The sequence below is a fragment of the Taudactylus pleione genome, unplaced genomic scaffold, assembly GCF_031769625.1.
Source record: "Taudactylus pleione unplaced genomic scaffold, aTauple2 ptg000066l, whole genome shotgun sequence".
Lineage (NCBI taxonomy): Eukaryota > Metazoa > Chordata > Amphibia > Anura > Myobatrachidae > Taudactylus > Taudactylus pleione.
The window spans coordinates 6,866,815-7,010,993 of NW_028284468.1; the positions used below are offsets into that span (position 1 = coordinate 6,866,815).

Here is a 144,179-nt window from a genome sequence, read left to right on the forward strand (position 1 = left end):
TCCTCAGTAACTAATCTTGGGCAATTTAACATCTGCTTGTGTGATGTCTTCAGACAGTTGCTTTTATTCAGAAGGTGAGGCAGCTTGAATTCTTTTATAATCTGTGATCAAATGATCACTTTACTTGGGGTACTAATTATCAAGTTTATATGCATTTAAAATCACATGGAAACAGCTGTTTATCACAGCCCTCCTTGTTGGTGAAGGCTATTGGAGACCATAGCCTTCTCTGGAATCGGTATGAAATGCCGCCGGACTAAATACCGACCCTGGAAGCCAGAACCGTCAGGAATCCGACTAGGGTTGGTAAGTACCCTAAGTGGTGCCTAACCCTAACCTCCCCCCGGTGATGCCTAAACCTAACCCCCCCTCCCTGCACCCTAAACCTCCCGGGGTGGTGCCTAACCCTAATCTCCCCCTGTTGGTGCCTAACCTTAGCCCCCCTCCCCGCACCCTAAACCAAAGTCCCCCGGGGTGGTGCCTGATCCTAAGTCCCCCCAGGGGTTCTCTATGTCCCATTACCCCCCCCCCCCCCCGTGCGCGGCTAAGCGCTAACACTGCCCAGCTTACATCCTTTGGGAAGCTGTCTGTCTAGATTCCGGGGTCGGGATTTCGACGCCTGTCTTTTCCCCGCATCAGGATTTCGACGCCAGGATTTAGTCAAACGGCTTCCCGGCCGTCTGCATTTTGACCGCATCCCTGGGGACTCTTCCTATGCTTCCCTATTAAAAACATGGGGATGCCTATTTATCTTGGGCCGCAGTGGTAAAAGTACAACGATTGTAATCCTACAGCTAATCTCATCTATGGCATCTATGGCATGGGTACACACAGGAAATATGGTCTATTATTAAAATGAAGCATTTCTTTCAGATTGTTTTTATTTTTTTATATTTTCTTGAATCTTTAACTTTTTCTTTTAATGAATCGAGTCAGAGTTCCAGTTGTAGTGAGAATACGGGAGTCGATGAACCAGCTCACCCATGTGCTATGTGACACCTAAATCCAGCGTAGCCAGTGTGCTGGGCGCAGCTCAGCTGCAGTAGGGACTTTTTTTTTCTGTAATAACTGGATGGATAGATGACCTTCTATTGCTGCAATGATCTGTAACAGAAAATCTTTATTTCGGCAGGGTTTTAATAAATAAACCCCTCAGACTATAATATGGTTACGCATGTCCAGAAATTGTTGCCAATGTCAACAAATAATGCTGGGTACAAAAGTGTTGATATATTGTGCATTGGCGAATGTGGTCACCTGATATGTCTGTGAACAACGTGACATATCAGGTTGGCCATGCAAGCACAGCCGATGCCATCTGCATGTGTATATGGGCGACCCACCGACCACCCATACACTTGCTGCACGGAACGTTGACACCGACATCACAACTGAGCGGGCAAATTGAAATGCCCGCCCAATTGTGATGTCAACCCAGACATATCGAGAAGCTGATTGGTAAGTGTATAGCTTACCAATCGGTCGCTCAGATGGCGGATCGGTCTACTGACCGATCAGTCGTCTCAGCGTGTACCCAGCATAATACAGATATAAGATCCATGTGACCAAAATGGTCAGTATGGCAGACAATAGATTACTCTCAGGCATGCCTGAAAATGTGTTAGTGCATGCCCAGAACATATGTGTGTGCCATGCAGATGTGCATGTTTCTGCCAATTACTCCTGCCTTCGCTTGGTGGTCTATATGCCTGGAAAAGCTGGTGTATTTGAGGGGGTCAGGGGTAGGTGCTAATACCAGATGATAATGACGATAATCGGCACTAGCCAACTGATTGAGATAGGCTGCCTGCGAACGTCATGTGAGACTGATGTCTCATAGACATGGATTATTATTTGTGAGTGTGTCACTCTAGACAAAGTTTGCTTTGTGTGTGTACATGAGTTGTGGAGTTACTTCAGCTGTATTACAGAGGCTTTGTAGTTTATTTGCTGCCTACTAGTGACTACGTTTGTTGCAGATATAATGGTTTATAACATGGGGACTAGTGGGATGTAAGTGTCTGTGACATATGATTAGGGTAAACCAGACGTCTATGCTACAGAAACACATCCTTCTGCATGTGGTGGTAATATCGCTATCACTCCAGTGCAATAACTTCCCCATGTAAAGCACCATTTTTATATTCATTTTTTTGTTTTACTTTTTCATGTGCAGCACTCAGGGTCACATGCTCAGGAGGGGATCTGATTGGCTGGTGATGCAGAAAGATGCATCTTATTGCTATGGGCCAGTATCGCCGGGGAGCTGAGTGGCCATAGAAATTTGTACTTTTCATTAATCTATGATAAATAGGCTCTCTAGAGTCATGTGATTGAGTCAGCGCAGCATTTCAGAACTGATTTGTTTTTATAGTGCCTGTCACCCCAATATGAAGGTGTCACAAAATGTAGAGTAATGGCGCATACACACGATCAGATTTTTTCTTCAGATATGGACGATAACGATTTAAAAATCGTTCAGTCGTTCATATCTGAAGGAAAATCGTTCATATCTGACATGCCTGAACGATGGACGATCAACGATGCGCGTTCCCGTTTGTCAGATAACGATATCTGACATCTGATGGGTTTGCAGTCAGACTTGGACGATTCCATTCATTTTAATGCAGTCAAAAATCGTTCAATCGTTCAAATCGTTCAAAACTTTGGTCAAATCGTTCAAATCGTTTAGTCGTTCAGTCGTTCATCTGACAAATCTGACAAGTCTGACAAATCTGACCGTGTGTACGCTCCATAAGAGTGGAACAAGATTCAGGCTTCAGACAGCGTAGGATTGGTGCTGGCAAATTTCAGTGTGGCTGAAATTACATACCCTGAAGAAGACGGAGGTGTTAATGCGAGAAATGAATGAGGCGGTTTCTGTCAAGGCAATCAACAAAGTACCATGCCAGCAGTAACATTACATGCGAGTCACAGGCCTCTCATCACCTCATTTTTCTGTGCTGGACTATAATTATATAAGTAGTGCGTACAATTCACACACATCAATTGATTGTTTCCCTGTCTAAGGTCAAGTTATGGATTATCAACTGTTAAAACTACAACTCCCAGCATGCTTTAATATAATGGGTAAAAAAAGGAAACTATAGCATCACAGGTTGAGAAAGCCTGAGTCGCATGAAGATGGGTCACAAACTGTTCTCGTTGTATGTAAAAGAAAACAGCAGGTGATAAGTTATTAACTACTCTTGGGGGTATATTTACTACAGTATGAATTTTTAGAAGTGGAGATGTTTCCCATAGCAACCAATCAGATTCTACTTAACATTTAAATAGCACCTCCTAGAACAGTAATTTTCAACCTTTTTTAACTCGCGGCACACCGAACAAGATTTTAAAATTGCTAAGGCACACTATCAGTCCCCCACGGGGAAAAAACACACACATTGACCCCCATGGGAAAAAACACTCTCAAATTGGCCCCGCACAGGAAAAAGAACAGACATTGGCCCACACAGAAAAAAATAAAATACAATGGCCCCCACAGAACTAACAAAACAAAATGGCCCCCACAGAAAGAAAGCAAACACAGACATTGGCCCCTACAGAAAAAACAATCACATTGTTTTTTTTTCTGTGGAGGCCAACCAATCACATTGCTCCCAATCAAATTGCTTGGGGCCAACCAATCACATTGCCAACCAATCACATTGCTCCCCACAAGAAAAAAATAACATTGGCCCCCACAGAAGAAAATAAAATTACCAGCTGAGAAAGCTCAGTCGTCCCTGTTCTGTCCCTCATCGGCTGGGGTTGTTTAGTAACACTAGAGTGACTGAACACACAGTGCAGAGCTGGGAGCAGTGGGCAGGCAGGTGTGCAACACCTATGTGCGCCGCGTCTCCGTAAGTCATGGCCCGGGCACGCCTGAGCCTCCCATACGAGCCCAACGCTGCCAGGGCCAGCAGTACAAGTAAAGTCAACTCTGACTTTGCTTACCTCGCGGCACACTAGTATGCCATGGCACAGTGGTTGAAAAACGCTGTTATAGAAGATAATAGCTAGAATCTGATTGGTTGCTATGGGCAACATCACTTCTAAAAGCTCTCACTTTTGTAAATTTAACCCCTGGAGACATGGTGCAGAAAGCAGAAGGGCTGCATAGAATGAATCATAGGATGCACCTTTAATGCAGCGTAAATGCACTTGCTTACAACTATTAGTGACCCCGGTAATTTCTATCCCAAGCTTCTACTTTTTCAACAATGTTTTCAATATACATATATAATATCAGAACAGAAATAGAAAAATACTTAGAAAATATTGTCGTTCAATATAAAAACAGAGATACGACATCCAACTTGTGTATACTGAATATGTTGCAACAAATACAATCAATAGTCAGAAACACATTTAACATAGGACAAATCAAACATAACAGGGATACACAGGGGGAACTATAAGGGGGTGGGAGGGCATTAGGAATAGTAGAGGGTAGAACGCAGACATCTAAAATGTATAGTAAAAGTATTTGGCCATTCAAGGTCTAGTTTGCAAATGGTCAACTAAATCTACATCTTATAGCCTATCAGGGCTGATGATTAAACTTGATCCCAAGATATCAAATCCTTGTAGGAGGAGCAAGATTTAAAGTCCATCCAACTAAACCATAGTGCCACATATAAAGACTTTTTATATTTAGATATGGGTATATCAGAGTGTGATAAAAGCCAAAAATCAGACCCTGTCAGGACAGGAGAACCCAGAATCTCTGATGCCAAGGCTATAATCTTATTCCAAAATGGAATGATCAATGGGCAGTCCCACCAAATGCGGAACAACGAACCCCTTTTCTGATGACATCGCCAACAGAGCGGGGACACTTCTGGAGAAAACTTATACAATGTAACGGGGCAATGATACCACCTCGACAGTACCTTATATTGCGTTTTCACAACTTCCAGAATTGAGGAACAAGCACTGGCAGTCTGATACACTTTCTCCCAATTAATCTGTATACCTCTAGAGTTGAATTACCACTCCCAAACATCTTGAAATACCAGACTATCAAGTAGATGGAATGTCACGAGTATTTGGTATATTCTAGAAATTACATGTACAGGAGCATTGGGACTAGAACTCATAGCCTCAAAAGGAGTCAAGTCTATATTGAATTTGGTAATCCCCCCTAGAGAGGAAACAAAGTGGCATGTCTGTAAGTAGAACCAGTAATCTTGAGTGTGTAAACCTGATTCAGCCGACAGTACCCCAAAAGACTTAAACACATCATCTGAAATCAAATGGCCCATTCTAGTAATAGCTGCCTTCGACCATGACACATCACGCCTCGAAATCCCAGGAGTAAAAAGGAGGTTGTGTACAATGGGTGTAAGCGGAGATACCAATTTGGATATACCAGGCTTTGCGCGCAGTTCCCGCCATAATGATAAAGTAGGGCCCACTGTCGGGTGATCCGGGTGAGCCACTTTGGAGCACCACGGAAGAAATTGAAAATAAGACTACAGATCCACCCATTGTTTCTCCCCACAACTCATGGTCAAATCCAGAATCCTACTTAACACTGCCGTCTGGTGGTAAGCGGAACTCATAGGAAGCGGTCTACCACCTTGAGACTTCTGCCTACCCACATAAACTCATGAATAACATTATGTAGATTTGAGAGAAAACACGATGGGAGCCTTATAGGAATCGTTATTTACAGGTATTGGAGTCTAGGGAGCACAGTCATTTTTATTATGTTCATCCCACCTTACCATGAAAATTTCTGACGAAGCCAATGGGTCAATCCCTTACGGAGCTTGCTCAACATGGGAGTAGGATTTAAGGCAAACAGCTGGAAAAGTCTTTTTGATATCTGTATACCTAGATATTATATATGGGATGAGCACCATTTAAAAGGAAAGGAGGAGCTAAGAGCTGAAACAGTCTCCGCAGAGGCTGTGACTTTGAGGGCCATAGACTATGAATAATTTATTTTAAAATTAAGACAGCTGACTAAAGCGATTCAATTCTTGTAAGAGATTTGGGAGGGATGTAACCGAATTTGTCATCATAGCCAATAAATCATCAGCAAAAAGGGCAAGACGATATTCTCGCGCCCCTACACACAAACCACAAATATTCGGATTAGCCCTGATCGCTCTCGCCAAGGCCTTCATGCAAAGCACAAAGACCAGTAACGAGAGGGGGCATCCCTGGCGTGTACCGTTTGTAATATGGATTGTATTAGACAAAATTCCATTAGTTTTAACCTATTAAAATTTTGCCAAGTCCTAAATATAACTCTATCTGATCTCTAAACTTATTCCGAACTTGTCACAGGCTGTAAAATCCTTACATACCCTTGGGACATAGTCAATTTGAGGCGAAAAATCTGAGGTCGGACTTTTCGCCGTCATCGCAGGTTTTCCTGCGGGTAAAGTATGGGGCGAGTGCCCGCGTATCCCCGTATTCAATTAGGAATCGGCGAAAACAGTACCTGGCGAAAAGGTAAGTATCGAAATGTCCTGTCATTTTGGAGAAATCAGCTTGTCGCCCCCCAAAAGATGGTCTGACATGGTGGATCACTATGGGTACCCCCGAATTAGCCTACTACTAAAGGTATTTGGGGGTTTTAACCGGCCGCGGCAGGTGCTTTAATGCGTCTTTAAAGAAGTGGTGAAGAATAGCATTTAGCTTAATTTTGTATTTTTAAATAACTAATTCCATCAAATTTGGGGTACATGAAAATGGGTGCAAGCATATTTTCATGTCCTTAAAGTGAGTTCTTTAAAAATCATTAAAATTCCACCAGCCGCAACCAAGCGCATTCTAAAAAACACCTGTTGTACCCTTCCTGAGTCTATTTCGCTAGTTTTTTTGTTTGTCCCCCAACTTTTTCTTTTTGCCCCCAAAACTAAACCACTTTTTTTTGGGTGTCCTATCTAACTTTTTAAAAAAAATTTACACAGATTACTTTTAGGGGGCATTCCAAGGGGTGCAGGGTACTTTTTTTTAAGTCTGCACCCCAAATCCCCAATTCTGCACTTTTTTCCGCCACCTACAGTATTCAGTGGTGAAAACTTATCCCCGTTTTTTGACAAAGACTTTTCGCACCTGCGAAAAGTCTTTGAAATTGAATATGGGGATAAGTGAAAATGGCAAAAATGACATCATTAATGCAGATAACCCGAAGGCTGCTCGTGGGAACGAGCAGCCTTCAGTAACGAGCCGCTGGCCAATCTGCGGTGGCTAACATTAGCGGCCGCTCATTGGCTGGGACCCACGTGGCCTTAGCCAATAAGCGGCTCCTCCACGTGGGTCCCAGCCAATCAGCGGCCGCTGTTAGCCGCTGCTAATTGGCCCGCGGCCCGCTACTGAAGTCTGCTAGTTCCCACGAGCAGACAGTAGCGCAATGTAACAGCATGCAGTAACATGCTGTTACATTGTATCAGGGGCCCGTCTTGGATTTCTACGGAGAACATCGTGGGACACAGAGGTGAGTATTGGATTTTTTAACAGGTAATTCCAAAAGGATACTTTACGTTGACAAGTGGACGCGAACATCTGGAAACAGGTGAGTATGTATGTTTATGCATGTATGTAATAAAGCTTTATTTTACAGGTATGTGGTGTGTTTTTTTAACTATTTCTTTACAGGTGAACTACAGGTACCAGTGGGCCCTTAATGCCCCACATGCTGGTACTTGTGGTTCTCCAAGTACCAGCATGCAGGGGAGGCTTGCTGGGACCTGTAACTCCACTGTAAAGACAATGATGAAAAATCTTAATTTTACACTTCACCTAACACAATGAACCCACCACCCAGGGGTGGCGGGAATAGCCCTGGGCTAACAGCCTAGGCTAGGGGTGCCCTGGAGAGGGTGACCCCTTTATTGGGGGGGTCACCAACTCCCCAGGGATCCCTGGCCTGGGATGACTAACGGTCAGGGCTGATGTTGCGACTGGGGGGCCCGGTGAAAGGGCACCCCTGGCTGTGGCATCAGCCCCCCATTAGAAAGGGTCTAGGGCTGCTTTTAAATATATGGTGTAACCCACGTAATTTTTTTTTCGCCGTATATTTAAAACCAGCTCTGTCCCTGCAGCCTTGTACTGGTTCTTACGTTACTGGGGAACCCTACACATTTTTTTCCCTGTAATGTTAAGAACCTGGGCAGGTTGGCATTTTTCACATTTTTACAAGAGTTAACACACAAGCAGCAAGCACATATCTCACTGATATGTGCTGGCTGCTAGATCGGGAGAGATTTGCAGAGAGAAAACACTGCAATCTTGGGTGATTAATCTCCTTCAAAACGAGTTACTCGGGAGAGATATCTCGTTCTGCTTCACCATCGGCAAACTCTTTAGCCTCAAATCGCCGGTTGGTAAATTTGATAAAAAAGGGATTAAATCACCCGAATTTTGGCGAATTCCAGCGAGTTAAATCACTTTGAAAATCAGGACCATATCGAATCTTAGTAAATTTACTCCCTGCACTTTAGCAACTGGTTTGGGAGGAACAAGATTTGGAGGGTGTGGGTCAAGCGTTACACAATAAGTTTCTCTACTGCAAAAAAGGAATAGCAGGAAGAACGTAAAGTTAGGTCTACTCATGACTGTGGTCAGCTGTGGAGAAAGGTTTGACCACCAAAAGAAGTGGAGGTTATACGGTCGTTTGTTTCAGTGATGTGATTAACACAGCAAATAGCAATGAGCCCAAATCACATTAGGCTACTGAAGTGTTGTATATGCTGAGCAGTAAGTTAACCTCTCTTGATCTTAAATTTTACCTCAGCAGAGAAAATGGAGGACACAATGGTATGACCGATTCCTTTATTTCCACAATAAAACTCTACTCTAATTTTCTGCATTCAGCATTTTGGCTTTTTTTCCATTGGTGGGACGGTGGCTGCATTATGTATTCCTAGTGCTACATATCATATCTATACATAATGCAATTGCGCTTGTATTTACCAATCCGGAGTTCATCTTAGTGCCCTGGCAAACACCCCACTCCTCTGCACAGCCTCTGAAGTTGCTATTGCCATCCTATGCCCCAATTCACATTATGGCACACAGTGGCCACAGTTAATGGATGCATAAGAGTAATCTTCAGACTTCTAATATAAAGAAAATGTATTGCAAACAGGCATCAGACAAATCTAAGTTTCACTCAAAAACAGGGATAAATCATTAGAAATGCCCGTCTGTGGCTGAAACATTGATTTGCCTGTTTGCAAATAAATCTTCTTTGTGATATTACAAGCCTGGAAGAAACATCTATGTACTGGGGGTACTGTGCGACATAATGTAAACTGGAGGCTCTGCTATTTGGCATAATATGAATATGTAAACTGGGGGCAATCTGTGGCATAATATGAACTAGGGCACTACTAAGGGGCATAAAATAAACTACAGCACTACTATAGGGCATAAGATGAACAACGGAGAAAGGTGTCTCTCTAGAAGCTTTAGGGGCCCCTTCAAACTGTAGCTATGGGGCCAACAAAGTTCTACACACCCCTCTGAAGAAATCCTGGTGAAAGGAAGAAACGCGTTAGGGCCTTTAGTGGCCAAGCTTCACAGACATGCTGAACCCTAATCAAGGCCGCATCTGCAGGTGATTCAATTCACCTCAACGCAGCACAGCTGCCCACAAACCAGCTCGCTGCAATCTGCACAGAGGCACACAGAGCGCAGGAGTTACCGGACGTGGTTACTCCCACAAGCCAACCATAGCTGTGACACACCTGAGACACAGAGACACCAGCGCTGCAGTCCCGGCTGACCCTCACACCAACAGCTGGTAGGATCATGGCTTGATAAATTTGACATTTTAGCAGCCCACATAGAAACTTTTGCTGTTGTTTTGATGTTGAAAAAGGAAGACCCCAGCAGATATCTCCAGTATCTTCTGCGATCCTCCCCAGATACATTACAGCAGGGATGGGGAACCTCAGGCCGGGAGGCCGTATAAGGCCTACGAAATCATTTGGTCTGGCCCTCGGAGCTTTCTTCTGCTAGCCTGATCTGGCTAGCAGGGTGCCTAGAATGGCACCCTGCAGCCAGAAGCTATGCAGCAGTGCAATCTGGATCGTCCTTAGGATGCTTCACACGGTCACACTGCTCCCCTTACAGCTCCCCAGAGCATCCTCAGTATGCTCCGGGGACTGCTGTAATCACTGGCGATTGTGGTCCAGAGGGGCATGGCATGGTCTGCACCAGGCCCGTGAATAATGTTATATCTATCAAAATGGCCCTCGGCATAAAAAAGGTTCCCCACCCCTGCATTACAGCAATGCTTAAAATATTTGTGGGTATCCCCAAAAAGCAAATATTACTTTCTATTATTCCAAAAATATTTTTTTTATATATATCTATGTCCGTAAATTACATATTGACTCCTTGTAGTCAATTTTTTGACACATTCCTATGCAATCGCAATCCAGTCTCAGCATTACATAAGGATGCCCACTTCCCTTTACTCACATCCGTAATACTTAGCTACACTGCAAAACCATCTGTAACATCGAGTACAATCGCAGCCTCACGCACACTTGCACAAGACCTTACCCAGAAACGCGCAGGGACGCCTGCGTTTAGCCAAACACCCACCCGTCACCACCCCCAAAAGGTTCTTCCTGTCAATCACTCTGCGATGGGCCTGCGTAGCCACTGATTGCAGTGGAGTGTTCGCGCACTGTGATGCACGCGCATGTGCAGTACGCAACAATCGGCCGATTGCGTGCGGAATCGCATTTGGTAATGAATCAGGCCCTATATCTAGCAAGAAAGTGCAGTTTCCAATTTATCAAAATCGTGTTATGCTGCAGGGGATGGGGGGCAAATGTAAAACATAGAGAATAGATCTAGGAGGAGAGGTGGGGTGTATCCTTGCTCAACTTTAAATTGTACTGCACAATTAAGAGAAAGCCAATTTAATCACGTTATCGGAGATATAGGGCACATTACAGGTGTCCCTTCAGTTTCAGTTATTGTATATATACATATTACTTCTTACCTACTCACTATAGACATGACAAAATGATTTCAGTGTTATGTGATCCATTTTTACTGCTAATCACGCTTTTACTTACATGAGTTATCCTAATCTCTAAAGGTGCGTACACACGTAACGATTTTTTGAACGATTTAACTATAACAACGTCGTTATCGTTCAATCATTCAAAAAATCGTTCAGTTATTGAATTATAACGATGAATGAAAATCGTTCAAGCCCGCTCCCATTTGTAGTTCATTTCAGACTGTCCAACAGAACGATTTTCATTAAGGGAAGGAACATTTTTTGTTCATCGTTGTAAAAATCTTTCATTACACTTCAAAAAATCATTCACTTTTCAAGGGACAATCTGACAGAAAATCTGACAGATAATCGATGGTTACAAAATCGTTACATGTGTATGCACCTTAACACTTTATTGTTCTCTAGGATTTAAGGATGTCAGGTTTCAGGTAAACCTCACATTTCTACTCTCTTACGGTGCATACACACGTAACAACTTGAACAACCATAGATATCGTTGATAGATTTCCCTCCAACTCTCTGTAGTACAGGGCAAACGATTTTGGTTGTACACACTGATAGATATCTATGATAGATATGTCAGTATCTTTTTACAGGCAACTCTTTACAAAATTGTCCAAGTTGGCCTGCATGCATGAAAGACCATAGATATCGTTATCGTTCATGTGGGAACGCGCATCGTTGGTCGTTGTCAGGTTGGTGACCACAAAAAGTGAACGATATGAACGATATTGTTCAAATCGCTCAAAAAGTCATACCGTGTGTATGCACCATCACTACAAGTGCAAGACTTGGTTGTCTTGTGATGTGGGTTCATTATAATATTACTCACAGCACTGAGAGCTGCCTGCAATCCCGGCTCCTCTCTGGGTAATCCAGGTGCTGACACATCTCCCAACAGTTGTTGCTCAGTGGCAGTCTGAACTAATTAAGTTTGCTCGTCATAGATTTCTACAAATTCATGTTTCCAAGCTTGTTGTCAACGGTACAGACAGATAGACGGGATAAACCACAAACTGTTATATTATTACTATGTGAAAGAGAGTTTATTTACTAAGCGTCGGGTACTAAATCACGGCACTTCTGATCGTGTTTATGCCTGAAATTTAGAAAGTGCCAATGCTTAGTAAATAAAACCCTTGTACAGGCACAAAATGGTATCTTTGCCAAGAGTGCCATAATGCCATGTCCTGGTATGAATCCCAACATCCTACTTAGGCCCTGATTCAGAGCCGGACGCTCTGACAGAGCGCTCGCTCTGAATCAGGGCCGTCCCTGCTCAGCTATAACGAGCGGCCAAAATGATGGTTGCGATGGTCAAGACCATCGCGACCATCGGGCTTGCGACGAGACCCTGTGGGTAGGGTCTCGCTGCCGCAAGCCCTGGAGTGCTTTGGGCTCTATCAGAGCCAAAAGCACTCCCACTGACATCACTTGTGATGTCAGTGGGGCCGGCCCCAGACCAATCACCATCGACAGCACGCCCCCTTTGGTGCGAGACCCATAACGACAGCTGGGCCGTCGTTATTCGGGTCTCACGCATGCGCACGACGGAGCTGCCTCCATCGTGCGCATGCGCACTTGGGCAACATCGACCCGCTTGCGAGCGCTCAGCGCTCGCGAGTAGGTCTGAATCAGGCCCTTAGTCCCATCTTTGTATAGTTTGCCCAGCAGCAGTCTCTTGCTGTCAGTCCCTCTCCTTTCACCATTGCAGATCACAGCATAAAAGGGGCAATGCATTCACTTTAACTTTACAGAGGTCACTCAAGACTGGAGGTCATTTGTGTGATTGGAAGATTGGAAGCCGTGAAGGAAAGCTAGCTATAATTCATGAGCACATGTAACAACACTGACTGCTATCTTATGTTTTACTATAACACTTCACTACTGTGCGTCATTAGCCATGAAATCAATAGAATTTACTTTTTAAAGGGCTATTTGTGATTTTTCTGCGATTTTTGTTGTGGATTGCTATGGGCAACATCTCCACTTCTATAAACCCGCACTTTTAGTAAATATACCCCTTAAAGTGGTGCTTTTTTTTTTTAAGGTAAACCGAGATTTTAATTTGGAAAATAAACAAAAATGTAAAAAATTGCAGCTTTACATCCTGCGGCAAAAATGATAGAAAATAGTTTAATTTATCAAATTGCAAGTCATAAAATAAATACCAATGACTGTAGCTATAATAGGGAACAGTTCCAGTTACCAGCAGGGAAATTAACATAGCAGCTTCTGATAGCACCACAGCAATGTATTACAGTAGTGGAATTAATTCTGGGCACTTTCAATAAAAAAATATTTTATTTGATATTTATGCAGAAAATTCATATTCTGCTATACCAAATCAATACTTTAATGTTTGTATTTTAATCTATGATGTTTCTACTTAATATTTTAACATGATTTGTCAGAGAGAGAGGAAACAGAGAGAAGAGGATGAAGAGATAGAGTGGGAGAAAGAAAAGAGAGCGAGAAGGGTTTGAAATACACTTTCCAGCCACTGTCAGCCATACGTGCCGACTATCTGGCTGCCCCTTCCGGGAGGGAGCAGTCACATCGGCATTACTGGGGGGCGTGGCCAGCAAACGGGGGCGGGGGCGGCCAGATGACACGTTCTGTGGGCGGAGTGGGGGCGGAGCCACATGAGCACATCATTTGGCCCCGCCCCCGCTACACACTGCCGATATTACAGGCAGGGTGATGCAGGGGGCGGGGCCAAAATGACGCGAATCGCGTCACCGCCCCCCCCTCGCTGCCGGGGTTTTACAAATAATTGGGGTGGGACAGGAGGGGTCGGCGGCAGCCGGAAGACTTGCCTCCCTTCCTGGAAGGTCGGGAGCGGCATCCGATTTTCGGGAGGCTCCCGACCAAATCGGGAGGGTTGGTAAGTACGAATCAGCCGCAAGAACTGGGAGAAAGCCCACGCTTACAAAACAAGATGAGCAGGACCGTCGAAGGTCTGCAAAAGCCATCAGCAACATAATGAAAACGTACAAGTTTGTGACCGAACCATACGAAAAAAACTTTGTGACAGTGGTTTGCGAGCTAGGACCCCGAGAAAAGCCGTATCTCAACTAGAAACAGAGGCAGAAACGTATAGATTGGGCTCTGGCACACAAGGAGTGGACATAAGAAGACTGGGACAAGATTATTTGGAGCCACAAGACCAAAATCAGCATCTTCGGGAGTGATGGAGTGAAATTTGTTCGGTGTCGGCCTGGGGAGGATCTTTTGCCCGAGTGCACCACAGCAAGTGTGAAGCACCCGGTGAGTTTGATGGTGTGGGGCAGCATGGCCAGCCATGGTGTGGGATGTTTGGCTGTTGTTGATGGCAATATCAATGCCAAAAAGTATAATAAAGCAGTGCTGGAGGTGAACTGTTGCCCACAATCGAGGATTTGTTCGAAGGTGACCCACGGAAGTGTATCTTTCAGCAGGATGGAGCGCCATGCCACACCGCCAACAGTTCCATTAAGTGGTTTGGTGATCACCAAATCACTGTATTGTCTTGGCCAGGAAATAGACCGAATTTAAATCCGATAGAAAATCTTTGGTCAAGGCTTAAAGTGATGGTATCATGAAAATATCCAAGTAACAAGAGAGAGCTGATTGAAGCCATAATCCAGGCCTGGTACCACGTGATTTCACCTGAAGATCTGAGGCATCTGGTTCACTCGATGCCTCGATGAATCAAAGCTGTTCTTAAAGACAGAGGATATCCAACGAAATATTAATTTTGTGTATTGCAGATTTTTTTTCCATAATAAAAGCATACCTGTAAAACTGTGGTTGTACTGAATTTTTCAGTGGAAATTTGACAAATGACAACTTAAAAATAAATAGTAATGATTATACTCACATATACTTCGATTGGAATATAAATTAGAAGTGATTATAATGTAAAAATAATGACTAAACGCAAAATTTTAAAAATTTCCTAAAAGTGTCCAGAATGAATTCCACTAGTGTATAGGGAGGAATGTTATCCTTTTTTCCAGTGCTACGTAATTGAGCATTGTTCAATGAAAAAAAAAATATGATCTTGCATTTCTACCGATCAGTGGGCCTGACTCAGCATGGATCGCACCTACTAAAGCGTACGCAGATAGCCGATTGTTGCGTACTGCGCATGTGTTTGCACTGCAGTGCGCGTTCGCTAAGGTGCCACTGCGATCACGGAGATCCATCACAGAATGATAGACAGGGAGTGAGCGTTTGGTGGTGGTGACAGAGGGGTGGTCGGAGAAACGCAGACGTGCCAGTGCGTTTGAATGCCGTTATAGGGACGTGCATAAATTATCCCCTGCGATGGCATACTCAGCTTGTGTGCTCACTGCGTCCATGGAAAGTTTGCAATTTATAAGTGAGGTCTGACCTGCTGTAAATGTGCAAACGGATCCGATGTACTTCGATGTATCGATGTTTTCCCTGGATTGCAAGGTAATACGGATGTGTGAGAGGGGAAGTGGGCGTCTGCATGTTGTCTGTGCGAGTGCTTTGCGATTACATATATTAGCATAATTTCATAGCAGACCTGCGTACGCGATCGCATCAGCAATCCTTGCTAAATCAGACCCAGTGACAACAAATCACAGAGACTCTTGTAAGTGCTTGACCACTGTGACCGAAAAAGCATTTTATGAGGGAGCTCCAAATGCCCTTTATAAGATTAAGAAGAAAAGGTGTATACTTTCAGAAGCCATGAAGTTCTATATAAAAAAAGATACTCCCAAAGGTTAGGTGCTGTCACTCAGTAAGATCTGAGGACCTCATTCAGAGTCCGTCGAAGCGGCCGCACGGTCGTACGCTACCGATGTTCGCTATACTGCGCATGCGTAAAGTTCGCAATGCACGTGCGCAAACTAGCCGCTACGATCAGAAATTTCTCTCTCCTTGAACACAGCCAGGTCGGTTGTTTGAGTGACAGATTGAGGTGTTTGTGGGTGGTAACAGGGGAAGGTGCTTGAAAACGGGGGAGTGGAGATCCGAACGCAGGCGTGCCTAATTATGCGAACGGCGTTTTATGGGAGTGCATACGGTTTTATGGGAGTGCATAATTAACAAAGTAGCGTCATGGCACATGTGACATGGGAGGTCTTTACACTGACATGATCGTAGAGCTTAAGAGAGGGTATGGTCAACCTTAAGCTCTATGACCAGTTCCGATGGATTCCGATTAATCCTTATATGCCCGGAGATGACGTGCAATGCGTACGAGAAGGGGGCGTATTTTTTTGAATTCCGTCCGCTTGCTCCCCTTGGTCGGCCAGCTACCGGTCCGAACTTAGGGACGCAACTTGCGAGGGAATCATTAGCATATCCGTCCCCTTTTCCCGTACGACCGCTTCGACCAACTCTGAATGAGGTCCTGAGTGCTATGGCTGGCTGATAAAAAGTTTCTTAGCATTATTCTCCATGTAGTACAGTGGTCGGGGAACAGGGGTAAATTACCCCACATGGGGTAAAAATTAAATTCCTGGGGGTAATGGACGGACAGCCGGGCATGCATATGAATCATTCTATAATATAGAATGATTCATAATGCATTGCCGGCTGTGCCGCAGGGAGGCTCTAAGCCGGACGCCCGCTGAGATGTTATTACCAGCGGGCGCCCGGCTCCTTCCCTGCAGCGCCACGGTAGCCGGAGGCTGGAGTTCTCTTCTGAACTCCAGCTTCCGCCTCTCTCCATGCGCACTATAGTTCTGAGGAGCAGCCGGGCGGACAGGACGGCGGCGGATGCAGGAGCGGGGATTAAGGTGGGTTTTTTTTGTACAAGCGGCACTACAGGGGCATTATATGGGGGCACTACTACAGGGGCAATATATGGGGGCACTACTACAGGGGCATTATATGGGGGCAGTACTACAGGGGCATAACTATGGGGGCACTACTACAGGGGCATAACTATGGGGGCACTACTATATGATTTCCTTCCTTTGAAATCAAGGGGGTAACGTTGGCGTATTTAAATATATTTTGGGGTAAAAGGTAAAAAAGTTCCCTGACCCCTGATCTACTAGAATAAGGAGACGTGTTAATATAAAATTCCACAAGTTCAATTTGCAATTAATAAAGTTGGTTCATTGACTATTTAGAGAAATGAGTATGATTAGGCAAGATGACCAGAGAAGTAATGACGTTCGGATAACAGTGATTGTGGTGGTTTACCACATGGGCAGACATAGGCCCTCATTCAGAGCCACTCGCTATTTGCGGTCGTTCTAAAACAAGGGGTGGCTATTCAAATGAACCGTTCGCTGTTTGCGGTCTGTTCACGCCTCTATGTCTGAACGAGCGAACAAAACTTGCGTTCGTTTTTTGGAAAAATACGCCCCCTGGCCGCTCGCATCCTACGTCATGTCCGCTATTTATTAGATTAATCGAGTACATCGACAAGGGTATGAACTGCTCGCTATTCTTGGGGTTGGTGTTTGCTACCACAATTTTGCGAGCAGTTCTGACTATAAAATAACCCAGTGACGTGGTCAATGACGCTGCTGTTTTAAATATGCACACCCATAAAACGCCCGTTTTGACCTTTAAGCACGCCTGCGTTCTGATTTCCACTCCCCATTTTCAAGCACCTTCCCCTGTTACCACCCACATACGCCTCTTTCTGTCACTCAAAATAGCAGGCATTCGCTATTTTGCGAGCACATGAATTTCGGCCGCACTGACTGGTTAGCGCATGCGTATAACGATCCGTACGCATGCGCAGTTGGGCTAACGTCGCTCGGAACGAACGAGCGGCCACTTACGAGCGGCTCTGAATCAGGCCCATTGTGGGCAATTGTGTCAAAAAATACATTGTCGACATTCCAACAATGTCAACATCACAGCAGTATCAACATGGTGAATGACCATATTGTTAATTAAGAGTAAAGCTGGCCACACATCTAAAGATTATCTGTCCAACCAGCCAACTAGTTGATTGGTTGGAATGAAAATCTGGTAAGGTATGACAGCAAATGACAATCAGCAATTTGCTTCCAAGCGCTGGAAAATGGTCAAAGACTGATCTAAACAATTTGTTCAAAGAACAAACATTTAACAAACTTGTCTGAATGACCATTTTCATCTGTTTTCTGGCATTTAGGAGCAAATTGCTGATCATCATTTACTCCTATACGTTACCAGATTTTCATTCCAACCAATCAACTAGTTGGCTGGTTGGACAGATAATCTTTAGATGTGTGGCCAGCTTTAGAGTATGTCGACACGTCAAAAGTCGACATTACAACCATGTCAACATTCTCATGTCAACCCAATGAATGTAGAAATTGTGAATGTCGACAAAATGTACTAGACCTGGCGGTTAGGCATTCATGCTCCCTAGGGGTCATTTACGAAAGTGCACAAATGTACCTCCTGCAGTACAACTGCCATTAGCACTTGCTTTTGGGCACAGAAGGGTATGCAACATTTTACATCTCCTGAAGGGAGGAGCGTGGTAGGTTAGGGTGCAAGTTAGCTGCATAAAAGTCCCACATAGTTTCTAAGAAGCTCTGTAGGCATCAGTGTGTATATAATCCAGTATATATATATGCATTGGTAAAACGTTTGTCTGACAATACATTCAGGTCAAACTTTTTTTTCACTGTTGGGAAGTGAGAGAAAAATAATGGCCCTCATTCAGAGCCGTTCGCTATTTGCGGTCGTTCGTTTAAAAACAAGGGGTGGCTATTCAAATGATCCGTACGCACATTGCAGTCTGTTCACACCTCTAAGTCTGAACGAACGAGCAAAACATACGCTCGTTTATTTGTTAAAAACGCCCCCTGGCCGCTCGCACCATACGTCATGTCCGCTATTTATTAGATTAATCGAGTACATCGACCAGCGTATGAACTGCTCGCTATTCTTGTGGTTGGTGTTTGCTACCACAAATTTGCGAGCAGTTCTGGCTCTAAAATAACCCAGTGACGTGGTCATTGACGCTGCTGTTTTAAATATACACACCCATAAAACGCCCGTTTTGACCTTTAAGCACGCCTGCGTTCGGATCTCCACTCCCCATTTTCAAGCACCTTCCCCTGTTACCACCCACATACGCCTCATTCTGTCACTCAAAATAGCAGGCACTTGCTATATAGCGTACAAACGATTTTCGGCCGCACTGACTGGTTCGCGCATGCGTACTAAAAAGCGTACGCATGCGCAGATGTGCAAACATCGCTCGGAACGAGCGTACTGCCGCTAACGAGCGGCTCTGAATGAGGGCCAATGTTCATAGAGGGAATTCAATTATTTTTTTGGGTGCCTTAACTAATATGCGCCCGACGGAGCAATTCAATTGTTGATCAGTTCGGGCATGAAAGCAAAGCCGCCACTGCCGACATTTCTCCTTGCAGCCTCCTGAGGTGACGATAAGAAATGAGTGAAAGTCTGTGTTATTGGTGCTCTAACCAGGATTTTAGACAGGTTTACACCGCTTTACACAGCTAAACCTGGGGCTTTTTGAGGGCAATAAGCGCAATAATTAATGGGCGCCCAAAACAAGTGAATTGCTCCGTCGGGTGCCCATTAATTATTGCTGCCCAAAAAAATAATATCTAGTCAACTACATATGTAGCCAAATTGAATGGCAATCCTAAAATGTGGGTCAATTGGCAATATCCACCTGTCTAGTTTTAAAGTGCATTTGGTAAGGACCATGGCATAAACTTCCACTTGGAGTGCCTATTTATTATGCTGCAAATCATGGGGAAACAGCATCCTGAGGCGATACAGAATGGTGGACCACCACAATTTATTAACGAAGACCATCTGGGAACAGTTGTTTTACAAAAAGAGGCCCCCTTTTGCAAAATAACACTGCCTCTGCTTTGAGTAATGAATTACCCAGTCATGCAAAAAAGAAATTTAACCTTCAAGCCATTCTGGTCAATTCAAGCCTATAAAGTCGCCCATGCACAGTGAGTGCACTGGTTTCCATACTGTGCTGTGCATGTGCTATAAGTGAGGATTATCATGACCAGCACATATTAAGAAGACTTTGGCCCTCATTCAGAGCCACTCGCTATTTGCGGTCGTTCGTTCTAAAACAAGGGGTGGCTATTCAAATGAACCGTTCGCTGTTTGCGGTCTGTTCATGCCTCTATGTCTGAACGAGCGAACAAAACTTGCGTTCGTTTTTTGGAAAAATACGCCCCCTGGCCGCTCGCATCCTACGTCATGTCCGCTATTTATTAGATTAATCGAGTACATCGACAAGGGTATGAACTGCTCGCTATTCTTGGGGTTGGTGTTTGCTACCACAATTTTGCGAGCAGTTCTGACTATAAAATAACCCAGTGACGTGGTCAATGACGCTGCTGTTTTAAATATGCACACCCATAAAACGCCCGTTTTGACCTTTAAGCACGCCTGCGTTCTGATTTCCACTCCCCATTTTCAAGCACCTTCCCCTGTTACCACCCACATACGCCTCTTTCTGTCACTCAAAATAGCAGGCATTCGCTATTTTGCGAGCACATGAATTTCGGCCGCACTGACTGGTTAGCGCATGCGTATAACGATCCGTACGCATGCGCAGTTGGGCTAACATCGCTCGGAACGAACGAGCGGCCGCTTACGAGCGGCTCTGAATCAGGCCCATTGTGGGCAATTGTGTCAAAAAATACTTTGTCGACATTCCAACAATGTCAACATCACAGCAGTATCAACATGGTGAATGACCATATTGTTAATTAAGAGTAAAGCTGGCCACACATCTAAAGATTATCTGTCCAACCAGCCAACTAGTTGATTGGTTGGAATAAAAATCTGGTAAGGTATGACAGCAAATGACAATCAGCAATTTGCTTCCAAGCGCTGGAAAATGGTCAAAGACTGATCTAAACAATTTGTTCAAAGAACAAACATTTAACAAACTTGTCTGAATGACCATTTTCATCTGTTTTCTGGCATTTAGGAGCAAATTGCTGATCATCATTTACTCCTATACGTTACCAGATTTTCATTCCAACCAATCAACTAGTTGGCTGGTTGGACAGATAATCTTTAGATGTGTGGCCAGCTTTAGAGTATGTCGACACGTCAAAAGTCGACATTACAACCATGTCAACATTCTCATGTCAACCCAATGAATGTAGAAATTGTGAATGTCGACAAAATGTACTAGACCTGGCGGTTAGGCATTCATGCTCCCTAGGGGTCATTTACAAAAGTGCACAAATGTACCTCCTGCAGTACAACTGCCATTAGCACTTGCTTTTGGGCACAGAAGGGTATGCAACATTTTACATCTCCTGAAGGGAGGAGCGTGGTAGGTTAGGGTGCAAGTTAGCTGCATAAAAGTCCCACATAGTTTCCAAGAAGCTCTGTAGGCATCAGTGTGTATATAATCCAGTATATATATATGCATTGGTAAAACGTTTGTCTGACAATACATTCAGGTCAAACTTTTTTTTCACTGTTGGGAAGTGAGAGAAAAATAATGTTCATAGAGGGAATTCAATTATTTTTTTGGGTGCCTTAACTAATATGCGCCCGACGGAGCAATTCAATTGTTGATCAGTTCGGGCATGAAAGCAAAGCCGCCACTGCCGACATTTCTCCTTGCAGCCTCCTGAGGTGACGATAAGAAATGAGTGAAAGTCTGTGTTATTGGTGCTCTAACCAGGATTTTAGACAGGTTTACACCGCTTTACACAGCTAAACCTGGGGCTTTTTGAGGGCAATAAGCACAATAATTAATGGGCGCCCAAAACAAGTGAATTCCTCCGTCGGGTGCCCATTAATTATTGCTGCCCAAAAAAATAATATCTAGTCAACTACATATGTAGCCAAATTGAATGGCAATCCTAAAATGTGGGTCAATTGGCAATATCCACCTGTCTAGTTTTAAAGTGCATTTGGTAAGGACCATGGCATAAACTTCCACTTGGAGTGCCTATTTATTATGCTGCAAATCATGGGGAAACAGCATCCTGAGGCGATACAGAATGGTGGACCACCACAATTTATTAACGAAGACCATCTGGGAACAGTTGTTTTACAAAAAAGAGGCCCCCTTTTGCAAAATAACACTGCCTCTGCTTTGAGTAATGAATTACCCAGTCATGCAAAAAAGAAATTTAACCTTCAAGCCATTCTGGTCAATTCAAGCCTATAAAGTCGCCCATGCACAGTGAGTGCACTGGTTTCCATACTGTGCTGTGCATGTGCTATAAGTGAGGATTATCATGACCAGCACATATTAAGAAGACTTTGGCCCTCATTCAGAGCCACTCGCTATTTGCGGTCGTTCGTTCTAAAACAAGGGGTGGCTATTCAAATGAACCGTTCGCTGTTTGCGGTCTGTTCACGCCTCTATGTCTGAACGAGCGAACAAAACTTGCGTTCGTTTTTTGGAAAAATACGCCCCCTGGCCGCTCGCATCCTACGTCATGTCCGCTATTTATTAGATTAATCGAGTACATCGACAAGGGTATGAACTGCTCGCTATTCTTGGGGTTGGTGTTTGCTACCACAATTTTGCGAGCAGTTCTGACTATAAAATAACCCAGTGACGTGGTCAATGACGCTGCTGTTTTAAATATGCACACCCATAAAACGCCCGTTTTGACCTTTAAGCACGCCTGCGTTCTGATTTCCACTCCCCATTTTCAAGCACCTTCCCCTGTTACCACCCACATACGCCTCTTTCTGTCACTCAAAATAGCAGGCATTCGCTATTTTGCGAGCACATGAATTTCGGCCGCACTGACTGGTTAGCGCATGCGTATAACGATCCGTACGCATGCGCAGTTGGGCTAACATCGCTCGGAACGAACAAGCGGCCGCTTACAAGCGGCTCTGAATCAGGCCCTTTGTGTGCTGGACTGCACTGTACATACTCGTACATAACACTGAGATTGCATTATGCTTCTTATAAAATGTAAATAAAATTAAATAAGTACTGTAGATCTTATCACAGTTTGAGAAATTGCTCAGATATTGCTGTCCCCATACAGAACTCAGTGATTTCTTTGCGGTAACAGTGTTGGTAGACAGGGCCGAAACTAGGATATTTGTCACCCATGCAAGGCAGTAATTCCCCCCCCCCCCCCAAAAAAAAAACAACCCCAAAGAGGTTGTTTTTCTGAACACTCACAAAAAGGTTGTGTGGTTTCGTGACACAGTAATGCCTCTTACACATTAAGCCACACTAATGCTGGCCATACACGCTACAATTATCATGTGGGGGGTCGGGCATTCCTGATTGTTCAGCATGCCCATCCGATGCGATATTTCCCGGTAAACTGTCGGCCGCATCGGGCAGTGTATGCCCAGCCGCGGCCGACAGACAGACATTTCCTGTGTTCCTTCCTACGGAAGGAACAGGGAAATGTCTCCTCCCCCTGGGGCGGAGCGCAGATGTCGGGCTATACACTGTGAGAGAAATCTCACAGTGTATGCCGGCGACATCTGCGGCTGGCAGCCGGCCAGATAAAATGTCTGTCAGTCTGACCTGATCGTAGTGCTTAAGAGAGGGTATGGTTAACCTTAAGCTCTACGACCAGTTCCGATGGTTACCGATGGTCTCGATTAATCCTTATATGGCCGGAGATGACGTGTAATGCGTACGAGAAGGGGGCGTATTTTTTGTCTTACGGCCGCATCCTCCCCTTGGTCGGCCAGCTAACAATCCGATCTTAAGGACGCAACTTGCGAGTGCATCATTTGCATATCCGGACCCTTTTCCCTTACGACCGTGCGGCCGCCACGACCGACTCTGAATGAAGTCCATTGTTCCACACAGTAATGCCCCTTACACATTATGCCACACTAATGCCACTTATAACACATTGTGCCACACAATAATGCCTCTTACACATTATGCCACACATTAATGCCCCTTACACATTGTCACACTAAGTAATGCCACTTATAACACATTATGCCACACAGCGATGCCCCTTATAACACATTATCCCATAGTAATGCCCCTTATAACACATTATGCCACAGTAATGCCCTTACACATTATGCCACAGTAATGCTCTTACACATTATGCCACAGTAATGGTCCTTAGAACATGCCACAGTAATGACCATTACACATCATGCGCCCCCCCCCCCAGCGACTCACCTTCCCTGCGTCCCTCCAGAAGCAGGGCTCATAGTCAGCCAGGCAGGCTCAGGTTGCAGCGCACGGGTGTTTAAGGACTGCTGCTGCTCATCTGCCCTCTCTCCCCCACGGCCGCTGCCAGAATGCCATGCAAGACGACGTCACGCCTTCACACAGCCTGACGTTTTGACTCCCGGCATAGGCATTCTGGGAAACAGGGACTCCTAACAACTAGTGCCGCAGGTGCACAGTGGGCCTGTCTGATTCGGAGCCGGACGCTATTTGCAGACGGCCGTTCAAAAAAAGGGGCCGGCTATTTAAATTGAGCGCTCGCTCTTTGCGGTTTGTTGATGCCTCTATGTCTGAGCGAGCGAAAAATGCGCTCGCTATTTTGTAAAGACGCCCCTTTGCCGTTCGCATCACACGTCATCTCTGGGAATTTATTAGATTAATCAGGTACATCGAAAGGCATCTGAACTGCTCGCAGTGCTTGTGGTAGGTTTTTTCCTACCGCTATCACTGCGAGCAGTTCAGGCTAAAAGACAACCAAGTGACGTGGTCGATGACGCTCCTTTACTAATTATGCACTCCCATTAAACGCCCTTTTTACCGTTAGGCACGCCTGCGTTCGGATTTCCACTCCCCCGTTTTCAAGCACCTTCCCGTTACCACCCACAAACGGTACATTCTGTCAATCAAATTAGCAGCTCCTCGCTGTTTTGCGAGCGCACGATTTCCAACCGCAATGACTGGTTTGCGCATGCGAATTACGACCCATACGCATGCGCAGTTGTGCGAACATCGCTCATAGTGAACGAGCGGTCGCTTATGAGCAGCTCTGAATCAGGCCCAGTGTTCATATCATAGTAATGCCGGCAGGCAAAAGCGGGCAGGCACTGACAGGGTGACTGCGGCCGCACCCCCTCAAATCCGGCACCTGGGGCACGTGCCCCCCTAATTGCGGCCCTGTGGTAGATTGTGCAAAGCATGATAACTCCTTTTTCAGGCCAAAACTTCTAATGCTACAGAACGCAGGCCACATTATTGGGAACTGCAGTCTTGACCAATTTTAATAAGCTCCAAAAAGCCTAGCTTTCCAAAGCTTGGAGCCCGATTGCAGCTATAATTTATGAGCTACAGTATCACCAGAGAGGAATCTTCGGATCCTTCCCCAGCAGCTGGACTGTGCGCATATGCGACCACTGGGTCACCGCTGCAGTACGCAAGTGGTAAAAGAACTGCCTACAGGGCAAAGTCATGGCAGGGACAGCCTCCTAATGGAAGCACTATGCTGGCAGGAATCGGTATGAAATACCGCCGGTTCGATTCCAGGCAGCGCCTGACCGACAACAGCAGAGTTCCCGGCAGCGGAAGCCCGACAGCGCTGGAAATCCCGATCATGGATAGGTAAGTAATCTCTAACCTAACCCCCTAACCCTCCTTAGGGGTGCCTAACCCTAACCTCCCCCCCCCAAGTGCCTAACCCTAATCCCCCCTCTAAGTGCCTAACACCCCCTTCCCCGCTGACTAAACCTAAGTCCCCCGGGGGGGTGCCTAACCCTAAGTCCCCCCCAGGGGGTCCCTAACCCTAAATCCCCCCGGGTGCCCTAAACCTAACCCTCCCCCCCGCGGCTGTCTGCTCGCGGCGCCTGGCATCCCATCGATCGGGTTGCCGGGGACGCCGGTCTCGCAGCGTCGGGGAAATGTCAGGCGTCTAGATGCCCGGCATTTCATCCCTCACCGGGATATGACAGTCGGGAAGCCAGCCGCTGGTATTAAGGCAGCCGGCTTCCCAATTGTAATACCGTGCTGGCATGACTTGCTAAATGCCAAAGGTAACATTGTCCACTAACACATCTGTTGCAGTGATGACAAGTGTTAATTAACAGTGTAAAAATGTGAGGAATCATATGTAGGCACTTCCATCCGCAAATGATTATTGTTATTTATTACCAGTTATTTATATAGCACACATCAGGACTCGTATCTAGGTATTTTAAGGCCCCATAGCAGAAGTTTGTAAGGGCCCCTATGTACCACCCAATGGTGAAAAATGTATATAACAAGTGTACCTTTGACAAGGAAGATGCCCCCCTCAGCTCTGGTCCCCATAGCAACTGCACCCCTTGCACCTATAGTATTAACATCCGTGGCTCACATATATTACGCAGCACTTTACAGATGATCAAATATTTTATATAAATGCACTTTTTAAAATATATTTCACACAGATGCCTCTGGGTGGTCAACAAATTATTAAGACACCACTTACACTATACTGATCATGCAGTAAAACAATTGATCCCATATGACACTTGCTTCTCTCAGGCTGTTGTGGAACTAATAGTCCCAGCAAGCTCTGTCATATTTCGTAATACTCTATGTTGATGAATGTGGTCCCTCTCAGGTGCAGGACAGGCAAGACACCTGACCAGGTTGCAGATGCTGTAGATGGAGGAACATCATCGATCAGTCCCATGGCGACGAACACAGGCGGAGACGCGCCCCGCATCCAATCCTATCCCCCCACCATGCGCGCTCCAGTACCTGGCTAGCTGCCTTACGCGCGCTCCCGCTCCTGCAGCAATAGCCGTGATTGGACAGTAGGCGCTCGGCCCCTCCCTCCTGCGCAGGGCATCCCTCCAGTAGCCTTGTCCGCGACTCGAAAGTCACACCCGCTCCCTCTCCTGATAGGCGCTCGTTGCCGAACGGCCACGCCCACCGTTTCAGGACGGTGCCTCCGATTGGCCGGCTGTCGCCACACCCCGATTGTGCTGTGCCGGGGAATTGAGTGCTGGTGCCGCAGCGGCCTCAGATCAGAGAGAGCGGCTGGCGGGGGACGTAGTGGTCCAGGCTGTGCTTTTAACGGTACAAGGCAGCGGGATTCATTGCATCGGCCAATCTCCAGCGTCACCACCATGGCCAAGGAGGAGAACAAGAGCACGGAGCAGCCCAAGTCTGAGTGGAAGCAGTTCATCTACAATCCCCGCAGCGGAGAGATCCTGGGCCGCACGGCCAGCAGCTGGGGTGAGGGGACCGGCCGTCATTCATTGGGGGGTGACTGGGTGGGGAGACATTCCCTGGCTGGCTGTGTGTGTATGCAGTGGTGGCCTGTCCTATGTCTGCTTATTGCTTTTATTACTGTCTGCAGGCAGTGTGGCTGTCACCTCTCCTACTATATTGCCGACAATGTAGTTTTATAGTCATTTAGGGTATAAAGAATAACAATGTAATAATAAGGTGTGAGTGATGTCATTGGCCCTCTCCCCTTTAGCTCCATCTATAGGTGGGGGTATGCAGCTTTGCATCCCACCTGCACAGGTAATGCAGATGTCACTGTATCCCTCAGCTGAGCCAGCAGGATGCAAAGGTGACCTAATGGGACCGATGCAGCATTGGAGGCTGCAGGGGTAGACAGCCCCCTGTGCTAGGTCACATTGTGCAAATTGGTGATTTAGCTCATCTATATTACTCTTTATTTGGGTTTCACAAATACATTCTCTGGCATACCACTATAAAAATAACTGGTTAACAAGAAATCTGTGTATATATGTGTGTGTGTGTGTGTGTGTGTGTATATATATGTGTGTGTATATATATATATATATATTTTTTTTTTTTGGAATGCAATCGCTGTAAATTTTCTGCTTTGATGACCGTTATGGTGTTGAAATGTTGGGTGATCAATTAAGTGATAACATGTCCATCAGCAGGTGACCCCTGGTGGATAAGTGTGAGAATTGGTTACATCTAATGGAGTCTTATCTTTTGGGAAAGAATTCCCAGTGATGGAAGATTACAGAATGGGACGAGTGAGGACAGTGTGTGTTTTCGTGTGGGGAGGGTTCTCCGTCCTTGAGATGATACAAAGATGAATTGTCTTCTGGGTCTGTTGGTATTTTGTATTTTTTTCTTTTTTTTTTTGGAGAGTGGTGTCGTCAAGGTGCGGCTGCAGGACCTATTACACACTTTATACAAATGTATGGCAGTGAATGCTCATTTGGCATTGGTCAGTTTTGTTAATGTTGCTAATATAATACACATTTCCTTGGATTCAGGAACTGGCAGGTGTCGCGTAATTGTTTCTTGTACCAGTACTGCTGTATCCTATCAGCACTGAGGTTATCTGTTGATGTATATGGCAGTGACACATAAAATGGGCTAGTGTATGGGTCCCGGATCCAATATGGGGCTGTGATGTAGAAGCCTGGCCGCAGTGTACCCATCTGTGCCTGACTGCATGGATACTGGCATCCTAATACCTTCTTACCCGTGTGTTTATACCCTAAGTGTAGAATGAGAGGGCACCTCACTCTTAACTCACCATTATGGTGTTTTGGGTTAAATAATTTGGCATCAGCGGGGAAGTCTTTTTATCAGTGGTGTGACACATCTCATGGTGGAGGGGGTGGGGGCGCTTCTGAAGTCAGCCGCATTAGATGCTAAAAATAGCTCTCTGTGTGATTGTCGATGGGAGACGGTAAGGGGGGCTGCCATCTTATTCTTTACTGGCAGAGAAATGCTCCCACCACCTCCCTTGTTGTTTGATTTTGCAGCCCCTGCACATTGTCTCGGGGAGGTAGATCGGTTAGAGCAGATCCATGCACCCTAGTATATTGTTGGGGGTTTCTTGAAGCGCATTGATGTATGTGAGACCCCATCTTCTTGTTTGAATGAATCTCTCAGCCTCTCTGAGGAAATATGGAGGGGGTTGGGGGATGGTCTGTCGTAGTCACAACTGCAGCTATGCTGCAAGAACACCGTCTATTAACCCTTCGTCCCCCTGATGGCATAGGCTGGACAGCATCGTAAAAGGATTTGCCACTCTTCAGGCTGAGCTCTTAACACCTGTCCCCTCCTCATCCTACACATTATGTATTTTTGTGGCAAGAAAGGTTAACTACTTTTTTTTTTTTTTTTTACTGCCACACACTCGCTGTACATTTATGGGTAGAGCCCTTGAAATGTTTATTTTTTTTATTTTATTTTTTTTTTTAGACCAGTCCTTGCCAAAAAATAATAATTCAGCAGTGCGTTGATAGGTTTACTTGTAAAGCAAATGATCCATCAACAGTCCTCACCTATGAATCCGCATGGTTATTTTAATCTTTAGCTGTCCATGATCGTGTGAGGCTATACGTTATTGCATATGATGACCAATCGTGGCCCTGCAGAATGTGGAGTGTAGTTCCCAGGGGCTTTATTGTTTCTGCCCTGTAATCATGCTCATTTAGTATTTGCACTGGATATTTTCAGCTCTCTGTGAATAAACCAGAGATGTTACGTCTGGTAGGACTGACTGGTTCCTTTGATTCCGGGCCTCGATTAATTATTTGCTTGCTTTTTGTAGGTATTCTAAGCTTAAAGAGCAAAAGGAATATTGCAGTAATATAATTTACTCTATTACTAAGATGGATAATGTACTATGGTGTGCTTCTGCTAGGATTTAATAAGCCCACCATGCACCTTACCATTCCACTGCAGCAAGCTGACATGTTTGGAGGGAGGTGCTTCTCTAAGAGGCAGAGTTTGAGTGACAGCTTTGCAGAGTTACTGAGCAGAAATGCGCTGTGTCAATTGTATTTATATTCCAGGACCGGGCCACGGATTTCACAGTAGCTCAGATCACTGCTATTTTATTTCTATGATATCTCATTAGGACACTGTCCTAAATGTATATATGGGAGGTGCTTTGTCTGTCTGTAGTGAAGTGGGGATGTAATGGTTTATAACTGAGCAGCAATGTCAGATTAACACTGAACAATGTATTTTACGTCCACTAGGAGGAGCCTAGATGGAGATAAAGTGAACGGAGCTAAAGTACCATCCAATCTGCTCCTAACTGCCATGTCACAGGCCATGTTTGAAAAATGACAGTTAAGGGCCCCATACACGGTGCAATATGCACCTTGCGATCCGACTGCTGACATATCGGGCGGTCCCCACACACTGAGCGATCCGGTGGCTGACCACCCGATATGCTGGCACCCCCCACCCACATAGCACTGCATGGGATCTTTCGTCGATCCCCCAGATCAATTGAACATGCAGAAAGATCTGGAGGAGCAATGGACGACCCCACGGGAGCGCGCAGCGAAACGATGCCATGCCCACACACAGAACGATATAGCGGCAATATCGTTCAAAACAGTCGGATCGGCTGCTATATCGCTCTGCTTGTGGGGGCCTCTAGGAGCTGTATGGTTTATTTTATATTTTACTTTTTTTTTTTTTTTTTTTAACATCTCTATGAATTTTAGCTGACTTCTGGCTTCCTATGACCATTGAGTGAACTGCCCATGTACTATTGGCAGGAGCATACTCACTGTGCTCTTGAGAAAACTTGTGACATCATCAAGCTGCCAGCTTTTGTTTCATTGGTTCTGAATGATCACATGAGATCAATGTCACTAGAATTTACTCTTGCTGACAGCTAATTTACAGTTTGTTGATTTTTCATATTTTTTTCTTTTTAATTACTGGACATTGCAGTATGATTTATGTTGGGTTATTTTCGGTTAAACTGAGTTACAAGTAAACTTTAATCACTAGTCTTCAACAGACAAGTGCAACATACTCCTGTTAATGTTTTACTCTGTACATATAGGTTCAGTTTCCGGCACATACCTCGCCACCTTCTCTTGTGTTCCTAGGCTGTGGTGTTCCTTCTGGTATTCCCACTGTTAGAGGACACACTGGCACATAGTTTGACAGCTGTGGTAGAAGATAACTCCTGTGCAGAGGCCTAAGCAGTAAATTTAATTTTTGCATGACTGGAGGGGAAATAGTCATGCCGTATGTAGTACATGCCAGGAGCTGCTGTTTTTTAGTCAGGTGCTGCAATCATTGCTCATGTCTAGTCATTGCTGACAGTATCTACAATGGTTCTAGTCTTCAATAATTTCTAATCTATCTGCTCCTAATAGGTTAAGGGGGTATGTAGTCTGGATGCCAGCGATCAGAATCCCGGCTGTCTTGTGCACTAGGGGAAGGGCTAGGGTTAGGCTGCCAGGATGGAGGAATGTCAGGCTGCGGAACAGTTGGATTGGAGGGTTAGGTTGTAGGATCTTTATAAAATTCTGTCTGTCGGGAAACCGGTGTAGGTATGGGAATACTATGGAGACTCGCACCTCATTCCGTTATTACCCAAAGAGAAGGGTTATACCGGATGTGAAAATTCCCTTTCTCAATTAATTTTGTGTAGAAACAGATACATTCTGCGTTGCTTTACAGTTGTAGATTATGACATAAATTCATTGTAGTTACAAACTGACACAAACGGCAGCAGATTTCTGCTTCTGAGGTATTCGTGTTAATAAGGATCAGTTATATTCTAAAACAGGTGCTACAGAGATTTTGGGATGTAGTTAGCAGGCCGGCTGATGGGATGCCGCCAGTCTATATCACGACTGTAGAAGCCCAATGCAGAATTTAAGATGGGCTTCGAAATAGCAACGCCTACAGTATCTTGATCCCGACGTCAGAATCTACGCAGACACCACCCCGAATGAGGTAAGTCCGGTGGCGTCTTGTTAGTTAGGTTTTTGAGGGGGTGTTAGGTTTAGGCACCCCTGGGGGGACTTTGGGTTAGGCTAGGGCAGGGCTTGACCAATTTTTCTAAAACTTAGGAGCCAGGATGAAAGTGTAGGAGCCAGACCCCCCCTTCCCCTCGGGAAGCATTACTGAGCACCTACACCCCTGACAACCAACCCCCATGGCCACACCACTAACTGGATGCCCCCAGTAGTAATCCTCTGCAGTGCCCTCAGTAGTAATCCCCCCCCCCCTCTGCAGTGCCCCAAGTAGTAATCCCCCCTCTGCAGTGCCCCCAGTAGTGGTTCCCTAATGTAGTGCCCCCCAATATGCATTGCCCCCAGCAGTAGTCCCCCCTATGCAGTGACCCCCCCATAGTGTCCCCAGTAGCAGCCACCCCCACCTATGCAGTTTCCCTACACTGGCGGCCATCCCCCCCTATGCAGTGCCCCTTAAAAAAAAAAAAATGCAACTTACCTGTTCCCCGCTCCTGCCGACGACCGCCGCTGTCCGCTCCTCCTGGCCGCTCTGCACTATGGGAGAGACGTAATGACGTGACGTCTCTCCCAACCTGCTGCGAGGTGAGCCGGAAGGTGGAGCCCATGAGTGAGCTCCAGCCGGCTCACTCCGTGAACGATGCAGCAGCCAATGAGAGTCTGACAGACTCTCATCGGCTGTTATAACAAACATACAGCTGTCGCTGACGGCTGTATGTTTGTTACTCTGTAGTGTGGACCGCACTACAGGGCCCGGGGGTTGCTGAAAACCTGGTCGCCAGGCAGCCAAATCTGGTCGCCATGGCGACCTGGCCCCTGGGTTTTGTCGAGCCCTGGGCTAGGGATAGGGGGGGTAGACGCCCCTGGGGGAGAGGCTAGGATTAGGCACCCCTCCCCCTGGGAGGGTTAGGTTTAGGGTGCGGGAAGGGGGGTTAGGCACCCCTGGGGGGACTTAGGGTTAGGCACCACCGTCGGAGTCTTAGGGGGGGGGGGGGAGAGGGGAGGGTTAGAGTACTTTCCTTCCCTCATCAGGATCTCTTCCTGTCGGGATTTGAACCAGCGGCTAAAGAGCCGGTATTTCGATACCATTCCGAGATTTTGTATGATTGTGTGGGATGGAGGGATGAATACTTCTCATCAATTAGGCTTTGCAGAGTCTGTTGGGTTTGAGTAAGCCAATGAGGGGTAAGGAGAGTAGTGTAATGTAAATGGGAGACTTTATATGATATATGGAACACTTGTAGATGATGCATTAAATTAGCACCAGAAAGATGGCGAACTCTGGTCAAAGTGCTGAAAGTTTCTGATTCTCAGACAGAGCTGATTAGCGTTCGTTTGCCCTTCTGCTCCACGGGAGGTTTCTGTCCTCCCTGAGCTTGCCTTAGGACACCTGTGAAGGTTTGACAGGTGTGGGATTCTTCACTGGCAATTTATATTGCAGCTTTAAATTTGACCTCTAATTTGCCAAAATCTCGGCAGCATCCGGCACCCTATTCCATTTGGCCCATAGAGTATATTCTGCTAGGTTGTTTCTGGTTACCATTCCTTCTTTTGCTGCTGGTAATATTTATCATTTAGCGCTTGAAATTTAGATTTTGTGTACTGTTTTAAATGGTCTTGCTGACGGATATTGTTAAGCTGGCCACACACATGGCGGTCAGCACACGATCAGCCGATGTGTACGATTTCCCTTGAAACTCTCCCCGGCAGCTCTGCACACGATCTGCACACTATTTGTTGTCCAATCTTCATACGATATCTCCTGCATCCAGACTGTCACAACTGCCCTACAGCACGGCAGATCTGACGATGCGATGTGCGACCAGCGGGGACTCGCATCGTGATCGTGAGTGTGGACTCACGATTTGCTCAGGATTTGGCCATATTTTACACGATTTGTCCTCACGATTCGTCGAAATCTTCCAAATCGGGTAAAAAATCGCCATGTGTGTGGCCAGCTTTAGTGTCCTTGTCACCTATACAGCCTAGGGGCAGCCATGTTGTGCTGGGAACAAATATTCATTCACTTTAACCCAGTACCACCTCTACATACATCATGCTCCATGTTTATTTCTCATGCATGGCCTCGGTGATGGCATTGCTGTTCTGGACCACACAATGGATGCCACCACTGTATATAGGCCTAATGTGATTTGGTTTTACATGACCTGCTCATTTTCTTGTTTTGAATATATCCCTCATGCTGCTAGATTGTAGGGAACTGATGTACGCTGGCCATAGCATGGCATCCCGTCCGGCAGTTCAGATGGTCATGGCATGTCATACAATTAATAATCAAGTTTGCTGCCACTTAGGCTGTAATCTTCTATTGATCTTTGAAATTAATCTTTTCACTACAAGCTTTAGTCTTACATTTGGTATTAAAAACCGTTAAGACTCTTCAGCTGTGATACTGGGCTCTAGATCAGGGGTTCCCAACCACGGTCCTCAAGGCACACTAACAGTCCAGGTTTTAGGGATAGCCATACTTGAGCACAAGAGACTTAATTAGTACCTCAGCTATTTTGAATTGACAATCGGTGCACAATCATGGATATAACTAAATCCAGGACTGTTAGTGTGCCTTGAGGACCGAGGTTGGGAATCGCTGCTCACTGTATCCTTAGCCTCCTTTGCTATAACCCCCCCCCCCCCCAAGATGCTTGATGATTTATTTTTATGTCTGTGTGCAACAGGATACAAATGTGCCGGCGGTGTGATACTCTGCAAATGTCACGTCTCCCGACAATGCTTCAGCTATGCCCTGCATCCAAATGATCCCGGGGGCCGTTTTTATCTCTATAGGGCGAGCTTTCTTACATGAGGAGTGGAGGGGGTCTGTGAAATAGGGAGATCACCCCCCTCCTCGGGCTGCTGGATGAGCTGCCATTGGCAATAACTGGGGCACATTACTACTTTAAGAGATGGGGGCTGGCTGCCTTGGACTGTTCCAGGCTGCTCCTGTGATGTGCCGCCTCCCTACAATTGACATGGAAATAAGACCCTGGTAACGCTGCTCGCTGAGAGAGGAAGGGAAACTTCCACTCCGGCTGCTGCGGTCTTGTGATTTCAGAACCCAATCAGCACTTTCATTCTCCTTGTCTTTCTCTGCCTCCCTCCTTTTATTCATTCTGTGCGTAGGTCGAATGAATAGGTGAGTGTCACAGTAACCGTTACAGAACCCGCATGAATTTGCCAGCTCTTTTCTTGGCTGTTCTTCATCACTTCTGGGTTAACCCGCTGTCTGCCAAGAGCCTGGCATAACACAGGAGCAGTGCTGTCTCCTGTGATATTTATGTGAGAGAGATTTGGCCCTTTCATCTAATAGTTATAGATGGCCCCTGCAGTTGCTATCATGTTTGTGACAATGTCATAACTCAGTCTAAGAGCAAAGCACCACTGTTATTAAGCCTCCATACTACCTGTAAGTATATTATATCACATTGTATGGAATATTTGTGAGACTCTGCTACCCACCCACGTATACTCTGGGCTGGGAAATCCTGGGTAGCCAGTGCAGCTAAATCAAAATGGCTGCAGGTTTCTAACACTTGGGAGTGATTGCTATTAATATTTTATGCGTTAAAACGTCATGCTAGATTTCACTGACTGGATCCTGAACTCTCCATTATTGCACATACTTCTCTGGACACGTTCGTAAAGGCTTATAATGGACAGATGCAGCATTTTAGGCTCTTAGTGGAACTATTCTACTACGCTGCTGGAAGAAAATCTCGTTAAATATTTTAAGATCTAAGCTGCCTTCAATTGGGCAACATGGTTGAGGGGATCTTTAGACAGTATGAACTGGGTTGGATAGTGCTCACTCCCTTGCTGCAGGATTGCGGGTCTGCCCGTGTTGCAGTGCAGATTATGGGCCGGCTCATTAATGCACTGCAGTCTCCTTGCTGGAGTGCAGGTATAGATCCTGGTACTGCACTGCGCTGTTCTGTAGATGGGTCTTGGCTGTGGTACCTCTCCTGCTTTGCCCTGCCTCCCTGCACAGAATACAGCTCCATTCATGCAGTATTAATTAGGTGAAGTTGAATTAAAGGCTTCTACTGGTTCTCGAAGGGCTGCAACATTACTCTGCAGAGCAATGCACACTTTTTGAATTTTTTTTTGCATTCTACTTATCAGAGATTGAGTCTTGTATTTGTGGTATTCTACATGGTTTGTGCGTGCTCTCTAAACTGCCATATGCTGCTTCTTCTAACAACCTTCGTGTTCCGCTATGACTGACAAAATATATATTTTTTTAAACGCTGCTCACTGCCATATAATCTTTTTATCAAACCAATGTAACGCTTGATGGCACCACCAGATTTTTGACATAGCTCTAAGATATTGTAGTGTGTAACTTTGGATTTAGAAGCATCTAGTCTGATGGTCAGGGGTCTTATTTCTGCGATAGAGGGAGTAAACGTGACCCTTCCGATTTTATACACTGAGTATTTTCTCATTTTTAAGAACGTCGTGTTTTAAATGTTATACTCTATCAAGCATTTTTTACATAGTAAATGGTGGTGCTTTTGCGATCTTGTATGTTGGGATTTTTCATTTTTTTATTTTTCTTAACACTTTTCTTTTTTTTTTCTTTTTTTATTTAGCAAGTAGCTTATGCGCACACTGCTGCTATGTTCCCCTCAGGTTCATGCCAATGTATCACAAACTGCTTGATACACGGAAAGAGCATAGGGAGGGGTTGGTCTCACTGACCCGTTCCAGGAGGGACAAAATGCTCTGTTCTTGGACTTCCCTCCGTGAGTGCAGCCCAGCACTAATGGAGATGCTGGGCTGCCCCCATGCGCATGGTGGTGAGCGTTCAGCCACAACTTTTCTTTGTCCCTTGGGAATGATGCTTCGGCATGTGGGTGGGACAGGGAGAGGAGCACCAGCCCCCGCAGTGAGTGCTGTGGGCCTGTTGAGGTCAAAGTGAGATCAGCGGAGAGCTTCCATAAGGGCAGGGCACATTTTAGTACTTTAAAACCGGGCAGGGCGCGGTGCTCCGCTGAAACAGCCTAGCGGGAAAGCTATGCTAGAAAAATAATAGCTCTGGTTGGTTGCTATAGTGACTTAGTGGAGATGCAGCTCTTCAATTAATATTTTTGGAGATTGTATTGATTTTAAACCCTACATTGTGGATACATACAAATAACACCACCACAATATGCAAACTCCGAATTGTCATTGTTGACATGGCAGGGGGGTTTGTGGAGCTACTCTATGGCTGTGATTCTCAAAATCTGTTTTTGTGGACCTCTAATACAAGTATCCTCAGGGATTAGTGCCACCTGTAGATCCATTGTGTTGGTCAATTAACACACCTGTGCTCCAGCTAGATGATCTGGAAAACATGCACAGCTAGGATTCCATGAAGCACTGTAACTATGGTATTGGAGCCCCTGGTGTTACAGAACAGCTGAGTTTGCACTAATTCACTCAGGTTTCTGCAGAGCTTCCTTATAAACTGAACATGTTCACCTAGAGCCGTATTCAATTTGAGCGGACCCGCGATACTTTTTCGCCTACTTCGCAGGCGTATAAGTATTGTGCGTGTGCCCGCGTATCGCCATATTCAATTTGAAAGTATGCGAAAACTGCACCCGGCGAAACTTGAACAGGCGGAAAGTCCTGTCAGATTTGGGGTAATCAGCCTGACACCCCCCAAAAGATGCTCTGACATGGGGGTTAGCTATGGTACCCCCCGATTTGGCTTGCTGAAGGTATTTGTTGTTTTTAAACGGGCTCAATAGCTTCTAAATAGCGTTTTTGTATAAGTGGTGCAGAATAGTATTCAGGAGGTTTTTTTGCAGAAAGTAACTTATCCCAGTAAATTTGGGGTACTTGAAAATGGGGGCCAGCATATTTTAAAGTTGCTAAAGTTAAGTTTAAAAAATCGTGAAAAATCCACCTGCCGTAAGCCCCTGCAATGAAAAAAACACCTGGGGAATACTTGGGGACCTCCCAGAGTCAAGTTCGCTAGTTTTTAACTTTGCCCCCCAACATTTTTTTTGGGGGGGGGGCGGGGTGTTAAGTCTTCTTTAAATAAAAAAAATAAAATTTGACAGTTTTCCTTTGGGGGACTGTCTGAAGGCTGCACGGGGGTTCCCGCAATTTTGCACCCCAAAACCCCAATTCTGCACTTTTTTCCGCCTTCTATTCATAGGTGAAACTTTACCGCCTGTTGCATTGCATTGACTTTCCGCCTAGGCGAATAGTCTTCCAAATTGAATACAGAGTAAAGTCAAAACAGGTGAAAATGATGTCATCGGCGAAAAGTTTCCGCCAAAAACACGCGAAAAACGGCTTTTTGCCTAAAATTGAATACGGGCCCTAGTTGTGTTCTGGAACAATGGCCATATTATAGGTTATTGACAGGGCTACCCCAGTGATTTGTGCTGACAGACATTGTTTGGTGGATTAAAGCAGTTTCCTATGCTGGAACGGAATTTTCATGTCACATCTAAAAAATAAGATTTTCACATTGAATGACATAAGGAATGACATAAGGAATGACGAAAAGGGGGCGCGGTCATCGGAAAAGGGGGCGTGTCTATAAGGACACATAATCACCTTCTGTCACTTTTTGCTGGGTGGTTTCTCATGGGCATCTGCCCAATAGTTAGTTATAGCTGTGTCAATCCACTAGTAATGTACTATGGCCATAATATTTAGAAAACTTTTTTTATTTTTTTATTTAAGAGATGCTCGGACTCCAGATTTTAATATTCAACCCAGTTGTGAAATCTGTCTAAGAGTGGTGGAACAAAAATCGTAATTTGCAAAAGAATGTATCTACTGAAGTGCTAACTTTGGGCCTGATCAGAGGTGTACGCTAAACTGATAGTTAGCACATCTCCGATTGTTAGAGGACTGCGCATGTACAGACCTCCATCTGCGAGTCCGCTTGCAGTGCTGGGGCGTTCCTGGGCAGTATTCCCGGAGAGAGACCAGGCCATGGTCTGCGTTGGTGGACACAGATTTCCTGGGCTTGCAATCTGACCTCGGATCGCAGATGCAGCAAGGAGGTGTCCGTTTCCTACAGACGCCTCCTGCTCCTTTTGCATTTGAGATGGACAGAATTGCACAGAAGCTTGTGTGCGGCTCTGCAGTTCAGTCTATCTCTGAATTGGGCCCTTTGTGTCCATTTAACAAAAGTGCTAACCAAATTCTCATCTTACTGAGTCATCTTAATTAAAATGTGTATGAAGAAAACCTCAAATCTCAGTATTCATAAAATGAACGTTACCTGTCATCTTGTGGACCCATTTTACGGTTTTGCTATTTGTCCATTTCTGTTGCACAGCGAGTGCCCCTATAAAATCTTTCAGCCGAATGATTTTTACATGGCTGGATTGCGGTTTTTGTCTGTGTAATTTTGAACACATTGGGCTCGATTCAATTGCCCGCGATAGCTCCCGGAGCTATTCAATTGTGCGCGGTGTTTAGTCGGAGAATGCCCGTTCTCGCGGCTAAACACCCTGTTTAAGGCGCGAGAACAGGCATTCCCCGACCTAACTTCCCAGCGCAATGCTGTTTTACAGGCACGATCGGCAAAAAACAGCCTTGCGTCTGGACTTTTGTCGGATTTCTGTTCGCATCCCCGGAGGGGTGCGAGAAGAAATCCTTAGTCGGGGTTAGCTGCGCGGTGTATTGAATAGCTCCGGGAGCTGATTCCCGGCGCGATTCACTTTAGAATCGAGCCCATTGTGTCTATCAGGGGCAAATTGCGGGCGATGTGCCGTTAGAATGCCGACAATGGCACCCTCAATTGCCTTTATTTCACCCTCAAACTGCATCTTTTACTTTCCAGCCCCCTATTAAATACCCAAAATATAGAGGTTACTGTATGTGCGGCATAGGAGCGCCCTGTTGATGACTACATTTAGATTATTATGGTATAAACTGGTGTATGGTCACCCAACATTAGAGAACCAGCTATACCCAGATGAATTAACTTGTACTTCTATCCTGGGGCCAGGGACGGCTCTACCGTTGGGCATCGGGATCTAGGGGGCACCACTGAGTCAGCCTGTCACAAAACTAAAGCATTCTCTGTTAGAGACTTACTTGTTGGGCTTAATGCCGGCAGTGGCTGTGGAACTTATAAGACCTCCCTGTAATGACTTACTACTTGGAGGGTATACAATATAAATGCAATTTGCCTTTGCACTTACATAGAGGGAATACTTTAGGTGGTGCTCGATGGATGTTGAACTTTTACCTGAGGGGCTGGGTAGTGGGTATAGGTGGTGGTTGGGGGCAGTAGGCTGAAGTTTTGCCTAGTGTGCTGAGAAAACTTGCATTGGCAATGCCAGGAGCAGCAAGTTGTTGCTAACACCTCTGTGTTTTGATTATACAGCCTTAAACCTGTGGGAAAGTTTTCTATTTGTGAAGGATGTGCAGATTTTTCCTGTGCTGAGTGTTTTCTAGAACCCAGGACATCAAAAAGTATTTTTATTTTATTTTTTTAATATACTGAGTTTTCCATGGGAGCGAGTACCTGTAGATAAATGGGGTTACTTATTTGGGATGCAATGTCTATAATGTGTGGAACTTGGGCATTTGTACAGATAAACTCTACTACAATTCATTCATTAATAGCTCACAATGGCTTTCTAACTGAAAATGAGACTAGTATTTTGCGTCCTTTAACTTCTTAATGAGGGAATAATCTGCATTATCCTTAGTACGGCCCCTGGCGATCGTTTCAAAACGAATCTTTCATAGATCAATGCTAATGGATTATTAGGATAGTGAGTCTCTTGTGTGCATAGTTTTTATGTTTTAGTTTATGTAGAATAAGCTTCTTGCTTAATATTGAAGATGTTTCCTAAAATAGATTTTTATCATCAGTTTAAGGAGCGATACGGCCAACCTCTCCAAAGTGATGGATATACTGTAACAGGGGTTGTGTCATTTGGCCGAGAGATCATTTGATCTCGTTTAGTACTGTACAAGAAAAGATGACAATGTCAAGGTGCCCATCCACTAGATGATTAAATTGAGCGATTGAACGATAACGATATTGTTCAATCCGTTCATAAATCATTTGCAAAAATGTCTAAAACGACGCTCCCGCTGGTCTTTTAGACATCTATCATCGGGCAAACATGCTGGACAACCTGACGATAACGTCAGGTTGAGCATGTTTGCAGATGATTGATGAGCCTGCACTGAACGACTGCTCGTTCAGTGCAGGCTCATCACAGGCTGACAAATGACTGCACGATTACAATGTCGTAATCGTGCAATCGTTTTCATGTCTGCTAGTAGATGTGTGCCTTTACACTGCTGACTTCCAACACTGGCTGATTTCAAGGCAAAAACATTTAGAACATTATAATTTAATTTTCCCTAAATATATGTTACGTTTTGATGCTCAATAAATAAAAGCAGTAACTCTACAATATGACTAGTAAAGTTATTGTAAGTCAGACTTGGCTGCTCAATAAATAGTTACCTACCCTATAGACAAGCCATATAACTATTGTATCGTACATTATGCAAAGTGACTAGCTCAGCAATAACATCCTACAAGCTTAAACTTCATGCAGGTAGCTTGTCAGCCTTGTCCCAATTGAAAGTATTCAGTTTAAATAGTGTGCACATATGCCACCGTGCTTTACAGAGAATATTTGGGCATTCGCGTCAGTCCCTGCCCCAGTGGAGCTTGTACACTAGGGTTAATTTATTTTTTATTTGTCATCAATTTAAGCTACTGGTATTTTTTTTTTTTTTATTATTTTATTTTTTTTCGGATTGTTTGAGCAAACCAGAGTACTCAGAGGAAACCCACTCAGACATGAGGAGAAAATACACACTTCATACAGGTAGGGCTTTGGTAGGAATCTAACTCAAGACCTTGGTGCTGTGAGGATAATGCTATACATTATACCGATCGTGCTGCCCTTAAGTATAAAAAGAGTTTTATAGCTAATGGCAGTGCCGGACTGGCCATCAGGCACTTTTGGCATCTGCCAGAAGGGCCGATATTGTCAGGGCTGGTTCGAGGAGGAAGGAAGTACATGCTATTAGCTCTGTTGGACGGAAGGGGTGGCGGCAGTGGGCCGGGAAGAGAGGGGGGCTTGCTGCAAGGCCAGGCCCCTGTGATTCGTGGCACGCCCCCTTGAATCTAAACCACTCCCCCTTCGTGAGCACGCTCTGGTTCGACTGCCAAGACTGATGTACAGCCCCAGTCTATCCCTGGCTTATGGTGTAGTGCATAAGTGACCATTTTGCTTCAAATTGGCCACATGTGGCCCAAATTGATCACCGCTGTGGATGCTTGGTGTGTTGTTTTTCACTTCCAGATGGTAAACTAAAATATTCACTATTATATTTGCACACCATGACATGATCAGTCTTTATCTTTGGTGACTTAGCTAGTTACATACTGAGCGATGTAATGGACGACGGAACAATCATCCTTCATTACACTGCACGGTGCTGCATGCGGTATAGTCAGGTTTGATGTGCGGCGCATGCGCCGCAGGAGCATGCATATCGTGCATACATGGTTTGTCATTACGATTTGGCCAAACATTGCTCCAGTGTGTATTTAGCTTAAGCTTTTTCCAAGGTCAAACTATAGATGGCCATATCTGTCACATGGACAATGGAGAGTTATGCGCAATGAGCGTTGTGTGTGTGTTGGTTCCACAGCAGGACGACTAAATGTGCCTTACTTTCATGATTCCCTCTGTGCAGAAATAAAAGATAATGCAAGAAGATCTATAATGTCCTTGTGTCAGAGTGTGCCCCATTCGCTGAGGGAAACGAATACACTGATGCTGTCTTGGACTCTATCATTCATATAAAACTAGACTTTGTCATTCATATAAAAGTTCTTAGTCATAGAACAGCTAGCACGTGAGCACTTGCAGGCCTTCCGAACATGTCCACTCCATTTATTGCAAATGGGAGATTGTCAGGTACGGGATGCCAGCGCTCGGGATCCCGACAGGGTTAGGATACCGACACCTAAGTACCCACCCCTATGATTATAATGTGATTAGAATATAAGAATTATCTTCTGGTGCAGGATTTTTTGTTTCTTAGTATCAGTCATTATATAATGTACTTTATATAATGTTTATTGCTATTGTGATACATAGTTGCCTAGTGTTCCTTCTAGCTCCGGCGGGAGGCAGGGCGTCCGAGAAGGGGGGGCGGTCATCGGAAAAGGGGGCGTGTCTATAAGATGCGTCCCCTTTTCGTCACTCTTGGGGGCGTGCCCGGCACTTACGGACACGCCGGGCAGCCCCCAAGCCCTGCAGACAGGGAGAATAGATGCCGGGCGCATGCGCCCGGCGTCTATTCTCCGGCGGTGACCGGGTCACCGCATGTTTCTCCACCCGCGGGACACTGCGTCCCGCGGGTGAGAACAGCTCCCGCAGGCTGTGAGGGCAGGGCGCTTTTTGCCCTCCTCCTGGAGAGCAGGGTGCTTTTTGCCCTCCAGAAGGAGGGCAGGGCGCCGCGCCCTGCTAAAACAGCCTAGCGGGAACGCTAGTTGCCTTATAGCAAAGTTTTTGTATTGCTGACCTAAGCAATATACCTGAAATAAGATTTTTACATCAATCAGTCTGTCCAGGATGCTGCAGGTTCTGTCCTTTTGAGGAAACTGATGTTGCTTAAGGGCCTATTTATCAATTATTTGCGGGATATCTCCCAAAAACACTACCTGCAAGTAAGTATCCCCCAGAATGTATGTAGCCGGGCCCGATGCATTCCAGAGCAGGGCCCCGGTAGCTAACACCTTCTGAAGATAGCATTCACTATTGTAGCCCATGGGTTACATATTGCAAAAAGTAACGTGACTCGGCACTCGTACATGCGGGGTCAATAGACCGCAGATGCGCAGTAGTGCGCCCGACGGCCGAAGAAGTAGTGATGGTATCGCTAATGCAATCCCTCATCTTACACACTGCAGTGACTGGCTCCTGTCATAGCGGCAAATATAAATTATAATTAATGGGTTTAGGACTTGATATTGAATAAGTATTCTCGTTAGGGTGGTGGTGGTGCTTCTCTCTCTCTCTCTCTCTCTCTCTCTCTCTCTGTCTCTCTCTCTGTCTCTCTCTGTCTCTCTCTCTCTCTCTCTTCTATTACAGGGGGCTGTGTAAACAAAAGGGTATGATTGTGAAAGATTCTGTCAGACGGTGATCTTGCACATGGTTGCATTGCCAGTGATGTCACAGCAAGAATAACTGACATCTCGTGCTTTCAGTTTAGATTTTGGTCCTGAATCAGCACCACTTTACACAGAATATTGGTGGTCCTGGGTGGGTAACCGATAGCCCTTTATGGTATCAGGGAGAGGAGAACATTTCTTTTTCAAAAAGTTGTAGTAGAATGACACCGGTTCACTGGGCCTGATTCAGCTTGGATCATGTTTGCATCTGCAAATCCTGACTGAACGCAGCTGCTAATATGTAGATGCAGCCACTGCTGCCTTCTCTTTTACGAGCGCGCACACAGACCAGCGTACACATCGGGAACAACGGTCACCATCGACCTTGCGGCTAGTCTGACCTTTCTCTAATTCTGCCAATCTCTGCACACGCAGAGAGCTCTTGTGCTGCGGAGGTGATTGCACTGACTAAGTTATGGACGCCCATTAAACGGCTTCCAAACGGTAAGACACACCCACGTTTTTAAGACCACCCCCTTGTCACCTTCCCTCTTTGTTTTCTAGCTGTCAATCATTTCTGCATGTTTGCAGGTTCCATCGCAGTGTACTCACGTATGCGCTAGTATGCATACACGCATGTGCACAGGATAAAAATTTCTCTGCTCCGTTGATGTTTGCAATTGCGATCCCAACTGAATCAGGCCCCCTGACCATTGCCATAATGTCTCATTGGTTCAGCAGTCCTTTTAGTAGCCAGGCAATGGTTCACCTGCAAGATCTGTTTTGGTGCTAGCAATAAACTAATAGTGTTCTGTTTCCTTCCACAGCTCTGATCCTGCTATTTTACCTGGTATTTTATGGCTTTCTGGCTGGACTCTTCACGCTGACAATGTGGGTAATGCTTCAAACACTGGATGACACTGTACCTAAGTACCGGGACAGAGTTTCCTCTCCAGGTACTGATTGCATTCATCTCATGGCATTTAGGCTGTCAATCTAGACCTTTTTATTTTCTTTATTTACTGTATATGAAATATTAAATAGTTTACGATATAGTAATATTTGATACAAACTATTTCAATCTTATCATAATCCAATTCCATTTTGAATATATGCATAAAAAAAAAAAAAAAACACCTAATGTATTTGCAGCACCTTGTATCTGAAGCCCTTAGGGTAACAACAAATTGCATTGTACATTTATTTTACCAAGTGGTCTCAAACTTGTATTTACAGTATGGTCATTTGTTTAGAGCAGTGATTCCCAACCTCGGCCCTCAAGGCACACCAACAGTCCTGGTTTTAGTGATACCCAGACTTGAGCACAGATGGTTAAATCAAAGTAGCTGAGGTACTAATTGTCACCTGTACTCAAGTATGGCTATACTTAAAACCTGGACTGTTAGTGTGCCTTGAGGGCCGTGGTTGGGAACCCCTAGTGTAGAGCGTGCTTCTATTTATTTATTCAGAACTGGCAACACAACGGACATTACTGATGCAGCACATTGAGCAAGGCTATAACAACTTGTAGCCAATTTGTGACTTACGATGTATGAGCATGCCCATACTGTAGCCAGTCCTTGTAGCACCTTCCTGTCAGCTGCAGCATAGAATGAACGGCGTTGGACATCAGTAACTGCTGGTTAGCTGTAGGTGGCATACCAGTGCCTGCTGGATGCCAGGGTGTGGTATGGAAGGTCAGCATTCAAACGATCGACTGGTTCTGCATGTGGACATGGTCATTAGGTCGACCATCATTCTGTAGACATGTATTTAAGTCGCAAGAATTAAATGGTCTACAGTGAAAAGGTCGACATTTAACATGTTTACCTGTTTTATGTTTGTTTTTTTTGCTATATTAGCCTAACCCTGACAGTCATGAAAAAAGAAATGTCAACAATTTATCATCAACATGTTAAATGGTGAACTTTTGACTGTCGACCATTTAACCCTGTAGACTTAAATACATGTCTACAGACTGATCGACCTAATGACCATGCCAGCCTTTTTTACTGTTGACATTCAGAATGTGTCGACCTTTTGAATGTTGACCTTTTCATTGTCGACCAATCGACCAGTATTCGGATGCTTCAGGTACTTGCATGGTAGTGGCCCATTATTTATTTATTACCAGCTATTTATATAGCGCACACATATTCCGCAGCACTTTACAGAGAATATTTGGCCATTCATATCCGTCCCTGCCCCAGTGGAGCTTATATATATACACACTAGGGGTAATTTTGTTGGGAGCCAATTAACCTACCAGTATATTTTTGGAGTGTGGGAGGGAACCGGAGCACCCAGAGGAAACCCATGCAAGCACAGGGAGAATATACAAACTCCACACAGGTAGGGCCGTTGACCTCAGTGCTGTGAGGCATTTTCTAGATGTATTTTTCCAAGAGATTCTGGGGGTTATTTATCAAGCCTTCAAAAAAGTGGACAAGTGCAGAGGGTGACCATAACAACGAATCGGCTTTTTAGCTCGCATTTATCAAGTACATTTTATAAAATGATAGGTAAAAGTTTATTGATTGCTATGGGTAACTTCTCCACTTGTCCACTTCCCCACTTTAGAAGGCTTGATACATCCCCCCCCCTAAGGTCACCAGTTGAATACTGGGGGGCCTCTCACCCAGAAATCCAGTGGTGATGGGTTTACTTGAGGTTAGACTATGATGTTTGTTGTGCTGGTTCTCACAATACTGGACATAGACCATTTTTACACTTGCAGCAAGAGGACTATGTGCAGAAAACTGTGTACATTCTGATTAGACTAAGGGTTCCAGCACTGCCCAACATCCTGTGCTATGTAAATACTGGTATTGGGACGTTTCTCACTTTGGACAGTTATTTCCTTTTTAGACCCCTCTGTATACTCCAAAAAGGAATTGGTTTTGGAGCTCTCTAGGTTGAGCTTAGTAAAGATCTTTTGTCATCTGCAGACGTAACGAGGCACATTTTTTATAACGTACTATTAACGTGTTGCGTAAACTCTTTTCTCTCCACAGTGTTGTGCGCTCACTCGCAGAGTCCATGGATTTGAGCCGCTCAGTAACTTAATAACCGTGTGGTAGATACACACAGGCTTTAGTATGTGCAACAGTGTTGTTGGTGTGATCACAATACAATAGCAATAATCGTTTGATTTGATTATGGGACATTTATCAATGTAGAATGGAACTTGGCGCACACATTTGTTACATTTACTATATATTCTTAGAGTCCAGGGATATTCAACATGCAGCCCTCCAGCTGCTGTGGAACTACACATCCCAGCATGCCCTGCCACAGATTTGCTATTACAGCATGCTAATACTGTGGCAAGGCATGCTGGGATGTGTAGTTCCACAAGCAGCTGGAGGGCCGCATGTTGAATATACCGGGCTTAGACATATTCCTCTATAAGGCACATAGTTACTCTACTATTGGCTGGCACTAACTTACCTCAGGACATCAATTGTGTGTTCTGTCTGCCTAGATGCTGAAATACGTAGAGACAATTCCCACAAAAACTTGGTACAGATACTCAAGCTGGGTGCATGATTGTGACTACATTGATTAATGTCCTCCTTTAAATTCTTTCCCCTGTTTCAGCTTAATTAAAAGTTTAATATGGCAATACTATATATATAAATAAAAATTTTTTTCTAAAATTGCAAGTTAATCATGCAACAGATAGTCAGTGTTCCTCACTATCCTCCTGCAGATAATTATCTTCCTTTTCAATACCTCCCTGGCTTGCTCAATTTTGCAAGGGCTTTCTGTGTTGTGTGTCTATCTACATTCATGCCCTACAATTAACCCTTCTTACAGTGTCCCCTAGCTGTCGCTCTCTTGGAGGCCTCTGAGGGAGAAGGACTGCTTACCCTCCAGTGACCTTTGCCCTTGTGTGCATCTGACATTACAAAATGAGCACACCTTAGAGTGTGATAGTTGAAAGTAATTGAGGACTGCTTGACTTTGTGCACTTTACATTAGTACTCTCACCATGCCAGATTCATTAACCCTTTATATTATAGTATTCATCTTCAACTCTTCCGCCAATGAGAATGAAATCTGGGATTTTGGTTTCAACAACAGATTTAGCTTCTGTTATGTGTAAATGATCTTAGTCCGAGCCGTGTGATTGGGTTTACACATTGCCAGTTCCCATATTCTCTCCCCGTTCCCTTTATAACCCATGACAACCAGCTCAGTGTGCACTATGCGTCAGACCCCAGCAGCATGCACCTTCCCCCCCCCCCCCTATGATGGCACAAAAGCTTTTCACACTAAAATTCCACATTACATCGTCAATCCTCCGACCTGACACATGCAGCTCTGTAAGCCTTGTCCCCCTCCTCTCCCCTGGGAACAGCTTACTCTAAACACCCCATTTATAAATGCTTCTCCAGGTCTGTAAATGACTTGGAAGTTGTTTTGTGAAATACAAGTCTTCCTGTGTCTTCTTACCTATTTCTTACCCTGGTCTATGAAGTCCTGTCATTTCCATGTCAGTCTATGTTCTGTTTGCTGATCAGAGGTGCCCAGTTATGGTCTGTTTGGGTTCAAATGGCCTTACTTGATTTTACTATGTTAAAAATATTGCACTGATTGAAACGGGTTATGGGTTTAACTGGATGACCATGTGATTACTATAATCTAGCAATGCCACTGATTAGCTTGTAGAATCCTAATGACTTTTCCATCCTCCCCTTTGATCTCTCCTTAATACAGGCCTAATGATTTCTCCTAAATCAGCTGGGCTGGAGATGGCGTTCAGTAAAAGTGATAAGGCTTCATACGAGGTCTATACCAAAGCACTTCACTCCTTTCTGGGGCGTAAGTAAATCCTCATAATGACATTAATGTGTGTATACTCTGCATAGTACATAAGTGACATTAATGTATGGATAACCTTGTGTTTATAGTGACCACATTGCTAAATTTACTTTTTGGGGGGAGGGGGGAATCTTCCTTGGGTACATAAGTATGTTACAAGGTAATCTTCCAATAGCTTAATAATCAATTGCATATATATTTGTAAAGGGCGCTCAATCTTCACGCTGTTTAGTAGAATTAAAAAAATGGAGATGTTATCCAAAGCAACCAGTAATATTTTAGCGGTTTATTTAACTAGAACATTTTATAAAATGATGGCTAGAATCTGGTTACTATGGGTAACACGTCCACACTTCCTTTTTAGAAGTGTTTAATAAATCTCCCCCTTGGTCATTATATATGGGCATACCACGCCTATTATTTCTTATAACCTTATTTACATAACGTGTTCAAAAATCTTCAGTACTGCTGAACAAGGTTTCTAAAAGCTCCAGCCATGCAGTACGTACATAGTATTTCTGGGGTTTGTAGCTCTAACCTGTGTTCTGTATTAACCTTCACGGTTGTGCGGTATAGGTTATAATTGCTTCATTACATTTTCTAACACTGTGTTAAGAATAAATATCCTGGAGGATGCTAGTAATTAAGAAAGTATTGGTGTCAGGAACAATTTTATTTGTAATTTAAAAAAAAAAAAAAAAAAGTGAATCACTTTTTGGAATTATTCACTACCACGCAAGCCTGTCCTATATCAAACAGGTGACCTCACCGAGGCACGAGTCGCAAAGTGCCTGAATTCCTGAGTCGCAGTGGCTCATGCCTCTGAGCCTAGTAAAGTGATCGGTTGCATTTCCATTATTTGTGGGTCACCAGTAAAGAGGCTGCTTTTATTGTGTGTGGCTGACCGGTATTTTCTAAGCTTGGGATACAATTTGTGTGACCCCTGGATAGCTAGTTGATGCACAGGGAAAGTTACGGAGGCCGAGCATTGTAAAGCCCCTCTGCCTAGCAGTGAAGTAGTTACGTATGCCTTTATTAGACATGCTGTGATCAGGAGGTCACTTGTACACTTACCAGCAGGACCAAGTGACCTTATGTCCTGCAGAAGTGAGGTGGAATAATATCATTTGCAAAGATTGTGGTTTCCAACATTGTAACTCTCACTGATCTCAAGATGTTTCTTCATTTTCAGAGATTGGTCTTTAATATTCTGGTGGGAGACTAAAGCCCTGTTCCTTATATTTATGGGTTTAATGATTAGAATTCATTACACTTTTTAAAGCTTAGGTGCGGAGTGCGGACTGTGACGGGGCTGCAATTCCGTGAGCACCACAAAATTATTATTCCTGTTTGTTTTTTCCCCCAGCATACAATGACTCCATACAAGCCGCAAATGTGCAGTGCCCGCTAGGACAGTACCACGAGCAGGATGGTGTAGAGGAAAAGAAGTCTTGCCAGTTCAACAGGTCCTCTCTGGGACCTTGTGCCGGGCTTGAAGGAAACGAGTTCTTTGGGTACGACGAGGGGAGCCCATGTGTGATCGTCAAGATGAACAGAGTATGTGTCTACGAAGTACCATGCGCTCCAGTCTGTATGAACTGAATACATTTTAGTAATAAAACATGAACCACCATCCATCTTGCACAGGTGTGCAGTGAAGGAGGGGGTATAGTACATGACTTTTGGTGGCTTTGAGGAAGTTGGATGTTTTGTGTAGAATTGTGCCATGGGACGGAGGGAGCGATGTGCCATGGGACGGAGGGAGCGATGTGCCATGGGACGGAGGGAGCGATGTGCCATGGGACGGAGGGAGCGATGTGCCATGGGACGGAGGGAGCGATGTGCCATGGGACGGAGGGAGCGATGTGCCATGGGACGGAGGGAGCGATGTGCCAGAATGAGTTCTAATGGCATGGATGGTATTTCTACCTAACTAAAGTGAATCATATTATCAGATTATTAATAGACTGTGGCACAAATGTGATTTCTCTAAACTAAAAGCATTGTGCAGCTTGTCATTTGGGCGAAGATGCCAGCACTTTTTGAAAGGCTGAGATTGCAGGGAAGAGAGAGGTATAAATAAAGGGATTCACTACTATTGTAGAATACATAAATAAAAAAATTTAAAACTATAACAGTACTGTAGTGCTATCCTAAGCACTCGGGTTTATTTACTAAGCAGTGTTAGGAGACAGAGTGAAAAGTGACAACTGCCGTCTTATTCACTACAATCCCATGTACCTTTTCGTTATGTTCATTTTAGAATAGCAAGAGGGAGTAGCATGGTGGCTGGTGTAAGAGGCATGCCTTGGTTACGGAGTAATTGGGTATTGGAGAGAACTTGGCATCACTTGTTTTATACCTCTACATTATTGTCTTTTCTTTTCCTTCTTAGATTATTGGATTAAAGCCGCAAGGAAATCCTAAAATAAACTGCACTTCTAAGGTAATATTCCAGTAGAACCTTAATAATTATAATGATATCCAGGTATTTCTCATTACCTTAGAAAGTAGGCCCTTGTGTTCACACGCAGTACTTGTAAAACAAGTAAAATGACACCTCCAAGGAACATGTTCTGCTGCCTGTTCTGTCCTCACAGATGGGGATAACCTGCTAAAACGACCATGGAACCTGCTGGGCATGGGCAGCTAGGGACCTTCAAAGCCACCATGGAACCTGCTGGGCAGGGGCGGCTAGGGACCTTTAAAGCCACCATGGTACCTGCTGGGGAGAGGAAAGCTAGGAACCTTCAAAGTGACCATGGAACCTGCGCTGCAGGGGCGGCTAGGAACTTTAAAGCGGCCATGGAAAAAAATTCTGAAAGTGGCCTCCTGTAGGTGATAACAAATCTTTACAAGTTATCACAGCTATATTTAGCTACATTTTTATCTTTAAAAGCCACCCTTACCCCATGAAGATGTTCCTCCCTTCAGTGGCTTCTGCACCACCTCTTGTGGACTGGGGCTGTATTTTCCAAGATAAACACGTTTATTATATCTAGCTGTTATTTCCTGTGACTTGCCGTTACATGCTCCATATCCTGGACCTGTGGCTGTAACATCTACATTCTATTGTTCCATTTTTATTTTATTTATTTATTTAATTAAATTTATACCAGGCTATGGAAGCTCTGTAGGGTGTTAGCAACTGACCGTGCCAATGAATGATAGTCAAGTTTCACCGCTGAACCATAATGAATGCTGAATGCCTGGCCCAGAGTGCTCTCCCCTGTCACGCCTCTGCCCAGATGATCCCATCAGCCTATTGGGAAAACTCCCTGTAGAGTATCAACAATCAAACCCCAATGCACTGCATGTTCTGTAAAAGTTAAAACATCTCGAATGTCAATGCTCCCCTAGCTGAGATTTTCTTACCCAACATATTCTCAGCATTTACTGTTGCCATCACAATGTAAATACAGTGCAGGAGAAAGCGGTATAGGTGAGCCCTAGCATTTGGTTATGTGATGCTCTGCAACTATTTTGTACACCATTTGAGGTAAATGTTACAGTTTTTATGTTAGTCTTTCCCAAATAATGCTTCTGTTAACTTTAAAAAGTTATCTCAAAAGCGAGGCAGCCTATATACCCATCAGTAGTTGTTGTTATGAAAGAATAGTGCTCGCACGGTGGGTGATCAGATGAGGTTGTGGTGAGGATTCTTCATGTGAGTATGTGGAGAATTCCCACAATGCCACAGAACACGGCTGGGGTGTACAGAACTCAGCGGGTCCTGTTTCTGTGTAACAGGCTGTAAGCCAGCACCTTTTCCCCCCTGTCACACAGTCACACCCATACTAGTTGCCTCACGAGTTTTGTTTTTCTTTAGGCAGCTTTTGGAGAGCAGCTGAATACACAAAACCAGGCTTCTTCAAAGCTACGGAACAAATGTTCCTAAAAACCTCTCTACTTTTTGTGGCGATATACTCATTAAACCAGTCTTTGTTGCATTGGGGCTGTACTGTTGCTTGTGTCAACATTTTTGTGTTATTTTGTCTGTAGAGCAGGGGTTCTAAACCCTAATCCTCAAGTACCACCAATAGGTCACGTTTTGTGGATTTCTTCAGTCATGCATGGGTGAGTTTATTTTGCTGGGCCAGCAATTATCCCACCTGCTTCTACAGACAGAAATCCACAAATCCCGACCTGATAAGCCGGTACACATCAGAACTATGTGTATCTTGGCTGATGGCACGACCGGCGGGACGAGATGTCTGTCAGCCATACACACTGAATGATAAAGTGCACGATCCTGCACTATATAGTTCATGGCTTCATTCAGCTGTACACTGTTGGCCGCTGGGACGTCCCATCTGCTGTGCCGCACAGCAGATGGGACGACCCCTATGGCGAGCGGTAGTGCGTACGCATTAGACAATGTGTAAGAGATGTCGCTCCAATCCATGGGATCAGATGACCTCTTCTGATGTGTACCCACCCTTAGTGGTATTTGAGGATAGTGGTTGAAGACTCCTGCTGTAGTTAACTTCTGACTTTCGGGAACATCTAAAGATTAAATACGAAGGACCAAATGCAGTAGCCTGCAAGTGTTGGCGATTTAGCAGCTTGATTTGAGCCTGCAGTTTTTTCTTTGGCTAAAAAGTTTGAAGTCCCTGTAAAATTTCCACTAGATTTATTATTCACCGGGTTAAAAAATAAGCACGTCTGTAGTTCTTCTATATACTGGATTTCTGAGCCATCAGTGATGCACGCTGTACCAGAGGTCTCCTACTGAACCACAGTCATTATGGCCATGAGAAATGGCAGCATCCAGAGAGTGTGCTGCTGCAGTAACACTACTTGTTACATGTCCTGAATGGACCCAAGCATTACCCCTTTTTTTAGCATTATTGTGGTGAAGAAAATAAATTTGTGAACTTAAATGTGCTGAGAGGATGCTGCTATTTGTTTTGGTCAAGAATATTGAGGGGTCTATTTACTAAGCAGTGTTAGGAGACAGAGTGAAAAGTAATAAGGTGCCAGCCAATCAGCTCCTAACTGCCATCTCACAGGTTGTGTTTGAAAAATGACAGTTGGGAGCTGATTGGCTGGCACCTTATCACTTTTCACTCTGTCTCCTAACACTGCTTAGTAAATAGACCCCTCGGCGTTGAATCCTGTACGTCCGCAGCGATGTTACTCCTTGCTTTGCTTGCACCACATAGAAATGTGAACAAAAATAATGTTTCCAATACGGTAATATCCTAAAATCTGTACCGGAGCAAATTGTGCGATACGCCTACAAATCTGCACACGTTATTAAATCTCCCTCTAATTATGTCTTTTAGTTGAAAGATAATTTAGTTACAAAAAAAAAAGCAGTCAGTCGTGCACACAGGCTAAACCTTTTTCAGCATATTACTGCTACCTATGCAGCATACATAATTTGTCAAACTTTTATTTTAATAAACTGTTATTGCTGGGTTAGGTCTAACATGTGGCTACGTTTTGTGCAGACTGAGAACGTGACCCTGCAGTATTACCCAGAGTACGGGAAGATCGACTTGATGTATTTTCCATACTACGGGAAGATTATCCACGTAAGTAACAACCTATTGTAAAGTGATATTAATTCTCTCTCTGTAGTTAGAGATCTGATTTATTACTTTCAATGCCTTTTAAGTGCAACGCTATACTGCTGTGCACTCCATATACAGAGCTAGAGCTGTGTGATCTCAAAAGGCAGTGAAAATAATCAAAGATCGTAGTTACTGCCACTGTGGGTACATATAGAGCAGGGATGGGGAACCTCAGGCCCAGGGGCCGTATAAGGCCTGCAGAATCATTTGGTCTGGCTCTCTGAGTTTTTTTTCTGCTAGCCTCATCTGGCTAGCAGGATGCATGAGAATGGCACCCTGCAGCAAGAATCTATACACCAGTGCCGCCCGGAGCATTCTTGGGACGCTTCAGATGGTCACACCGCTGCCCTTACAGCTCCCTGGAGCAGCCTCAGGATGCTCCAGGCATTGCTGTAATCACTGGTGATTGTGGTCACGCCCCTGTGTGATGTCACACGGAGGGGGCGTGGCCTGCAAATGATGTTATATATATCAAAATGGCCTTCGGCAGAAAAAAGGTTCCCCATCCCTGATATAGACTAACATTAAGTACCACGGATGGTTTTGCTACCTACTGTTTTGTGGGGATGAGAAACCCTGAACACTTCCTTCTCTCCACAGTTGAATTATGTGCAGCCCCTGGTTGCTGTAAAAATTTTATCCTCCAATTCCACCGGCACATCAGAAGTACTGCTCGAGTGCAAGATCCACGGATCTCCCAACTTGAAGAATGAAGATGATCGAGACAAGTTCCTTGGTCGAGTGAATTTTAGAGTCCAAATTAAGGATTAAAATAGGCAGCTGAACAGTGTCCAGTTGATTAAATTGTTTTTTTTTATATATATATTTTTTTTTTTTTAATTATTTTTAATATTTTTTTTCTTTTCTTTTTTTCTTTTTTATTTGGTATTGTTTTTAAATCAGCCATACCTGCTTTTGTAGAATCTGAAACCATCTGGGAAGATGTTTATAAATGGCACATGATTCAGGGTAGCATAACGATGTGCTTCCAAATCTGATGCTTTAACCTCTTCTGTGTTTAGAGCGCTAGATTGGGTTCTCCTGACTTCTCCAGCTTGGATGAGGTTATATTCTCCCTTACACGCATCTCTCTGCCCCAATGGGGGGGCCAGTTTACAAACACTTAAATAAATAAATAAATTATCATTTCATATTAGGGGACCTGTAAATAGCTGAATCCGAACATAATACTGGTGGTGTTCGTCCTATTTTTGATGTGATTTTATTCCTTCCCCAAAGCCCCCTCTGTGAGTGTTACAAGCTTAATGTGTTGTGCTATGTAAATATTTAATTGATTTAACACTGGTTTAACGGTCATATCTCAAACGCCTACACAGTTTTAGGGAACAAAAATGACAAACAAGTGAATGGTACCTGACCAACATGTACAAACAAATACAAAATAAAATTTAAAAAACAAATAAAAAAAAAAAAACAAGGAAAGATTTTATAACCTCTGCAAGAATTGTGTGTCTTGTGCAGATGCCTTAAGTCCTGTATGAAAAAAGCAAAATAAAGTGGATTTTAAAAGTGGAAATGTGAATTGTAAAATATTTCTTACTAGCTAAATTAAGTCATTTATTTAAAGTTTTTTCAGACCTATTTCGGGAAGATGTAAGAGTAGGTAGGGTATTTAAAATACACATGGTCTGTTACAACATGCTATTCTTGTCTTCGTAATTGGATAATTGCTGGTCCTATGTTCATGGCCTAGGGACAGAGCTGGATACCACACAGCAGGTTGTCCTACAGCATCACATAAGTACAAGCCCTATCGGGGATACTTATACCTCTTTTCCACCAAAAAAAACAACAACTCCAAACTAGGACACTGACCATGGACTGAGCACGGGTTGGAGACGTGTTTTACACTGGTGGCTGGACCCGGGTCCAGCCATTCATGATGTAATCTCCAAGCGCTACTGAAACCAGCAAATGCTCTGTTTTGAGGCATGACCCGGGTTACTTTTTATTTTTTGGACACTTTCAACTGAGCCATGACTTGGGTTGACCTGCCAATAACCTGGGTTACGGCAGCAGTGGAAAAGGAGTATAAGTTAATCACTCCCATTGTCAGGTCTAGCTTAACGAACTCACTAGACTCTATTGTATCATATATATTTAATAGTATTTGGCCCTCAAGCCCAAGTAATATAAATGCCACATGCCCTATGTAGTGAAGCATTTCTGGTCTATGAAAAAGTTTTGAACAATGTGTGAACAGCCCACACCAACCTAAAAGGTTTTAAGTAACTTCTCATTGTTGTTTTCAGTGGTGTTTGATCATCCTGATGAAGTCCTTATTTGGAAATGCACTAACCAATGTGTGGGACATTTCACATATAGATGTATTTATTTTTTAAATCAATTGTAACATGTCAATAGCACACGGATGAATGCCGATTTTTAATTTTGTGAAACTGTAAAACAATGGATTGTAATGGATTAATATTGGTGCATCTTGGCAAAATAAGTGAATACTTAATACATTACTGTACATTTTTATTTTGTACTTTTAAAGAACTTATTTTTATTTTTTAATTTGACATTTTGAGTTGAGAATTCCTAGATCTATTTTGATCCTATGATGTAAGAAAATATAATGTGAAAAAATGGCAAAAGGGGTGAACACTTTATAAACACTGTATATTCTCAGAAGCCTTTGGTTTATGCAAATGGGTCCTATCAGTCATGTTATGAGACCTCTTTGACAGTTTGTGTAAAGTGGATCTTTTTCTTTAAGCAATGAAGCTGAAGTGCAGTTCTACTGAGACTGTAGCTACATTTTATATTCTGTTTTGCCTACATTCCGCTAGTGTTTATCTGACCCACAGAAACGGCATTTATAGTAAACTTGCATTTTTAATATGTGTCCCCTCTCCCCTGTATAATGATAATATATAATGATGGTCCCATCCCTATGTTTTGGAATCTCAGACTTGGCTTCCTGACTGCATCCCTACACCTCACATGCTTCTGTGTGGGAGGCCCGACAGTCATCCCGACTGTGCAATCCCGACAGGGGACTAATGATAAGCGTCGTAATCCCGATGCCTATCATCATTATCCCTACACCGGAAGCCCGACGACCAGCCTACTGAACGAAGGTAAGGCGGGCGCGTACAGCTGCGGGGGGGTTAGGTTAGGGGTTGCTGGGGAGGGACTTAGGGCTAGGCACCCCCCCCCCCCCCGGGAGGGTTAGGGCTAGGCACCCCATTCAGGAGATGTAGGTTTAGGCTGTGGGGAAGGGGGTGTTAGGCACTTACAGGGGGATGGGTAGGGTTAGGCACCCCTTTGGTGAGGGGGAGAGGGTTAGCAAATAGTAAAAAAAAAAAACACCTGTTGGGATCTTCTGTTGCCGGTCTTCCTTCGTCCGGCGGTGTTTCATACCGATCCCGATGTATAGACCCTTCACTGTGACCGAGCTCCATTTTGGCAATATGAGATTTGAAATTGTGTGTGCAGCAGAAACCCATCCGACCATCGGTTGGGGTTTGATTTTAATATCTCCCAGGTTGAGCCACTATATGAGGGTCACTAGCGGGAACATGACACAGCCAGAAATGAGCGCACCCTCTTTATACATGTAGGTTGCTGATTAAATGTAGACCTGTTCCCATGTGGTTGAAAGGTACCTCACAGCCCAGGGCTTATGTCTCTAACTCTACAAAAAAGTATCTACATTGTGAAGTGTAGAATAGGGTTCTACTAGGGAAATTATGGGGTTCAGTTCCTGATCCATTTTGGGGGGGGGGGGGGTGGAGGAGAGACTTTTCCGTTTTACCCTGGCACTTTGGTTCCAATGATTGAGGGAAAACCACTTGGAAAAAGAGCATCCATTAGACATACTAAACAGAGTGCATTGTTGTTTTGATGAGTGCATTATGGTCATTTAAAAAGAAACCCCCTAAATACAGCTGAAGCGGCCCTGCCGTCCAGTGCTTTGCTTCCTCTTCTGGGGAAATGGATTTGTTGCAGACAATAGCAATCTGCCACCAAGGTCAGTGGTTACAGATGAAGGAAATTCTTTGTGCTCTAGATTATAATTTCTTTCCTGTTCTCTTTGTAGTACTCTAAATTTAACCCTACAGCACCCCAAATCGTCATAATGCAGCGGGAGCGTAACTCCTGGCTAATTTCTAGCACTGTGCTATTGTATGAGACGGCAACTTTCTTCTATAATAATCTGCACATGTATGGAGGCCCTGGGAGGCATGAAAGAAAGCCACTCCATGGAAGGATTATATAGTCTTGGCATTCTTCTCCTGATAATGAAACAAAGGTTTAGTTTATAACTTCCTTATTTAAAAAAAAAAAAAAAAAAGCAAGTTTTATTGAATAGATAAGACTCAGTGGTCAAATGACATACACACAGGTCCATAAATGACAAGTTTTGGGGAGGTTCGGTTTAGGCACCTGGGAGGGTTAGGATACCTACCGACAGGTGTCTGTAGTCTAACCCTGCCGGGATGCCAGCGTCTGTATTTTGACAGCCGGCATCCCGTACCCATCTCTGCAGCCCACAGACATAAAGAAGAGGAAAGAAAGAGTTGGCGGAAATGGAGGGTTAAGATACCTACCGACGGGTGTCTATATTCTAACTCTCTCGGGATGCCGGCTTTGGTATTTTGACTGCCAGCATCCCGTACCCATCGCGGCAGCACACAGACATAAAGAAGAGGAGGGAGAGAGGGGGAGTTTCTTAGCTGATTGTTGCTACGCATCTACTAAGTAGTGTACTTGTTTCAAGAACAGCATGGCCGTACATGGGAATAGCGAGAGAAGGTCGTCAAAGATTTCCAATGAAATGCTGGAGGGGCGTGTAAAAGAGAGGTCCATGGCTCCCATGTTTTGGTGAAATTTTTGGAAGAGATTCTGAGAATGCTGGTCATATCTCTCTCTTCGGGGTCCATGGGGTCCACAGCCATTACGTTGGGGTATGAATCCCGGTCACCTAACAGTTAATACAAACGAGCTCTCTGCTCCCAGGATGCATCGGGTTTCCTCATATACCCCACCTCCTGCCTCAGGTAGCCTGTTCTTCCTGTTTGGTGTGTTCACCACATAGACAGTGGGACTGCTGGAGCAGTCCTGCAGACGAGTACAAAAAAAAAAAAAAAAAAAAGTTTTACTCTCTATCTCAGCGGGTGGTCTGAGCTGTCCTGGAAGCAGCCTCGCGCCTGATTGGAGGCGCACCGGCGACGCGCTGCTAGCCTCGGCAGGGGCTTTCTGGCCCTGGACCGCAACCGGATCAAGGGGATGGCAGTTAAGCAGGTGGTCGCGGCGGCCGCTGACGCCGGGTCCACGCGGCGGTCCGACCTCCGGCGGTGAGACTGGCCGGAGGCGCGCTGCAGTCAGGAGGCTTACGGCTTGTGCTCCTAGCCTACACCGCCAGGATTTGATGTTCCTGACCAGCCGGGGCTTGTGGCGGCGGCCAGGTCCAAGCATAGGGGAGGTATGCTTCCACGGCAGCCCCTCCCCCAATCCGCACGCTAGTTCAGTCCTCTGGCACAGTTGATTGTGGATTGTTCCTCCCAGCCCCCATATAGGGCAGCCAGAGTGTATGTCAGTTTCTTTCTGAACGCTGCTCCTACAAGAGGGACGCTGGGCAGTCTCCCTGTATACCTTGCCTACTGCTGATCTAGGTTTTTACAGGGCTCTATCCTACCTAAGCTGAGGCTGATTATGGTAGTGAGAGCTTATATGCATATGGCTCGCAGAGTATTTATGCATGACATGTGATTGTTTATGGATACTGTTTCTTCTGTAAAAGAACTGTAATTCCTGTATACTGTCACTGTCTCTCCCCTTCCCTTGCTACAGGTGTGTCAGTTGACAGTAGAAAGCAGCACATAACACTATGCCACTGGTTCTGAGTGTATATGTCTAAGGAGTCTGAGGGTCAGGTGGCGGGAGCCCCGTTGCTGTTATCCTGTGTAGCCTGCAAGGCAGGTTTGTCCCCACAGAACTTTCTACAAAATGGGCTTTGTGGGAACTGTTTCAGACAGCCACCACACCAATTAAGTTTGCCTGTTTCAGGCCCTGAGCCTCCTTGGGCATCATTTTCTCAGGTTATGGCTCAGGTGGCAGAACGGCTGGCTGCCCCGGTACCACCGGTTGGGGTTTGCCTCAGCAGATGCATCCTATGCCCATGATGTGGCCACCTTGGATGGACCCTGCAGTAAGGTTATGGCATCATTCGCGGGGGTTTTTCAGCCTCAGGCTGTCAAGCCAAAGCAGCCTAAATCTAGGCGGCATGTACTGCCTTACATGGGTGAGTACTCGAGTGCCTCCTTCGAGGAGGAACAGGCACAGGACTTTTCGCAGGAGTCTAGCTCCGAGGAGGGTGATGATTATTTCCCAGTAGCCGATGTCCCTTTTCTGATAAGGGCTGTAAAATCGGTGTTAAATATCGAGGAAGGGGACCTTCCGCTTAGGAAAGCCCCCCTGTTCAAGCGCCAAAAAGTGGTTAAGGCAGAAATCCCAAAGTCTGAACATTTATCAGAACTTATGGAGGAAGCCTGGGTCCGTCCGGATAAGATAAGCAATTCTTCTAAAAGAATGGCGCTTCTATATCCTTTTCTATATCCTTTTCCAGCAGAGGACTGTGCCAAGTGGGAGAATCCACCATCAGTTGATGCGCATGTGGCACAGCTGATTAAACGTACCACTTTGCTAATCCCAGCAGTTTTGCTGAAGGAAACCATGGATAGGAGACTGGAGTCTTGTCTCAAATCAAATTTTTCGCTGGCAGGAACGGCCACCCGCCCAGCTATGGCCACTGCCTGGGTAGCAAGAGCTATTGAGGAGTGGGCCAAAACTCTGAGTTTTTACCAGATGCCTCTAAGGAGCAACTGGATATGATATCCTTTATTAGAGAAGGGACCTCTTATTTGGGTGATGATGCCTTGGATGCAGGGATCCTTTCCTCTAAAGTTTCAGCTGAGTCCGTGCTGGCCCGTAGGACCTTCTGGTTGAAACATTGGAGGGCAGATGTCGGGTCCAGAAAGGCCCTAGAATTCCTTCCATTCACAGGAGGTGTGCTCTTTGGTCCAGAACTGGACAAAATTGTATCCTCCATGGCAGCCTCAAAAGACAGCAGGTTTACCATCAGCAACCTCGTCTAAATTGAGGAGGGCGTACTTTCGGGGGTTTCGGCCGCAGGGCAAGGCCAAAGGTCAGCCCTCAGCGAGATTTCCACCAAGAAAGGCAGGACCCAGGAAGCCCTGGCAGAACAAACGCCCAGGATCTAGGGTCCAGGATAAACCAGTGGCCTGATGGGACGGGCCTCCCAGGGTGGGGGGCCGACTGCTTCGGTTCTCAGAGCCCTGGCACCTCACGACGGAGGATGCCTGGGTTCGGGGAGTTGGTTCCCGAGGGTACGCCCTGACGTTTTGGAGGACGACTCCTCAAAGGTTCTTTTGTGTAAACCCGCAGGTGGGTTCAGGAAGAGCTTTGGCCCTTCAGAAGGCTATTCTTGCCTTACTAGCATCAGAAGTAGTGATTCCGGTGCCAGAGAACCAGTTCCGAGAGGGGTTTTGCTCCAATCTGTTCTTGGTACTGAAACCGAATGGGTCATACCGGCCTATTCTAAACCTGTCCACAGCCCCTCGGATATTCACCAAGGTGATGGCATGCCTCAGGCACCAAGGCGTCAGGATTTTGCCTTACTTGGATGACCTTCTGTTGCTGGGGCAGTTCCCACAGCAGTTACAGGATCATTTGAGGCTGACAGTATCATGTCTGTACAGTCATGGCTGGATCATAAACTGGCAAAAGTAGTCACCCTGACCGGTACAACAGATGTGTCATTTGGGAGCGAGATTGGACTCCGTGGTGCAGAGAGTATATCTGCCAGAGGAGAAGATCCTTGCTCTACAATCACGAATACGCATGTTGCTTCGCAACAGGCAAATACCCGTTCTAGTAGCCATGCAGGTCCTGGGGTCGATGGTGGCCAGCTTCAGGATGGTGGAATACGCTCAATTCCACTGCAGCAATTCATTCTGTCTCGCTGGAACAAGGATCATCGCATGATCAGGTCCCAGCTGCTGCATCTCTCTCCAGAGGTACGGTTGTCCCTGACCTGGTGGTTGCAGACAAAGCATCTCAGGCAGGGTTGCCCCTTTTGGGTGTCGGATTGTACATTAGTCAAAACCGACGCCAGTCTTCAAGGTTGGGGGGCGATGACGGGGTCACACACTTTCCAAGGAAAGTGGTCAGTGACGGAAAGCCGGCTACCGATAAATATCCTGGAACTAAGAGCTATATTCAAAGCTTTAGTGCAGGCTCAGGAAATCTTAAAGGGCAGGTCGGTGCAGATACAGTCGGACAATCGCACCGCGGTCGCCTACCTAAATCATCAAGGGGGCACGAGGAGTCGGGCCGCCTTGGCAGAGGTGTCAAGAATCCTGGTATGGGCAGAGACTCATCTGCCGTTTTCATTCCAGGAATCCTGAATTGGGAGGCCGATTTTCTCAAGTCGGCAAGAGATAAATGCAGGGGAATGGGCCCTACATCCACAGGTTTTTCGGAACCTTGTGGACAGGTGGGGTCTACCAGAAATAGTTTGTAGACGCACTGACAGTAAAGTGGCGTTACAAGCTGGTATATCTGTTTTCCCCGTTTGCTCCTCTGCCCAGAGTGGTCAGAAAGATCAAACAAGAGGGCAGCACCGTCATATTAATAGCTCCGGCGTGGCTGAGACGCACTGATTCACAGATCTACGGTCTCTCTCCAGAGACACTCCATGGCCTCTGCCATTGAGACCGGATCTGTTGCTACAGGGTCCCTGCTGGTACCCGGATCTTCATCGGCTATCTTTGACGGCATGGCTCTTGAGGCCTCCGTCTTGAGGGAAAAGGGGTTTTCCGAAGTCTGTTATACGGACGATGCTGAAGGCACGGAAACCATCCTCAGCCCGTATATATTATAGGGTTTGGCATACCCTTTCAGTTCACACCACTGAAAGAAAGTATGATCCACATAAATTCCTGATATCCAGAGTGCTGGATTTTCTTCAAAGCGGTCTGGAAAAAGGGCTACGCCTGGCCTCTTTAAGGGTACAGGTGTCAGAGCAATTTTATGTTGGAACCAGACAAAGAGCTGAGACCGGATATAAACACCTTTTTTCAGGGGGTGTTGAGGATTCATCCTCCCTTCGTTTCCCCGGTTGTTCCGTCGGACTTGACTCTAGTTCTGAAGGTTTTACAGGCTCCTCCGTTCGAGCCTTTAAATTCAATAGACATCAAGTGGCTAACAGCAAAGACGGTATTCCTCCTTTCTATGGCATCTGCATGTAGAGTGTCGGATTTAGCTGTGCTTTCCATCTGGGAGCCGTTCTTGACATTTCATCAAGATAGAGCAGTACTATGTACTAGGGAGGGTTACCTTCCGAAAGTGGTGTCTAAATTTCATATTAATGAAGAAATAGTAGTTCCAGCATTTCAGGGCACAAGTTTCTCACAAGGTGAGTCTTCCCTGGATGTGGTCCGTGCGTTGAGAATTTATGTTAAACGCACGAGCAAATGGAGGAAGTTCGATTCACTTTTTGTGCTTTATGGTTGTCATAAGCGTGGCTGGACAGCCAATAAACAGACACTAGCCAGGTGGATTCGCATGGCAATTTCTTTGGCTTATACACAGGCTGGTATGCGTGTGCCGGATTCAGTGACGGCACATTCTACTAGGGCGGTAGGTGAATCATGGGCGGCCCGCCGGGGTGCTTCTGCTGAGCAATTATGTAAAGCAGCCACATGGTCTTCCATCCATACCTTTGTCAAATTTTATGCCTTTGACTCTTTTGCCTCTCAGGATGCCTCCTTCGGGCGTAGGATTCTCCTCTCTTCCGAGAGTCAGGAGCGTCCCCGCCCGTAGGGTTAGTGCTTTGGGATATCCCCAACGTAATGGCTGTGGACCCCGAAGAAGAAAATAAGAGTTATGGTATAACATACCTTTGTTAACTTTTTCTTCGAGGTCCATGGGGTCCAGAGGACACCCACCCAGACGCACCTGTAGTTCTGGGGGAGGTTTTCCGTAGTTTCTTCTCTTGAGAGTCTGGACTCATAAGTATGGGTCTTTTCTTTCTTACCCTTTGTTTGTCTCTGCCTGCTTGAGCTTGGTAACGAACTGGCTACCTGAGGCACGAGGTGGGGTATATGAGGAGGCAACCCGATGCATCCTGGGAGCAGAGAGCTCGTTTGTATTAACTGTTAGGTGACTAGGATTCATACCCCAACGTAATGGCTGTGGACCTCGAAGAAAAAGAGTTAAAGGTATGTTATACCATAACTTATTATTTCTGTGTATCAAAAATCATAAACAGTAGATACAAAACGTAGAACATGACACACGTTTAAAAAACATACAAGATATGATGTCATACAAATAATGGTATATAAAACAAACATTTAGGGATTAATATTCATAGTCCCAAAATAAGTGGCAGCTTGAACAAAGGTGCATATAGGAGGAGAATTGGCCTCCACCTAAATATCAGGAAAAAAAAGGGTGGATTGTACCAGTCCTGGAGAGATGGGGCCACAGGTGTTAAAGAAGAATACAGAGTGTTCTGGATACACCCTGTATTGGCTCCAAAGTTTTCATCCAAACTGGTAGGCTCTTCTGACCGAAGGAAAGCTTGGTTTCTGTATGTAGGCACTAATGGAACACCGCCGACACGTTTCGAGACGTCCCAGCAACACCGGATGACTTTGAAAAATTTGTAGACCAGCATCTAGAAATCACTCATACTACTTCAGTGTAGCTGCTGCAGCACCTCTTTGCTGGTTGCTCTTGCGGAGTCATTCCCAACCACTTGCTGTGGGTCAGGACTGCTGGATTTGCTTGTATATACACACATTTTTCAAAGTAGTCAGGTGTGGCTGGGACGTCTCGAAGCATGTCGGCGGTGATCCATCAGTGCCTACATACAGAAACCAAGCTTTCCTTCGGTCAGAAGAGCCTACCAGTTTGGATGAAAACTTTGGAGCCAATACAGGGTGTATCCGGAACACTCTGTATTCTTCTTTAACACCTGTGGCCCCATCTCTCCAGGACTGGTACGATCCACCCTTTTGTTCCTGATAATCAAGTGGAGGCCTATTCTCCAATTTGCACCTTTGTTCAAACTGCCACTTATTTTGGGACTATGAATATTAATCCCTAAATGTTTTTTTTTTTATATACCATTATTTGTATGACATCTTGTATATGTTTTTTAAACGCGTGTCATGTTCTACATTTACTGTTTATAATTTTTGATACACAGAAATAAATTGTTTTATATAACTGTACTTAGCGAAGTCCTTTGAATATATTTTGAAGTTGAACCTCAATTCTTGGTTGTAGCAGAGTAAAGCGCCACGCACATAGGTAGAAACACATTTTCTCTTTCATTGTATCTTTATTGGGGCCATTTAGGGGAGGGGTACCCCTTACCTAGGCAGCATGCAAATTGCTCTTTGACGCACATGTCCACATTCTCTTAAAATCCACAAGCACTACCTAATGCCGAAATAGTTTATGCTGATGATTATCCTCCTTTCTTTTAGTAGGGACTCTGCTAGTCTACTGGGCCTAAATGGGGAACTAGCCAAACTTTGTGAAAGTGTTGTGGCAGTTGTTAGAGGATATTCCATGCATTTTATGCAACTGACTTTGTCTGGGTTGCTAGATTAATACGTCCCACCCCCCACCAAAAAAAAAAAAACTATCTAAAAGATGCTGTGTAGCACCTGGCACTGAGACGGAGCCCATGCTTTCAAACCGCATTAGCATCATCTAATTTTCAAAGTAGCATACATCACTGTCACAACTGAATGCATGGATTGCTTATGATACAATTAGGATATGCCATATAGTCATTGTATCTGTATCGATCATTTGTAGCCTAAGGATATGTGAAGCCAGGAAAGATCTGTTGGTAGATAAGCACTCTTGGCCTGAATTGTTATCCGTACTTCCCATTATATAGGGGCACAGAGAATAGAAGAGAGGTCTGCCACGCTTCTCATACAGCCATGTGTCCATGAATCATTTCACAGCAAACAATCAGCAACCACCCATCGGCCAATGAATGACTAATGGCTGGATACATCAAAGAGGATTTGCGGTAAACCCTTTGAGAACTGCAGTTTTCGTAGGTTTTCCAAATCAATTAAGGTTCCCCCGTATGTTTCTTTTAGGGCCCACCAGGGCTTAAAGTGGTGGAAATCCTCTCCTGTGATTTTTGAATTGACATTAAAAAATAACACCATTTTGTACATGTTGCAATTCCTCTAACTCCCTTCCATTCCCCGATCCTATATTTCAACCACTTAGTCCCCTCACTCGCTATCATTCCGTAACCCAATACCTCACCCACTATAATTCTGTATAACCATACCTCACCCACTGTAATTCTCCTCATTCACTATCATTCCGTAACACCATACCTCACCCACTGTAACTCCCCCTCACTATCATTCCGTATAACCATACCTCACCCACTGTAATTCTCATTCGCTATCATTCCGTAACCCAATACCTCACCCACTATAATTCTGTATAACCATACCTCACCCACTGTAATTCTCCTCATTCACTATCATTCCGTAACACCATACCTCACCCACTGTAATTCTCATTCGCTATCATTCCGTAACACCATACCTCACCCACTGTAACTCCCCCTCACTCACTATCATTCCGTAACCCAATACCTCACCCACTGTAATTCCCCTCTCACTCACTATCATTCCGTAACACCCACTGAAAACCCTCCCCCCACCCCAAAAAAGGAAAATTGTATACTGTAATGCAGACTCATGCACATTGCCAGCCTTGGCAGTACCTCTCGCTCCACTCCCAGTACTGGCTACAGCTACCCTAGAGGGACATATCGCTGGATGGAGGGAGCTCCACTCACTCTGCAACTGCAAATGATTGACAGCACAACAGGACGACCAAATGGAAAATTAGGTAAAAGGGAGATGAAAAGGTGGGGAAGGAGACCAAAGAAAACCCCCACATGCATGCTCACACACCAGCCAGCGACCTGGCAACTGATGCATTCAAACTACTACTACATTATTACAGGTTGAGTCTCCCATATCCAAAATGCTTGGGACCAGGGGTAATTTGGATAACGGAATATTCTGTATTTTGGAATAATTGCATACCATAATAAAATATCTTGGGAATAGGACCCAAATAAAGACACAGAATGCATTTGTTTCATATACACCTTATACACACAGCCTGCAGGTAATTTTATACAATATTTTTAATAATTTGTGCCTTAGACAGAGTTTGTGTACATTGAACCATCAAAAATCAAAGGTTTCATTATCTCAGTCATGCCAAAATAATTCCGTATTTTGGAATATTTGGATATGGGAAACTCAACTGGTATATTAATTTATGAATAACGCAATGGAGCAACAATTATTGTGTATGCATTGTCTAAGGGGCACTTTAAAGGGAATCTGGGAACAAGAAATGTAAAACATGACCTTCTACTTATGTGCACAATACAAAATTGCAAGTGATCATAATACAAGAAAAATGGGATTTTGGTACCTACTGGTAAATCCTTTTCTCTGATTCCACAGGGGACACTGGAGGTGCTTACGCTGGGGTATAGAGACGTGGATAGCTGGAGCTGACACTTTAAATAATTTAGAAGTGTGAAGCTCCTCCCCCTCTATGCCCCATCAGCCCTCAGTTTAGAAAATGAAGACCGAGAGGACATGGAGAACAAGCAGAGTAAAAGGAAGAGAACACACAATAAACAAAACATACAACATATGGAACAACCGAACAGGCAGGCAGAGAGCACTGAGGTGGGCGTCCAGTGGCCTCTGTGGAATCAGAGAAAAGGATTTACCGGTAGGTACCAAAATCCCATTTTCTCTTTCATCCACTAGGGGACACTGGAACGTCCCCAGCGTAAGCACCTCCAGTTTTCCCCACGGGCGGGAGCGCTCTGCGGCACCTGCAGAAGACTGCCAACACGATGCTGAATCCGCAAACGTGTCAAATCTGTAAAAATTTACAAACGTGTGAACTGAAGATCAACTTGCCACAAGACACAATTGTGACGTGGAGGCTCCCCTACCGGCCGACCATGACGCACCCACAGAACGTGTGGAATGAACTGAAATGGACGAAGGAGGCCGACGGTCGGCACTAACATAAGCCTGATGAATAGTCTGCCAGATCCAACGTGCCAAAGTCTGCTTAGACGCTGGCCAACCCCTCCGAACCTCATCAGAGAAGACAAAAAGCGACTCAGACTTACGGAGGGAAGCAATCCTGACAACATAGATGCTGAGAGCTCTAACCACATCCAAGGTAGAACATCCAGAGTCCTCTATCAAAGACGGTACCACAATAGTCTGATTAATATGAAAAGCTGACACTACCCTGGGAAGGAAGACGGCCACCGTCCGGAGTTCCGCCCTATCTGCATGAAACACCAGGTAAGGTGGCCTATAGGACAGAGCACTCAATTCCCAAACTCTACGAGCCGAAGCTAGAGCCAGGAGGAGGACCGTCTTTCAAGACAAGTACTTAATATCCACCTCTTCCAAAGGTTCAAACATAGTGCTTCTGTTTCTTCAGTCGTCCAAGTTCAAGTCCCAAGTACAAAAGGAGGCTGCAAGCGCAAGACCCCTTGAAGAAACGTATGCACCTCAGGAATGAGGGCCAAGTTCCGTTGCAAGAAAATGGAAAAGGCAGAAACCTGCACCTTTAAAGTTCCAAGATGAAGTCCAGAATCCAAACCCGTCTGAAGATAAAAACAGAAAACCGGGACAACCGAAAAATCCAAGATGGAATATCCCGACTGGAACACCACGAGATATAAGAACGCCAGAAGCGATGATAATGCGCAGCCGAAACTGGTTTCCTGGCGCATTGCAGGGTGGGAATAACTGTCTGGGATTCCTCTGCGTTCAGGATATCGGTTTCAAGAGCCACCCCATTAAGCGCAGTTGCACTAAGCTGGGGTATACGAAAGGACCCTGCTATAGAAGATCTGGGCGCAGAGGAAAGGCCCATGGATCGTCTGACAATAGAGACCGAAGTTTCGAGAACAAACTTCTCCCTGGCCAGTTCGGAGCCACGAGAATGACAGAGGCTGACTCGTGTTTTATCCTCTTTAGCAGTCGAGGAAGAAATGGAATCAGAGGAAAAAGGTAAACAAAGTCATAGGTCCACGGAACTGTCAGAGCATCTACTGCCTCTGCCTTCGGATGTCGAATTCTTGACACGTAAACCGGGAGCGGACGATTCAATCATGACACCATGAGGACATCCCCATCGACGTATCAGCGCGTTGAACACACCTGGATGAAGCTTCCATTCCCCAGGATGGATATCCTGGCGGCTTATGTAATCTGTAGCCAGTTGACTTCTCGCATGACCATGCAACTCAGAGGCCTTCCTTGGCAGTTGATGTACGCGACGGCCGTCGCGATTGAATTCTTATTTCTTCTATCAGAGCATTGTAAATCGCTCTGAATTCCCACACCTTTATGTGCCACCTTTGTTCTAGATGGGACCATTGACCCTGAAAGTGATAATCAAGGACTACTGCTCCTCATCTTTGAAGGCTGGCATCCGTTGTCACTATGATCCAGTTCAACACTCTGAATCTTCGGCCCGCTAAAAGATTGGTGGATTGTGTCCACCAGAGAAGTGCTACTCTGATAGCTGGCCTCAGACGGATCTGTCGAAGTAGAAGCAGATAAGATCCTGATCCCTGTGTTAGTAGGTCCAGCTGAAACAACCTTGAGTGGAACCGCCCGAACAGTAGTACCCCGAAAGCAGCTACTATCTTCCCCAGGAGACGCCTACAAAGAAGTAGGGAAATCTTCTTTGGTCTGAGGACCAGCTGAACAAACAACCGGATAGCCCGGGCTTTGTCTATTGGAAGAAAGATCCTCTGTGATGCTGTATCTAAGATCATACTCTGATATGTCAGTAAGGCTGATTTCGCCATGAGTAACAGGTCGTCCAAATAAGGGATTATGTTCACTCCCTTTGACCGAAGGAGAGCAATCATGACTGACATGATTTGGGTGAAGATGCTGGGAGCAGAGGAAAACCCGAATGGCAATACCCGAACTGATAATGATCTTTCAATATGGCGAAACGCAGAAAGGCTTGGTGTTGTTCCCAGATGGGAACGTGGAGATAGGCATCCTTAAAATCCAGGGATAATAGGAAATGTCCTGGTTCCAAGCTCGCAATAACAGACTGCAGAGACTCCTTTTTAAACAGATACATCTTCAGAAACAGGTTCAATGACTTGAGGTTCAAGATGGGCCTGACCGAACCATCCGGCTTGGGTACTACAAACAGGTCTGAGTAAAAAACCTCCCACAGATACTACTAGAGACTGGATAGCCTCCTGTAGAATCGTGGCCTTGTCTGCAGGTATTAGCAGACCTGTTGAAAAAAAAAAAAATAATATATATATTTTTTTTTTTGCAGGTGGGCTCCCACTGTAGGTGGTCCCAGGAGGGACGTTAGACCGTCATGCCACCTGTTTAGCCGGTTTAGGCTCCTGTCTACATGCAACCGTGTGTGGGCGACCTCTACCTCCTCTTACTTGTAAGGGAGCACCTCTGGCTCTACCACGAAAGGAATGTGGCGTACAAAAGGAATGAAACGAAGGTCCAGTGTAAGGTCTTCTGGGAGCCGGTGCAGTAGACAGGAGTAAGGAAGACTTACCCCCCTGTGGCTTGAGATATCCATTTGTCTAATTCCGGGCCAAACAGCTTGTCGCCATTGAATGGTAAACCCTCTACCGCACGCTTGGATTCTGCGTCCGCTTGCCAGGCGCGCAACCAGAGGGCTCTGCGGCCTGAAATAGCAGAAGCAGATATGCAAGCACTAATCTGACTGATATCTTTTGACGCTTCTCCCAGACTCACGGATATGTTCTGCTAGTAGGCGTACCTGTAATCAACTGGTCAGCCCAGCAAACCACCGCTTTGTTAACCCAAGTAGTAACAAGGGTGGGCCTAAGTTGAGCACCTGCTGCAGTATAAATAGATCTTATCATTGTCTCCAATTTACGATCCGAAGGATCTTTTAGTACTGTAGCTCCCGGCTACTGGGAGTGCTTCTTAGAAAGACGGGAGACGGACGCATCTACTGGAGGGGGGAGTTTCCCACTTCTCCATCATGGATGATGGAAAAGGGTAGCTAGACGGAAACCGGCGCGGAACTTGGAACCGTTTATCCGGTTGTTTCCAGGCCACTGAGAACTGCTGTTGAAGCTGCAGTGAAAACGGAAAAACCGCCGAGCGCTTTCACACTCCTGGGATGCAGGAATTACATCCTCAGGTAAGTTAAGGATTTTTCTGGCCGCCAAAATTAGAGATTTCACCCCAGGAGAGGTGGACTCTAACTCTTGAGGGGTATCGTTTTGTAATGATTCCTCCAGTTCCCCTTCCTCAGTATCCTCCGTAGCGAGGAATTCTTCGTCAGACTCTTCTAACTGAAGAATAGCCGATAAAGGACGCTTTTGTGTCGGTCCCTGTAAGGAAGTGGAGGGTGCGGACCCAGCTGTACCCCTTACCTGTACCAGGGTGTCAATAGACTTTGTTAGCCCAGCAACCCAGGGAGGCTGAGACTTACGTGTCTCAGCTAACTCAGACGTTAAATCCGTCATTACTCCTACCATGTCAGCGGCCCATGTAGGCGCAGGTGAGGCATTAATAGCCATAGGTGGATCAATTGCTATACAAGCATCACATAACGTGGACCCAGCGGCATGCGACTTAGTTTGTTGTTACCCTTAGAACCGACAAACATCATTTGTAACGCCTTTTCTGTTTGGCATGGATACACACAGTCACCACACACAGAGGGACAGAGTACAAACAGAAGTAATGAAAACAGAAGGCTGGCTTGGGACACAGAGGAGGAGATACACCCCACTCCCTTCCCACTGATCAGATTCCCTGCACTTACAACCCCAGTGTATTATGTAGCCAGAAATGGGGAGCAAGAGAATCCAGCCTTCTGAATGCTGCACTCTTCCTGTATAAGGGAGAGATGCAGGCATTTAACAGTTAAAGATCGGCAGCCACACTGTTTTCTACAGCCGCTTGCCACGTATAGAGAGAGCACCTGCAGATTTAGGCTCTGCCCCTTCTTCATGTCCCAAAGGGCCACCATTATGGCTGTTATGAGCCATTACCTCCCCCTCCGCGCTACACCGCGTGTATCAGCGGGGAGAGGGTAGAAGCAGGGAGCCGCATGTAGCGCTGTTTCAACTGCGCTATAGTAATTAAACAGCACCGACCTGTGCCAGCGCTGGACAGTGGGGAGAGGGGAGAAGCAGCAGGGAGCCGCTTGTAGCGCTGATTCACTGCGCTATGTATAATTAAACACAGCGCTGACATGTGCTAGCGCTGGACAGTGGGAGAGGGGAGAAGCAGGGAGCCGCTTGTAGCGCTGTTACCACCGCGCTATGCATAATTAAACACAGCGCTGACATGTGCTAGTGCTGGACAGTGGGAGAGGCAGGGAGCCGCTTGTAGCGCTGTTACCAACACGCTATGCATAATTAAACAGCCCTGACATGTGCTAGCGCTGGACAGTGGAGAGGGGAGAGGCAGGGAGCCGCTTGTAGCGCTGTTACCAACGTGCTATGCATAATTAAACACAGCGCTGACATGTGCTCGCGCTGGACAGCAGGGAGAGGGGAGAAGCAGGGAGCTGCGTGTAGTGATTACACACAGCCTCCCTAACACAGCAGGAGCCGGGGGATGTGCAGTTTCTTACTCACTGCGTGTCCCCTGTAGTCTCTCTCTCTGGCAGGTCAGCACGGTCTTCTCTTCTTCTGTGTGAAGACTTGCTGTGGCGGTAAGGAGCTGTCAGGAGCTCTTTGGAAATGAGCCCTGTGCACTCCTTCCTGATGTCTGTTAAAACATCAGGGCGCCAGGTACCCGGACCCCACCTTTTAGGTAGGTGGCGAAGGGTACCTATAGGAATGTAAAAGATGCTTTAAAATAAAATAAAAGTATTGCTGGAGCACAGCATGATGTGACCAGCTCCTAGAGGCACATTTTCTAAACTGAGGGCTGATGGGGCATAGAGGGGGAGGAGCTTCACACTTCTAAATTATTTAAAGTGCCAGCTCCAGCTATCCACATCTCTATACCCCAGCGTAAGCACCTCCAGTGTCCCCTCGTGGATGAAAGAGAAAGTTCTATTATGTGGAACTGAATTGAAGTAATCTAGGCCAAACTTACTACAGGTTAAGTCTCCCATATGTAAATATTCCGAAATACATTTTTTTTTTTTTTTTTTTTTGTGTGACTGAGATAGTGACACATTTGCTTTTTGATGGTTCACTGTAAACAAACTTAATTTAATACACAAAATTATAAAAAATATTGTATAACAATCTTCAGGTTCTGTGTATAATGTAATTGTCACTAAAAGCCTTTGACACTTATGAAATTCTTGTAATTTTACTTCAGTATACCATAGTAACATCTGACAAAAAGGTCTAAAAACACTGAAGCAGCAAACTTTAAGTATCATGCTCAAAACTTTTGGATATATATATATATATATATATATATATATATATACACACACACACGTGTATATGTGTATGTATGTGTATATATATATTATACATACACACACAATATGTCCAGATGGGTGGCACTCCCGTTGAATAAAACAAGGTCACCGATGCCCTCCGTAGGTGATCCCAGCAAGGACCCCCAACAATACAATCGAAGGACGGCGGCACTCAGATAAATAAGTCAGCAGGTATAATCAACGTTTTGATGATTTTATTTCATCGTCATCAGGATAAAAAGCAGTATAAACAGTTGCTTACCTTATACCCTTATCCCACACCACGTGTAAGCTCGCGGCAGCTGGGACCGGAAATCAGCGTCAACAAGTGACATCATCAAGCAGTGCCCATTGCCATAGTGCACACTAGGGCAGCCAGGACCGGAAATCGGCGTCAAAAAATGACGTCATCACAGTACCCCTTGCCAAAGTGACAATATATAAACAAATACCAACATACAAAGGACAGACACAAAATTCAAAATACCACTCAAGAGTGTTACAATAAAATTAGAAACATCTAAATCAACAAACTTCCCCAAAGGCAATGTTACACCAAAACAGATAAACTCATAATAGAGAGTTTTTATAGCAGACAATGCAATCCCAAATTATATATTATACATACACACACACTTAGTTGGAGTGCCCGGCGTTGGCTGGGATTTTAAGAATGTTTGTTTACACATCCTTCAACCAACCTCTCCTTAGGCAGGCCTCACGAAAAGTGTGACAAACTTACCCATCAACAGTCCTAAGGTCTTCGAAGGAAGTAGGACCTGTAACGGTGTAAAGCAAACTCTGGAGATAGAAGCATTCAAAATTTGTAGGATGTACAGTGTAAACAAGGCCAAGAGCTTCTGTTGCTCTGATACCAGGATGACCATCTACAGCGACTCCCTGTTTTCTGTGCAGAAAATCTTTTGGAGAAGCATTCCATGTGTAATATTTTGGCAGCTCACAGTACAGCAGGGTCCTCGCGAAGTCATAATTTTGACACAGTTGGAAAAATGAAGTGAATGTTGTTGCGTAATTTGGTATAGTCGGAGAGCTGAGAATGCTGGCAAAGCCTGCTAAAGCTCTCTTCGATAAACGTTAAGATCATGACAAAACATGACAACACAAAACGCTTGCTCTGAGGCCCTACCCATATGCCGTGAGGCCCCACATTGAGCATCCAGCAAAAATAGTTTTTTAATTAATTAAAAATTAACAGTAATTAATTTCCAGTTTAAATTTTTTTAGTTGCAAAAGCTCGTATGTAAAATGTCACAATGTTAGCTTGTAAACTGGATTTGTATAGAAAGACAGAAGGACAAATTTTTGCTTTGATATAGTAGAGAAGATAGAAAAGAAAAAATAGTAGAGAAGCTAAATCCTTTTCTAATTCCTTACTAGACCTGTAGAGGGCGAATGCTATGCAAAAATTGTGTTTTTTCATTATTTAAAAATTAACAGTAATTAATTTGGATTTCACATTTTTTAGTTGCCTCCGCTGTGTTTTAATACGCTCGTATGTAAAATTTCACGATCGTGGCTTGTAAACTGTGGCTTTGTATAGAAAGACAGAAGGACAAATTTTCGCTTTTATATAGTAGATATACTGTATATATCACACATCCACATTTCGAAGAAATCTATATTGTATTAAGAGATCTCTTGAAGATTTAAGGAGTTCAAGGCCCAAACCTCTGCCCATGATTCATTACCCGGGGAGGAAGAGACTAGCTCTCATTTCCTGCTAAATGTCAAGGTATAAGGAGAGAAGGGAACAAAGCAGCTGGAGGCCACAAGCATGACTAAGTGGCAGTAAGAATAATGAAACTGTCCCAGAAATATACTATAGTGCATGCTGGATTTTTCTATTTTTAATCAAACATGAGCAGACAATCACCACAGGCTCTGCAGCGATCAGAGAAAGGGCTTTCAGATTAATATTTCTGAGAGACAAAGCGGTTCTAGATGACATAAATCACTGTCCATTTTAGTCATTTATTTTGGTGCCTAACACCCAGACAGAGTACACAGAGGATGAGGACGTTATCATTAAGTGCCTAATGGTAACACAATCTAAACGGAAATCACTACAATGCAGGATTAGGTTTCTGGGGCGCTTTATTTTCTGGGATTAGTTTTCATCATGCACAGACTGTACAGCAGCATTCTTCACTAATGGGACTGTGAGCTCCTCCGCACAAAGTCATTTGGAGATCCGTATTAAATTCCTAACAGAAACCCTGGTGCTCTCCAGCAATTATGTGAATAATCTGAGGCCGGGTATGTCAGCGATAACAAACGCAGGTCATAGCAGGCAGGATGCTAAACTTCGATTCATTCTTTTATTTAATATCTTGGATCAATAGCCGTAGCCAGCCGCATGATTGCTTTCATTAGTCTTCTGCAGAGGAAGGCATGCTGGCACTTTTAGTTCCATCAGAGCTGCTCTAGACCTTTAAACTTTAAAAAAAATAAATTATTTGTTTTTGCTTACCACATGCTATTCAGCAATGTTTGGGATAGCAAGACCCTATTTACCTCTTAGGATTCATTTGTTCACAATTTGGCTAGCATTTACTTTTCTGCAGTCTTTTATAAAACTGACGTTTGCCCACAGCTTTGCTTGTGTGGATGTCTGTTATTGCTCAGCGGAACTAATGTTACAAAGACTGTAGTGGCATGTAATATTGTGATGTATATTTTATATTGTACACATTGATCACAAAATGTCTTAAACAATATTTGTAGTTTTTCCTTCTGTCTCTAAACATACAGATATCACAAAGTCCACTTTTTGCCATTCCAATTGTTGTTCACTCTTATGGTGCATACACACGGGACGATCATCAATGATATCGATCATCCAGCACACCACCAACGACCCGCGATCAACGATCACGGGTCCCTATAGCAACCTGGTCGATATAGCCCAGGTTGGCCTGAATGCACGGGCGATGGACAATATCGTTATCGTCCATATGTGCCCACGCATCGCAGGTCGTTGATGGGTTAGAGGCACAAAAAAAATGAACAATAACAATATGATCAATAACATTAATATACTGCATTTTTATCGTACCGTGTGTACGCCCCATTAGGCTCTCTTTCAGCTAATCACTTAGCTTTGGTGGAAATCTAGGACAGATTTGATCTCTTTCAAAATGGCATTAGTGTACCACTATAATAAGCAGTACACCGATAAAAAAAACCACAAAATCAAATTCAAGGGGCAATCTCACAGCCCAGTCAAAGTTCACTTTAGTCAAACAAATCTTATCTTGTAGATCCCAAATCCATTGCTCCTTAACCTACAGTAGCACTGAAAGGCTGCAAGTAACATGAGCAACAACTCTATGGTATGTAGTATTTGTCTTGGTTCACCATCTACTGGATTGACATGTATATTGCAACTTCATGAGTCAAGATAAGCTGCCTAATTAGTGCTTATTACAGTGGTTCCCAAGCAGTTCAAGTTTTCCGGGTCACCCAGCAGGTGCAGAAGTGTAGTCATTACTCATTTGCACATATTAAAAGATCCACAGGTGGAGCTAATTATCTCACTTATGGTTCTGTGAGGAGACCTGAAAAACATGCCCTGTTTGAGGTCCCGTGGACAGAATTTGAGAACCTGTGGTTTAATATATAGTTGGATTTTCCTGCAAAATAGATCCTTAAATATATAGATGTATTTCTATATGCATACATATTATAACTTTGTGTTCAGGGTGTGCATTATATATATATATATAATGCACACCCTGAACACAAAGTTATAATATGTATGCATATAGAAATACATCTATATATTTAAGGATCTATTTTGCAGGAAAATCCAACTATATATTAAACCACAGGTTCTCAAATTCTGTCCACATACATACATACATACATATATATATAGTCATTTTGTACTTGAGAAGCCTCTTCAAATTCCGATAAAACATTTTATTTTTTTTTCTCTATAGTTCATAAACAGTCACTAAAAGTAAATTTGTTCCAAAAAAAATAATATACATCTAGCCATTTTTGCCTTGAGGAGCCTGCACACACCGCGTGTCAAGCATCTGGTGTTTCCTTGATTGCTCCTTTCCCTCATGTCACATTAAACTAAAACATACCTCAGTTTCTTTCTAGATGATTAAGCTAAACAATATTGAAAGCACAATCCAAATTCATCCCGAAACGAGCAAAAAAACTAAAATTCTGAAAAAAATTTGTCTCTATAGTTCACACAGGGCCTAATTCAGAGCCGGAGGCTCTGAAAGAGCCCTCGCTCTGAATCAGGGCGTTTTTTTTGGAGCGGCCTCCTGGCTGCTCGCATAGCTGTGGGTGACCACCCACAGCTATTGCAAGCAGCCAGGATGATGGTCGCGATGGTCAAGACCATCGGGCTTGCGACGAGACCCTTGTGATAGGGTCTCGTGGACGCAAGCCCCAGAGAGCTTCTGGCTCTACTAGAGCTGGAAGCTCTCCCACTGACATCAATGGTGATGTCAGTGGGGCTGCCCAAAAACGGCAGGTGTTCGCTTGGGAACGCCTCCGTTTGTGAAGCCACCACCCCAGCCACGCCTACAAAACGGGGCAAGCTGTCGATCAACATCGATAGACGCCCCTTTTGTAGTGAGCCACAGAGCGAGTGCTTTTTGCGCTCACTCCGGGGCTCACGCGTGCACACTGGGCCACCATTGACCCGCTTGCGAGCGGGTCTGAATCAGGCCCACAGTCCCAAGAAGTAAATTTCTCCAATAAAATTTCTAGTTACAGAAACAACCATTGCAACTTTATTAGAAGTATAAATTACTCTTAGAGGTCGCTTTAATTAGGGGCAAGCAGGGCAATGTGTCGTTCCAATGACACCTTATCTCACTCAACCTGGACTCTCAGATTGTTGCACACAGCCCTATGGGACTTCTATCTAAAATTTACAGGTATGGGGTTACCGTAAGTGCGGCTTATGGCTGCACTTACGCCTATTGGAATTTACCACTTAGAGTTGCACCTTTCTTTTCTCAATTATTCCACAGAATTTATACCCGTTGATATAATTTAAGTTGTGATTTGGGTTGTATTTATTCTACATACAGAGCGTTTTTTTTAAATTGCAACTCCAAACTAATATGCAGACCTCAAAATGCTTGGGGATTACACAAAAGTGAGTGGGGGTAATGTGCAAAAATGGCAGTGGCTGATGTATCAGCGACGGGACGTATTTTGTCCAGATTTCACATGCGTCAGTGTCAGTGTAGGTAAGTATGCTGTTGTGGCAGGGACGTCAGAAAGATTTTATGTTGGGGGGGGGCAGCAATAAAATTGTTCTGGCGCTGGTCCAGAGCATCTCCAAAGTGGCAGGCCTTGAGGGGTTGTTCCAGGTATGCAGTGGTTAGTATTTACCAAAATTGGTCCAGGTGAACCGGCGACAGGGTCATTGATGCACGTGGAGAGCGAAGGCTAGCCCGTCTGGCCCGTTCCCACAAAAGAGCAACTGTGGCACAAATTGCTGAAAAAGTTAATGCTGGCTAGGATAGAAAGGTGTCAGAACACACAGCACATCGCAGCTTGCTTCATATATGCAGACCGGTCAGAGTACTCATGCTGACCTCTGTCCACCACTGAAAGCGCCTACAGTGGGGCATGTGAGCATCAGAACTGGACCATGGAAGAAGGTGGCCTGGTCTGATGAATCACATTTTATTTTACATCATGTGGACAGCTGGATGCGTGTGTGTCGTTTATCTGGGGAAGAGATGGCACCGGGATGTACTACGAGAAAAAGGCAAGCTGGCGGAGGCAGTGTGATGCTTTGGGCAATGTTCTGTGGGAAAATCTTGAGTCCTGGCATTCATGTGGATGTTAAATTGAAAAGTATCACTTACCTAAACATTATTACAGACCAAGTACACCCCTTCATGGCAACAATATTCCCTGAAGGCAGTGACCAATTTCAGCATAATAATGCTCCCTGCCACACTGCCTAAATTGTTTGGGGGAACATGACAGAGTTCAAGGTGTTGACTTGGCCTCCAAATTCCCCATCTCTTAATCCAATCGAACATCTGTGGGATGTGCTGGAAAAAACAAGTCTGAGCCATGGAGGCCCCACATCACACCTTAGAGCACTTAAAGGATCTGCTGCCAACGTCTTGGTGCCAGAAACCAAAGGACACCTTCTGAGGTCTTGTGAAGTCCATGCCTCGACGGGTCAGAGCGGTTTTGGCTGCAGGAGGGGACCTACGCAATATTAGGCAGGTGGTTTTAATGTTATGGCTGATTGGTGTATGAGAGTTAAAAGCTGGTCACTTCATTTCACCTGGGTAAACTGGGAGCATAATGTGACCTGTAGGCAATACAACGTGGCATGATGTGAACTGGGAACAAAATGTTAATGTTTTTGGGGGTTTTTTTACTACTGGAAAAATCTCTCCTTCAAAAAAAACATTATGCCTTGACAATTTTAGCATCTTGTTCAGTGTACCGTGAGCTGGAAAAGGTTGAAAATCTCAGCCTATTGAACAAAGTTGTTTGGCTCTGTTCAAAGTTATATATATGTTTTTTTAATTATGGCACTCCAAGAAAAAACAAAGTCTGGATGCCCCTGATGTACATGGTACAGAGGGTGGAGTGTCAGTGAGGTCTTCGTGATCAACTGTTAGGTAGAATAAAGCACAATAACCACATGGAGGAAAGAACTGGTGACGCCTCTGAAAATGTATTGCTTCCAATGCTAGAGGTTGTATGTCAGTAGCATGAACATCGTGATACAAGTCACAAGTACAATACCCCCCTTTTGAATGAATAGCACGAGGGTAGGCATGCTTTGTTTTATAGACAGGTCTGCAACAGATGGCCTTTTATTTTGCCACAGGCTTTTCATTTGATCTCGTCGCTCCCCCCCCCCCAACCCCACTACGAACCTGTGATGGACAGCACTACTAGTGGAGTGTCATTATGTTAGAACATGCCAGACAAGAGTGTGATTTTTATTTAGGTTGTGCAGGTCATGTGATAGGAACAAGCTATTTCTTTCCTAATTATTTTTAGATTTGTAGGCAGAGATCATTATCAGTAAAGAATTCCAGACGTTGAAAACAAAAATAGGTTTACTGAGATAAACATTTAGTATGTTACACAATTTCTTGGAAAGATAATCATCATTAACAGCATAACATACTTTAAACTGAATCACTGTTGAAAAGCTCCCCCCCCCCCCCCAATAAGACAATTACTTCTGTGCTTATCCCCGGCAGTGAAAGACTTAATGACATCGCCCTGTCACACACTGGCCATATAAAACATCACACTGGTGCAGTGATAAATACTTCAACCAAGCATAACTATAAGATCGCAAGCTTTCCCACAATTACAACGTTCACCCAGCACAGAACCAAAAGGAGATAGGGTAGAAAATGTGATAAGGGGGATGAAAATGGACTCTGCTTAATTGGAGGCATGGTAAGGGGCATACACGTGGAGACATTGCACATGACTCGGGCGGATAAAATATTAGAATCTGGAGCATTTGTTGGCTTGTGCTGGGTAACTGGTTCCTCATTCTGGGGGTGATTTACAAACATGGTACAAAATGTGCACAAGTGCAGTGACACAAGGCAACCAATCCGCTTTCAGCTACCCAGAACAAGTCAGTCTAATGAAAGCGAATGTGTGATTAACCGCTTTTGCTAATCAGCTTCCAGCCGGCTTGAACACGTTCGTGTAAATAAATGCAAATGTCCAGTTGCTAGGGGTTACTGTACCATCTCAACAAATCACCTCCCGTCTATCCTTTAAAATGATTGTAATTTAATAGCAGATGGGTAATAGCTGCAGCTTACATCCTCCACAAAACATTTTTACATCATTAAAATAACATTTTCTACCTTATCGCACACATAGAAATAAACCCACTGAAATATACAAGCTTATTCTTTTGGCTTTATCCTAACCAAGACTAAAACACTTCTAAAGTCAACTTTAAATAATAACTTCTAATTTCAAATTCAATAAATGTTAAATAATAAGTCTTAGGATTTGCATAATTACTGAAGGGGGGAAAAAAAACTACAGAAGTATCCATTATATGTATCGTGTAGCTTAATTGATAAGAATTTACACTGTTCTTCTAAAACCACAGAGCAGACTTAAAAATCCCACATTTTGTAACGCTCGCTTGCAAAAACTTGCCATGCTCCTGTAAGCTGCACGCGGAGCCATTTTTTGGGCTGGAACAGGATTAAGCTCAACAATTTATTGCGAACTAGTAACTGTCATCACCTGGAAAGTTAGCAGACTCCATTATCATGGATATTAGTACAGCCCACAAAATGGCTGCAGGAAAACCAATACTGGTGAAAAAAATATATATATATTTTTTTTTTTTACATGTTCTTACCAATTATATTTTTTATGCATTTTTAACAGTAAAATCAGTTTAAAGTGAAATACTCAATATTTGGACGAATCAAAACTGCATTTTTGCCAAGTTCAAATATTTTTTTACATTTATGGATATGCTTCGACTAAGTTGAAGCAGCAACCTATGTCCTCTGCATGACATGCAGTCTATGAATGACAGGACACCCTTTGTTTCCATGTGGGTGAAAAGTGCATTATAACAGCTGAGGTACAGGTGTCTATTCCCAATAACCCATGAGCACCAGGAATCAGATTTCTTGGAAAATAAACATGGTGGGCTAAGGAGTTTCTGAAATAAAAAGGAGACCTCGGATTGGTCATCCCTTAAATATATAAAAGACACCAAAAGGATGTAATCTATGCAAACCTTTCACATAGAGCTTAAACTGCTTCAAGAAAGACATTGGCAGGTAATAGGAACATATAACTCAACATAACAAGAAAATGAATATATTCCACACACGAATTAAATAAACTACATGGTATTTAATATGTATCCACTGCCTGACTATAGCAGTTGTGTAGCCTGGGCCACTATTCACAAGAATGCACTAAACACTAGTGACATCACATGAAGTGAATTTATAGGCCGCATGTCAGGGAACGGTGATCCAGCCCACAAAATGGCTGCAGACGTTTTCTATGCACAATGGAGACAAATATAGTGGCTGTCACGGCTCTAAAAAGAATTGATAGGCCACTTTCAAATAATTTGTCCAGCTGACAAACTAAGGTGCCTCCACTATGTTTAGGAGACGAACCAAGCAACTAAAGCAATAGAAATAAAACATAGCATGTTCAAAATCACAAATTAAAATGATAAATTGGGTAATTTTATAGATATAGGATTTTGCATTAAATTAAAAATCTAGATTTTGTATAATTATTATTAAAAAAAAATGTGAACTGGCTGGCAGCAATAGATGAAAATTAAAATAAAGAAAGTAAAAACCAAGAACAAAGTTCCTAATATTAAAGAAAACTTATGATGCAGCGAATATACATGGCTCTCAAGATAGTTGGACAGGTACATTATAAATTCTTTTTAGCTTTGGCCATATACAAAGAAAAAAAAAAACATAGAACACAACATTGAGTAATGGTAGCAGCATTCAATTTTCTTTTAGGAATAAATTCTTCTCCTGCAGACAAAATTAACAAAACCATGAAATGTTTGTATTTTTATTTTACATGGCAGATTTCTATTTTTTCATTCTGAAACAATCCAGCAGTTCTAGTAAAATAACATTAATTGGTTTAGGGCTCCAAGAAGTGTCCTATCTATGGGAAAGCTAGAGTGGAACTCCAACACCTTATGCCCATACCCTACACACAGCAGAGGCGGCCATTTTGTAGTATTGCTTATTGGTTTAGTGACCTGATAGGCTGCATATTCGGACAGATCACAGAATGACTGCCTGCACCCTGTGTAGGAAATGGGCACACATTAATAAATTTTCATTTAGACGTACAAAAACGCATTCTCTGTGCGTGCGTTTGTCGTACTGTGGAAATTCCTTGTGAACTGCACCTGGGACATGGCATCAAATCGTCACCGTGTCCTGCTGCTTTTATTATATTATAAGCTGGATAAAACATTTTCCAATACCACATATTGCTCACAACTGGAACAAAAGAACAAAAAAAATATATATATATATAGATTAAAAAAAAATGGGTATTTTTTTTATACAATTAGAAAACGTTTTCTCAACAGCATTCCCCATCACAGTATTCCCTTTTTCTCTGTACAGTCGGTGCTAAAATCTTTTAGTTCCTTGTGTATAAGACAACCACTTTAATAGAAAAAAAAATATCTTCTGATTTCCACCAAAATCTGCAGCAATCAGAACTTAGCAGCGTCTTTTTCACAGATCGTTGGCAGACATGACTTCTAAATAGGTGGGATGCTCCGAGATACTAAAGTGGTCTCAAGCTTATGACAGGAATTTCCAAAAGATGTGTTATCCAAAAGCGACGAAGACGTTACTCCAGCAGCCATGCAGGTAAAGGAAAATTTACTCTCACAGCAGAAAGAAAAAAATAAAATAAAAATTCACATACCCTGTGTTTGATCCCTGCCCGCCAACCAAAACCAAATAGCATTATTGGAGCAAACAAGTCTTTCCGCATCCGGCAAGATGCCATCTTAAAGCATTCCGAAAATATGACAGTGTCTGCTGCTCGTCCTGGTTTGGAGAATATAGTCTAGGATCTCGATGCGAACAGGCATCGAAATAGCGTTGGAAGACTACACTACGTGTACACACTTACATATACATTCTCCCATGTACACGCCATACTGCCAATTTATTCCAGAGAAGAGGAATCGTCTTCATCATAGTCATCAAATGAACATGGAGTCTCCCCTCGAGACTCTGTGTAGTGGGATGTTCCAGAACTGGAGTGGTGGCTGCTGTTCGTCAGGGACACTTCGGTGTCGAAAAATAATCCTGGATTTACACTGTGGAGGGAAAAGAAGAGCAAAGAACCAAGTTAGAAAACTTGAGCTCATATGGTGAACAAAAGAGTCTAGTAACAATAATTGAACCAAACAGATTTATTTAGCTTGAAGCTAAAACAATCCAAAAGGTTGATCTTTAAGTGCAGTAAAAAAAAAATAATTTTATATATATATATATATATATATATATATATATATATATATATATATTAAACGAAAACCATACATAAAAAGAAATAAATAAAAGTACAATATTTTGTGGATCCACTGTTTCTTATATCCTGCCCATTTATCTTCACTGGTTTATGCTAGAAAAAACAACTATTTTTTGCTGGTTTGTGTCAAGATCTGTACATTCCTAGAATTATACATCTGGCCCCTCCCGCCATGCCCAAAAACATACATTTCGTGTGCTGCTCAAAATCTCCAACCAAGTGCATAATAAAATTAATATATGTGTCATTCCTGAAACTCCAGTCTGTCAGGCCTGTAGAGTGTCTGCTCCAGTTGCAGTAGGACTACCAATAACAGACACTCCTGCATGTGCCACAAATTTTTATTGACCAGGGACTGTTCTTCAGTTGTAAGCATGCTCTATGCACAGACAGCGAACTCATTACATGCAAAAAGTTCACATCAGGTCCTCCTGACCTGTGATCTTGTTACATGATGATCAGTTCAGGTCACTGAAGGCACGGCATGGAAAATACTACTGAATGCTGGACTGTTCTTGGCTGTCAAGTAATCGGGATACATTGCAGTATGGTACAACAGAAGCAGACATTAGATAGAGACTGACCCAATGAAGCAGCCAAATACTCCTACTTACATAAGGATGATACATTACTATGTATTCCCACCCCAAAGGATAACACAATTATGGTTCAAAACTTACATTTTAACAATAGACTTTGAAAATTGAGCTTAAAAATTGTGTATCTCAAAGAGGAGTTTGCTCAGGATCAAACATTTTACTATAGACACTTTTCCCTACATCTTAATGAGACTGGAGAATCCAGTTGGTGACCCCAATCTTGTATCTTGAGAACCCATGCAATGACAACAACAATCATTTTATTAATAGCTAATAAACCACTATAGGAGCCAGGATATCAGGTGTAACACTAACAAGCTTCCATTCAAAACTGCTGAACCCTCTCAAGTGTTCTGGAACTTTATAGGTCACGCGCTAAATTCATATACTAACTTTTCAAGTTTGCAGGAATGGACTATGGCAGTCACTGACTTACATGCTACACATTTTCTCACTCCTGTGGCAGTATGTGTTTTCCCCGGCAGCTCTGTAACCCAGCTAAGGATACATATAGTGTTGTTAAGGTCAACTGGGTAGCTGTATATCACATTCATGCTCTAGGTCACAGGAATCTTACACAGAATGGCTGTAATTCCGCACATTCCCATATCATGTGTAAGACAGTACCTTCAGAAGAAGTACATTTAGGACAAACCGTAGAACCTCACCAATTGCATTGTGGAACCTTTCTGGAGTAAAATAAGTTCTGTACAGAATGTACATTTGCAGTAGTCTATGCACTGAGTTTAGGGAAACCTTTTGGATGTTATCACCAGACCATCCCACTGCTTATCAGGAACTGGCCCATCCTCCCATTCGGGCCGCCCTCACTTCACACAACTAAACATAGACAGACAAACCCTTTTCCTTCGGGTATTATGGGGAACTCCATCATTGTGTAAAGTGATGTTCTTCACCGCTGAATGTGCACCTAAACTGAACCTTGTCTAGGCAGGATAAATTCAGCTTGAAATTATTATCGGACACCATTGCATTCTGTAGATTCCCAATGGCTTCTACTCAAGAATCAACCAAATTAACTTAGCTTTGGTAATGGATAGTCAGCACAGAAATAGGTAGGGAGTAACACTACTGTATATGTACCACCTCCTCCTCAGAGAGATTCAATTAAACCACATGAACCTGCAATAAGCACCGAAAGCATTTACTTGGATCCCTCTACCCTCATGGGGGAAAAGTCATATAATGGATGCATTATACAAAGTAGGGTTGATGTATCAAGCAGGTAAAAGAATGGAGAAGTTGCTCATATCAACCAATCAGAATTGAGGCAACATATGAAGCATATTCTATAAAATGATAGATAGAAGATAATTGGTTGCCCCTGGTCCACTTTTTCACTGCCTTATACAGGAACCTGTATGATACTTACCAAGGTTGTTAGATTTACCCTACCTTCTACATGTAGAGAGAGGTTACACCATGCCTTAGGTGCTTAGTTTGGTATTCGGATGAAACATTGACAGTGTCAGCTAGACACTCTATATGTCGACATCAGATGGTCGACAGGCAAAAGATCGACATGATCAAATGGTCAACACATGTTTCTTCACCATTTTTAAGGTCAGGATTAGGGGTTAGAGTTAGGCACTTGGTGGAGGGTTAGTGTTAGGCTGCTGATGGGGACGGCTAAGGTTAGATACTAGGGGAAGGGTTAGGCTAGGTTTAGGCACCAGGGGGAGGGTTAGACACTAGGAGGAGGGTTAGGGTGAGGATTAGACTTAAAAATAAAAAAAATTATATTTGTGTGTGGACCATTTTGTGTCAACCATTTGTCTCTGTCGACCTTTTACACTATCAACCGATTGCCAGTCAACTTTTTTACCCTGTGGACCTAGGGTGTGGTATAAGAGATAGACAGTAATTAGTTAGACAATGTCTAGATAGACACCAGGGGCCAAATGTAATAGGGTGAGAGTTTAGAAAATGTGAGAGTTTAGCAGTAAACTCTCACATTGGTTGAGTTTTATCTTCAAAATGGGAAAACATCTGAATGAGATTTTAAATCGTGAGTGTTTTTTAAATCTAAAAAAACATGCAAGTTCGCTCTGTTACTTTGTTTTTGGACTCTATTACATTAGCAAAGTTTAAAAAGTCAGAAACTCTCACTTTTCTAAACTCTCACCCTATTACATTTGGCCCCAGATGTTAGACACAAACAAAAGTCAGACACATTAAAAGGTTGACAGGTACAAAAGGTCGACAGGTACAAAAGGTCGACAGGGTCAAAAGTTCAACATGAAAATGGTCGACACAAAAATGGTCGACAATTATTATTATTACTTTTTTAGCCCTAATCTTCACCCTAACCCTCCCCTTGGTGCCTAACCCTAACCCTCCCTCCTGGTGCCTAACCCTAACCGTGGGGGTAACTGCCTAACCCTAAAAAAAAATGTTGACCATTTTTGTGTCGATCTTTTTCATGTCGAACTTTTGACCATGTCGATCTTATGTACCTGTCGAACTCTTTACATGTCTAACTTTAGTGTGTCTGACTATTGTCAGTGTCAAACTTTTATCCTTGTCTAACTATTAACTGTCTAACATCTGGTGTCTATCTAGAGATTGTCTAGCTAATTACTGTCTGTCAATAGTCCGGAACCCGTGGACCTATTTGCCTGTCTCCCCATATCACAGAGAAGCAGAACACTACCTTTACGGATCTGATGAACGCCTACCTGGATTGGGAGAAAGTGGTAGTGCCGGCAGTGTTTGCTGCAGAGGCCGTCTGGGATGTATTGAAATGAAGTCCTTGGTCTGCCCAAGATGTCCCCGATGCCATGTCTAGCACAAAACACACAGAAAACACGGAAATTAGCTTCATGCATGGGACATTTTTTTTTTTATTCTTACTCTTTCACTTTCTAATTTTATTCATGCAGTTAACAATAGTTCAGAGATGTCTCTGGACTTGGCCAAGTCTGTATGTCCACTAAACATCTGCCGATAAAAGCCATTTGGCACAAGCCTATTTCCCAGCTGCTGCAACTCCTCGGAACCTATTGTACCGCCTCCTATTTATTTCCTGGAAGTACAGGATTATAAAGGGAATATATACTTCTATTGTAATAAGGGCTTGTTGTAGAATATAGGTTTAGCAAAACAGGAGTTAAACCACACAGATATGCTTATGTCTCTGCGTGCTTTACTACAAGTGGGGATTGCAATACTACTTGAAGGGAAAAAATAAACATATAAGCACGGTCCACAGATCCTAATATAGTCTTCATTCTAGCACCCTGCACCTCTCGAAACATGTGCAGTTCCTCTTTCCTGTCTGGGGTGTCGCTCTCTGCTCTGGTGCTTCTAGCACACTCTGGTCTGTATAATCAGAGGTTTATTGCATCAGCTGAGTTTGCAATAAGCACCAGGCAGGAAAGAGGAACTGCACATGTGGTGCACGGTGCTAGAATAAAGACTACTAAGGGTATAGCACTTCAATGCATTTAGAGTGTGAGGAGACTGAACCCTTGCTTAGCTTCATGGAGCAATATTAACATTGCAATAAAACATCTATTAGAAACTAAGACAGCATTGTTTTGGTCACATCAAGCTGTATATATCATGTACCACCAGAAAACAAACAAAAACAAACTGTGAGTATATAAAGAACTGTAGGATTACCAGAATTACACATAACAAAAAACTTTATTTCCATACTCTAGGACACAGGTTCTCAAACTCGGTCCTCAGGTCCCCACACGGTGCATATTTTCCAGGTCTCCTCACAGAATTACAGGTGAAATAATTAGCTCCATCTGTGGATCTTTTAAATTGTGTCAGTGAGTAATGAATACACCTGTGCACCTGCCAGGAGACCTGCAAAATGTGACCTGTGTGGGGTCCTGAGGACCGAGTTTGAGAACCACTGCTCTAGGACACAAGTTCTCAAACTCAGTCCTAAGGAGCCAAACAGTACATGTTTTCCATGTCTCCTCACAGAATCACAAGTGAGATAAAGATCTCCAGCTGTGGATCTTTTGAAATGTGTCAGTGTGTAATGACTACACCTTTGCTCCTGCTGGGTGACCTGGAAAATGTGCCTAGTGTGGGGTCCTAAGGACAGAGTTTGAGAACCACTGCTCTAGGACATGAGCATAACTAGGATGATTCCAACCTTTGACCAAATCAGAGCACTGGAACATTGTCAGGACCAAACCAATCTGTGGCCAATGAGCACATTAGAACATTGTCAGGACCAAACCAATCTGTGGCCAATGAGAGCATTAGAACCTTGGTTAGGTCCAGTCTGTGGCCAACCAGAGCATTAAAATATTGACATGACATCTAGACCACCTCTTGCCAATGTAGGGCCTCATTTATCAATTTATGATAATGGTGCTCCAGCCAATCAGCTCCTAACTTTCATCTGTTTGAAAAATGACAGTTGGAAGCAGATTGGCTGTTTGTTAATGAGGCCCTAAGCATGAGAACAATGATCAGATTAATCCAAGTTGTGGAGTTAAGGGCATTAAGGACACTGATAGGACTAGGCCACTCTGTGGCCAATCAGAGGATCTGAACAATAGCAGAGTAAGTATGACCTATTGCCAATCAGATCATTAGAAAAATAACAAGATTAGCATAACCTGTGGCCAACTTAGGACCTCATTTATCAACGAGTTTTATCATTTACGACGAGTTATAAAACTCGTTGCGTATGATAAATGGTGCTCCAGCCAATCAGCTCCCAACTGTCGTTTTTTCAAACAGATGACAGTTGGGAGCTGATTGGCTGGAGCACCATATTATACGATACGAGTTTTCTCACTCGTTGCGTATGATAAAACTGAGGCCCTTAGAATGTTATAGTAGTGACTAGACTGGACTAGAGCATTACAACATTAACAGAGCTAGAACATCATATGGCCAATCAGAACACTAGAACATTGATAAGAATAAACCAACCACAGCATTAACAAGTTAACAGATGCAAATGCACTAAAGTAAAGATGCGAAACACACTTTTATATGAAAATATATCCAGCTTGCTTGTGATATATTGACTAATTTGGTTAAACCGGCATTACTGCATGACTGCCACACAAATATAATATGCTGATAAATAGGATTGGCTATTGTATTTGACTTTCATCCACGAACTTGAGAGAATTATAGAATAAAACTATGACCTTTTGCCACAGCCATATTTATTGTATAGTAAAGTCACACTCATTACCACATGTTTTATTAAGAGGCAGAACGTTATTCTGTGCAATATGCATGCGACCTGCTGCAGCATTGTACATTTTGCAGTTAACGTGGTAGTACTCTATCCGGTAAATGTGAATGGGATTTCCCCTCTCTGCACAGGCTGTTCTGAGTGATCAACAGGAAAAGCCCATTCATTAAGCAGAAATGTCACCAAGGAGGCAATGAATACTCCATGTTTAATATGCACAGAGGATCAGCAGCCAGCTCTGCTCTGTTCGGCAGACAAAGCACTAGACTAAGTAACCCCCACTGCCGCCAACTCCTAATGACTTTGTATTCTGCTACCATGTGTCCGAGCCCTGCCCACATCGGTGTAACTCTTTCAGTGACAGTGGAGTGATTCGAAAAAGAAAAGTGACCACCTCTTAAGGAGTTCATGATGTTACTTATCACTGAACAAAATGGTAAATTGGTACTTCTAAGGAAATGCTGCACTGTATGATGAATGCAATGAATCCCTGCCTCTTCTCTTAGATGCACGTTTTTGTTGCTGTACATGCTGGTAATGTGCAATGCTACTTAAATTAAAGAAGAGCTGTCCAGTCAAAGTTAATACTTAAACCCTCTCCCAATTCTGGACAACCTGACATCCAGGCCTGCTACAGATATCCTCTCGTCCTCACTGTGCCTCATTAACGTATATAAACGGAGCAGAAATGAAATGATTTATGGCTGGTTGGGTATTTGGTTTTACTTTTCTCCAAAGCATGTATGTATTCTATAAGCATCACCACAAACATGCAGGTCTGGCTCAGTCACCAGTAGAAACCAATGTGAGGGGGAAAAATTGCTGAGCTCCCGTTGCCTGGCGAGGAGGCACTTCCTGTTTCCTGGTCATTAACCTTTCTAATGAGGAACAAGGTCCAAACGGATTTGGTTTTGTCAGAATGACTCTTTAATTAGTGGCACAAGTTATAATGTTGTGTCAATTTGGTCGAAAATAACCAGACTAGTTCTTTGTTTCCTTTCCCTAGTTTATGTGAATTCTGTAAACCCCCCCCCCCCCTTTTTTTTTTCTTTATAATGGACATATCGTCTTAACTGTACCAAGCTTTCCTTCAATAAATATCTATTGTGTGAAAATAACCATACTGAACCACCATATCTACATGTGTGTAGCCAGAAGTATTCCTAGATAACCCAAACGGCCTGGCTGAAAAGTTTCTAACAAACTTCCTTCATACCACTTCATTTATTTATTTATTTATTAACAGTTTCTTATATAGCGCAACATATTCTGTTGCACTTTACAATTGGAAACATTGAACAAAACTGGGTAATAACAGACAGACATAAAGATAGGAAGGCCCTGCTCGCCATCTTACAATCTAAAGGGAAATAGGCATCGATACACAAGAAAATATCACTTATATAGCACAGAGCGCTGTTAGAGAGCTGCTGGTAAAGGGGGTGTAAACCCCTGTCTATAACAATAACAAAGTAAACAGAAGTAATACCAGCGCTGTAACTCACTAAAATAAAAATGGACGGTTTATAATAAAAACTTTAAATCATTTATTAACACATAAAGCTATATTAGCAATAAAATCCACATATAGGATCATAATAGACCATAAGAAAAGAGTGAATCTATCTGAATTGGACCAATAATTAATTTAGTGTTCCTTATTAGATATCATATATCGTCTCACTTTGTTAATGCATATCCATGCACTACCATTGAATCAGCAAAAAGTTACCAGTTCCAGGAATCACAAGGTTTATGCAGTCCCTTAGCAGCCAGTATTTGCACAGATTTAGGGCTGATGTAGATCCACTGGATAGTCTTTAAAGCCACCAGTAAGTAAAGGGAGTTCCAGAGTCCATCAAAAGGATGCCAAGCAAATATGTTGTTTAGGCCAGGTCCAAAGATAGTAAATCCTGCTCAACACGTTTCACGGGTATAGTGTCCAGCTTCCTCAGGAGCTGGACACTATTATACCAGTAAAACGCGTTAGTCTGGATTTACTATCTTTGGACCTGGCCTAAACAACATATTTGACATTCTTTGATGGACTCTGGAACTACCTTTACTTACTAGCAGTTTTAAAAACTATTCGGTGGATCTACATCAGCCCTAAATCTGTGCAAATACTGGCTGCTAAGGGACTGCACTTTGTGATTCCTGGAACTGGTAACTTTTTGCCGATTCAATGGTAGTACATGGATACACATTAACAAAGTGAGCCGATATATGATATCTACTAAGGAACTCTAAAAGAATTAATGGTCCAATTCAGATAGATTGACTCTTTTCTTATGGTCTATTACTAACCTATATGTGGATTTTATTGCTAATATAACTTTGTGTGTTAATAAATGATTTAAAACTTTTTATTATAAACCATCCATTTTTATTTTAGCAAGTTACAGCGCTGGTATTACTACTGTTTACATTGATACACAAGGATAGGTGCTATATATTGCATTTTGGCCCAGCCAGAATACAGAGTTTCTTGATGGGCTGTATGATCCAGTCACACAGGAATGTCAGCCATGAGGATGTGAAAGAAAGACAATGTGTGAGGTTTTGTGTGGACTGTGAAAGGGGATGTAATTAGATATGGAAGCTATGACGGTTATGTGGGCGGTTCTGGAATCTGATAAGCTTGTAGGAAGGGGTGAGTTTTCAGGGAACGCTCGAAGGTTTGGAGACTAGAGGAGAGTCTTATTGTGTGTGGTAAGGCATTCCACAGAGTGGGTGCAGCCCGAAAAAAGTCCTGTAATCGTGAATGGTTGCAAGTAATGCATGGGGATGAGAGACACAAATCTTGTGCAGAGCGGAGAGGATGGGTTGGGAGATATTTTGAGATGAGTGAAGAGATGTATGTTGGTGTGCACATTGTTCAGGAACTCCACTAGACACGCCACATGCAGTGTACTACACATACAAAGCCAAAACAATACAAAATATATATTTTGTACCCCATAATCAGGAAATATCTTACTGTAATCACTCTGCGACCTGCTGCTACCAAACCTACAAAGGACTTTGCAGGACGTGAAACCTCTTGATCATCCATTTATCATTTACCTGTCACATATCCTTCCAGGGATCGTGGCACAAAGGATTTGGCCAGTTTTAGATTTTCCGTTGTACATTTCCCGGATTCCAGTCCGAATGACATCCCCATCCTCTTTAGTACCTCGATATCATCATGTATTTCAAAGGCATGGTCAAAATTGAAAAGGTATTCAAATCTGCAAAGGACACAGCCATATCCAGCAGATCAGACTAACAAACTCCACACAGACAGATTGTGCAATTAGGGGAGATAAGGATGATAATGTAGGAAGGAGGTAGACAGAAGAAACATTAGATTGTAAGCTCCCATACCCATTGTTTTCATGTCTACATTTGTCTCGGTTTTATGTATGCTGTGTTTTCCTCACTGCAGTTGCATTGGCAGGACTCTGGGGGTGGCAGTACCCTTACTGGCCATCAGCTGGCGGTGCAGAGCCCATCCATTCCCACCATATTTGTACTGTGCAATGTTCTGTGAACTATACTAGGGAAGGATTCATACAGAACATGAATTTGTCATAAGCATTTGGCATTCACAGGCTTGCGTATTGGCTCTATGTGTATGCAAGCATAAACAAAAAAATGGTGTTTTGGTAGATTAAGGAAACAGCAGAATACTACCCACAAATAATCCTGTGCCTGTGATAACTCCCATTTAATATAAATTCTGTACTAGACGACTTACATTTGGAACCCCACCTCTACAGATATCTTGTAAACCTGTCACCGCACTCACTTGTCACTAGAAATGCTGCAATCTATGACGGTCTTCTTGCTTGTATTCACGATTATAAATGGCAGCTTGATGGTTGAGTTGACTGCTGGAGGGGTATGAGTCTGTTGTTCATTTTGTCGGTTTCTCTGAACAAGGTGCTTGAAGGCAATTTGCTGGGGTAAGAAGAGAAAGCAGTCACTCACACACAGGACTAAAGGGTCTACTGATATAAATAATCTATACAATAACGTAATGGCACGTTATTACTCCTCCTAATGATACCTAATCAATCAGGACCTGGGGACATATACTCATGAAAATGATGGTTGTACTGTTTACCCAATAGGATTACAGTCCTTCAGGTCATGTTCCTGATTCATTTGCCAGTTGCTGCTGATCTGACTTCACAAGATTGCACCCCGCCCTCTCTTATTATTGTACGAGCCCCCACAAACCCCAATAATAATTACCATCAGGTACTGTGATAAATGGGGCAGGAAATGGTAACGCGCGATTGTTTGTGTGTGCGCGTGTGTGCCTGTGCGTGCACGTGTGTGTGTTCTTGCATGCACGCTAACAATACCCAGTGATGTCAAAACTGGACAGTGATCCTGGCTGTGAGTCAAGCGCAGGATTAAGGTATGTGAGAAACCATTAGACACATTACTTATTATTGTTCTTGTATATATTCTCCACATCTGATTAAAACTACATTTGCTGTTGAAAAAGGTAGATTGAAAGCAGAAATAGTTGCTGTGTCCTAATCACCACGGTCATCATCACTTATAAAACTACACTGGTGTCAACTGAAGCAGGAACTGAGATTTTCATTTCTGTCTATAATGCGGTCATTTATTTTTATTTATCTTCTTATTCAACGATTTCGCTCACCACCCCACAATGGACACATGCTAAGCTACCTCATCCTGGAAATATATATATATATATATATATATATATATATATATATATTTTTATTTTATTTTTTCTCCTATAATGTATTCAGGCTCCTAAGACCATTAGAAGTGATTTCTTTCTGTATCATTTCTGGATGCATCCCTTACGTAGATAAACTGAAGCGTACTGGAATTAGACCCTCTCACCAAAGAATCACCTGAAACATGGCAAATTGGCCCCTTGTTAGTAATGCAGCATAATGTTTTTTCTTGTTAAAAAAATAAATACAAAAATTTCAATTGAATAAAATTTGCTTACATCAAGTAAAATTATGATAAATAGTGAACACCTTTGTGAGTAGATGTAACTTCACACCAACACCCCTAAGGGTGTGAGCTCTATGGTTGGAAACCTCACTGTTGTCGAATGGGTATGACACCAAAAAAAAACCCTACGCGTTTCCTCCACAGCTGGTAGGCCGGGAATGAGAAAAGGTGACCCGGCAAATGACAGGATAAAAATACTAATGTATATATATATATATATATATATATATATATATATATATATATATATATATATATATATATATATATATATATATAATCCTCCACAGAAAGACATGATTAATACATATTTAGTATCTGTTATAAGCACATTATTATTGCATGTCCCAGAGCTTTAACAATTTTTTGAAATCTTGACTTACTAAAGGATAGCTGATAGAGAATAGGGCATTCACAGGGGAATTCTTTATCTGATGTGACTTAACAAATGCTTCCATTGTCATAGGCCTCATTCGTACCCGGCTGCATAAACTGCACGGGTGGCCCTGTGACCAGCAGCTCACATGATGCACGCTTAAATTAACAAATACACTTAGAACACTCAGTTTTAAAATATGGCCGCTGTGTAGAGGAATCTTTTTGTTTTGAATGCAAATGAGGAACACCGCACACATATGAAAAGCATACTATAGGTTCGTATTTCAGAAGAGGATGTGAAAGTACAACTTCATCCTTTGTAGCCGGAGGGCACCATGCCCAAGGAAGGAGGAGATGCAGTCTGGGATGTTTTACAAGTAAACTATAATGGGATTATTCATATAGCTTATTCCAAAACACTGTATTAAAATAAAAATGTTTGGTTATGGGAACCTTGCAATAAGTGCCAATATACAAGTTTGTGGGCTTGGAGCAGATACATGTGTTGGTTCTGTAATGTAACAGAATAAAATTACAAATGTATTCCCTTAACCATAAACAAATCAAATGACTGCCAAGTAAGGTGGCACAGTGCTTTATATAAGGTTTTATTCAATGCTCTGTTGTGATATTGAATTAGCCACTAATGTAGATCTGTCACCTCGCCTCTAACTTGGCCCAGAGTTCACAGCCTGAAAAAAAAAAAATGATTCTTAAAAAAATGTTTATAGATTTCTGAATATGTATTTGGTAACGCTCTCCTGTAATTATATTTCATAGCAACTTGTTTCCTACTATTTCCACTAATGCCCAGGGGAAAGCAGCAATCCTATGTAGATTTCTTTTTTTTCCTTTAAACAGCAAGTTAAGCACCTTTTAAGAATGCATGTTATGGTTGTTAACCTTAGTGAGTGTCGTACAAATCCATCTCCTTTTCAAAACCTCTTAGGCGGGAAAACAAGTATGTCTGAGAGGCAATGACACAGTCAGTTTGCTACAGTCACAGGTTATCATAAGGCCAGATGATAGCAGGTGGTGTTGGTGTGTGTGTGTGTGTGTGTGTTAGCAGGTGGTGTTGGTGTGTGTGTGTGTGTGTGTGTGTGCGCGCGTGCGTGCGTGTGTGGAGGGGGGGTGGAGTCAGTGGGAGTGCAGAGAAAACAAAACTCAGAGGGGTGTTCCAAAGCTCCTCTGCAATCTACATCATGTGCTATGTAACTGTGGTTGCCAGGGTAATCACAGGACAATGCGGATAAACTACAGAATGATCGACGATTAAAATAAGAGCCTTAGAAAACAAGCTCTGGAAAGTGATAAATTGGAAAGTGATAAACTACCAGCCACTCAGCTCCTAACTGTCATGTTGCAGGCTGTGTTTGAAAAATGACAGAAGCTGATTGGAGAGAGATAAACTACCAACAAATGTATCACTTTCCAGAGCTTAAAACATCTGCTCCACAGTAATGAATGACCATTTACATGAGCAGCAAAGCTCTACGGCCCTCCAAGACGACTGTGCGACATCACATTATAATAGCAGATCTACCTGCAGCAGTAGCTCTTGTAGCTGGGCACTCTTCTGCTTGATCCTTTCTATTCTCCTCTGTTTCTCCATCTGCAAAGCCAGGAAAATAAATCACATGCAAGATTCATCCATCATCAATTCAAATTTAATATCTGATGCCGACAATTTGCTCTGAAACTTAAAACAATTTTGAATTCCAAATATCTTCTCTGTCCCATAATCTTTCTTGGCATCTCAGTTATAATAATCCGACACCAAGGAAGACAGACGATCCTTTACAGCCAAACGCAATCACAAAACACAGCAAAAAGCTTAAACTACAGTTTATGAACGGCCTACACAGTGCACTTATCACCTACACCAGTGGCTCAGTGATCCCGAGGAATGGCCTATAACCCCTTGTACATTGGTTCAGGCCACTAATGCACATCTCCAGTTCATGCAAATAGACAGGTGCACTTTACTGTCCTAGCCGGCGCCTCATCGCTTCCCACAGCCAAGCGCCCCATTTACATCTCTTTGATGGGTTACATCAGCTGCAGGAAAACTGAAGCATATATTAACAACAAAGCATGTATATCTATTGAGAACCAACATAAAAAAAAAATCAGACAACAGAACAAAGCAAAGGTTTACGGATTATGAGCGGTTTAAAGTTCAAATATTAATAACTAGAGAATTAAACTGGACCTACAATTCCTCTAACTGTATTTTACAAATAAGAATAATCTATCTATCTATCTATCTATCTATCTATCTATATATATATAATGGACAGATCAGGTATAAAATGGAGCCGTGATAGCACAATAGATCCAAAAAAAAATAAAAAAAACACAGCACAAACTTAATGTATAATAAATTAGATATAATAAAATATTAATTATAAAAATGTTAATGTAATTTGCATAGATTTGACATACAGGTGTTGGAGTGAAGGTCATACATAACTCCCACATGACACACTCACACAGGACTAAATGTGACTGAGTTGTGTAGGACTCTGACTCGAACTTAAGGTGCCCACATACATAGCGATCTGCACACGATCCCACGATGTGTGCGATTTCCACTGAACTCTCCCCCAGCAGCTCCTCGGCAATCCTACTGATGATTTGGAGTAAAAAATGTCCAATCTGACTTAAAATCTATCGTGCATCCAGTGCATTGTGTCCCAGATTGGCAAATCTGGCTTACAGCACGGCAGATCATACTTGCCGACAATCTGGCTGCTCCTTCCGGGAGGGAGCAGCCAGATCGGCAAAACAGGGGGCGTGGCCGGAAAAGGGGGGCGGGTCCAAACGAGCTGAGGTCGGTTTGCGAGCGTGAAAGGGGGCGGGGCCACACGATCACGTCATTTTAGCCCCGCCCACGCTACACAATGCAGAAAAAAAGGCATTGCGAAGCAGGGGGCGGGGCCAAAATGACGCGAATCGCGTCAGCGCCCCCCCCCGCTGCGGGGGTTTATCAGGTAATGGGGAGGGGGGTTCGGGGGATCGGCGACAGGCTTGCCTGCCTTTCCGGGGGGGCAGGAGATGCACCCGTTTATCGGGAGGCTCCCGCCCGAATCGGGAGGGTAGGTAACCCTTAGGCAGATCTGAAGATGCGATGTACGACAAGTGGGGACGCGCATTGCCATCATGATCGTGAGTGGACACTCATGATTTGTCGTCAGGATTCGGCCAAATCGGGTAAAATATCGCTATGTGTGTGGGCAGCTTTACACACACTGGACTCTGGAGCATGCGCAGTGCAAAATCACACTGAATATATATGCCAAACAGACGTGACTGTGTAGTGATTGTGGGCCTAATTCAGAGATGTCCCAGGGACGTGCAGTCATGAAGGATTAAAATAATGGGGTAGGGGGGTATCTAATTAGCTGCGAACAGCGAAAAACAGGCATTCTTCGCCGCTATTTTTTTCCCCTTATCCTATTATTTCAGACGAAATGGAATATTTCTTCCAAAAACACATCGGGTCCGTGATAAGCTCATGGACCTAGGTGTTTTCGCCATTTAGGTGGTGAAAAAATGTCACTTATCGTGGATTATTTTTCGGGACACATCAGACCGCACCCATTATTAGGTAAACTGAAGCCCTGGACAACAAAATACTGTAAAATCATAACGTCCCACTCCCTCCCCAGTCCCACACACTGACAGACACTGTTTAATTTATTTATTTCACTTTTTATTAATCTTGTGATGAGCAGACTACTATATCAGCAGACACAGGCCACGGCGGAATAGGTAGCGGCTAGGCATTAGCGGCGGCAGCAACGGCAGTTGGCATCGGTGTGGCGGGGCGGCAGTAGCAGGCAATACCGGTGCCACCGTGCACCACTGGCGGCGGCATCGGTATTGGGCAGGGTAGTGGGCGGCAGCGGGACATCAGCGGCGGCGACAGTGGTCACTGGCGGCGGTGGGACTTGGCGTAGAGTATGGCTGCAGGCATGGATCCTGGAGGATCCAGTGTCTATCAGCCATTGGGGCAGAGTTTTACCCATTTAAAAAATGGTGCAGCAGAGCCATTTCTGAAATCCAAGATGGCCGCTGCAAGCCAATCACGGCTCGCTGCGTCATCACCCAGCCTCCCCTCCTCCCTCCGGGCTGGCTTATAGAAGCCAGCGCAAGGCAGCAGCTGGCGGTCCGCTAGCAGGGAAGGACCGTGCAATAGCTCCCAAAGATAGAAGACGCCAGAAGCCCTAGGGAGGAGGCGGCCATGCAAGAGAGCTTAAAGGTCACTGCCCCCCAGGTGAAGGCCGCAAGCTCTGGGGAGGCAGCGGCCATCCAAAAGAGCTTAAAGGCTGCCGCCCCCCGGGGGAAGACGCCGTATAATAAACTTTTATTAAAAAATCAAGTGTCTTGAATTTATTTTAATATTTTATTTATAGGCAGACTACAGGTGCCAACAGGCATGTAGGCACTTGTAGTTCTTCAAGTGCCAGCATCCAGGCCGCCTGTAAAGAACAATATTTCATACCATGAACACTGCACCCACCGCCACCAGGGGTGCGGGGTATAGCACTGGGCTGGTTGTTGCTCGGGAGGGGAGACCCCAATTAAATTTTTTAAGGTACCCACTTTCCGAGGAATTTCAGCACTGGGCTGATTAGTTTAGGGGTGTTTAATGTGATGGCGGGGGTACCCAACACTGAGTGTACCCCCTCCTATGGCGTTATTCCCCTGGCTGGTTCAGCAATGTGCTGGTTACTGTTAAATAGGGGGAACCCAACAGTGTTTTTTGTTTTTTTTAAGGGGGGGCTGAGGGGATGTTAATCAGCCAGTGCCTCCCCCAGCCACTGACCTCACCGCACGTCACAGAGATGTACGGAACTCACATACACAGAACCCACGCTGCAAATGAGCAGACCTCGCCCTGCGACATCGCTCGAAGTGTCCAGGATGCATCAGACTAACAAACTGCAGCATGCTGTGTCTTCAGACGCAGCCCTTGCATCTGCGATGCCGGCAATAGGTGTCTTTTTACACTAGACGCCTCCTGCGGCATTAGCATAATTTTGAGCAGCCGCTGCTTACAAACGCAGCGCTGTGCCTTTAGCGCCCTTCTCTGAATCGGGCCCTGTGATAGGAAGTACTTGACAACCAGTTAAGGTCAAGGGCAATGCCAGCAACAGATTAGAAAATATGAGATATGGTAAGAACTTACCCTTGTTATCTCTATTTCTACGAAGTCCATAGGGTTCCACAGGATACCTTGGGGTATAGGTGTGACGTCAGTCGCAGGGCACCAAAGAGTTAAGCTTTCAGCCTCCCAGGATGCACTAGGTCCCCCTCCTATACCCCGCCCCCGGGCCAAGGCACCTCAGTTAGTTACCAAGCCATAGGCCGGAGGAGGAGAAGGAAGAGAGAGAACAAAGATCTGGACACATACAAGAATCACATTCTCACCAGAGGGAGACGGAAAACCGGTGACCAGAGCAAAGCCCATCTGCAGCACAGGTGCGACAGGGCGGGAGTCCTGTGGAACCCTATGGACTTCGTAGAAATAGAGATAACAAGGGTAAGTTCTTACCATATCTCATATTTTCTACTTCAGGGTCCATAGGGTATCCACAGGATACCTTGGGGATGTCCCAAAGCAGTATCCTTTAAGGGTGGGGACGCTCCTGTGCAGAAAGGAGAATCCGCCGCCCGAAGGAAGCATCCTGAGAGGCGAAGGTGTCAAACCTGTAATACCTCACGAAGGTATGGACAGAAGACCACGTAGCAGCCTTGCAGATCTGAACTGCCGAGGCACCACGTCGAGCTGCCCACGAAGGACCCACAGACCTAGTGGAATGAGCCTTCAGAGAAGGAGGGACCGGTAGGCCTTCATGAAGATAAGCTTCAGAAATAGCCATACGGATCCAGGCTGCCAAAGTTTGCTTTGAAGCAGGCCAACCCTTTTTACGGAAGCCAAAGAGGACAAACAAAGCGTCCGACTTCCTAAACGAAGAAGTGCGGTCAACATAAGTCCTTAAGGCCCGCACAACATCCAATGAGGCCTCACCCACGGAAAGACCCGGTGAGTTAAAGGCCGGAACAACTATTTCCTCGTTAATATGAAACTGGGAAATAACTTTGGGAAGAAACTCGGGCCGAGTGCGGAGCACTGCCCTGTTCCCATAAAAAACCAAGAAAGGGGGTCTACAAGAAAGAGCCCCTAACTCAGAAACACGTCTGGCCGAAGCAATGGCCAGAAGGAAAACAGTCTTAGCTGTTAGCCATTTAAGATCCACTGAGCCCAGTGGTTCAAACGGCGGTCCTTGGAGAGCCCTCAGGACCACAGCCAAATCCCAAGGCGCCACAGGTGGAACAAAGGGCGGCTGAATGCGGAGAACACCCTGCATAAAGGTGCGCACATCCGGGATTGTAGCAATCCTACGGTGAAACCAGACAGATAGGGCCGAAACCTGTACCTTCAACGAAGCAAGGCGAAGCCCATGATCTAGTCCCGCTTGCAGGAAGGCGAGAATCCGAGACAGACGAAACTCCCGCGGTGCATAACCTCTCGGTCGACACCACTGGAAGAACGTATGCCACACGCGATGGTATATCCTCGCGGAAGACGGTTTCCGAGCTCGTAACATGGTACGCACCACAGAGCTGGAAAACCCCCGGGACCTCAGCATGGCCGTCTCAACAGCCACGCCGTCAAAGACAGCCGAGTCAGGTCCGGGTGAAGGCAAGGACCCTGAGACAGAAGGTCCGGTCGTAGCGGCAACCGCAGAGGAATGTCCACGGACAGACCCTGAAGGTCTGAGAACCAGTGCCGTCTGGGCCACGCGGGAGCTATCAACAGGAGCGTCCCTCCTTCCTGTTTGAATTTCCGGATTACCCGTGGAAGAAGGGAGACCGGAGGGAACAGGTATGCGAACCGGAACGTCCACCGGACGGACAGAGCATCCACCAGAGACGCCCCTTTGTCTCTTGTGCGAGACCCGTACACCGGCAACTTGTTGTTGTGCCGGGACGCCATGAGGTCGATTTCTGGAAGACCCCACCTGTCCACCAGTAGTTGAAAAACGTCCGGGTGCAGGGACCATTCCCCCGGATGAACGTCCTGGCGACTTAGAAAGTCCGCCTCCCAATTGAGCACTCCCGGGATGAAGACCGCTGATATGGCCGGAAGATTGCGCTCCGCCCAAACCAGGATCCGAGAGACCTCTACGAGAGCCTCCCGACTGCGAGTTCCTCCTTGCCTGTTTATGTAGGCCACGGTGGTAGCGTTGTCCGACTGGACCTGCACCGGGCGACCCTGGAGAAACCGCTGTGCCTGCTGGAGAGCATTGAAGACCGCACGGAGTTCCAAGATATTTATTGGAAGCTCCGCTTCTGTCGGCGTCCACCTGCCCTGGAACAAGTGTGGACCCGAAACTGCTCCCCAGCCCCGAAGACTGGCGTCCGTTGTCAACAGGACCCAATTTGGAACCCAGAACGGACGTCCCTTGTTGAGGTGGGTCGTCTGTAACCACCACGTAAGGGACAGGCGAACCTCCTGGGTGAGCACAATCGTCTGGGACTTCAGAGACTGAGTCAGCCCGTTCCACTTGGACAGGATCAGGTGCTGCAGAGGTCTGGAGTGAAACTGGGCGTATTCCACCATGTCGAACACCGACACCATGGAGCCCAGTAACCTCATCGCCGAGTGTAAGGACACCCGGCGGCTGTGCAGACAACTGCGCACCCTTGACTGTAAAGCAGAGATCTTGTCCTCCGTCACGAAGATCCTTTGCTGTCCCGAGTCCAATAAGGCTCCAAGATGCAGAATCCTCCGAGACGGGATTAGAGTGGACTTCTGCCAGTTGATTAGCCAGCCGTGCCGTTGCAGCAGTGCAATGGTCAGGTCCAAGTGGCGTAACAGGAGCTCTGGAGATCCTGCCACCAATAACAGGTCGTCCAAATACGGCAACATGCGGACTCCCTGCAGCCGCAGAGAAGCCGCCATGACCGCCATCACCTTGGTGAAAACACGTGGTGCTGTTGCCAGGCCAAAAGGTAACGCCCGAAACTGGAAGTGGTCGCTGCTGATTGCAAACCTGAGGAACTGTTGATGGCGCCAAAGAATAGGGACATGCAGGTAAGCGTCCTGTATGTCCAATGACACCAAGTAGTCCCCAGGTTCCAGCGCCAGAATGATGGACCGTAGGGTCTCCATCCGAAACTTCGGGACCCGCAAAGACTTGTTGAGTGCTTTGAGGTTGAGTATCGGACGATATGACCCATTGGGTTTCTGTACCAAAAATAGATTTGAATAGAAACCCTGGCCCCTCTGGGAGAATGGAACCGCCACTATAACTCCAGCCTGGAGCATAGTGTGCAATACCTTCTGCAGCTCCGTAGCCTTGTTCCGGTCTGATGGGAGACCCGTGGTGAAGAAGCGAGCCGGGGGTCTGTGCCGGAAGGAGAGGGCGTATCCGTGGGAAACCACCTCCAGAACCCAAGTGTCTGTCGTAGTGGTCGACCAACACTGGGCGAACTGTAGCAGGCGGCCTCCCACCCTGGGATCCCCCAAAGGGAGGCCCGGACCGTCAGGCCGCAGGCTTGTCATCTGGCTTGGGGGCCGGACGTCTGGTACTCCATGCCTGCTTCCGGGGCTTGACCGATTTCTTAGGGCCAGCCTGTCGAGGAAACGACTGTGGTTTGGGCCTGCCCTGGGCCCTAGATGACCGAAAGGACGATGGTCCCGAACCAGAAGGAGCAGCGGCCGACGGGAGACAGGCAGATTTGGCTGCCGCCAGCGTGGCCACAATCTTATCCAGATCCGGACCGAAGAGAACTTCTCCGGTAAACGGCAACGCTTCCAGACCTTTCTTGGAATCTGCGTCCGCCTTCCAGGATCGCAGCCACAAGGTGCGACGAGCAGCTACCGCTGCTGAAGAAATTCTAGACACCAGAGTACTAATGTCTAGAGCCGCCTCGTTGATGTAGGTGGCCTAATCACGGAGATTGCCAATCAACTCCGCCTGATCGGCCGGACAGTCGGATTCAAAAGAAGCCTCTAATGAATCCGCCCAGCGCTCCATCGCTCTGGCAACCCAGCAAATGGCCATAGCCGGCCGTGCTGCCCCCCCTGCAAGGGAATAAGCGGACTTCAGGCAGATTTCTACCTTGCGGTCCGTAGCATCCTTAAGGGAGGACATGGATGGCATCGGCAATGTGGCACTACGGACAAGACGGGTCACGTGAGAATCCACCTGTGGAGGGGATTCCCACTTAGCAAAATAATTATCCGCGAACGGATAAGCCACCGCCAGGCGTCTCTGCGGCTGGTATCTTTTGCCAGGTTGTTTCCACGCCTCCTCTAAATGGTCCACCAACTGACCCGAAAGAGGAAAGACTGTGGCATCGCCCTTCACATCTTTGAAAAAGGCATACTTAGATTTAGCCGCTGGGGGAACTTCGTCCTCAATCACCAAGGCTGTGCGGACCGCCCGAATAAGTCCAGGAATATATACTTTGGACTTAGCATCAGCGTCCTTAGTATGGAGAGGTTCCTGATCGTAAGGATCTAGAATCTCCCCATCATCAGACGTCCCTTCGTCATCCTCATAAGGAGCGGACAGAGACGCCACCGGCCTTTTATGAGACCGCATCACAGACTCCCCTTGCAACACATCCGACAAGTGCTGTACAGAACTTGTCAGGGAGTTAACCCACGCTGGCTCCTGAGAACCCGGGAGCGGGGAAATAGGGAGACTGTGGGGTACCACCAATTGTCGTGGGAACCCCTGCATGGGTGACGACACCACAGACTGCTGGGACAAACCCATCGGAGTAAACGCGGGCTGCGGAGCTAACTGGCCCACTAAAGCTGTTAACGCCTGAGCGAAACAAGCCCAGGGCGGCTCCTGTACCGGTGCTGTAACCGTAATAGGCCGCGCCATGGACAAACACTGCCGGCAAAGGCCCTCCGCGCTACCCTCCCCCTCCGCTAACGGTACTTTGCACGTGGTACACTGTAGCCGGAGGGGAAAATCACTTTCAGACATGATGGCACCACGTATGTGACCTCTCTCACCAATTAAGTATTAAATAGGCGAGAGACCACCCTGCAGCACCGCACCGCAAGGGCTTTAGCAGAAAGAACAGGGACAGTAATAAAGCTGACAGTTTAGAGAAGAAAAGATTACAGGCAGCAGCGCTAGCACAGTCACATACAATGCAGAAAAATAACAATTCCTGCACTAACAGCGCTGATCACTCAACTACACAGACACAGGGCCTGGTAGGACACAGCGCTGCATACACAGACCTGACCACAGCGGAGGAGAGGTATGCGGGGGGACCCAGACCACGATGCTTCCGTCCAGCGCTTCCAGCAGCGTTCACCATGCGTTCTGGAGAAGATGGCCGCCGAGGAGCAGAGAGGAGGCTGGCCTGGGGGAGGAGCGCTGCCACAGGACCAGTCGGCAGCATGCAGAGAGGGCTGTGTGCAGCGGGGGAGGCGCCGGCTGTGAGACAGGGAAGGCGCGCTCCCCTGGCATGCATTTAACCCCTGGGACGCCGCAGCGCTACCGCTCTGCTGCGGTCCGCTGTCCCAGGGGGTAGTGGAAGCGCAGGTTGGTCGCCTGGCTCCACGCTGCAGCCAGTCCCCAGGGAGCCCCCTGCCTGGGGACTTAGGACCATGTGATCAGCGGGGACCCACCGCGGGACCCCGCTGCTTACCTCTGTCCCCCTTGAATCCGGCCATGGTCCGGAGCATCTGGGGTCACCGCTAGCTGTGACCCCAGACGCCCACCAGCATCCCCGGATCAGTACCGGCGTTCTGGTACCGGCGGGGTGTAGGGAAGACAGCATGGACGTCAGGACTGACTGTCCATGCTGTTCATCCAGATGTGCAGCCACAGCTGCATGAAGAATAAGCTTCAGGGGCTCTTCTAGCCCCCACTCCAACAGGTGCACCCGACTCCGGCCGGGCACCAAACTAAACTGAGGTGCCTTGGCCCGGGGGCGGGGTATAGGAGGGGGACCTAGTGCATCCTGGGAGGCTGAAAGCTTAACTCTTTGGTGCCCTGCGACTGACGTCACACCTATACCCCAAGGTATCCTGTGGATACCCTATGGACCCTGAAGTAGAAATGACATTTTTAAATGTAATTTTCTATATTTTAGGCATATATTATATTTTAGGCATGATGCTCCAAATTATAAAGGACATATTAGGAAAACCTATTTATCAGGAAAACCTTAATCACCAAAGTATTGCGGATAAAAGTTCCCGTTAATAATATTTCCACATTTACTTTAAAAAAATAAAAAAAACACACACACAGAAATTGCTCTGTCAGTACAAACACGACCCCTGTAGTTTGCGGTGTCCCTACATAATGCAGGACGTAGTGACAGCACAAAGTAATGCTGAACCTCCTAAGCATGTATATTACCACCCCCGCTTGTGCAGGGGAGCTACGCTCTGCTGACCTACACTAGTAATGAGCTGCTGAGTCAGCTGCTACCCGCAGCTGGGTACAGGGAGCAGTACATCTTCCTGCAATGCATTACAGTCAGTGTGGCTGGAAACATAACACACAGCATATGGAAATAACAAATAGGAAAAGGGATCTGTGCAGCCATTAGGGCAGAAGAGGAGTCCAACCTAATCTGTAAACTGGGGCACCGTTTCCAAATATGTAAATAGATGTTTAAAACTGAAGCGACGCATGACTGAGCCGGCCTCCTGCGCCGATTTGTTCATCCTGATGTAAAGAGTGCACTGAAGTACACTTTATGCACCTAAATATAGCTATACTGCTGCTAAGACTGCTCTAAAAATAAGAGTGTTTATAGCAAATGCAGCTACAGAATAAGTGTTTATCACATTCAGAGATGTATACGATGTCCTGGGGCGGCTGTCTGTATGTATCTAGTGTCACTGTGGTATGTCAAGAGCGTGTGCTGGCACAACCCTTCAGCTTCCATTCATTCACAAAATGCTTCCAATTGCCCTCCAGATAAAATATTGTGTCACTTCACTATGACTAACACTGGAACTTTCATTTTAAATCGGAATCAATATCGCTAACCTCTCCTACAGCAGATTACCACAGACCTGGTGCCACCGCCAATAACAGAACGGCACCATAGAGAGCCATTTATCTGCCTGTGCAACTTTTAAAAAACAGCTCAACAAATTACTAAATAAAAAAGAAAAAATTCTGATTTTTTTTTTTTTTTAAACAGAATTACTTTAATATTAGAGCAAATTCCTATGAAAATAAATAAAAACTGGTTTTGGAGGTAATTTGTATTCAGAGGTGTGATACCATATGAAATCACGGTAGAGGTACTATTTATTCAGATAGTCATAGAAATCAATGAAACTCAGTCATTAATTCATTAAGTTAATGTGGCAACACCTCTATCTTAAAGTTTAAGTCTTAGCTACTTACTGTACATCAAGCTAGAGTTTGAAAGAGAAAATGTGGGAGATCATTATACGTAAAGGTCTGTACAAAGAATGAATCAATACATATTGGGTGCAATGCAGAATTGATGTTGCGTGTTTTCGCACTGTACATGCTCCGATGCTGAGCGTATGCATCTAATTGTTGTACGCATCACAGTCGAACCTCCATGTGAGGCTGGAGGGTTATACCTGGGTGGTAACAGGGCCTTTGCTCGTAGCCTACGTTTAGTGAGGGCAGGATGATGGAATTGCAGGCTAGGATAGGGCTGGTGGAAGTGCAAACCGATAATGAGGGCGGCTAAGACACCCAGCGTACGGACCAGGGAATTAACCCAATATTGAAGCGCACTGTTCTATCTGTTTTTATTGTATGGACCAGGGCGGTGTGGTCGGATAGATGCATACAGTTCTACATATGGGCGACTTTCGGTGTACACACTGTGGGAGCAACCCTACATCAGCCTTAGAGAGTTTTACACACCCAATAAAATAAGGCAACATAATAAGCTATATTATAGGGAAAACATTTACTTTTTCATTTAACTAAACAGATTGACACTAACAAAGCTAGTCTGTGGGAAGTCTTAGACTCCCACCATCTATCTAATGACGGCTTCAACAAACTCTCCCGATAACCGATTAGAAAATAATAAGCAGAAAGAAAAAATAAAAAAAAAAGGTTCAAAATGATCTTCCTAGACGGGATATAATAACTACCTCTAAATTCTCACACTCCTGGACGGAGTTAGACGGTAGGCCAATCCACTTAATTTCCTTCTTCTCCTTGGAGATAATATTCATGGCCATCAGTACGTTGAGAGCATCATAAACCCTCCGCCTGATGTTCTTCTGGTCGTAGGCCTGAAAATAAAGAAATACATAAAAAAGGAGCACTTGCTAAAAAACATACCACATAGCGAAAGTGACAATTCCTCAGTCAAGCATGTTGATCACATTAACTTCCGAGCCCTATAAATAACAAAGATCAAATCATACGAGGTGTGGGATCACTATCATCCTTAAGACAGCGACATACATGAAGATTTGATAACCCACACTGGCCAAAAATTGCAGCACTTGTGGCTTCACAGAATCAAGCCGTGGTTCCAGACCACAGATCCTGAGCAGACACTGCCCAAGCAATAATATTCTGTCTTTGGAGATAAAATGTGCTATGATAATGCGGTGTTCATTTTGTTTTTAGGTTTTTATTTAGTTTTTTAAATCAGCTTCTAAAAAGCAACAGGAAGTCGACTGGTTGCTAAGGGTAACTGCTCTTTTGTCAATAAATAACATGTCGCTCCTTCCATTGGCTATTTACAAGACAACGTAACTGGCATGCACTAATATCACACTTGTGGACACCAACACAGACACAGCACAGGTTAGTTACTTGAGGTTCACCCACAAAGGGAAGGAAAAACACAGAAGAACAAGGTAAATAACATAAAGGTCACTCACGGAGTCGGAGGCCAGATGACCTGCAGAGTTGGTAAATTCCGCCACCAGTTCATCAGCAACCTCATTATAGGACGTTGTCCCTTTGGTCTGAACCTTCTCACAGACCTTCATAGAGAAATGCCGCAGCCCCTTCCCACTTTTCTCCCCTCTTTTGCTTCTCTTACTGCGGATTTGAGAAAACTATAATTAGCGGTTACCAAGTACAGACCGGCCGAAAGTTTAGTAAATAATATGAGATATGGTAAGAACTTACCCTTGTTATCTCTATTTCTACGAAGTCCATAGGGTTCCACAGGATACCTTGGGATATAGGTGTGACGTCAGTCGCAGGGCACCAAAGAGTTAAGCTTTCAGCCTCCCAGGATGCACTAGGTCCCCCTCCTATACCCCGCCCCCGAGCCAAGGCACCTCAGTTAGTTACCAAGCCATAGGCCGGAGGAGGAGAAGGAAGAGAGAGAACAAAGATCTGGACACATACAAGAATCACATTCTCACCAGAGGGAGACGGAAAACCGGTGACCAGAGCAAAGCCCATCTGCAGCACAGGTGCGACAGGGCGGGAGTCCTGTGGAACCCTATGGACTTCGTAGAAATAGAGATAACAAGGGTAAGTTCTTACCATATCTCATATTTTCTACTTCAGGGTCCATAGGGTATCCACAGGATACCTTGGGGATGTCCCAAAGCAGTATCCTTTAAGGGTGGGGACGCTCCTGTGCAGAAAGGAGAATCCGCCGCCCGAAGGAAGCATCCTGAGAGGCGAAGGTGTCAAACCTGTAATACCTCACGAAGGTATGGACAGAAGACCACGTAGCAGCCTTGCAGATCTGAACTGCCGAGGCACCACGTCGAGCTGCCCACGAAGGACCCACAGACCTAGTGGAATGAGCCTTCAGAGAAGGAGGGACCGGTAGGCCTTCATGAAGATAAGCTTCAGAAATAGCCATACGGATCCAGGCTGCCAAAGTTTGCTTTGAAGCAGGCCAACCCTTTTTACGGAAGCCAAAGAGGACAAACAAAGCGTCCGACTTCCTAAACGAAGAAGTGCGGTCAACATAAGTCCTTAAGGCCCGCACAACATCCAAAGAGGCCTCACCCACGGAAAGACCCGGTGAGTTAAAGGCCGGAACAACTATTTCCTCGTTAATATGAAACTGGGAAACAACTTTGGGAAGAAACTCGGGCCGAGTGCGGAGCACTGCCCTGTTCCCATAAAAAACCAAGAAAGGGGGTCTACAAGAAAGAGCCCCTAACTCAGAAACACGTCTGGCCGAAGCAATGGCCAGAAGGAAAACAGTCTTAGCTGTTAGCCATTTAAGATCCACTGAGCCCAGTGGTTCAAACGGCGGTCCTTGGAGAGCCCTCAGGACCACAGCCAAATCCCAAGGCGCCACAGGTGGAACAAAGGGCGGCTGAATGCGGAGAACACCCTGCATAAAGGTGCGCACATCCGGGATTGTAGCAATCCTACGGTGAAACCAGACAGATAGGGCCGAAACCTGTACCTTCAAAGAAGCAAGGCGAAGCCCATGATCTAGTCCCACTTGCAGGAAGGCGAGAATCCGAGACAGACGAAACTCCCGCGGTGCATAACCTCTCGGTCGACACCACTGGAAGAACGTATGCCACACGCGATGGTATATCCTCGCGGAAGACGGTTTCCGAGCTCGTAACATGGTACGCACCACAGAGCTGGAAAACCCCCGGGACCTCAGCATGGCCGTCTCAACAGCCACGCCGTCAAAGACAGCCGAGTCAGGTCCGGGTGAAGGCAAGGACCCTGAGACAGAAGGTCCGGTCGTAGCGGCAACCGCAGAGGAATGTCCACGGACAGACCCTGAAGGTCTGAGAACCAGTGCCGTCTGGGCCACGCGGGAGCTATCAACAGGAGCGTCCCTCCTTCCTGTTTGAATTTCCGGATTACCCGTGGAAGAAGGGAGACCGGAGGGAACAGGTATGCGAACCGGAACGTCCACCGGACGGACAGAGCATCCACCAGAGACGCCCCTTCGTCTCTTGTGCGAGACCCGTACACCGGCAACTTGTTGTTGTGCCGGGACGCCATGAGGTCGATTTCTGGAAGACCCCACCTGTCCACCAGTAGTTGAAAAACGTCCGGGTGCAGGGACCATTCCCCCGGATGAACGTCCTGGCGACTTAGAAAGTCCGCCTCCCAATTGAGCACTCCCGGGATGAAGACCGCTGATATGGCCGGAAGATTGCGCTCCGCCCAAACCAGGATCCGAGAGACCTCTACGAGAGCCGCCCGACTGCGAGTTCCTCCTTGCCTGTTTATGTAGGCCACGGTGGTAGCGTTGTCCGACTGGACCTGCACCGGGCGACCCTGGAGAAACCGCTGTGCCTGCTGGAGAGCATTGAAGACCGCACGGAGTTCCAAGATATTTATTGGAAGCTCCGCTTCTGTCGGCGTCCACCTGCCCTGGAACAAGTGTGGACCCGAAACTGCTCCCCAGCCCCGAAGACTGGCGTCCGTTGTCAACAGGACCCAATTTGGAACCCAGAACGGACGTCCCTTGTTGAGGTGGGTCGTCTGTAACCACCACGTAAGGGACAGGCGAACCTCCTGGGTGAGCACAATCGTCTGGGACTTCAGAGACTGAGTCAGCCCGTTCCACTTGGACAGGATCAGGTGCTGCAGAGGTCTGGAGTGAAACTGGGCGTATTCCACCATGTCGAACACCGACACCATGGAGCCCAGTAACCTCATCGCCGAGTGTAAGGACACCCGGCGGCTGTGCAGACAACTGCGCACCCTTGACTGTAAAGCAGAGATCTTGTCCTCCGTCACGAAGATCCTTTGCTGTCCCGAGTCCAATAAGGCTCCAAGATGCAGAATCCTCCGAGACGGGATTAGAGTGGACTTCTGCCAGTTGATTAGCCAGCCGTGCCGTTGCAGCAGTGCAATGGTCAGGTCCAAGTGGCGTAACAGGAGCTCTGGAGATCCTGCCACCAATAACAGGTCGTCCAAATACGGCAACATGCGGACTCCCTGCAGCCGCAGAGAAGCCGCCATGACCGCCATCACCTTGGTGAAAACACGTGGTGCTGTTGCCAGGCCAAAAGGTAACGCCCGAAACTGGAAGTGGTCGCTGCTGATTGCAAACCTGAGGAACTGTTGATGGCGCCAAAGAATAGGGACATGCAGGTAAGCGTCCTGTATGTCCAATGACACCAAGTAGTCCCCAGGTTCCAGCGCCAGAATGATGGACCGTAGGGTCTCCATCCGAAACTTCGGGACCCGCAAAGACTTGTTGAGTGCTTTGAGGTTGAGAATCGGACGATATGACCCATTGGGTTTCTGTACCAAAAATAGATTTGAATAGAAACCCTGGCCCCTCTGGGAGCATGGAACCGCCACTATAACTCCAGCCTGGAGCATAGTGTGCAATACCTTCCGCAGCTCCGTAGCCTTGTTCCGGTCTGATGGGAGACCCGTGGTGAAGAAGCGAGCCGGGGGTCTGTGCCGGAAGGAGAGGGCGTATCCGTGGGAAACCACCTCCAGAACCCAAGTGTCTGTCGTAGTGGTCGACCAACACTGGGCGAACTGTAGCAGGCGGCCTCCCACCCTGGGATCCCCCAAAGGGAGGCCCGGACCGTCAGGCCGCAGGCTTGTCATCTGGCTTGGGGGCCGGACGTCTGGTACTCCATGCCTGCTTCCGGGGCTTGACCGATTTCTTAGGGCCAGCCTGTTGAGGAAACGACTGTGGTTTGGGCCTGCCCTGGGCCCTAGATGACCGAAAGGACGATGGTCCCGAACCAGAAGGAGCAGCGGCCGACGGGAGACAGGCAGATTTGGCTGCCGCCAGCGTGGCCACAATCTTATCCAGATCCGGACCGAAGAGAACTTCTCCGGTAAACGGCAACGCTTCCAGACCTTTCTTGGAATCTGCGTCCGCCTTCCAGGATCGCAGCCACAAGGTGCGACGAGCAGCTACCGCTGCTGAAGAAATTCTAGACACCAGAGTACTAATGTCTAGAGCCGCCTCGTTGATGTAGGTGGCCGAATCACGGAGATTGCCAATCAACTCCGCCTGATCGGCCGGACAGTCGGATTCAAAAGAAGCCTCTAATGAATCCGCCCAGCGCTCCATCGCTCTGGCAACCCAGCAAATGGCCATAGCCGGCCGTGCTGCCCCCCCTGCAAGGGAATAAGCGGACTTCAGGCAGATTTCTACCTTGCGGCCCGTAGCATCCTTAAGGGAGGACATGGATGGCATCGGCAATGTGGCACTACGGACAAGACGGGTCACGTGAGAATCCACCTGTGGAGGGGATTCCCACTTCGCAAAATAATTATCCGCGAACGGATAAGCCACCGCCAGGCGTCTCTGCGGCTGGTATCTTTTGCCAGGTTGTTTCCACGCCTCCTCTAAATGGTCCACCAACTGACCCGAAAGAGGAAAGACTGTGGCATCGCCCTTCACATCTTTGAAAAAGGCATACTTAGATTTAGCCGCTGGGGGAACTTCGTCCTCAATCACCAAGGCTGTGCGGACCGCCCGAATAAGTCCAGGAATATATACTTTGGACTTAGCATCAGCGTCCTTAGTATGGAGAGGTTCCTGATCGTAAGGATCTAGAATCTCCCCATCATCAGACGTCCCTTCGTCATCCTCATAAGGAGCGGACAGAGACGCCACCGGCCTTTTATGAGACCGCAGCACAGACTCCCCTTGCAACACATCCGACAAGTGCTGTACAGAACTCGTCAGGGAGTTAACCCACGCTGGCTCCTGAGAACCCGGGAGCGGGGAAATAGGGAGACTGTGGGGTACCACCAATTGTCGTGGGAACCCCTGCATGGGTGACGACACCACAGACTGCTGGGACAAACCCATCGGAGTAAACGCGGGCTGCGGAGCTAACTGGCCCACTAAAGCTGTTAACGCCTGAGCGAAACAAGCCCAGGGCGGCTCCTGTACCGGTGCTGTAACCGTAATAGGCCGCGCCATGGACAAACACTGCCGGCAAAGGCCCTCCGCGCTACCCTCCCCCTCCGCTAACGGTACTTTGCACGTGGTACACTGTAGCCGGAGGGGAAAATCACTTTCAGACATGATGGCACCACGTATGTGACCTCTCTCACCAATTAAGTATTAAATAGGCGAGAGACCACCCTGCAGCACCGCACCGCAAGGGCTTTAGCAGAAAGAACAGGGACAGTAATAAAGCTGACAGTTTAGAGAAGAAAAGATTACAGGCAGCAGCGCTAGCACAGTCACATACAATGCAGAAAAATAACAATTCCTGCACTAACAGCGCTGATCACTCAACTACACAGACACAGGGCCTGGTAGGACACAGCGCTGCATACACAGACCTGACCACAGCGGAGGAGAGGTATGCGGGGGGACCCAGACCACGATGCTTCCGTCCAGCGCTTCCAGCAGCGTTCACCATGCGTTCTGGAGAAGATGGCCGCCGAGGAGCAGAGAGGAGGCTGGCCTGGGGGAGGAGCGCTGCCACAGGACCAGTCGGCAGCATGCAGAGAGGGCTGTGTGCAGTGGGGGAGGCGCCGGCTGTGAGACAGGGAAGGCGCGCTCCCCTGGCATGCATTTAACCCCTGGGACGCCGCAGCGCTACCGCTCTGCTGCGGTCCGCTGTCCCAGGGGGTAGTGGAAGCGCAGGTTGGTCGCCTGGCTCCACGCTGCAGCCAGTCCCCAGGGAGCCCCCTGCCTGGGGACTTAGGACCATGTGATCAGCGGGGACCCACCGCGGGACCCCGCTGCTTACCTCTGTCCCCCTTGAATCCGGCCATGGTCCGGAGCATCTGGGGTCACCGCTAGCTGTGACCCCAGACGCCCACCAGCATCCCCGGATCAGTACCGGCGTTCTGGTACCGGCGGGGTGTAGGGAAGACAGCATGGACGTCAGGACTGACTGTCCATGCTGTTCATCCAGTTGTGCAGCCACAGCTGCATGAAGAATAAGCTTCAGGGGCTCTTCTAGCCCCCACTCCAACAGGTGCACCCGACTCTGGCCGGGCACCAAACTAAACTGAGGTGCCTTGGCTCGGGGGCGGGGTATAGGAGGGGGACCTAGTGCATCCTGGGAGGCTGAAAGCTTAACTCTTTGGTGCCCTGCGACTGACGTCACACCTATACCCCAAGGTATCCTGTGGATACCCTATGGACCCTGAAGTAGAAATTACAGCTTATATAGATTACCAGCTATCAGTAGTTAAAGTTAACTGATCAGACTATACAGTCCGGTTGTAATCTCCATGGACCATTGTAACGTGTTCACAGTAAGTAAACTTTTTAACTAGCTGAGTGAAGGCAATTTCCCACTTTCCGCAGTATGCGCAGCGTGAAAACACGCAAAATAGGTCCTGAATTGCGCTCAACTTTGCATTAGCCCATAAAAGTATTGAAGCTATGAAAAATGGAAATAAACAAAAGGATATTGACACCTACTGTTAGCCCACTTTCATTTTGGATCAAATAAATTATTTACAGAAAATTAGTTAGGTACATGGAGGATAAACAGTGGGTGCAGAACCTGATTGCAGGCATAGGCCTACTGCACAGAACGTTCCCCAAATACTTAGTACTACTATATGCTGCAGCAAATTCATTCTGCAGCGACAAAAGGAGTCCCGGATGATAGAAACGTCTCCTGACAAGTGGTTGCCACAGTGGAGAGCTGCTCGCTAAAAGCATCCCCAGGGATTCGTTCCAGATTCCTTGTTAGGAATAGCCGGAGGAAGTGAATAGAAGTGGAAGAGTCGGGGGGGGGGGGGGGAATGCTGCCAGGGACCAACTGGCCTTCACTGCCTAACATTTACTGGTCTCAAAGAGAGGCCTTTGTAGCATCAACTTGTTTCTTTCAAGTCTTCATGTTCTGCAGATGAGGTGGTGGATTTGTATTATTTGGTGCATAGGATAACGGAAATATCATACATGTAGCAAGAAATACTGTACCAAAAGAAACAGCCAACCAACGTTCAATATGAACCACCTGCAAATTCTGTCCAACTCCATCCTATTCCTGATATGGAGTTTCCCTTGTGCCACATGTTCCATCTGTCCCTAGAAAGATAGGGGGTCTATGTACTGAGCCTTGGAGAGAGAAAAAGTGGACGGAGATAATGTACTAACCAATCAGCTCTTAACTATCACTATGCAGGCTGTGTTCGAAAAAAATGACCATTAGGAGCTGACTGGTTGGTACTTTATTTCCATCCATTTTACCTCTCCCCCAAGGCTTAGTATATAGACCCCATAGTTCTATAGCACTACATGCATTCCCTAACTCCAGAGTGCTGCATTTTATTTCTGCAGGAGTCATTTTATTACCTCAGAAGACTCCTCAAGCCTCAGATCCCTGGGTCTACTTTCCCCTCGTCTCATGACGAAGGGGTAGATGTATGAAACCTTGGAGAGAGATACAAGTACCAACCAATCAGCTCCAAGTTGTCATTTACAGACTGTAATTGGTTTGTACTTTATCTCTCTCCAAGGTTTGATACATCTCCCCCTAAATGACTGGTGTAGGACAATATACACTTGCCTCCTCATATCATCAGGTCTATGCTTCCCTTCCACAAGTATTTACATGTTTCATTTCTTACTACTTACCCGTCTGAGAAGTCAGATTCGATGAATTCTCGGGTTCGCTTCCGATCCCTACATTAAAGAGAGAGTACACGATCAGCACATATAGGACAGAAGAGGAGAAAAGGCAGACGCTTATTATTTCAGAGTATGTGATCGTCTCCTTTCTTCCACGAGTACATGAGGCACAGGTAGAGACAACGATACTTCTCTCCATTCAGCTATTGCTTTCAATAGCGTTTACCTCATAAGAATCCTTTCTATCCATCTTTAGACATATAATATAATCAGAGGATAAAAAGGAGTGGGGGGGGAGGGCAGGAGGTGACCCATAGAAAGTTCTGGAGAGTGATGGCAAACATGTTCTGCAATATAACAATAGAGCAGCAAGCAAAGACCCTGGATTTATAGACTGGGCAGGGGCCAGACGCCAGCGATTACCCCGGGATCCAGCTGGTTGCATCTGTGATGTGGCTCTGAGTGACCATGGCTGAGGAGGCTGCGGAGAACTGTCTCCCTATGAGAAGATCTGCTCCCGCGCTCAGTCTCTGGGGAGTGCTTATAATCTAGAATGACAAAAACAAAATGACATTATATTAGTGAAGCCACCATTGTGTACACAGCACAGTCATCCTGTTTATTTATTCTCATGAGAACTAGTAACAATTCCTCAGAACTGGTCCTCATCCTTCCTTCAGTAACATAGACTTAGGCAAAGAGCGACTCTCCAGCCATCACTGAACTACAACTCCCAGTATAGCCTTGCCAATCAAGGGTTCATACAAGAGATGCGTAGCTGGGCGGATGGAAAGTTCTCGAGTTATAGCAACATTTCCAGCAGAGGCGATGAAAGTAAGGACAATAGCATGTAATGCAGGGGATATTACATTCATTGCCGCATACAGGATCCTCTCAGCATCATGCCAGCTAACAATTACATGTCCTGACTGATCCACAATCGGATCAGGAGGGCTCTTCGTGAATGTTACGGACGACACAGCAGCAGAGGCCTGCAACCAGCCCTCCACGCAAAAACAAAACAGGCATACAGTAAAATAAAAAGCGCGTATATATATTCTCACAGACATTGCAGAGGACATTGCTGATCTGCGTATGTATTTCTACTAGAGAAGGCACACACCTAACATACTGTATATTACCATGGTTATAAACATTTCAGCTCATTACCTCACTTTGCAAACAGTACAGCCATAAATGGGTTAATCGTTGTGAGCCAGAAGCCCACAGCAGGTGTATAGAATAAAGACTAATGACGGTCACATGGGACATCCAAAAATGGTCCTATCCCTCCCAGTCCAGTCAGAGGCCCCCCAGAACACACGTCACTGCTGCTCTTGGCTGACCCCCGCGTCCACCTCTCTGCTTTGATCTCCACCGGAAGCTAAGCTGGGACCCCAGGCTGCGACCCTGCACTGGATGCTTTACTGCAGGTCTCAGACACCCACAGAGAAAGACAGCCGCACAGTGACAATCATTCACACATCTTCTCCGGCTGCAAAAACATTTAATGCCGTAGCCTGCATTGCACAAACCTTTCATACTGGCACATAGGTATTTCCTCCATTCATGACTGTAGGAGGGGTCTATACAAATGGCTTCAGGATCAATATATACGGGCTATGTCGTTTTGCTGCTTAACATCACATGGTAAATCTGGAGATGGTGCTCTGACCAGCTCTTGCAACATAAAGAGATACATTGCATTTATATATGCATAGGTCCTAGAAGGGATGGGTGAATTGGTAGAATAGTTTTTCCTTACGTGTTCCGGTCCACGCAGCATTTCTATGTGCAAAGATTCACTGGGTGTTGTGCGGATCTGCGGTTTACACTGCTTTAGCCTTCAATTGTCTTAACAGGCATATATAGAGGAAAAACCTCAACTGAAATATGTATCTATAACACTGTCATCATTCACAAGTATTTATGCTGAAAGTGTTAGTGAATACAGTTTACTCTAGTGACCACATTTGGAAGGGTAAAAAACGAAAAAAAAAAAAAAAAGGGTAATTGCGTACTTATGTAAAGCTACAAAAGACAATGCAGATGTGTACCAGTAACACGAGATACGATTACATCCAGTTATATTTTAAATATTCGTTTTGCTAGCAAAATACACATTTGCAATTAGATATGACTAAAGAAAATAAAACATATACAAAATAAAAACACTTCCTTCCAGTATACAAAAGCTATTAGAAATCAAATCTTGCTAAATTACATTGGTGCATACATTAGCCAATCAGAAGCTGCAAACTAGTGCTGGTAACCATCATCACTCTCATGCAACTAATGCGCGTGCCCCCCAATACACCAGCGGCGGATTGCTGCAATGCTGCGTTCCTGCGATGCAGGGTAGAAGGATCGGTGAAATCCAACATACAGGATTTAACGGATTTGCTGATCACTATCAAAATAGGATGGCGATTTGCAAATTGGTGAAATTTAACATGTATAATTTCATCAATCCTCCGACGCATCACGGAACACCGATGGCTGCCGGTCAGCATTTCCGACCGTCAGATCACCGTTTCCGATTCCATCGCAGTATCCTGCAATCCGTCGGCTAGTGTATGGGGGCCTTTAGACACAGATTGATTCTAACACTGGAAAAAGGACCTCCCCATTGCCTATACACAGTGGAAGCAACCATTCTGCGGCCTAATCCAATATACAAGGGAACCCAGTACATAACTAGGATCTAGCAGCAAGACATCGCCTCATGCCGTAGCCCTGTCACCACTTCCTGCTGAAATCACAGGTGGACCGCTGGCTCAGGCCGAGGAAGGGCTTGCGTGTAAGAGATGGCCCCCATTTCAAGTGACCTGCCTGGAAGTGGCCGTCTTAGGGTCATTTTGGGTTGTAAACCGGTCTGCTGCTTTAAAGCCCCTCTTAAGGGGTGTGCGTCTTAAAATATGGGAACAAATAATTCCCAATCAGGTCCCTAATACTGTTAAAGAAAATACTGCCACAGCCGTCTGGCCCTGTGAAAACCAATTAAGCTGTTTGCTTATCATGCAATAGTTGCCAGAATACCGCGGGTAATGTTACCTTGTGTCTCTCCTGCTCAGCGGGTTTGTTAGAGGAATTATTTTCACATGTGCAGTCAGACATTCCGAGTGTTTTCTTACAAACAGAAAATTCACTTTACTTTTCCAACGCTTAACAACAGCCTGACTTAACCCTGTATGTTCTGGATACACAATGGGGTAAGAAACAAGTGGCTATCCTTACATTCCGCAAAAGTTCTCCACGCAGAGTTAAAGATGGGAACACCCCACACCCACCACCACCTAAACATCATACATTGGTCTTCACAAACTGCACAACAGTAAACATCTTTTCCAGTGCAGCGACCATCATACAGAATTATAAAGGTCACAGGGGTAAGAGTAAATACCCAAAATAAACATACTGTGCGTATCTCCCTTAGTGGCCTATGTATCAAAGCTTGATGAGAGAGAAAATTGTGAGATATCAATCACCAACCAATCCGCTTGTACCTTACATTTTATAGGCGGTGTTTGAAAAATGACAGTTAGGAGCTGATTGGTTAATACTTTTTCTCTCACAATTTTATCTCTCATCAAGCTTTAATACATAGGCCCATTAATGTGTTATGGACACAGTTATTTCAACCTTTTCGGTTTATATTCAGCATAAAACAGGTTTTAATAAAACGACAGCAAACTGCATATAATTCACTTCCACCAATGCTGCCACCCTGTATGTGACCCAGCTATAGGTACTGAAAGACTCATCGGTAGGGCCCAGATAGTGCAGTAAGTGCTACATTAAAATTGCGTACTTGTGAGAGTTAAAAAAGGGGGTGATCTGGATAGATACTAGATTGATATGAAGTCGGGCATTACAGCTTTATGGTAACCACATGTCCCTTCTGTTCTGTAAAATCTGTATTCTGTGTTTAGATCTAATTGGATTATAAATCTGAAAGGTATATATTACATGTTACTAGCAACCTCTCTCTCTCTCACATACACAGGGGTCTATTTATCAAGGTGGATTTAAAAAAAATTAAATAAAATGTAATTTAACTTTAATTTCTCACCCCTATGTACTAATAGCCTACAGTTACTGCATACTTTTATGTATCACCACTATGGGGTCTATTTACTAAGCAGTGTTAGGAGACAGAGTGAAAAGTGATAAGAAAGTGATAAGGTGCCAGCCAATCAGCTCCTAACTGCCATCTCACAGGCTGTGTTTGAAAAATGACAGTTGGGAGCTGATTGGCTGGCACCTTATCACTTTCTTACCACTTTTCACTCTGTCTCCTAACACTGCTTAGTAAATACACCCCTATGTACTATAGCCTACAGTCACTGCATAATTTTACGTATCACCACTATGTACTATAGCTCAGTTTCTGCATCATTTTATGTATCACCGCTATGTACTATAGTCCAGTTTCTGCATAATTTTATGTATCACCGCTATGTACTATAGCCTACAGTCACTGCATAATTTTATGTATCACCGCTATGTACTATAGCCCAGTTTCTGCATAATTTTATATACACCGCTATGTACTATATAGCCTACAGTCACTGCATAATTTTATGTACACCGCTATTGACCATAGCCTAATTCAGGCAGAAGGATAATTAGAACTGCAAACCGCAGTCCCAAATATCAGCCATGAGGACTATGGTCTGACTCTTATGCACCAAGATCCGATAAGGTAAGTTTTTCTGAGTCTGGTCCAGGTGGCTTACGCCATCGTCAGATGGTGTAAACCGCTTTATGCTTTTAGAAGCATTCTCTTACGATCCCTCTCCCGTAGCCTCCGTCCAGCTCTGGAAACTGACACAGATTCCCAGGAGGAGTCTTTCACAAAATGTGCCACGATTATTAATACATAGGCCCCACAGTCTCCATCTTCATCTCAGTTTTGTGGTGGTAAATTAGTAAAATGTGAAACTTACCATAGAAAACAGGCTGTACAGTTATATATCTGCATCATTATGTGTTTGCACTGTATCAATAAAAGACGATAATTTATTTTGGTCCTAAAGACAAAATGGCCTGGAATGTTTTACCATAAAAAAAAAAAAAAGAAGATTTCTGAAAAAGGATGGCCAGCCCAAAGTACTGCTCAGCTGTCTCCAGAGAACACCACTTCTGTAACATGTGCGCCTCCTACAGGCAGAAAGGCATATTGCATATATAAATGCACAACCAACACAGAGAAAAACATTATAACAGGTATATTTCAAGTTTTTAAAATTAAAGTTGATATTCTTCATCAAGTCATTTCAAGATAAATAATGGGTAAAGAGTAGAAGTGGAGGAAGCAGAAGAACCTGCTGCAATGGTCACGGTTTTGTGGCAGTAAATTAAGTAAAATGTGAAAATTAGAACAAACCCTGGGAGTGCCTTTACTATGTCGGCACCTCCATCATTTTTAGGGAATACCCTGTCCCCAAGTGTGTTTAATACATGCAGCTTTTAGGGCTAAATGTACTAAAATGAAAAATGCGGTAGAATCCCCCAAAATGCAGGTTGGGGGGGGGAGACTTTACCGCATTTTCCATAAGTACTAAGAACCAGAATGCGATGCATTCCAGTGCTTCACCCGGTGGGTAACTCCAACTTCACAGGTGGTGCTGCCCAATAGTAGCCTATGGGCTTCTTATCGGGTCACCCCCTGGAAGGAATCCAAATGGATCCCTCCCATCTCCCCCCGCGTCCTTCTGCGCATGCAAAAGGACGCGAAAGGGGCTTCTGGGTGTTAAACCCGGAAGTCCCTCTATCCTATAGCATCGCCAGTGAGCTCTTATCGGGAGATTTCCACCGCATTTTTAAGTACATATCGAGATAAGTACACGATGAGTGGCGGGATGTACTGCATCGTGGTTCACGGATGCGATGCTTAGTACATCCCACCCTTAATGCTTTGGGGAATATCTAATGTTCTTTTCTATATTGTTAATTGCATTACTTACTAGAGCACCAGTGCAAGAGCCAATGTAAATGGGAGAGAAACTACTTGTTACAGGGAGCTGTATGTGATTTTTGTCTCCTATAGATTTATTATAAAATCACTATAGACTTTCACAGTGCTTAACCCCTTAACTGCTGAGCCTACTTGGGTATGGCACGTTTTGGGCTAGATACATTTCATCATCAATATTAGTAATTATTTATGCAGTAGCAAACAAATTATATCTTATTGTGGTTTTTTCCCCAGACGAGATTGAAATGCCAGAAAATAGCATTAGTTTGCCCGTTTCTCCTCATACAGGAACCGTTTCATTATGGATCGCTATTGCGAACGCAGCTGATTACGCATGCAGGTTGGCAGCGAAAATATGCTAATGACTGCAATCGCAAAGCAGTCGCACAGCCAACATAGAGACGCCCACTACCTCTATCTCACATCCGTAATACCTCAGACACGGGCCCCCTCCTCTCTGTCCGGCGGCCGGCAGCGCACTGAGCTGTGCGCGGGCAGCGCACTGAGCTGTGCGCGGCCAGCGCCGGAGTTATAGACTCTGGGCACTAGAGAGCGCCCAGAGTCTATAGAGTATGCGCAGGTCACCGGGAAAATGGGAGAGGCGGCCATTTTCCAGTAGTTTTGACAGTGCCGGACACCCACGCCGACATGGGACTCCGGAGAGGTAATACTATGGCTGCAGGGTGTGCGGTGCGGGACCCCCCTGTACCTTGTGCCCTGCACACCCCGCAACCATTATAGATACGCCCCTGATATATCATCCGACTCCGCCCCCAAAACACAGTATGCAGGGACGTGCATAAATTAACCACTGCAATACCATACGCAGCCTGAGGCCTCATAGCGTGACCTGAAGTAAGCAATTCCTGAGTGAGGTCTGACCTGCCTTAACTGTGTGTATGGGTCCGGTGGTGCTCGATTGTACTGATGTTTTCGCAGTCTTGCTAACTATTACGGATGTGCGTATAAAATAAAGTGGCTGTCCTTATGCAGTGCTGCGGCGTCACTGCAATCGCAATAGATTAGCTTACAAATCGCACAGAACTGCATGCGTATGCTATATTGCGATCCGTAGTGAATCAGGCCCTAAGTGTGCTTGTGAGTATATTAGCTATGATAGGGGAGATATTCCCCCTTTGATGGACTTCCTACTGATTTCTGTAGTACAAGTTCTCTGTTCACACATAATTAAAGAATAACTTCTCAGGGGGCACATAGTTGAAAAAGGGGACTGTGACAGAGGAGATGGCAGGAGGCTGTGTTCTGCCATGCTGCCAGTGAGAGCTGGGTGGGAAGACGATAGAGGCCGTATCCTGTCTGACAGCCAGTGAGAGCTGTGAGGGGAGATAACAGGGGCTTGTGTCCTGGCAGGCAGCCAGTGAGAAACGTGAGGGGAATGGACCAAGATTTTAAAGATTTGCCCCTGGCAATGTCACTTTAGTTTAGTGACCAATTGCAAAATAAAAATGTTCTGCATGTGGTTCCAATTCTTACATGCTTGTTCTGTGTGGGGTCGGGCCAGAGGTGTTTAAAGAGAGGAGGGGGCCCGTGTGCAGTCTCCGTTTGGACCCCCTCCCCTCTGACAGTGCACAGAGCACGGTAGATTCTAGCTTAATGCCAGAATCTACTACACATGCATGAGTCTCCGGGAAAATGGCACCCGCACCTTTTTCCTGGAGAGCTCTTTTCTGCGCATGCGCGAGTCACAGGGAAAATGGCCACCGCCATTTTCCCTGTAATTTTTGCTGCTGTGCAGCGTTGCAGAGCAGCACTCTGAAGACGGTGGAAAGGTCAGTATAAACAAATAAGGGTGCAGGGTGTGCGGTGTGGGCCCCCCAGGAGCCAGTGTGCACCGCACGCCCTGCACCCATTATAAATACGCCCTGGGCCGGGCTAAATAATATAATATTTAATGAGTTTCATTCTCATGTATTTGCTGCAATCTAAAAATAACAATTATGGGGATTATAGTGATACAAGGTATATTATGAGTAACAAGCACCTCCATGTAAGTTTTATCGGTCTCTAAAGAGTAATGCCGGGCATACACTATACAATTATAGGGGCAATCCGCTCAATATCAGCAGATCCCCCCCGATAATGCACTGTGTGTGCGGGCGACCGACGTTAACATTTGATCGGTCGGGCATGCCGGATTGTCCAGCATGCCAGTCCGATACGATATTTTGTATTATAATGTCAGCCACATTGGGCAGTGTATGCCCAGCCGTGGCCGACAGACAGACATTTCCATTGTTCCTTCCCAGGGAAGAAACGGGGAAATGTCTCCTCCCCGGGGGCGTAGCGCAGATATCGGGGCCAATACACTGAGATGACTTTCAGTGTATGCCCGCGATATCTGCTGGGTGTCAGGCATTTTATCTGGCAGTGTATGCCCAGCATTACATCTAATCACATGAATTTGGTCAGGTGGGAAAGGGTTGTTTTATCTCTATTTACTATATTATTGTTCCCTCGCCTCTGTGAAGTACCTAAAATTCACCACTTACATCAACTTCACCTCAGTTCTAATCAGTTTATAGGAATGTCAATATAAATGTGAGTTTACATGAAAATCTAAAATAAGAAGGTACAGAGTCCGTGGTAACAAGATTCCTTCACTGTTAATCATCAGAAGTTATTCAACTCATATGCTAGCGTCTCTGATAAAAAAAAAAAAAGGCAAAGTATGTCAAATATCACCACATATTTATAGTAGCATGCTGTGGCAACTGTAGGGTTTTAGTTGTGAATGACATCAAACTCCACTAGAGGGGGATATTGAGCATAATAATCAAAGGCATAAAACTATGCCCACAACCACCAGTATAAATATACATTAATCTTTGATTTTGAAAGAAAGTAGAAATACTGTACTATAATTTCTGTCAAGAGAATAATGGTATGAGGCTGAAATACTCAGTTAAGAGGTGGTTTTCTAAAGTTCTGTCAAAGATTGATGAAAACATTGCTGAGCACATATCAACATATACTGATGTCAGAAACTGCATCAATACCATGAAATCAGGAATCATGAAATCAGGAGCCCTGATATTCTAGCACTAAGCACAGGAATCAGTGCACTGATATATTGCTAGATATAGTATAAGTTCTAAATCCACTTCCTCCGTATTCAATTAGACTGCGAAAACCCGTTCTCGGCGAAACTTTTTGTCGCCGATGATGTCATTTTCGCATTTTTCACTTATCCCCGTATTCAACTGCAGCATCTTTTCTCCGGTACGAAAACGCAATGCACTGTTTCGTCTATGATTACCCAACGGAAAAGAGTGCAGAATTGCAGTTTTGGGGTGCAGAAGTGCAGAAACCACTCTGCACCCTTTGTACACCCCTTTGACGCTAATTACGTAAAAAAAAACCTCTAACACCCCAAAAAAGCACTTTGAAAATGTGTGTGAAACGTTCAAAGTGGGGGTACAAATTCAAAAACTAGCAAAATAGCCTTTGGGGGGTCTGCCAGTATGGGGGAGGTATTTTGTTGATTGCAGGTGTTTGCTGATGGTGCGTTTTTTTGCTTATTTTAATGATTGACTTTAGCGGTTTTTAATATGCTTGCACCCATTTTCATATACCCCAAATTTGATGGCAGTACTTATTTTTCCAAAAAAAGTGTGGTAAATACTATTCTTCACGACGTGCTCAAAAACGCTAAATAGCACCTATTGAGACCATTTAAAAACCCCAAATACATTTCGGCGGACTATTCGGGGGTACCCATAGTGAACCCCCATGTTAGAGCATCTTTAGGGGGTTGTCAGGCTGAATTCCCCCCCAAAAAACAGGACTTTGACGATTTTGTTTTCGCCAGGTACCGTTTCTGCCGATTTGAATTGAATACAGGGATGAGCGCGATACTTTATCGCAGCCAAAACCTCAGATGACGGCGAAAAGTCCAGACACTGACTTTTCGCTTCAAATTGAATATGGCCCAAAGTATTGTATGACAAAAACTACATCCGTGAAGTGCAATAGGCGTGAGCTGTGTGACACAATCACAGAGCATGTAGGGTTAAAATTGTAAGGCCACATTAACCTACCAACGGAGGATGTGTGGCTTACATGCGAGTCATATAACCCTTAAATTAAAACAATGACACAGAGACAGAAAATGGCTTTAAAAAATGTCAGCAATGGTAAATTGTATGGTGGCTTACACAGCCAATAATCAGCGCAGCCCATCAATGCACCAACACAAACCATGCATTGCGGCCAGGGTCCGCCCTATGGGTGCTTACAAAACAAAAATAGGAGTACCTAACTAAACCTTGCAATATAAAACAAAAAATAAATAAATCGGTACTTGTGTACTTTACGCACTCATTGCAGAGAGAACCCAAGTGTCCTACGCTCATTATTATTATCAATCATGGAAATGTCTAAATCCCCTTCACGGAGAGGACACTGATGTCATCAGCCAGTATCCAACGTCATTCCCAGTATCAAGCGTCATTCCCTACCATCCAAGTGAATATTACCTTGTGGCGAGCATAGCGAGCCACCGAGCCCGATGCGTGGTGAGCCCGCGAGGGGACAACTTTCTTCTTCAGGTGGGGACAATTTTCGGTACTTGTGTACGTAAAGTACACAAGTACCATTTAAGACATTCACTGGGTTCTCTCTGCATTGAGTTCTTAAAGTACACAAATACCGAAAGATCACCTGGTAAGGTGGTAGTGCTGCCCCCGGTGGGGTGATTCACACGTCAATTAAGGTGAGTGCACCCAATAACAGATCATTTGCACTTGGGCTGAAGATATGCTGTACTTTCCCGTCAGAAGTAAATAGTCAACACCACAAATAAAAGTCAAAGTAAATTGAGTGAGAGAGTGGATAAATCTTCAAAGAGGCTTGAGACGTGTGACACCAAACTATATAAACTATGCTCGGGCTACACCCCAAAATGGTAATTGTCTGAATTAAACATGTGATCTCAACACAATCCAGCCCTAGCCTTAAACGGTTAAAGCCACACCAGGCCTAATCAGCCTCCTGTTCTTCTTCCCTAAAATACTAATGCTAGCCACATAAACAGAGAATATATGTTCATGTTAATTGTCTTAGGGTCGGATTCTGAGCAAGTAAAGGAGCACATCCACTAGGCGACTAGTGAAGGACTGAACGAGAACGATATCGTGAATTAAACTGCGCAGTGCCTACACTGAACGATATATCGTTCAGTGTAGGCACCCTCCCTCATCCCTGAACATGGTCAATCTGCCGTTATCGGCATGTTCAGGCGATGATTGATGTTGGAAACGACCAGCGGGAGCGCGCATCACTGGTCGTTTCCGACATTATAGTGCATGATTTGTACATGATTAATGAGCGACTGAATGATAACGATGTCGTTATCATTCAATCGCTCATTAATATCACCTAGTGGATGTGCCCCTTAACTTTGTACATTGGCAAAACCATGTAGCAGTGCAAGTGGGGCAGATTTAAAATGTGCAGAGTAATGGATTTGAGAGTGGCGTGTCCACACACAGGTCTAACTTGCTGTGTAATAATAAAGCTGCCTAGCATTTGTGAGCTGCATGTAAACGCAATCAGTATTCACCCCACATGCATAAAAATAAAATACATGTATTTGCACCCCATGCATTGCAAGATGGTTTGTCCAGGTGCACAGTTACTTATGCTGGGCATACACTGCCAGATACAATGTTTGTCGGTCTGACAGGCATTTTATCTGGCAGCCTGTCACCCTGCAAATATCACTGGCATACACTGAGATATCTCAGTGTGTGTTGGCCCCGATATCTGCGCTCCGCCCCTGGGGAGGAGACATTCCCCCGTTCCTTCCCTGTGAAGGAACATGGGAAATGTACATCTGCCGGCCGCGGCTGGGCACGCACTGCCCGATGCGGCCGACATTTAACTTACAAAATATTGCATCGGACGATCCAGCATGCCCGACCAATCAATATTTTGCCATCGGACGCCCGCACACACAGTACAATTATCAAGGTGAACCGCTGATATCAGGCGGATCGCCCCCCAATAATTGTATAGTGTATGCCCAGCATTACTCTTTTTTGCTTTGCTCAGAATCAGGCCCTTTGGCCACATATTTTGGCAGTTTTGCATTGTGCGGTCCTGTCCGAAAAGTACAAAACGTAATCCACATTAACTGAGCAGAAAGAATGTGGGTAAAGCCAGCAGCTGATCTGGAAGCTGAGTGCGTGTACCCAAATTTCCAGTAAGATCAAAAAGTGTGAACACCTTTGGCCATGTTTCGCTTTCTGTGTGTGTGCTCAGACTCCACCGCTGGTGGTTTGGCGGCTACTTAATTGTGAACAGTCAAATGATAAAGTGTGACTAGCACAATATTATTATTATTATTGCCAGTGATTTGTAAGGCGTAACAGTGCTCCACTGTACCAGACAGTGGGGAAAACAGAGGCATACATGAAGACAAAATATGGTTAAAGGGCAGAGCGAAGATAGAGAAGTGACTGTGGCTCAGAGTGTGAGAATGTACCCGTGCGAATTATATAGGCGGGAAAAGGGAAGGTGCTAGTAATGACATGAGTTTTCACTGAGAATTTAACGATTTCAATGGCTGTGGGAGAATATGAACAGGCAGGGCAAGCATTCCATAAGGGGTAGCGTCACAAGAGAAGTCTTGGAGAGGTGGCTAGCAGTGACAAGGCAAGGGACAGGTTATAGTTAAATCTAAAAGAGAGGGAGAGTATGCTGAGAAGTAGTTTTAGATGTAAGTAGGGTTGCTTTGTGGAGAGCTTTGTAGGCAAGTTCAAGTCATTTTTATTGCATTCTGTAACAAGTTGAATCAGGAAATGTGAGGTGACCCCAGAGGAAAAATCAGTATTGCTGTGGTAAAATTTAAAAGGTGGAGGCAAAAGAACTGCATGAGAGACTGAAAGTGAGGAACAAATCAGTAGGCGGAATAAAGGGCATCACCGAGGGGGCAGACTTGGGACACTGAGGAAATGTTGGCGTTGTTGACTAAATGAGACTGGAGAGAGGTGCGACTGAAGTGTGAAGATGATAAACTCGGTGTTGAATATATTGAGCTTATTGGGACATCCATGCTGAAGTAACAGAGGCAGCTAAACAGATGGAGCTGAAGGGGAGAGGTAGATTTGAGTTTTGTCGGTGTAGAGGAGGATCTGGAGGCCAAATTAGCGAATTAGTTCCCCAAGAGAAGCGGTGCACAGTAAGAAAAACAGAGGTCTGAGAACAGAGACTTGTGGGACAACAACTGGTAGTGGGAGTGAAGGCGAGAATGTGCCAGAGGTGGATACACTAAAAGGAGTGATACAATACATAGCACTCTTTCACAGAGGCCAATGGACGGAAGGGTGTGCTGGAAAAGATGGTGATCAACAGTGTGGAGCAGCAGAAAGGGAGTGAGAGGAGAGAATGGGAGTGAGAGGAGAGAAAGGGAGAGAAGGAGGAGAGAAAGGGAGTGAGAGGAGAGAAAGGGAGTGAAAGGGGAGAAAGGGAGTGAGAGGAGAGAAAGGGAGTGAGAGGAGAGAAAGGGAGTGAGAGGAGAGAAAGGGAGTGAGAGGAGAGAAAGGGAGTGAGAGGAGAGAAAGGGAGTGAAAGGGGAGAAAGGGAGTGAGAGGAGAGAAAGGGAGTGAGAGGAGAGAAAGGGAGTGAGAGGAGAGAAAGGGAGTGAGAGGAGAGAAAGGGAGTGAGAGGAGAGAAAGGGGAGAGAGGGACAGTTTATAGTTTGTCGGTAAAGCAGACGAGAGAAAGACAAAGTTGGTTTTATAATATTAGATTGTAACAATACATTAGCTTGACTCAAATCTTCTGGTCCAAGGATCATCTTGGAAAAACAAAAAATATATCAATTACAAATGATTTTAACATTATTCAGAAATGTATGGATGATCATTTCTGTAATGTCCATATAATCCATGTACAGTACCTGACATTATCGGTGACCTAATTGTATAGATGCATATTACAGATTATAACTACTCTTAGCATGTCACCCTACTAACAGCACACACACAAAAAAAAAAGTGACAAGTATAAAAAGACGTTACAAGTTCCTGTCATATAACAGCCATCAACACCTGTCATAAACAGACATCCTCTCTATTGTTAACTGAAAAGTACTGCAGCCTGCCCTCCACTCCCCTGTGTATGTATAATGCACCTTGTCCTCCTCCCCTGACATACATTCCCTGTACTATGCACACAAGTCATGTCTCCAGTACAGCTCTTTGTGGATTATAATAGACCATCTGCATAGCTAACCTCCAGACGCTGAATAAACTGACATTTATCACAAAAAAAGTACTATGCATCAATGAACAATAAAACAGGATTAAAAAACTAATATCAAAGTCTTGAGTATAAAAAGTATGTGCTGTACACCTAAATGCTAATGTAGACTGCTACAAACAATAGGCCTTAAAATCTTGACAGACCAGAGTTTGAGTATATAGGGAGTATACTGTATAGGATAAAATGGTGAAATACTGAATGCTATCTGTTATGACATGTGATGAAAAGAGCAAGAGCTATACATTATGTTTGTTAATGCAGTACAATTTGGTATAGTTAGAGTTATTATGGTGCAGTTGTAGTTACATAAATGAATTGCTACTAGGTGCTTGAATGGTTAGTGAGATCAGTAGAGTTGTGACAACAGCTTCCATCTTGTAAAGGTCATCCCACCATTTGTTGTTATTCCACCCACCATTCCTAGCCGGCCTTGACAAAGTCTCTCTCCGCTCCCCCAATTACAGCTACTCAGATTGTAGTGCTGGTGACAGAGAGCTGGAGCCAAGGCTAGACTGGGATTGAGCCGGTTATGAGGAGGAAAGACACCAATGCGGTTCCCTCACTGAAACACTGAGGATTCAGGAAGCACCAGATGAAGACAGAAAGAGCAAGAAAGCGGACAGTGGTCACAGGGAGCGGAATAGCTGACAACGAGATATGGGTATCAGAGAGGAGAGAAAAAGTACTCCGTATGTGGGGCACACTCCTATAGAATTAACAAACTATAATAAATAAATTTTATTGATATTCATTAAAAAAGAAAAGAGAAAAAAAAATGGCCAAAAACACCTATCAGGTTTGGACAATACAAACAGACAATTCTCCAATCGTAGGAGATACACTGTAATATTACTGCAATTTGTGTTGTATATTTTTTGTCAATACCTATATTTTTTCCATATCATGTTCATATCTTTCAAAAATCACAAGGCAGGACATTTGGTATTAAAATATACAGTTTGGATGTAATAGGCAAACACAATTGTTTTTTGTATATATTGAAATATATACAACAGTCGATAATCACAGTTGTTTCATATATATATATATATATATATATATATATATATATATATATATATATATATATATATATATATATATACATACATACACACACACACACATACATATACACATATATATATATATATACACAAATATACATATATATATATACATATACACACACACACACATACATATACACACACACTGCTATTATATATATCGCAATGTAGGTATTCAGGTATTCAGGATTGCCTCTAAGCAGATTCCTGCTATGCAATCATCTCAATTTGTATTGTAAACTTAATCAAAAACTATGGAATAAGGATATATATCATGTTAATACCTTTAAAACCCACAGGACAGGACATTTAGTATTGAGATATACAGTTTTGAATGTAATCGGCAATCACAATTGTTCCCTGTGTATATTGAAATATATATGACAATTGGTGATCACAGTTGTTTCATTATATATATATATATATACACACACACACACACATACATATACATACAGTCAGGTGAATAAATATTGGGACATTGACAGAATTGTCATATTTTGGCCTCTATTCACCACCACAATGGCTTTGAAATGAAACAAACAAGATGTGCTTTAACTGCAGACTTTCAGATTTAATTTGAGGGTAATTACATCAAAATCAGGTGAACGGTGTAGGAATTACAACGGTTTCTATATGTGCCTCCCACTTTTTAAGGGGCCAAAAGTAATGGGACAAACTAAACAATCCTAAATCTAACTTTCACTTAATACTTTGTTGCAAATCCTTTGCAGGCAATTACAGCCTGAAGTCTGGAATGCATAGACATCACCAGACGCTGGGTTTCATCCCTGGTGATGCTCTGCCAGGGTCCTACACCGTTCACCTGATTTGGATGTAATTACCCTCAAATTAAATCTGAAAGTCTGCAGTTAAACCACATCTTGTTTGTTTCATTTCAAAGCCATTGTGGTGGTGAATAGAGGCCAAAATATGAAAGCAGTTCCTTTCCTTCTCCATACTCTTCTCTTCCCATCACTCTGGTACAAGTTGATCTTTGTCTCATCTGTCCATAGGATGTTGTTCCAGAACTGTAATGGCTTTTTTAGATGTTGTTTGGCAAACTCTAATCTAGTCTTCCTGTTTTTGAGGCTCACCAATGGTTTACATCTTGTGGTGAACCCTCTATATTCACTCTTGTGAAGTCTTCTCTTGATTGTTGACTTTGACACATATACACCTACCTCCTGGAGAGTGTTCTTGATTTGGCCAACTGTTGTGAAGGGGTTTTTCTTCACCAGGGAAATAATTCTTCTGTCATCCACCACAGTTGTTTTCCGTGGTCTTCCGGGTCTTTTGCTGTTGCTGAGCTCTCCGATGCGTTCTTTCTTTTTAGGAATGTTCCAAACAGTTGATTTGGCCACACCTAAATGTTTTTGCTATCTCTCTGATGGGTTTGTTTTTTATTTTTCAGCCTAAATGATGGCTTGCTTTACTGATAATATGAGATCCAAAGAGCTGTCACTGAGAGTCAACAGCAACTGAATCCAAATGCAAATGTCACACCTAGAATCAACTCCAGACCTTTTACCTGCTTAATTGATAATGAAATAACGAGGGAATAGCCCACACCTGTCCATGAAATAGCTTTTGAGTTGATAGTCCCATTACTTTTGGCCCCTTAAAAAGTGGGAGGCACATATAGAAACAGTTGTAATTCCTACATCGTTCACCTGATTTGGATGTAATTACCCTCAAATTAATTCTGAAAGTCTGCAGTTAAAGCACATCTTGTTTGTTTAATTTCAAAGCCATTGTGGTGGTGAATCGAGGCCAAAATATGAAAATTCTGTCAATGTCCCAATATTTATGCACGTGTGTGTGTGTGTGTGTGTGTGTGTGTGTGTGTGTGTGTGTGTGTGTATATATATACACACATATACACACACACATATACATACATACACACACACACACACACACACACACACACACACACACGCGCACACACAGTGGTAGCCAAATTTGCGGACGCTTTTTGAAATTTGAAGGTTTTTCAACTTCGAATGCTTATAAAAATGGTTACACTTCATGCAGTGCAATGATTCATATATCAAATTAAAGGAAATTTAATGCTGAATTCAACATCATAAACAGAGGTCAAATATTTGCATTACAAGGGAAGTTATGCAGTGAAAACCACACTTAGGGTGAGAATCCCTGTGTACTTATGATGTTACTGTGCTATCAGTATTTCGTTGGGTATCCTTTATTTTTCAAGACAGCAGCACAGCGACGTGGCATTGAGCCAACCAGTGTTTGAATCTCTTCCTTCTTTATTATGTGGTGCCATGAGACAATTATAGCTTCAATTAATTGTCTTTTATTGGATGGAGGCCTCAGATGTACCAGTTTTTTCAAACTAAACCACAAATGTTCTATGGGGTTCAAGTCTGGGCTGTTTCCTGGCCATCCCAGCACCTGCATGTCATTCTCTGTGAACCACTGTTTGCATATCCATGCAGTGTGGCAGGGAGCTGAATCCTGATGGGACAAAAATGGGGCATTATCTGGAAAAAGATCCCTGATAGAAGGTAGAAGTTTTGGTTGTAGGATGGTGTCAATGTACTTTCTGCTGTTCAGTGTGCCATCTATGACATGAAGGTGGCCTACAGCATCTGCTGTCATACATGCCCAGATCATAACACTTGTAGGATTCTTTGTTGTCGCTTGAATCCATCCTGGAAGTACCTCTTCCCCGATGTGACGTCTCCGATATTTTCTCCCATCACTGCCTAATATCGATATGTTAGTTTCGTCACTCCATAGCACTTGTTTCCACTGACCTTCTGTCCATGTAATGTGTTCTTTTGCCCACTGTATTCATTTCTGCTGCTGCTTTTTAATCAACAATGGCTTTTTTCGGGGAATCCTACCTTTTAGGCCAACCTCCGTTAGTCTTCTACGTACCGTTCTTGCACTGACAAACACACCAGTTGCACTCAGGTCACTGCTAATGGCCGCAAATGACATCCATCTGTCCCTGGCGCAAATTAGTTTTATTCTCCTATCAACGGCTGTTGTGCACTTTTTTCGGCCATTTCCTTCTTTGCTTTGTATGGATTGTGTTTTCTGATAGCGTAAACAAAACTTTTGTACTCCTGATGTTGTCACATTCCCACCAACTTCTCTCGCAATTGCTGCATACGAAAGACCATTTTCACGCAACACCACAATCCTGGATCTCTTCCTGGGTGACCAGTCACCACTTTGCCTGGATGACATTGTTGTATTTATTTTTTACACTCTCATTATCACTAAACAATACACACAAACATCCAACCATAATTGCACTTCAGTAACAAACTTTATTCTGCAAAATGAAACAGCCAAACTAACCTTTCCCACCTTTGAACATGACCTGACCTTGCAACTGCTCATAAACGACAGCTAATTGGTCCTCAGAACGACGATTCCGATTGGCTGGTAGTAGCTGTTACTACAATCCGCTTCTTGAATCTAACGCATCTGTGCTTCTTTGTCTGACTGAAAGTAGCATAACTTCCCTTGTAATGCAATATTTGACCTCTGTTTATTGTGTTGAATTCAGTGTTAAATTTCCTTTCATTTGATATATGAATGATTGCACTGCGTGAAGTGAAACAGTTTTTATAAGCATTCAAAGTTGAAAAACATCCAAATCTCAAAATGTGTCCGCAATTTTGGCCGCCAGTGTGTGTATAATATATAACACACACACACACACACACACACACACACACACACACCCCCCCCTCTCTGATATACTCAATTTACGCCTAGGGTGCACCTTCTATCTTTATTGCTCTCACCCACCAATATTCCTGTGCAATCAATCCTTCCCTACCTTCCCCTTCCCCTATCTATATAAGGAGATATGGGTGACAGAGAGGGAGGGAACCGGTAAAAGGGAAAAGATCTGAGAGAAATAATATAGGGTTGTATCTAGGAGTCGGAGCGCCCCTGGCAAAGTAGGAGTCCGAACGCGCCCCCCTGCTGGCAGTTAGTAAACAGACACTGTGGTGGCTGTACGGCAGTGATCCCCCCTCCCCCTTCCGTCGTCCGGCGCTGATGCTTCTGACTGAAAGATCAGCACTAGTACAGACTTGACAGATTGAACTGGCCGCGGGTGGCACAGCCAGGCGGCGTCAGCACCTTTGACCAGCGGGCACCCCTGGCGAGTGCCATCTGGGAAGATACACCCTTGATACAGGGGTCACGCTGAAAGAGGAGAATGGTAAATTGTTTAACTGGTGAATAGAGAGTGGAAAAAATTAGTAAAAATGGATATAGTTGGGTGAAAGAATATACAGGAGTATATATTATCTCTATATTGATACATTAAAATAAATATGCAGAATTAGTTATCTATTGTATCTTTGTTGAAGATATCATTCATATTTTAAGACTATCACCAGGTTATACTGCAAAAAAGATTCTAGATCAGACAATTTGCACCATCACCACTTCTCTGTTTTAGAAGCTTTAGTAAATTTATCCCCCTGAGCCAACACTACAGGAGCAAGAGCTTGCATAAAATGAACCTGTATTTGAAGAGCAATCCTCTATAATACCAGACATCTCTCACCTGCATCATACAAGTGCTAACACGGCAGGACTGCAATATAAAGAATAGCTCCAATAGATTTGGATCTGCCTCCACTAACTAGCGGGGAGTCCGATCCTTAATTTACATATTGCCTTCAGGATTAGGGTCCCCAGGGCCTTACTCATTTTTTTGCTGATTTATTATTCGGTAGAACTGATATCTACAAACTGTGAAAACAAAAGTAAATTTATCCAGTTCAGGACTATATAACAGCTCACATACATAATACAGTCACACTTTGTATTCCTAGATGATACAACTGTGTCAATAATGTATGTAGCAAAGTGTAACCTTCGCTGTTAATATTTTGATAGCAATTGAATGTAAAACAAATGTAAAACAAAAGGAGAATTTGGGCCTCATTCAGAGGCGGTCGGAGGATGCAAGCGGTCGCTCAGAAACTGGGCGGCCGCTTGCATCCTGACCGCCCGCCTCTGTTGCGGTCGTTAGCTCTACAGCTCTAACGACCGCTCCGGTGATGGTCAGAGACCACCGCGACCATTGGGGCTTACGACGAGACCCTAGGGTAGGGTCTCCCTTGTCGCAAGCCCCGGAGAGCTTCTGGCTCTGTCTGAGCCGGAAGCTCTCCACTGACATCACTAGTGATGTCAGTGGAGGCCTCCCCCAAACGGTAGGCGTTCCCATGGGAATGCCTCCGTTTGGGCTGCCAACCCCCGGCCCGCCTTCCAAACGGGGCGAGCTGTCAATCAACATCGACAGCTCGCCCCCTTTGGATCGAGACCCGCTACGACCGGCGCTGTCGGTCGTAGCGGGTCTCACGCATACGCACGACGGCGCCGTCGTGCGCATGCTCTGTGGGGGGCCATCGACCCGGTCCGAGCGCATCTGCGCTAACGACCGGGTCTGAATGACCCCCATTATCTCTCTCCCCCTCATATTGTAAAATTTATATATATATATATATATATATATATATATACACACACACACACACTCAGAACCCCTGGCGGTCAGGATGCCAACGCTCACATTACCGGCGCCGGAATACAGATGCCAGTCAGAATCCCACCGCCAGTATCCTGACCACCGCGATGCCGAAGGTAAGTAATGGGGTTGGTGGGAAGGTTAGGTTTAGGGGCCGGGGAGAGGGAGGTTAGGTTCCGGCACTAGGGGGGGGGGGAATGTTAGGGTTAGGCACCAAAGATAGAGGGTTAGCATACCGACCAACCAAGTATCGGTATGTTAACCCTGTCAGGATCCCGGCGTCGGGATTCTGACTGCCGATTATATATATATATATATATATATATATATATATATATATACACACACACACACACACACACACACACACACACACACACACATATACATCCGGCACTCAATAATCCAGTATATTAGAACCCTGGTGTCCACAGTCCAAAAGTGCCCCAAAAGCACTATAATACAAGAAAGAAACAGGACGGCACTGAGAGGATTAAGATTTTTTTTTTTTTCTACAAAATCCTCTGAGTACCGTCCTGCTTCTTTCAAAATAAATATATTATTTATATATATATATATATATATATATATATATATATGCGACTTTGAGTCCTGCGGGAGAAAAGCGCTATATAAATACAATTATTATTATTATTATTATATACATTACTTTGCACTCACTTTAGCTTTTATTAATTAACACACATAAAATATACAAAACAGTTTCACAATATGGCTAAAACAAAAATCCTATAATGGACAAAGCTGAATCTGACTGGAGTCTTTCCTTGAGGTTAAGGGAAAGACAGTATCCTTTGCACTGTGAACTTCATGTAGTCTTAGAGACTGCCATTAGACAATGTTTGATTCTGGTTTACAGAAAAGGAAATGATGAGGGTAGAAAACCGTTTCCTCTGTGTGGGAGCTAGAAATGATGTGCAACTCAAATAGTCTGTTTTATGCAGGGTTCTAATGGTCATATGCAGTTATTCTGTCTACAACTGAACTGATCCCCACTGACAAGTTACCTAGTCATGTCAGGAGTTTGATATGAGTAGCATGAAATGCTATAGGAGACAGCATAAGCCAGCTGCTGTGGAACTATACATCCCAGCATGGCTTGCCACAGTTTTAGCATGCCCTAATAGCAAAACTGTTTCTGGGCATGCAGGGTTGTGTAGTTCTACAGCAGCTGGAAGGCCGCATGTTGAATACACCAAACGTCCTGAAGATGGAAACGTGACAGTGATAAAGTGGACACAGACAAAGTACTAACCAATCAGCTCCTGTCATTTTTCAAACACAGTATGTAAAGTGACTGAAGCTGATTGGTTGGTACTTTAACTCCATCCACTTTATCTCATTCCAAGGCTTAGTATCCCTTAGTACCCTTTAGCTACTGTGTCTATATTGCAAATATTCCAACTAGCATATGACTGTACATACTGTATGCTAGTTCTCTAACCTGCAATATATACATTTTCAGTCCAGCCGACTGGATGTATCCTGTAACATACTTGAATAAAGTTTTAATTAACAGAAAGTTCTCAATAATATCATTCTAAATAGTTTTCTATGAGTTCCTAGAATGCATTGTATAGCTCTTCATATAATTCACATTAGTGTCTCAGATGTACTTTATTTAGAAGTTATCTCTGGATAAAGCAAAGTAAGTGGTTGAGCTTATTTTATCAATTGGATGCTATAGATGGGACCTCATTCAGAGTTCGGCTTATACACATGTTTCTGGCATAAAATACACATCCATATAGTTTATTAGCACTAAAAATGCTTCCGCATACAATCTGTATAAAGATTTTTGCATACTGCTAACTTACATTGGAATGGGTATGAAATACCGCCGGCCGACCGATTCTCGTCAGCGGCAGCCCGATAGGAGCAGAGTGCGACGCAGCGGAAGCCCGACAGTGCTGGAAATCCCGATCGTGGATAGGTAAGTATCCACTAACCTAACCCCCCTAACCCTCCTTAGGGGTGCCTAACCGTAACTTCCCCCCTCCAAGTGCCTAACCCTAACCACCCCCTTCCCCGCTGCCTAAACCTAAGTCCCCCGGGGGGGTGCCTAACCCTAAGTCCCCCCCGGGGGTGCCTAACCCTAACCCTCCCTCCCCCTAGCCTAACCCTAAGCCCTAAACCTAACCCTCCTCCCCCCCGCGGCTGTCCGCTCGCGGCGCCCGGCATCACTATGATAGTGATGCCGGGCGCCGGTCTCCCGGCGTCGGGGAAATGCGGGCATCTACATCTAGACGCCCAGCATTTCACCCATGCTGGGATAAGACAGTCGGGAAGCCGGCTGCCGGTATATAGGCAGTCGGCTTCCCGATTGCTTCCCCTTACATTACCTGTGCCTTGCGATACAGTACAGTAATTCTGACACAATTAGACAAGGATGCATCCGCAGATAAGCCTCCCAACAGGCCTCTCTCTTATACAGCTTTTATACCAAAATTCCGGGTCTGTCCCGGAGGTTGGAACATGGTTCCAATCCGGATCAGACCCGGAATTTCCCCCGGCGCCGACCCAAGCTATTCCCGATTCGGCACAGTTCACACCGGAGCTGGGTCTGCAGAGGCCCGGCTTTCCCGGCGTTGAAGTGGACGCTTGGAGATGACGTCATCTCCAAGCGCCGCTGAAGCCGGCCAATCACCTGGCATACGGCACGATCCAGGTCACCCTGACCCGGATCGTGCCGTTTACACTGCAGGGTTTCACAGGTTATTCCAGTGTTAAACTCTGCTAGTTACCTGGGTTGGATTGCCGGGTCACTCCACCTGGTAATCCAACCCTGATCCCTTTTACACCAAGGAGCTACCCGGGTTAACCCTGCAATAACCCGGGTTTTAGCTCTGATATAAAAGGGGTATTACAGGGATCTGGAGGACTGCTGCAATCAAATGCAGTAACAAAGACTTTCAGCAGCACTACTGAACTGCTTCCGATAGGCCGATTGCGCATGGTCTTATTGCAGTTCTATTATATGAAGTCGCTGCCATTGATGCGCTTTACTTCATTAGAAAGAAAAGTTCCATTTGATTTTTGGAAGAGTAAAAGATTAAATTTAATTTGTATTTAATTACATTTCATATGAAAGGCGGAATTCACTTGTTTTCTCGCGCCCGATCTCCTGTCTAAAGTGATAGGAGATAGAGGAGTGAGATTCAAATTATGAGAATATCGCGCCCAATGAGGTCGAGTTTAGCCACGTAAAACGGCTACACCCGACCAAAAAAGTGCCATTGGGTACCGAAACGGGTGCGAGCGGATATGCCGGCGCCGGCAGCTGCTCGTGCCTGACAGGAGCAACAATTGAATAGCGCCATCGGGCGTTTAGGTGGCTGCAGGTAATTGAATTCCGCACGAAGAATGTGACCTTAGCATTTATATAGAGCTGTAAATACATTACTGTATCTGGAGATGTGTCCGACTCATTGTGCATGAGTATATGGGGTTTCCTTTTACACATGTCTCTTCCCTTCGTACTGTACATTCAGGGTGCACCTCTAATTGAGTTATTTTGCATTAACATTTCGGATTTTGTCAGAAGAACAGTTTGCATCTCTATCATCATGATCATTATAATACAGTGGTCCGGGAACAGGGGTAAATTACCCCACATGGGGTAAAAATTAAATTCCTGGGGGTAATGGACGGACAGCCGGACATGCACATGAATGCATGCCCAACTGTGCCGCAGGGAGGCTCTAAGCCGGACGCCCGCTCCTTCCCTGCAGCGCCGCATTAGCCGGAGGCTGGAGTTCTCTTCTTAACTCCAGCTTCCGGCTCTCTCCATGCGCCCTATGGGAGAGACGTCTCTCCCATAGTACCGAGGAGCAGCCGGGCGGACAGGACAGCGGCGGAGGCAGGAGCGGGGATTAAGGTGGTTTTTATTGTACAAGCGGCACTACAGGGGCATTATATGGGGGCACTACTACAGGGGCACTATACGGGGACACTACTACAGGGGCATTATATGGGGGCACTACTACAGGGCATTACTACAGAGGCATAACTATGGGGGCACTACTACAGGGACATTATATGGGGGCAATACTACAGGGGCGTAACTATGGGGGCACTACTATACGATTTCCCTGCTATAATACATTATTTCACTTTGTCATCATATAATTATTCTTATGAGTAGATGATCTGTGGTTAACACCACCATGGAGATGGGCTCAGCTCTGCCCCTCCTTCTCTATTAGCATTGATATCTGCTGGGGACGTAAATCGCCACACATGGAGAGGTGCAGTAGCCAATAGCCCATGACATGTGCGGAAGCCCCTGCACATTAGAGTGGTCACACTGGTGCTGAGTAACGACATTCTATTACAAACACAAACCTCTATTGACTTTCTTCTTGAAGCATTATATAAAACAGGATGTAGAATGAAACTTCAGGAAACACATTGTTGAGACATTTAAACTTTCTAAAAAAGTATTTTAAGAAAAATAAATTTTCACACAATGTGCAAAAATGAATGTAACTTTCTCCATCAAGAATACAGTTCATGTTCACAAAATATACAGCAACAAAAACCAACAGAAACTAATCCAATGAGATAGGACATAAATGGAACGTTACCATTAACAATAAATGGGCAGCACTGATTACCATTATTAGCCTCAAAGACCTAATGTCGCGAGTTCAATTCCCGACCAGGATTTAAATCTGTGAGGAAGTTTGTATGTTCTTCCGATGTTTGCGTGGGTTTCTTAGGGGTTAATTGGATTCTGACAAAATTAGCCCTAGTGTATCCTTGTAGGTTATGAAAATTAGACTGTAATGATGGGTACACACTGAGACTATGTCGGCACGATATGTAGTTTCCGACCGAATCAGAACAACATACCGGCCGCATCGCTCACTGTGTACGGCCAATCTGCGTGCTCCTGCGGCCACGTGCTACATTGTCTGATTGGCTGCGCTGCGCGTCCAAATGGATGATATCACATGTGGCCCGGTGCCAGTAATGAAGGACAGAATGAGGCTTTGTTGAGTCGTTCATTAACTTGTTCTGATGTGTACCCAGGATCCGATATGTCGGCCGGGTACACATTGCTCAGCGTGTACCCAGCTTAAGCTCCAATGGGGCAGGGACAGATATGAATGAGATATTCTATGTTAATGGGAGGCACTCTGTAAATAAATGACGGTAGTGATAATAAATGAACACTCACCATTTGGAGCTCAGCATTCACGTTTAATGGATCCGCGGAGAATACCCTTTGCAGACTTTTACAAGCAATTCAGAGATGCGATTGTTTTGTCATCCAGCCTTGAAAGCACAAATATCAGAGATTTAAGTCGAGCAGTAACACTAAAGTTCCCATGAGCTTAAGAAAAAAAAATTCTTCATACAAAATGGCACCAACTACAAAATGACTAAACCTGCAGCACAGTAAGTAAACCAATCCTATAGGTGCTCCACATGGCTAGAACACACAAATAGGTGTAAAGCAAAGAGGACGATCATCTTACTTCTATCGTATATAATAAAACAAGTGTGATCTCCATGCGAGCGTTCTGAAGTTTGAACTCTTACTGTTTCAGAATGATCAGGCTTCTTATTGTCTGACTTTCATTTTCAATCCAGCTACAGTAATGAACTGGCTGAATAAATGGCAGGCAGGCAACAGGAGCTCGGTGTTATCTCTTAGTAGTAGAATGTGGAAGTAGGTTGGTGAAACTCCAATGGATGGAAAGGCAATTATGGAAAAACAAGGAATGTAGCAAAGCATGTAGAAAGGAAATCAGTTATCAACTAAAAAAAAAAACTGACTGTAGAAGATGGTAAGTGTAATCT

At 44.8% G+C, this 144,179-nt stretch overlaps 2 protein-coding genes across 3 annotated transcripts in view; one reads left to right on the forward strand and one right to left on the reverse strand.

The window, feature by feature from the left end:
- Window positions 1–26,836: 26,836 nt before the first annotated feature.
- On the forward strand, window positions 26,837–55,673 carry ATP1B3 (ATPase Na+/K+ transporting subunit beta 3). Its single transcript, XM_088466610.1, has 7 exons — window positions 26,837–27,092; window positions 44,558–44,686; window positions 48,453–48,557; window positions 49,924–50,114; window positions 50,953–51,003; window positions 54,014–54,097; window positions 54,737–55,673. The coding sequence occupies exons 1-7, from the start codon at window positions 26,984–26,986 to the stop codon at window positions 54,905–54,907; spliced, it is 840 nt and encodes a 279-aa protein (XP_088322736.1). The 5' UTR covers window positions 26,837–26,983; the 3' UTR covers window positions 54,908–55,673.
- A 25,159-nt stretch (window positions 55,674–80,832) lies between these two features.
- The window catches only part of TFDP2 (transcription factor Dp-2), an 88,422-nt gene continuing 25,075 nt past the window's right edge, over window positions 80,833–144,179 (reverse strand). For both annotated transcript variants that reach the window (XM_088466616.1, XM_088466617.1), the window contains exons 2-11: window positions 143,554–143,651; window positions 117,905–118,029; window positions 117,488–117,535; window positions 109,887–110,049; window positions 109,143–109,286; window positions 97,533–97,601; window positions 94,410–94,561; window positions 93,683–93,849; window positions 88,113–88,218; window positions 80,833–84,599 (exon numbers count right to left, since the gene is read on the reverse strand). In XM_088466616.1, the coding sequence (XP_088322742.1) occupies window positions 84,446–84,599; window positions 88,113–88,218; window positions 93,683–93,849; window positions 94,410–94,561; window positions 97,533–97,601; window positions 109,143–109,286; window positions 109,887–110,049; window positions 117,488–117,535; window positions 117,905–118,029; window positions 143,554–143,556 (1,131 nt within the window). In that variant the 5' untranslated portion in view covers window positions 143,557–143,651 and the 3' untranslated portion in view covers window positions 80,833–84,445. The remainder of the gene's footprint in view (window positions 84,600–88,112; window positions 88,219–93,682; window positions 93,850–94,409; window positions 94,562–97,532; window positions 97,602–109,142; window positions 109,287–109,886; window positions 110,050–117,487; window positions 117,536–117,904; window positions 118,030–143,553; window positions 143,652–144,179) is intronic.

Excerpts from the sequence above, each read along its gene's own strand:
- ATP1B3 (XM_088466610.1), top strand. The coding sequence starts at position 26,984 with ATGGCCAAGGAGGAGAACAAGAGCACGGAGCAGCCCAAGTCTGAGTGG. Across the intron at positions 27,093-44,557 it reads CCGCACGGCCAGCAGCTGGG|CTCTGATCCTGCTATTTTAC; the intron begins GTGAGGGGACCG and ends TTCCTTCCACAG. Across the intron at positions 48,558-49,923 it reads ACTTCACTCCTTTCTGGGGC|CATACAATGACTCCATACAA; the intron begins GTAAGTAAATCC and ends TTTTTCCCCCAG.